Here is a 143,576-nt window from a genome sequence, read left to right on the forward strand (position 1 = left end):
TTTCCCTGCACATCAACATGTTTAGAGAATGTATAGCAGTTTGTTTTCATATAAACGATTTCTACTGTATGTGTTGTTTTGCAATTTTCATTTTTCACTTAAAAATATTTCGGCCTGGCGCGGTGGCTCATGCTTGTAATCCCAGCACTTTGGGAGGCCGAGGTGGGCGGATCACGAGGTCAGGAGATTGAGACCATCCTGGCTAACACGGCGAAACCCCGTCTCTACTAAAAATACAAAAAAATTAGCCGGGTGTGATGGCGGGCGCCTGTAGTCCCAGCTACTCAGGAGGCTGAGGCAGGAGAATGGCGTGAACCCGGGAGGCGGAGCTTTCAGTGAGCCGAGATCGGGCCACTGCACTCCAGCCTGAGCTACAGGCAAGACTCTGCCTCAAAAAAAAAAAAAAAATTTCCTGGACACCTTTCTCTGTCAGCCCACTTAGCTTCTGACTGCTGCATACCTTTCATAATAGGACTCTCCAGCCATGTGTCTGCCCCTCCCCTCGTGGTGGACCTTTGGTTCTTTCCATTTCTCATCAGTTCAAAAATGCTCATTGCATGGCCAGGCGCGGTGGCTCACGCCTGTAATCCCAGCACTTTCGGGGGCCGAGGCAGGTGAATCACCTGAAGTTAGGAGTTCAAGACCAGCCTGGACAACATGGCGAAACACCGTCTCTACTGAAAAAACAAAAATTAGCCAGGTGTGGTGGCACATGCCTGTAATCCCAGCTACTTGGGAGGTTGAGGCAGGAGAATCGCTTGAACCCAGGAGGCAGAGGTTGCAGCGAGCCAAGATTGCACCACTGCATTCCAGCCTGGGCGACAGAGCGAGATTCTGTCTCAAAAAAAAAAAAAAAAAAAGAAAAGAAAAGAAAGAAAAGAAATGCACATTGTGTGTGTTGGAAAAGCCTCCCTGGATGCACAGGGCAGGGCTTCCCCGGGGCAGAAGCAAAGACTCCACTTGCACGCTACAGCCTTGGAAATGGAGGCCCGAGGGGCTGTGATGTCCCAAGGTGAGGTCACACCAGGCGTCTCAGCCCCTCCTCTCATGCCCCAGAGCCTGGTGCCCCCCTCCTTCCTCTCCGCTGGGAGTCTCTGCCCTGAAAGAGGAGGGGAGGGACCAGGAGATCAGGCTGGGGAAAGGAGGGAAGGGGTGACTAGGTAACAGGAGGTCTTCTCCCTCTGATGCTAGCAGACCCAGTGGGGACAACTGGGGAGGCAACACAGAGATCCCTGAGGAGCTACCACATTGGAGGGGAAATACGGCCACCAAGGGCCACTGGGCCCCAGGTCTCCTGAGAACCCTCTCCTAGGTGTCCTGCTTTGGAAAAAGGCTCTGTCCAGAGTGACACTGACTCAGAAGCTATCAGGTCCCAGGGGCCCAGCCCCTTTGAGCTTAGCCTAGAACCCTGCATCCGCCAGCCCTAGGTCCTCTCAGGCTGCTGCCCGGTCACATGTTCTTACAGTACAGATACTGCAGAGCAGATCCGTCAGGTCAGCCAACGAATGCTCAGGGCCAGAGGAAGAGGCCAGCCGAGTCTGTGCAGCCCGCCCCTTTTCACAGCAGACCAGGTGACAAAAACGCCAAGAGCTCCTGCCATGCTTTGTGCTGGGCCTGCTGGGGACATCCATGGAAGTCACAGCTAGCTGAGGTCAAACTGGCAGGAGGATTTAGAAACTTTTAGGTGACGTCACACAATAACAAGCAGAACAGATCTAACTAAAGGTTAACTAACCAACCACTGACTGGGAGCTTGAAACATGCCACGCACTGTGCCAAGCTGGCTCCCATCTCTCCTGCACTGGGAGGTCAGTGTCATGACAATCCCCCTTCTACTGACCAGAAACAGGCTCGGAAGGGCACGGAACTTAGTCCAGTCCTGCAGGGGATAAGTAATGTGCCTGGGACTCAAACCCAGGCCTGTCTGACACTGCCCTTCTGCTACTAAGTGGTTTATAACCTTTGGAATATCCTGGACCTCTATGAGATTTTTTTTTTTTTTTTTTTTTTTTTTTTTGAGACAGAGTCTTACTCTGTTATCCAGGCTGGAGTGCAGTGGCACGATCACAGCTCACTGCAACCTCTGCCTCCCCGGCTCAAGCGATTCTGAGGCACAAGAGTACAGCTCTGGAGTAGCTGGGTCTACAGGCGTGTGCCACCACACAGGGCTAATTTTTGTATTTTTAGAAGAGATGGGGTCTTGTCATGTTGGCCAGGCTGGTCTCAAACTCCTGACCTCAAATGATCCACCCACCTCAGCCGCCCAGAGGGCTGAGATTACAGGTGTGAGCCACTGTGCCGCCACCCTTTGAGATTCTAATGGAAGCCTGGAGCCCTTTAACCAGAAAAGTGCCTTGGTGTAAACACAACATGTGTGTGCAGGGCCTGCTTCCTGGGCGTATGGCCTGTGCAGCTGCACAGGACCCCAAATTCATAAAAGCCCCATTTTTGGTTTAATGCTCTGCTGTTGCCATCAGGAAATGCTTAATGCTTTTGTACAAGGGGTGCCACATTTTCATTTTGCACCGGGTCCTGCCACTTACGTAGTCTGTCCTGCGTGTGCTACACTGACACGCACGTGTCCACATGCACCACCACTTTGCAAATGACTTTAGGTGTGCAGGAATCCTATAGGCCATTATAGACTCAGGAGATACCCTTTTCGCTTTGCGCTGCACCCTGGCAAGCTGTGCACACGTGCATGTGTGTGTGGAGGAAACTGTCAGGTGGATCTGAGTGCGGGCAGGGAGCCGGGCCAGCAAGCAGGGGAAGGGGCGGCAAGGCCGGCATCGACTTCCACACAGACCGTGACAGAAACTCCTACACCTCCGGGAAATAAATAGCCTGGTAATAAATAGCCCTTATCCTCAATCCATGTCCTTAAAAATCTGTCCCCTTCTTGGACAGGACAAGGGGCCTTTGTCAGGCATGGTGGCCTCAGAATAAACACAGGAAGGCGACCAGCGGCGGATGCTCGGGCTGCTGTCTGGGGCAGAGTTTTCTAAGTCAGGCTTGGCATTTCACTCAGAATGCTCCTGCCTGTGGCCAGCTGGAGGGATCCCTGTGCCCATGCCCAAAAGCAAGAATGTCCAGGCGGGCAACAGGGGCACAGAGATGGTTACACAAGCCTCTGAGGACAGCACCCTGAGCCTCTGCAGTCGGGAAGCGGCAGCTGGTGTGGGAGGGGACTTTCTACAATCTTCCCTTGATCTGTGTGGCCTTGGGCAAGTGGCTTAATGTCTCCGTGACTCAGTTTCCTATCTGTAAAATGCAGGTGATCATGATACCTACCCCAGGATTTTTGTGAATGTTGAATTATTGTCTAATGTCCTTCCAACAAAGCACAATAAATAATAGCTGTATTTATCATTATCATTATTATTATTTAAAACTAGGTTAGAGGACAAGGCTTCAACATAGCTGTGCTTTTAGTTTCACTGTTTGTTCATGTTTATTTTTTAAAATCAGTTAAAGCCCCATGTGAGAAATCATATGTGGGGAGTGGGGAGGATTCACCAACAAAGGTTGGAGAATTAATACTGGGACGAAAAGTACCCAATGGAGAGACACAGGGCTGGTGTGTGTGTGTGTGGGGGGTCACCCCGTGACACAAGAGTCTAGAGTGCCTGGGAGGGAACGGGCCAGAGTCTAAGGCTAGGCTCTCTTCAGGGTAAAGGTTTGGAAAAGGAGCATTTCTTTTCTTTCCTTTTTCTTTTATTATTATTTATTTGAGACAGGTCTATCATCCAGGCTGGAGTGCAGTGGCACGATCACAGATCACTGCATCCTCGCCCTCCTGGGCTCAAGCGATCCTCCTGCCTCAGCCTCCTGGGTACCTGGGACTACAGGTTCATGCCACCACTCCCAGCTAATATATTTTTAAATTTTTTTGTAGAAATGGGGTCTTGCTATGTTGCTAGGGCTGGTCTCAAACTCCTGGGCTCCAACGATCCTTCTACTTTGACCTCCCAAAGTGCCAATGTTACAGGAAAGGGGTCCCAACCCCATGTCCCAAGAGAGGGTTCTTGGATCTCGTGCAAGAAAGAATTCAGGGCAAGTCTGCAGTGCAAAGTGAAAGCAGGTTTATTAAGAAAGTAAAGGAATAAAAGAATGGCTACTCCATAGACAGAGCAGCCCTGAGGGCTGCTGTTTGCCCATTCTTATGGTTATTTCTTGATGATATGCTAAACAAGGGGTGGACTATTCATGCCTCCTCTTTTTAGACCATATGGGGTAACTTCCCGATGTTGCCATGGCATCTGTAAACTGTCATGGCGCTGGTGGGAGTGTAGCAGTGAGCATGACCAGAGGTCACTCTCGTCACCACCTTGGTTTTGGTAGGATTTAGTGGCTTCTTTGTTGCAACCTGTTTCATCAGCTAGGTCTTTATGACCTGTATTTTGTGCTGACCTCCTATCTCATCCTGTGACTGAGAATGTCTTAACTATCTGGAAATGCAGCCCAGTGGGTTTCAGCCTCATTTTACCCAGCTTCTATTCAAGATGGAGCTGCTCTGGTTCACGTGCCTCTGACACTGGAATTACAGGTGTGAGTCACCTTGCTGGCCTCTTTTCCTTTTAGTAACAGCCAAGGGGCTGTTTCTGTGTCTTCACGTGTGACAGATTCACGTATGACACATTACTGGGCCCCGGGCTTGCGCCCAGCCTCATCTTTGGGCCCAGTCACAGGAATAAGGCCCTCCGGGGGGTGTGAGCAGCCTCCTGGCACAGAACAGGACAGGGTGTTGGGGAGCCAGGGAGGCTGGCAGTGGGGACTGGAAGGAGGGTCCCATGCTTCACCCCCCCACACACACCCAGGGCTAAGAGAGTCCTGCCCTGGAGTCCTGGGGCCTGAGGGGAGGGGAGATTTAGTTATCACCGTTCACCCTCCCCCAGTATTCCAGAGGAATTGCAGCCATCTCTGTGGACAAGGCAGCCTGTTGTCTGGGAGCACTTTATGATTTTGAAATTCATCCCTGCCATAATTATAAGTTAACATTGGAGGGCTTTCTACATGCCAAGCTCTTTTCTAAGCCCTCCTCTCTGCTTTTTTTTGGAGTCAAGGTATCACTCTGTTGCCCAGGCTGGAGTGCAGTGGCTCCATCTCAGCTCACTGCAGCCTCAATGTCCTGGGCTCAAGTGATCCTCCCACCTCAGCCTCCTAAGTAGCTGAGGCTACAGGCATGTGCCACCATGCCTGGCTAATTTTTAAATTTTCCGTAGAAATGGGATCTCACTAGGTTGCCCAGATTGGTCTCCAGCTCCTGTCCTCAAATGACCCTCCTGCCTCAGCCTCCCAAAGTGCTGGGATTACAGGTGCGAGCTGCTGCATCCGGCCTCTTTTTAAGCTCTGTCTGCATTATCTCATTCAAATCTCACAACATTCACAACGTTCACGAGTTGTTAGGGCTGAGAAAACTGAGGCTGAGAAAGGGAAAATCACAAGCCTCAGGTTGCCCAGCCAGGGAATCACTGTGAGCCGGGACGGGAACTCAGCTCAGGGGAATGTCAAAACTGTATTCTTAACCACAGTCAGCCCAAACATTGGATCCCTAAGCCCATGGCTTCAAGCCGGCCCCTCTTTGTGGGACAGTAGCAGCCCTCCCATCTGCTGATATTTCTGTCTACCAGCCCCTCAGCATCTGGCCAAGGCAGCTGACCCCTTCCATGTGCCCACATACCTTGGTAGCAGAGGGACCTCTCAGCATTTTTACTGGCTTTTCAGATTAAAAAAAAAAAAAAATTAGCCAGGTGTGGTGGTGGGCACCTGTATTTCCAGCTGCTTGGGAGGCTGACACCTGAGAATTGCTTGAACTCGGGGAGCGGAGGCTGCAATGAGACGAGATTGCGCCACTACACTTCAGCCTGGGGGACAGAGTGAGACTCCATCACAAAATACCCCCCCCAAAAAAAAACGGGGAGAAGAAGGAAATGGGGAGGGGTTGAGCAGAGGCTCAGGAGAGTCAGGGAAATGAACCACAAGAAGCTGGGAGAGGGGCTGATCTTTCCATCTTCTGTGAAGGCAGCTGTGACATCCTCCACTGGAAGGATGAGTACCTGGGGCTGGAAGGGGTTGCACAACTTGCTCAAAGCCACCAGCCTTGTTCCTGACAAACTGACACCCTCACAGACCCACCATCGTCCCACTGCCCAGAGTTCCAGCATTGCGTGGGGTGAGGCGGGAGGTGAGGCAGTGTTTGCAACAGCTCAAGGCCGCAGTCCAGGGTGACCCTGCCTCCCCCTAAGCTGCCTGCCCGAGAAAACAAACACAAGGCTGCCATCAGAACTGTTTGTTCCAGCCAAGCCCCGAAGATAGGGCCCCTGCTCCCACTCTCTGTAGGAAGATAGGCGCCTCACTCCCATGGCGCCAGTTAGCATTGGACCAAGTTCCTTCTCCCGGCTTTTTGTAATGTTTCACTCTGTCTCATCCATCCTAATACGCACACACACACACACACACACACACACACACACACTCACAGGAGGTCTGGCCAGGGTTCCCTGCATATGACCCTTATATTTTGTAGGGGAAACTGGGATTCATTTCGGATCATCCACTCTTTCCTCCTTCCTAAGACTGCATTCCTCATATTCCGCCACCTCAGACGAGGTGGGGCTCAGGCTTTGTTCAAGCCGTATCGCTTCAGCCTCGTAACTTCAAGACCTTGAGCAAGTTACCTTACACCTCCAAACCCTGGTTTCCTCATCTGCAAAGTGGGAATAATAAAATAATCTAGTTTGCAGAGTTGCTGAGAGATTGGTTTATTTTTGTTTTGTTTCTGTTTTGTTTTGCTTTTTTTGAGAATGAGTCTCGCTCTGTTGTCCAGGCTGGAATGCAATGACGCAATCTTGGCTCACTGCAACCTCTGCCTCCGGGGTTCAAGTGATTCTCCTGCCTCAGCCTCCCGAGTAGCTGGGAGTTACAGGCGAGCACCACCAGGCTGGGCTAATTTTTGTATTTTAGTAGAGACGGGGTTTCACCATGTTGGCCAGGCTGAACTCCTGACCTCAGGTAATCTGCCCACCTCAGCCTCCCAAAGTGCTGGGATTACAGACGTGAGCCACCACGCCTGGCCAAGACTGTTTTATGTCAACAGCGAAACAGTATCTGGTACAGAGTAGGTGTTAAACAAATAATTGCTATTGTTATTTTGTTATTATCTGGTCCTCACCTCTATCCTCAAAAATATCTCCAGTTGACTCAGTTATTCCTCTTTTATAAATCACTACCAAAACCAACACTTATCAAAACACCACTCTGTATCCCATAAATATGTACAATTATTATGTGTCAATTGAAAATAAAAGGGAAAAAAAACAATACAAACAAATAAAAAACACGCAGGTATGTTTCAGCATCTCTCATCTCCTTGGGGCACTAACTCCTTGCCACACTTCACCTGCATGAGAGCTGAGTAAGCTTCTGGAGCTTTGGAGAAAGTCTGGGGTCAGGAAAGTGGGAGATGTTACTGGCACCTGAGAGGGGGAAGCTGTGAGGGGGGGGACAGGAGAGACTGCCCAGCTGCAGCTCAAGTCCAGAGTGGTTCAAGGGGCATGGCTGGGGGACAGAAAGCGTGTACTCCCTTGCCTCCTGTACTAGTGCAGGAACTGTGAAATAGGCATTCAAATATGCAACTGGCAGGAATGTCATTTGTACAACCATTTCAGAACATTGGTTGGTAGGCCGGGCATAGTGGCTCAGGCCTGTAATCTCCGTACTTTGGGAGGTTCAGGTGGGAGGACTGCTTGAGCCCAGGAGTTAGAGACCAGCCTGGGCAACATAGGGAGACCCCATGTCTATTATTTTTTAAAAACAAAAACAACAACAAAAAGAACATTAGTTGGCAGCATGAATTGAGAGATACTAAAATGTAGATTTTTGTTGTTGTTGTTTTGAGACAGAGTCTCATTCTGTCGCCCAAGGTGGAGTGCAGTGGCGCGATCTCGGCTCATTGCAGCCTCTGCCTCCTGGGTTTAAGTGATTCTCATGTCTCAGCTTCCCAACTAGCTAGGATTACAGGCATTTACCACCACACCGGGCTAGTTTTTGTATTCTTAGTAGAGACGGGGTTTCACCATGTTGGCCATGCTGGTCTCAAACTCCTGACCTCAGGTGATCCACTCGCCTTGGCCTCCCAAAGTGCTGGGATCACAGGTGTGAGCCACCACACCCAGCCTAGATATTCTTTGATGCTAAAATTCTGTTAACAGAAATGTATCCTAGGAAGATAATAGAGTCCATGAAAAAAAAACCCAGAGATGCAGATTGAGTTTTTTACATAAAGAGTTTCATGTTATGCTATTTAGAATAACAACAATTTGAAAGTAAATCTAATGCCCCAAATTAATGAGTAGTGGCACCAAGTGTGACACCTCTGATTTAGCGAGGATTAGATTCAGTCTTGAGTAATAGAACACCCAAAATTACAGCAACATTATGAAACACACACTTCACACACATTCCAGAGATAGGCTGTCCAAGGCTAGCGTGGTGCCTCCATAATTATCAAGGACTCAGGAGACTTCTATCCAGTTCTGCTGTCCTCAGTGAGTGGCTTTTACCCCATGCTCCAATATGGTGGCTTGAGTCTTGCCATTACGTCTGCATTTGAGCTATCATGAGGTGGAAGAAGCAAAAAAGAGTACCACTCTCCCTTTATGAAATCGCACCTAACGCTTCCACTTACTTTCCATTGGTTGGACATTAGTCTCATAGGTACACCTTGCTATAAGAGATGACAGGAAAGATGATAAGACAATAAAGAAACATCTTTCTTTCTCTTCTTCTTTTTTTTTTTTTGAGACAGGTTCTCGCTTTGTCATCCAGGCTGAAGTGAGGTGATACAATCATGACTCACTGCAGCCTTCACCTCCTGGGCTCAAGTATTCCTGCCACTTTAGCCTCCCAAAGTGCTGGGATTACAGGCATGAGCCACCGCACCCAAGCTAGATAGTTGACTTCTGACCCAGAGCCCCAAGAGGTCAGGGCTTCGGCACCTTACAGCGTTGGGGTTTCAGTCCATTTTTGTACCACAAATAGGTCTAAAACGATTTTGAGTGTGACTGTGCCTTTTATTTTCTGATAGAGGGGGTGCTTATAAATTTTCCCTTTTAGAGGCGGAGGTTGCAGTGAGCCGAGATCACACCGCTGCACTCCAGCCTGGGCCACAGAGCCAGACTCTGTCTCAAAAAACATAAGTTAAAGAAATTAAAAAAATAAATTTTCCCTTTTAATGTTTTGCCCATTTATTGCTGTTTCTGGGACCACAGGGCCTCAAAACATGGATGTGAAACTAACCTGACTGGAAGCCCTCCCCACCTCCCTTGACTGCATTTTACAGATAGTAAAACAGATTCAGAGAGGCAAGAGGGCTTGGCTGCGGGGCTGCACAAACCCAGGCGTAAAATGACTCGCAGGACTATTGACACCTAGACTTTAAAACTTTCCAGCGATTTTCCCCCCATTTGAGATAAGGGGAATCATACAACAATTCAACATTTCTCTCTCTCTCTCTTTCTCTTTTTGTTTTTTTCAATTAGGCTGGGAGGCTCCCTGGGGGCGTTTATGGGCAAAGATGAAGATTTAAGAAAATGAAGATGGAATCTGTGTGCACTGGGGCTGGGAAGACTGAGGGGTAGGAATCTGTGGGGAGAGGGCAGAAAGGTATGCGAATCAACACACACATGCACACACGCACCTGTATGCACATACATGAGTGCTTACACGTGCCCTTTTGCCAGTTCCCATTCGGCTTGTGTGGGGAAAAGCAAGAGAGATCAGATTGTTAATATGCCTGTGTAGAAAGAAGTAGACATAAGAGACTCCATTTTGTTCTGTACTAAGAAAAATTCTTCTGCCTCGAGATGCTGTTAATCTGTGACCTTACCCCCAACCCCGTGCTCTCTGAAACATGTGCTGTGTCAAACTCAGGGTTAAATGGATTAAGGGTTGTGCAAGATGTGCTTTGTTAAACAAATGCTTGAAGGCAGCATGCTCCTTAAGAGTCATCACCACTCCCTAATCTCAAGTACCCAGGGACACAAAAACTGCGGAAGGCCGCAGGGACCTCTGCCTAGGAAAGCCAGGTATTGTCCAAGGTTTCTCCCCATGTGATAGTCTGAAATATGGCCTCGTGGGAAGGGAAAGACCTGACCGTCCCCCAGCCCGACACCCGTAAAGGGTCTGTGCTGAGGAGGATTAGTGTAAGAGGAAGGCATGCCTCTTGCAGTTGAGACAAGAGGAAGGCATGCCTCTTGCAGTTGAGACAAGAGGAAGGCATCTGTCTCCTGCCCGTCCCTGGGCAATGGAATGTCTCGGTATAAAACCGTTCCATCTACTGAGATGTACGTTCCATCTACTGAGATAGGGAAAAACCACCTTAGGGCTGGAGGTGAGACATGCGGGCAGCAATACTGCTTAGCAAAGCATTGAGACGTTTATGTGTATGCATATCTAAAGCACAGCACTTGATTCTTTACCTTGTCTATGATGCAAAGACCTTTGTTCACCTGTTTGTCTGCTGACCCTCTCCCCACTATTGTCTTGTGACCATGACACATCCCCCTCTCTGAGAAACACCGACAAATAATCAATAAATACTAAGGGAACTCAGAAGCCAGGGGGATCCTCCATATGCTGAACGCTGGTCCCCCGGGTCCCCTTATTTCTTTCTCTATACTTTGTCTCTGTGTCTTTTTCTTTTCCAAGTCTCTCGTTCCACCTAACGAGAAACACCCACAGATGTGGAGGGGCAACCCACCCCTTCAGCTTGTTTGTGTCAGACCCAAGGAGGCAGGATAGGTCAGCAGTCACATCTTCCAGATCAAGGTCTACTGTGGCATCACAAGGATTAATTTTTTTTAATTTTAATTTTTTTTTGAGATGGGATCTTGCTCTGTTGCCCAGGCTGGAATGCAGTGGCACGATCTCAGCTCACTGCAACCTCTGCCTCCCGAGTTCAAGCGATTCTCCTTACAGGCACTTGCCACCATGCCTGGCTAAGTTTTGTATTTTTAGTAGAGATGGGGTTTCTCCATGTTGGCCAGGCTGGTCTCGAACTCCTGACCTCCTGATCCACCCACCTCGGACTCCCAAAGTGCTGGGATTATGGTCGTGAGCCACTGCGCCCAGCTGTCATAAGGATTAATTAGGATATTGCCTATAAGTGCCTGGCCCAGGAGAGGTGAGATGTGCATGTCTTCCTCCCCAGTCCTCACCGTGGCTGCTTGGTCACTGGCTTGCCTGCCTGGTTTCTCTTTGAGGCTCCTCTGAGTAGGATTGGTCAGCATCCATGGGCCACTCCCTTCCTGAATGTACTGGGACCCAGTCTGCAATGAAGTCATTGTTTGAAGCATCTGCTCTTTGTTTGGTAAATCTTCCCACAGGCGGCTGGAAGCCCACAGCTCCCCTCTGCCAGGCCTTGGCTGGAGGCAGGGCCCACAGTCTTGCCTTGGCATCCTGTGATTTATGTCCATGTGGGCCTGGCTAGGTGGAGCGATAAGGGTCGTAGGATATCAGCTATTCCACAGACCAAGGCGAGTCGCTTTCTATCTGCTCAGTCATAAGGAAGGCAAGTCACTGGGGATCTCTGCACATAGACAAGACGAGGGAATGTTTCTCCCAGAACAAAGGAAAGAAAGGGAGGCACTTGAGAGAAAATCAGAGCAATAAGATGTCAAGGAAACTGCAGACTCAGAGCCAAGAGGTGCCACCAAGCGCTCCTGCCCCAGAGCTCAGCCAGGCCAGGCCACGTGGAGACGGCTCCTGCAAAGCTGCAGAGGGGCTAAGACCGGGATGTGGAAAGGGAACAGGAGTTAGATGAGGTTGAAGCAGCTGGAGCTTAGCAAGTACTTAACTGAGAGCTGGATGTTTGTGCTTATTTCTGCTTTTATGTTATTTATTTTTTTTAGAGTCCGTGTCCTGCTGAAAGTGCTTATTTTTATAATGTGCTCTCATAGTAGGTTCTCCATAACTGGCCTTGGTGGTATGAACCATGGCTCTTCTGGGATACCCTGGGTGCTTTTAAACAACAGCTGCCAAAGAAACCCCACTCCAAACCAACCAAATCAGTCTCTGAGGACTGGGGGAGGGTGGTGGTTCTCAAAGTTGGACCCGGGGACCAGCAGCGTCAGCATCACCAGGGCACTTGTTAAAGTGCAAACTCTCAGGCCCCACCCTGACAACAGAATCCAAAGCTGTTAGGGTGGGGTCCAGAGATCTGTGTTTTAACAAGGCCTTCGGGAGGAGGGCGTCGCATACCCAGGAAAGTGTGAGAAATAATGGGAGATTTTAACTTGGGTCCAGTGCCGAAAACCACTGGGTTTGTTTAGTATTGAGTCTGGGGACTCTTTCTTCCCTGTAGAGGGCCAGAGTTCAGAATGAGGAAAGCTGGTCTCTCTCTACTCCCTGTAGGGGAAGGAGTATAATGACTTTACCATTCATTGAACATCTTCTACATACATAAGTGAGAATAAGAAAAATCGATTGCCACAATTAATGTCCCTGACCACTGTTCTATTTCCAACACCAGTAACAGAAGAGACCCACCCAACCCCCGCACAGGGCAGCCTTGCTAACTCTCCTGAAATGCTAAGACGTCCAGGACCCTGTCCCATAGCTGCGTCATGGCGAGCTTCTCTTAAGCCAAGTTCACACCCTGCAAACACAAAGCCTTTTTCTTAGGTTTTGGCACCTCCTTCGCAACCCTGATCCTGAAGGAATTAATTTCTCATTTGGAGTAGTGGAGTTGTTGTGGGAAGTGGGTGGAGTAGGAACTTCTAGGAATCACAACTTCTTTCATTCACTTCTTTCTCTCATTTTCAACCTGATGCTCCCGTCAGCCCTTCTGACATGCTCGCCAGCCACAGTCACTCTGCTTTGTCTCGGGTCATGAGACATCCGCAAGCAGAGGGGCTACAGCATCCCTACATGCCAGACCAACAGGAGGAGGGACTCTAGCTGAAGCTCCATGACCCTTCTGCTCTCCCAGTCTGGGAGGAGGGTGTGTGTGTATGTGTGCATGTGTGTGTGTGTGTGTGTGTGTGTAACAACTACAAATCCTGTTTGTAGGAGAACAAATTCCAAATCCTGTTCTCCCATATCTGGGAAATCTGTGACCTACATAAAGCCAGTTCCTGCCTAGTGAGGAACAACAGGAAAGGATAGAAACCAAGGGCAGGTGGTTGCTTCTGAAGGCTGCTGCTGGCTTCAATGGGCATGCCTCTGTCTGGCCCATAATCTTGATTTCTGAACACATGGGTCTCAGCTCACCTGCCACTTGGTTATTCGCCATCCTCCTCTTTCCTGTCTGTCTCTTTGCCTCTATGGGTCCTTGCTGGCAAGCCCACAGGGTTTCTCCTTGGCTTCTTCTAAGTCTGCTGGGCAAAGGAAGATGTCTTGGATTTATTAAAATCAGCCCCATATTGGGGCCAGATGTTCCACAGCAAATGAGGTGGTCAGGACTGAAGTCAAGAAACTAAGTGAGGAAACAAGAAGGCCCCAGTGATGAACGATGGTCTCTCCTCAGCCCTTACTGAAAAATCTCCTTTCTGTCCTATTTTGCTCTCAGTATGAGCTCTGCTATTCCTCTCCTCCCAAATCAAACATTTGGTGATGCATTTCTGCAAACTTCCACGTCTCGCTCTGGGGCCAGGAGACTGGTGTTTGCTGGGCTGTTTCTTCCAAGCCCTCTCTGCAGAAAAGGGCACGGAGGAGAAAACACGGGAGTTCTGGCAAGTGTGGGCTGAAGGCCTCACAGCAAGTCTGAGAGTGAGCGCCAACCTGGCGGGGAAGAGCTGGTGGGGACAGCTCTCGGGGACTCTGGGTGGCCAGAGGATATGGGCAGAGGCCGAGGCTTCTCACCTTCCTAATTGCAAAGGTTATATTAATAATTATAACAGTAATTAGTCATGGTGATAACAGTAACAGTAATGGGTAATTGTGGGGCACTGTGCCAGGGGCAGCACATGGGTTGTATCATCTCACTTAGAGCCTTCCAACACCCTCCGAGCCAGGGTCTTGGCTTTATTATTATTCTCTCCATTTTGTACTTGAAGACTGCAGCTCAGAGAGGTCTCAGCTAACCCACGATGGAATTGGGATTTGAACTCAGGCAGCCTAACTCTGAAGCCCAAGCTCTTAACTGCTATGTGATAACACAAGGAATACGTGTTTGTTAAAGAAATTGTTAACAATTCAGATAAAGAGAGGGAAAACCATAAAATACTCACCATCTACTGTCAACACTTTGGTTTCTTTTTTTTATTTATTTTTTTGAGACAGAGTCTAGCTCTGTCGCCCAGGCTGGAGTGCAGTGGTGCCATCTCAGCTCACTGCGAGCTCCGCCTCCCAGGTTCACGCCATTCTCCTGCCTCAGCCTCCCGAGCAGCTGGGACTACAAGCGCCCACCGCCACGCCCGGCTAATTTTTTTGTACAGGCGTGAGCCACCGCGCCCAGCCTTGTCTTTGTGTTTTAACTAGCATTCATGTTTTTATCTTTCTCTGCTGCATTCTGGGTAGTTTATGCCATGATAATTTATTCAGCTCTCTCTTCTAGATTTATTATTTTCTTTTTAGTTGTGTTTCATCTACATTTGTTTTTTTTTTTTTTTTGAGATGGAGTCTTATTCTGTCACCTAGGCTGGAGTGCAGTGGCGCCATCTTGGCTCACTGCAAGCACCGCCTCCCAGGTTCACACCATTCTCCTGCCTCAGTCTCCCAAGTAGCTGGGACTACAGGTGCCCGCCACCATGCCCGGCTAATTTTTTTTTTTGTATTTTTAGTAGAGATGGGGTTTCACTGTGTTAGCCAGGACGGTCTCGATCTCCTGACCTCGTGATCTGCCCGCCTCGGCCTCCCAAAGTGCTGGGATTACAGGCTTGAGCCACTTTGCCCAGCCAGGTTTTGCTATTTTTTTAAAAAAATATTGCCAGTGTAAGAGGTCACCATTATTTGGGTTTGCCTTTCTTTGATCTCCACTGAGTCTGAGCTTTATTCCTGTGTTTATTTTGGGCTTGCACCTGGAGTGGAACAGGAGACTTTGTCTAGGAGCTCTTCATGTGGTGTTTCCCTGCCTTTGCACAGCATCACTGGCATCAAAAGCCAAGTTCTTATTTATTTATTTATTTATTTATTTATTTTATTTTGAGACAGAGTCTCACTCTGTCGCCCAGGCTGGAGTGCAGTGGTGCCATCTCGGCTCACTGCAACCTCTGTCTCCTGGGTTCAAGCAATTCTCCCTGCCTCAGCCTCCCGAGTAGCTGGGACTACAGGAGTCTGCCACCATGCTCAGCTAATTTTTGTAATTTTTAGTAGAGATGGGGTTTCGCCATGTTGGCCAGGCTGGTCTTGAACTCTTAACCTCAGGTGATCTGTCTGCCTTGGCCTCCCAAAGAGCTGAGATTATAGGCGTGAGCCACTGTGCCCAGCCGCAATCTTGTTATTTTTGAAACTGACCCAATTATCCCATAGAACTGACGTTTATGGCTTCTTTGGAATAAATATTGAAATGAAACCTCCCAGTCTTGAAACTTGACAAAGTTACATTTGCCTTATCTGAGTTCATTTCTCAGGAAACCAACCATCAGGCCTCCCTGATTTAAACTCACTGGATCTGGACATTGAGATGCCAGACCTCTCACTCTTCATGATTTCCTAAGCCAACGCCTGCCTGTTGTTGACCAACTCCTCTTCCTTACCCCTCCCTAATTCCTGTTTTCCTAGATGTAATTACATTTCTTCCTTGCTATATAAACCCCTAAGTTTAGTTGGTCAGGGAGATAGAGTTGGGACTGATCTCCTTGGATGCGGTACCCAATTGAAGCCTTCTTCCCTGGCAATCCTCATTGTCTTAGTGATTGGCTTTCTGTGTTGTAAGCAGCAGGACCTAGACTGAACCCCTGTGGTTTCAGTAACAACTTCTGGAAAGAAAAACCATTAGAACTGCCTGTTTTACCCTCTTTAATTCTACCTCCGGCCAGGCTCTTAGCATAACAGTAATCATTTCTGAGCGCTTACTATGCGCCAGTCAATTTTCATGCATTAACTTCATACAACAACCCCATGAGGTAGATACCAGCTTTATCCCCATTTCACAGTTGAGGAAACTGCAGCAAAGACAGGCTGGGTACTTTGCCTTAGGCCACACAGCCACGAAATGGGCAGAGCCAGGACTTGAGACCAGCAGACTGGCTCCAGATTCCACACTCTTGTCTTCCATGTCATACAAACGCTGACATTTGCAAAGATAGCGCACCACTGTGTATTTAAAAAAACACGGCTGGGTGTGGTGGCTCATGGCTGTAATCCCAGAACTTTGGGAACCCAAGGCAGGAGGATCACTTAAGCCCAGGAGTTCGAGACCAGCCTGGGCAACATGGCAAAACCCCTTCTCTACAAAAAATACAAAAAAATTAGCTGGCTGTGGTGGTGTGCACCTGTAGTCTCAGCTACCCAGGAGGCTGATGTGAGAGGATTGCTTGAGCCTGGGAGGCTGAGGCTGTAGCGAGCCATGATCATGCCACTGTACTCCAGCCTGGGCAACAGAGTGAGACCCTGTCTCCAAAAAAAAAAAAAAAACAGTTCTTATTCCAAATGCTTCTTGAACTTTATCACCATTAATTAATTAATTCATTCAACCACTGATCTCACTGGGTCAGGCACAGTGGCAGGCTATGTGAATGCTGAGGTCAGGGACCTAGGCTTAAACAACCCTCAAAGAGAAAGAGAAAGGCACTGGCATCTAGAAGTAAGATGTCAGGAGCATTCCCCTGTAATGGGCATCTTGGATTCCTGCTTCCATGAGCAAGTCTTGATACATGTCTTCTCAACTATTTCCCTGCTCCCCAGCCGAATAGGACACGTGTCAGGAACTGGTGGGTCAGGCCAAGTGTGAACATGTCACTATTTGAGCTGGCCAGACCCCTCAAGAGCCAGGGCTGGAGGGAGAAGCACTGCCCATCAGCCAATGTTTTGAGTGAACTGATTTAAACCAGGGTCTTCTTGGTTCTAAGTGTCGGTCTCTCCACTGATAGAGACAGAAGCAAAGGGCATTTTTTCTTGGAAGGGAAACTGCTTAAATAAATCAACCTCAAGTCAGGGGAAAGAGAATGTTAAAAAAAACAGAAGTGGAATGAATGAACGTTCCCAAAAGGAACGAGAAAACTCTCCCCTGCTCACTTGTCCAAACTCTGGGAATTGCTCCATGGGGTGTCTCAGAGTTGGTCCCTGGAACCTCAGTTCTGGTTTTCAGTATTTGTCCTGCAGTATTTGTCCTTTCAGTATTTGTCCAGGTTTACAGCCTGCCTCCCTGGGGCAGATGCCGAGGGACTCATTCTATGTGGCCCTAGGTTCCATAATAAGCTCCACTTGGGCCTCCATTCCAGACGTCAAAGTATTTGTTGATTCAGGCTCACCGCAAATCAGGCATGCTCCATACAGCACCCTACCCTTCCCGTCTATATTATCCCCCATTCTACACGTGTGCCAGCTGAGGCTCAGAGAGGGCAAGTCACTGGTCCAAGGTCCCACAGCTAGGACACATTGTTGCTATTCAAGCCTGGAGAAGAGCAGACTCAGGGGCAGACTTTGGAAAGTTAGCACCCAGGAGAGGGCTGGGGCTTGCCCTGTATGTCCCCAGAGGGAAGCCTGTGATTCTGGCTTGGGTTTCATAGCATGTACACAGTGTCTTCATCCAATTGTGTTGCTATTAGGTTGGTGCAAAAAATTGCAGTTTTTTACATTAAAGTAACGGCAACAAACCCATGACTTTTGCACCAACTTAATATACTAAAATACCACAGACTGGGCAAGTTCTAAGCAATAGAAATTTATCTCTCAAGTTCTGGAGGCTGGATGTCCAAGATCCAGGTGCTGCAGGTTTGGTGTCTGGTGAGGGATGTTCTCTGCTTCCTGTCTTACTCTGGCTTCTTCCGGAAGGGACGAGTGCTGTGCTGTCACATGGCAGAGGGCAAAAAGGAGTGATTGCTAGTTTCCTCCAGCCCTTTCATAAGGTTGCTAATTCCATTTTTTTTTTTTTTTTTGAGACAGAGTCACTCTGTCTCCCAGGCTGAAGTGCAATGGTGCAATCTCGGCTCACTGCAACCTCTGCCTCTCAGGCTCAAGCGATTCTCCTGCCTCAGCCTCCCGAGCAGCTGGGATTACAGGGGCCCACCACCACACCTGACTAATTTTTGTATTTTTAGTAGAGATGGGATTTCACCATGTGGGCCAGGCTGGTCTCAAACTCCTGACCTCATGATCTGCCCACCTCTGCCTCCCAAAGTGCTGGGATTACAGGTGTGAGCCACCGCGCCCAGCTGCTAATTCCATTCTTGAAGGCTCTCTCCTCATGATTTACTTTCTAAACATCTCACTTCTTGATACTATCACACTGGTGATGAAGTTTCAACACATGAATCTTGGGGGACATTCAAACCATAGCACACAGCCCATGGGGTCTTAATACATTGGGTGGGAGGTGTGAGGCAAGGGATAGGACACGAGGATCTAGGTCTGGAATCCCAGGATGAGTGGCGTGGGTTCACGTTCTGACGCTGCTAGTCATTTCAGCTCTCCGTGCCTCACTCTTCTCTCTGTAAAATAGAATACAGTTGATCAGACCAAACCACTCTGCTTCACTCTGCCTTTCAATGGCTCTCTGTAGCTCTTAGGAGCAAGTCAAACCTCTTTTTCTTGGTACATTCAGGCCCCAGTTTTCCTCTCCAGCCTTCTGTCTTATCACCGTCTCAGCCAGAGCAAACTGCTTCTTGGTCTCCAAACTTCCCATGTCCCCTTTATCCTCCAGGTCTTTGCACACACAGTGTCCTCTGTCACTCTGTTGAGCTTTCCAGTGTGGGAGAGAATGGAGCAGCATTTGAGCCCAGGCACTGGGAACTGCCATGCTGATCACAGCGAGAGCGTGTCCAAGGGGTCTGTGTGCCCCACAGAGGAGCATGCCCCACTGTGTGCACCGAGGCAGAAATGAATTGAAAACATTCCGGGGGGCAGCTCTGGCATGGACTGGATGCAGGCCTGGCCCTGTTCACCTCCAGGTGGGCAAAACCAGCTGTCCTCTTCCTCAGTGTTTATTCTGGCCACCTGCTCAGGTGGGCGGGAGAAGTCTAGGTAGGTGCTGTGAGAGATGGCCAGGGGGTGTTGAGTTCCATGGTGTGCAGACCAGGGAGAGCAACCACCTCATTCCTGAGGTCTAAGCATTAAGAAGCCTAGAGTGTATTTTTTTTTTTTTTTTAGTAGAGACACAGCTACCGGGGAGGCTGAGGCAGGAGAATGGCGTGAACCCAGGAGGCGGAGCTTGCAGTGAGCCGAGATAGCGCCACTGCACTCCAGCCTGGCGACAGAGCGAGACTCTGTCTCAAAAAAAAAAAAAAAGAAGCCTAGAGTGAGTGTTGTCAGGAAAGCCAGCCCAGACCTTAGCATTCCAGGACTTGAAGCCAGGGCTGCAAACTCAAATGCCTATAGTGGCTGGGGAGCTGTCACAGTGAATGGCTTGGGAGCCGTGGCCCTCTTGGCCTGACACTTTCTCATGTTGGACAGACATGAATTCACAGAGAAGATATTGTGTTGGAAGTCAAACATCAGTGCAAGTGCTATGATACGCAAAGGGCATTGCTGCCTCAGTAATTGGGGAGATGGGGGGATGGGCAGGTGGGGACTCTGCCCTTCTCCTGTTAAAAAGGCTGCTGATCCCTCCCACCAGAGCCTATTTTTCTTGTGGGAATGAGAGCACCCCAGGGCGTAGATGTTGTCAGACCGTGCCCTATCCCCTACACCTAACCTTTTACTGTGCTCTGGAAACTTCCAGCCACCTGTATCTTCACCTCTGAGTCTAATGGCTTGTTCCAGAGTTTGGGAATGCTGTTCTGCTGGGGCCAGTGGCTGTGCTGTGAAATTAATACTCTCCAAGAGCAGTCTCAGCCAGAGGCTCACAGGCATTGGTGTAGGAACCTTTAGACTCCCTCCCCTCACCCCGGGGTAGAGTGAGTCCAAGGCACCAGCTTTGCACCCTGGTTCCCAGAGGGATTCGGCTCCAGTTCCCCAAAGTGGCAGCTGGCTCAGCGGCACAGTTCTGCTGGCTGCCTGCCTCCTCTCCTCCCTTGCCGGACCGTCCACAGCTCCTAAAGAAACCACGTTGCCCTTGTCCCAGTGTCAGCTGCCGGTGTAACCCAAACCAAGACACATGATTTTCAAGAGGAGCCAAGTCTGCCTTTTATATAAAACCCCTTCATTTTCGAGTGTTGTCCTCGAATGCCAACTGTTTGTTTTTGAGACAGAGTCTCACTTTGTCACCCAGGCTGGAGTGCAGTGATGTGATCACAGCTCACTGCAGCCTCAACCTCCTGGGCTTAGGCAATCCTCCCACCTCAGCCTCCCGAGTAGCTAGGACTACAGGCACGCGCCACCACACCCGGTGAATATTTTGTTTTGTTTCTGTAGAGACAGGGTTTCACCATGTTGCCCAGGCTTGTCTCACACTCCTGGATTCAAGTGATCCACCTGCCTTAGCCTTCCAGGGTGCTGGGGGTTATAGGTGTGAGCCACCGTGCTGGCCTGCCGATTGTTAAAAACAGAAACAAACATGGTGTGAGCCACATATCCATGGGGCAAATTAACCCCATGGCCAAAGGTGTACAGGACTGAGTGTACCTGGGCTTGGCCTGACCCTCTAAACTCTTGGGCACTGTGGCTGTGGCTATCCCCCAGGGTGTACTTTTCAACAACTTGGCTGTCTTCCTCCTCTGCATTGGCATGAAATGCATCCCACTGTCACCCTCCCTCCCTTCCTCTCTCCCTTCCTTTCCCAACCTTCCCCTCCCTTCCTTCCTCTTTCTTTTTCTTCTTTTTAAGAGGTGGGATCTTGCCATGTTGACCAGGCTGTTCTTGAACTCCTAGCTGCAAGTAATCCTCCCATCACAGCCTCCCAAAGTGCTGGAATTATAGGTGTGAGCCACCGCGCCCGGCCTCTTCCTCCCTTTTTTCCTTCTTTCCTCTTTTCTTCCCTCTCCTTCCTTCCCCTCCCTCCCTTCCTTCTAATCTCCCCCTTCTAATTTTCTTGGGCGGGCCTCTCCTGCTGGGCACTTACTACCTGCTTCTTCCAATAAACGGCCCGCAGCATTCAGCAAAGGTTTTACTAGCTACTAGAGGATTACACCTCCAGGAAACCTATTTACTGCTGGTAACCTTTGTCCCACTGTTTCAGAAATGGCTCCTTTAAGAGCAATCTCAAACTCCTATTTCTCAGATAAATAGTATCCCGTGGTGTTTATACCTGGCCTGGTTCTTCAGAGTTCCCACTCTCTGTGGGGGGTTCCACATCTTTTGGGTCATGCCATGGAGGCCCCACAGCATGGGTTGAGTTGAGGAAGCCAAGAACCAGGGAGGTTTGGGGACAGCAAGTCTCAGGGCCTTGAACCCTGGCCCTCAGTGCCCCTGAGGCTGCTGCAATCTCTGAGGGCTCCTCTTAGCCTGGCAGCTCGGTGAGGATGGCATTAAGGGGGATGGGCCTTAAACCCAACCCTAGATTTTTTCTCCCAGCCAACTCACCCACCACCTAATGTCTGCTTAGGGTGGCTTTTGGTCCTACACACTTCCAGCTGCGGGCTGCTGGTAGCTACTAACTCTTTTGCAGAATGACGGAGTCTTGGCTGGGTGTAGTGTCTCATGCCTATAATCCCAGCACTTTAGTAGGCTGAGGCCGGCAGATTGCTTGAGTTCAGGAGTTCAAGACCAGCCTGGGCAACATGGCGAGATCCCATCACTACAAAAAATACAAAAAAGCTAGCAGGTGTGGCGCATGCCTGTAGTCCCAGCTACTTGGGAGGCTGAGGCAGGAGGATTGCTTGAGCCTGGGAGGTCCAGGCTGCAGTGAGCTGTGATTGCATCACTGCACTCCCACCTGGGTGACAGAGTCTTAAAAAATAAAGAAGGCCAGAGTCTTGAAAAAGACTGTTGTCTGGAAAAAAAAAAAAGTTTTTCATGATAAAGGAATTCCATAAAAATGGTTCTTTCTAGGAGGTAATCCTTAATGCTGGGTGAGTCAAAGGAAAGCGGCCTAACTGGAGCCTGTAATCGCAAATGTGCACTGTAACTTCCCAAGAGCAATCCTGTGACCACAGTTTCTCCAAACACACTTGAGGACGCTGCTGCAGGCTCAAGGGCTGGGCCAGTGCTGGGCCTGGCAGGGCTCTGTGGGCAAAGGCACAGGTCCCTGACTCCAGCCCCCTGCTGATCAAACTGCTTTCCAGAGAGTCCCAGCTGACTCTCCCTGTCCCAGAGAGCCCACGGGGCACTTGACTCCTCCCCAGGGTTGAGTAAATTGGGATGTAGGAGGGAAGATTGAGGATCCTGAAGGGGTCTGGGGCTGGGGGAAAGAGGGAGGAGGAGAGACGGTTCTGGCCTGGTGGCTGAGGGATGGGTGGGTGGGGAGGCGTCCAGGCTTCTCTGCTCTCTGATTAGTGCAATTTGTTTCCCCACGGGAAACAAATTTGTGGTAGGAAACACAGCCCAGAAATTAAACTAACTATATCCAGCCCCCAGCGTAGGGGAGACAGCAATAGCACCTGAGTGGGGTGGGCAGCTTCTGTTCAGGGTGGGATGACAGGCACCGGCTCAAATACTTTAAGGGGTGGGAGGGAGCTGGCTTGAGCTTCCCAAGCCTGGACTGGGTGAACTGGCAGACACAGGTTAAGATTTGGGGAGGGGGACCTGTTCCCTCACACTGAGCCTCTCTGAGTCTTCATTCCCTTACTCCAGGAGCCACTGTCCCCGTGCTCAGCCCTCCTCTGCCTCTTCCTGCAGCTGCTGGTCCTGTTACCCCCGTGTCCTGAGACCCACAAAGCCCTACCAGCTCTGGCTTCTGTGTTCCAAAATGAGCTCTCTCCCTTCTCCCTGGGGAAACACCCATGATCTGCAGGCAGCTCTTGGGAGACAAGCAGGGCTGAAATGTAGTAAGAACTGAAGTTGTTATGACAGATGTAACTGCAATTTGAAAGGATTCCATTCAATTTCTTAGCTGAAAGGGTCCTTGGCAATCTTCTCATGTTTTTGGAGATTTAGTTGAAGGCCAAATAAATCTGAAATGCTATCTGAACATGTGAAGCAGATCAAAACGCACAGTGACTCTTGTTGAGAGGGTGCCGCCTGCCCTTTCAGCTGACTTTTGAATCCCTAATGGGGCTTTTTGGGAACAATGTTTGTGAACTGATTACACCTTCATTCTAAAGGGAAACTGGTGTCCAAGTAAGGGAAGTGACTTATCCAAGGTCACACAGCCAGACAGTGGCAAAGCTGGGACTCATCCCCAGGCCCCCTGACCGCTAGCCCAACACTCCTCTCTCTGCCCCCAAATACCTGGGTTTTCTCTATCTCCGCCCAGCGCAGTCCCCACCAGCTCTGCCAGCCTGGTAACGCAAGGTACATTCATCCTGCCCCATATTCCCCTAGTGCCTTTGGTCCCTTGGGAATGGGCAGGGGGATTTTCTGTCCTGCTTCATGCTGGAAGTCACCTCCCTTCTACCACTGTTAATTAAAAAAAAAAAAAAAAAAATTATGACCCAATTGCTGCTGAGAACAAATGCAAAGGAAAAGGCAGAGACATGCTGCAGGTTTTGCTCATTGCATGTTTTCATCTTTAATTAAATAAGTCAAGTAGGCCATCAGGAGATGGGTTCACATTCTATTCTGCAAAGCAGGCCCTGACTGCCGGTGGCTGCCAGCTCTCTGAAGGGCAGCCCCAGCGTTTCCAGGAGACGGCAGATTGTCTGTGGTCATGGCAAGGACATCTGGGACGACAGTGACAGCAGTGGGGCTGGGAGCAATGTGGAACGGCGCCAGAGGCTGAGCAGAATGAGCTACATGCTACACATACACACACGTGGATGCATATGTATATACCATGGCAGTGTATGCCGTGAAGGGGTGTCTCGTACCATGCAGACATGAAATAGCAAACAGGGCTGAGGTGTTGGCAAAAAGACAGTGTGCGGGACCTGGGAGGGAGCAGGGGAACCAGGCGAATTTGGACTAGAATATACCGCTGAGATGGAGGCTTCAGGGGGTGCCCAGTTCAAGCCAATGGCAGAAGACGCAGACCACATGGGTCATTGTATCCCCCCAGCAAAGCACCTGATCTATGACGTGAGCTAGGCCTGTGAGGATGGCACCATGTCTGCAGCCTTGGAAACACGTAACAAATTTGTCCCCAGTCCAGTTATGGGGTGCCAAAGGACACGAGACCAAAGGATCTTGAAGCTCTTGAGACATGTGAAGTTACCAATTCTGCTTTGTGCTTTTGAGGTAAAGAGCAGCTTCCACTGTCTCTGAAACTGCAGCGAGTTGAGAGGTGATGCGGCTGCATTTAGGAAGCCCTGGACCCTCTCCCTTCCATGTGGCTGCGCCTTGTCCTAGAAGCTTCACAAGCAAACCCACCAACTCAGGAGCCCTGGATTTCAGCAGACGGTCCTTCTATCGGCTTGTACAGATCAATAAGACACACTTGGCTTGTGCAGGCGTCTGCTCCCACCCAGCCCCCTTTTCTCTCCCCTTAGCTCTCCTTGCCTCAGGTATCAGCCCTTGAGGTCTGGCTTCGTTTTCTGACTTTGGGAATGGGGATGGGAGGGGACTGCCTTGAGGACACAGCCATCCAGTCTTCTGCTCCTGTCCTAGCAACGGACAAGCCCTACAGTCAATTGGTCTCACCATGTTGCCCAGGCTGGTCTCCGACTCCTGGGCTCAAGCAATCCTCCCACCTTGGCCTCCCCAAATGCTGGGATTACAGGTATGGGCCACCGCACCTGGCCTCTACGGTCAACAGGCCCTAGTATAGGAGAGGATGACCCGGGGCTGGAAGACTTTAGGGTCAGGATATCTCCTCTACCACCCAGGCCAAGAATCAACCTTCTGGGAAGGACCTCCTGCTGGAGCTCCTTCCATTGCCAGACAGACAGATGGCAGAGATGGGAGGGAAAGATGTCGTGTGATGCCTGGTGCCCTCCATTCTGTGGGGTTTGGTCAGCAGCTGCCCCACTACGCCAGCCTCTGGCAGTAGCTCCCAGGCTGAGGGTGCTAGCAGACCGGAAGTAAACTTGTTATTAAACATCTCTTTTCTGGTTTATTTTCAAGTGCATGTATTGCAGAAGGACAAAAGCCTAAATTTGCTTTATGTTCCTCAGCTTTTGGAAAATAACTCGGTGACCACCTGCGGTGTATGTGACAGAGACTGGCTTCTGTGCACATCTGGTCTTCTCTTTCCCTCTCTATGGGGACCTGAGAATCCTGCCCTCCATTAAGTACTCCCAAGGACCCTCCAGGGCCCTCATCCATTCCTCAATTTATAAACAGGTCCCGAGGGGAAGATGGGAACAGGCAGAGTGGGGACAGCCTGTGAGCGTTGGACGCTGCCCTGTCTCACCAAGGCCTGGAACGTTCTGAGCCATTTCTATAGGCTGGGCCGCAGAACTCATCAACAAGAAAGAACATGAGTAAACACTCATTGCTGAATGGTCCTCTTGTGCTAGGGAGGCTGGCGGCCAGTGGAGAGAAGCCTCAACTGCTCCCTCTGTCTCCGGGCAGGCGGGCACCTTGCAGGGGAAGGCTTCTGGAAGACAAGCTGGAACAGAGGAGAAGCCAGGGCTGGCCTTGCTTGAAAAGGAGGCCCGGCCACCAGCGCTTCCATCTTCTCCATCCCAGCTCCAAGCTGAAAATCATGTCCACGTGGGTGACTCCAACCATATCCACAACGTGTCAAGCCAATAGTCACACCACACTGTCCTTCCCCAAACCCCAAGGGTTCCCAGAGCATCGCTGAGCCCCAGGGGAATACACTTCCAGGAAACATCCACGCACTTGTGACCTGTCTCAAACACCCGGGCAGAGGTAATAAAGCAGCAAGGGCCCTGATGTGGCATCTCAGATCAACATGAGAGAAACCAAGGGATCTCAGATCTTAAACAACGTTCCGGGGCCATCGTGGTGCTGGCGCTCCAGCTCATTCTCCTCTTGTGTTCTGAATCATCTTCTGGTGTCCATGCATGAACGGAGTGTGTGAATGGTTTCTATTGTTATTTTGTCTTTCTTGATTTGGGTATAGCTTTGAGTCCCTGCAGATAATAAGGTATTTTCTGTCTCTTCTTTTCACAAAATAAATAAATTAAGTCAACTTGCAGTGTGCACATTGTCAATGTCCTGAGAAGTCCCAAAGGCCCATTCTTGGTACCATCCTCAGAGAGCGGAGTGGGAGGTCTTGGCCCAGAGTAAGAAGGAGGGATAAAGTCTGCTGTCCACATTAGCAGGGCCCCTAGGAAGAGCCTTGGATGGAGGTGGCTGCCCTCTCCCCAGTCCCAGCACCCCCCATCTCCACATGGGGAACAGAGGAGGGAGCAGTGGGGAGGCTGGGGAAGAACGGCCAGCACTTCTGGGCCTGCCAGAAACATCCTGGCCCCACGGTCATGTTTTCAGAGCTGGTGTTCCTTTGAACTCCAAATTAGAACCATGTCTCTGCACAACTTACTCTTGGACTCTAAAACCAAGAGTGTTGGGGTGTTCAGGCAAAATAGCAAAAGAAAAGAAAAAAAAAACCAAACAAACCCAAGAGTGGAGACCTCCTTGAATGACTGGAGTCCACAGTGACAGAGACCAGCAGCTCAAATAGGCTGATTATAGCGAATCCCATGAGATGGTTACTGGCCTCACCTTCTCCAATGGTGGCTTCCTGCCAGGACACACTCTTCCCTTCCCCATGGCAATGTTGGACTCAGATCCTGTACTTCCATGGTGTCCGTATTACTCAACCCAAAATGCAGCCCTCTTTACAATGGGCCGTATCTGACAGAGAAATTGTCCAGGAAACCAGAAACAGAGCTGGGCAGCCCTCGGCAAACCCTTGCAGCTCCTTGCAAGCTCTGGATACTGAGTTCTGCTCCTGGGTTTGAGATGGGAGTGGGGAAGGCCTTCTACTCTGGGTACACTTGTTGCTTGTCATGAGGCCCCTGCCCACCCAGGAAACATGTTAGGGCCTGTGAGGGATTTTCAAATCCAGCTTCTTCTCAGGGAGGGGCGAGGGCTGCAAATCTCTGCTGCTCTGGACACTAGGCAAGAACACTGGTGGCTTTGAGATTCATCCCACATGGGGTTCAAACAGAAAAGCCCGTAGGGCACTGTGGCCTGCCACGTGGCCACCTCTCCTCGTTCCTCCTGCGGAAGGCTCCTCCTCCTGTCGTCTCCCTCTGCCAGGAGCCAAGTGCTCCCTGCTGGTTTTCCCCAGCCTCCCTCAAGCCCTCAGGCCTTCACTGCTTGGGAGAGGCGCTCCTACAGAAACAAAAGCAAAAATACAGCCACGAAACAAGAAAGACACCAAGCCATAAATAACTTAAAAGCCCCAAATAAAACACAGCACATCCTGCGTTGAGCAATACTCTTCCCAGAGCCCTAAGGAGGAATTCCAGGCACTGGCTGTAACCACAGCAACCAACTGGCTGACTCCTGTCCACGAGGGAGAAGGCGGGCTTCTCAGGGGAGGGGGGCATCCTGGTGGGACTTCTCCCCCACAGGCACTCTGTACTTTCCTCTTGGCCCTACCTTAGATGAGGCCTGGCTGGAAATGGAAGGCCCCGTGAGCTGCCTTTTGCCTCCAGGGACCACTGCTGCTTCTGCCTGCCAGGCCCGAGGCAGCCTTCAAATATGGACATGTTCGGGAGCCAGCCAAGCTGGACGGGGCCTTTGGCTGCACCATTTCAAAACATCCTGCCTGCCAGCCGCAAGGATGTGGATGGGTCAGAGGAGGTAGCCACGAGAATCTAAGGCGGGCAGGGGCTTTGAACACTGCAGTTCTGAATCTACCGTTCAGTCCAAACCCGGCCAGGGAACCGTGTCATGTCATGGCCCTTTAACGCGTTTCCTTCCCCTGCCCTGCCCTCGAAATAATCCTACAAATGTAATCACAGGCTCCTCTGAGGTGTGTCATACAGAAAAACCCTGTGGGCATAGGCAGCGAGGAAGCTTGTCTGCATAGATGTGTGTGCACTTGTGCCTTTATGATGCTTGTCTATGTATAGTGTACATGTATGTATGTCTATATGCATGTGTGTGTTTTGCAGCTCTATATGGGGTCCAGATTCATCAGTAACCAGCACAGCCATCCCATTCATGAAAATGCTGAATCGCTCTGTACTGGTTGGTAAACAGCCACTGTCACCTCAAATGAGCCTCAAATGCCACCTTTGACACCCACGACTGTCCTGGCCCCTCCTCCAAGGACCCACCCAGATTCCAGACTTCACCATCCAGACAAGAAACGGTTAACACCAAATAAAGCAGGAGGTCTGACTGTCACTGGTCAGAGCCTTGCCCCTTCTGGTTGTTAAATATTTGGACTCTGGCCTGCAGGGTCTCTAGGCACGAATGTATGTTATGTTTCTGTGTGTGTGAGATCGAAGCTTGCCAACAGGCCCGGGCCTGCCTAGGCCTGCTCAGGAGGCTGTAACCCGTTGGGTCTCGGTGTGATGGCCCTCAAGGGGACTGGGCACTGTCCTGTTCTCCGCAATTAACCCTGGGGCCGCCGCTTTGGCAGGAGCGCTGGCTGGGGGCCCTACTGCTACAGGAGGCGCTGCCCGCTCACGGCGCTGCGCACCCGCCCTCTGCGAGGGCTGCGGCAGAAAGACGGGGCAGGCCTTTCACGAGGAGGGGCATACGGGGCCCCGGCCCCCCTACGTGACCCAGAAGGTGCCCCTCTCCTCCAGCAGGCTGACTGAGCGGTTGGTGAGGGCGGCGGCGTCCCGCGCCAGTTTGTAGCCGAAGAGGCGCATGGCAGGGCCGCAGGCGGCCTGTACCACCTGGGCCAGCTTGAAGGGCATGCTGAAGCGCCACTTCTCGAACTGCTCCGAGGAGTTCTTCTGCGTGGAGTAGATGCCGCTGCCGTCGTGGGCCGCCTGCGTGTTCTTTTGGATCCAGTCCTCCACCTGCGGGGTCAGGGGGATGCCGGCGAAGCGGTACATCTCGCGGGCCTTCTGCAGCGGCCCGCGCGCCACGTCCTCGTAGCGCACCAGCATGTAGCGGCCCCGCAGCCAGGCGGGCTGCCGCAGCCCCAGCTCCGCGGACAGGCGGATGCTCTCGCAGTTGCCCCGCAGCCGCTGCACCTCCTCTTCCCTCAGGCCGTCCTGGCCCTCGTCGTCCAGCCACTTCTTCCAGGTCTTGTACTTGCCGGCGAAGGCCACCATGCGCGAGGCCAGCACGGCCCGGGGGTCGCGTACCAGCTGGATGACGCGCAGGTCCAGGCGGGGGTCCTCGGCCAGCGGCTGCAGGAACTCCAGCTGCCGGATGCGCACGGCCTTGAGGGCCATGTGCTCCTTGCGGCGGCAGGCCTCTGCGGCCAGCGTGACGTTGAGGGGGCCGCAGCGGCGGTTCTTGCAGTGGTACTTCTCGAAGACCTTCTTGACGAAGGGTGTACAGACGGGGTCCTCGCACAGGGAGCGGCTGGAGCCCCGGCGGAACATGAACTGAGTCAGGTGGTCCTCGGGCAGCGGCGTGATGAAGTGCTCCAGCACGTACAGGTCGCACAGGAAGAGCTGCTTGAGCACGTCGCGGTACACCAGGGCCGAGCCCGCGGCGTTGGCGCCCCCCGGCTCGAAGGACACTGTGCGCTCGATGTGCCACAGCGGCTCGAAGAGGTAGAAGATGTTGCCCTGCTGGTTGAAGAACTCGCCTACGAACGAGGAGCCGGTGCGCGTGGTGGCCATAAGCAGCACATGGCGCCGGGGCCCCGCCACGGCCGGTCTGGGCGGCTCCTCCTCCTTTCTCTGCTCTTCGTCTTCCTCCCCTGCGGCCTCCACGGCTGGCTCCACGCCCAGCTGCAAGCTGAGGTTGCGGAGACGGCTCTGCAGCTGGGAGAAGGCTGAATCAAGCTCGCTCAGAGACAAGAGAGATGCGTTCTCAGCTAAGATCAGGGATGGGTCGGTGCTGTTGGCGTCTGCCAGAGCTTGGGGGATCTGCTTCAGCTTGTCTGAGACCCTGTGAGGACAAAGAAGATCAGCGTCAGTGGCTGACTGGGGACCCCGTCTCCTGGGCAACCCTAAGCAGTCCTCCAAGCAGATCACCAAAACCTGTCTCAGTTGGGTTTCCCCAAAAGCAGACTTTGAGGCAAGGATTTGTGTTTAAGTAAGTTTATTTGGGACATGATCACAGGAAGTACTGGATGGCGAAGTGAGGCAGGGGAGAAAGAGGTCCACGATGGATGTGCTGCTAGGAGCAGGCGTGGGTATGGGAGGCTTAGTCTGAGGGGGATCTGGGGGGGACATTTACTCCCTAGTACTTCCTGCTTGCCAGTGTGCCAGTGGAGAGAAAGACCTCAGGTGCAGAGCTGTAGGGGCTTGTAGTAGAACCCAATAGGCACAAGCTAGAACGGTCCTTACTCAGTGACCCAACTGGGGGATTGACGGTGTCCACTATATTGCCCAATCCCTGACCCACCCATCTCAGCTAATGCTTTCTTGCAGGGCTTGTGCCTGGGAGGAGAACTGGCTAAGAAATCTTTCTACATCTAACAGGCCCACTGCACATAGCTGTATGCTGCCAATTCAAAGGGGTAAAGGGGCATTCCCAGATTAGCCTATTTGAGGGACATGCCCCTGGAGTTGAGCAGTACACAACCTGGCAGCTGCACATTGGCAGCCCTGCCCATCAGAGTATCCATACTAGGACCTTGCCCTTCCACGGGCTCAATGACATCGAGACTTCTACAGGGGATGTGCTGCTAATGCAAGGCCAGGAAGTAAATTAACAGTAATAGTCACAGCCAGCAAATACTGGACACCAACTATGTGCCAGGCACTGGGCTAAATGCTTTTACATTTTCTCATTTAATCTTTACAACAATGCTGGTCCCATTATTAGCCATGTTTTACAAAAGAGGAACCGAAGACTCAGAAATGTTAAGCATCTTGCCTAACTTTTCACAGCTGTAGAGGGCCAACACGGGGGGCTCCAACCCAGGCTGTCTGAGTCCAGAGCCCAAGTCTCACCCCTGTGCAGTCATGAGGACGTGTGCAGAAGCCACTGCCTGGGACACAGGAGGGGCCTGGGGATGGCTTGTTGAAGGAATGCATTTGCAGGTCCACAGAGAGCCCTGCAGTTACCTCCCTGTCCCCACCCACCCCACCTTGAAAGGAAGATGAAGACTTGGGCTTGCAACCCTCACCTTGATATGATTTTATTTTCCTTTTCGATGAAGACAAAAACTATCACCACAAAAACCAAGAAAAGGGCGTATTTGCTTCTCATCTTCAGGCTGTGCACAAAGTCCCGGCAGTCCTGGGGCAAAGTGAGTCCTTTCTCCATGGGGAAAGGTGGGGCCGTGGGGGCTCCTCGGGCCGGCTTGACACTTAGCTCAGGGGCATCACTCAGGACCCAGCTTGCCGTCTTCAGGTGGGGGACACCCTTGTCCTGCGGAGAGACAGGTGGTCAGAACACCCTTGTCTGTACACGAGGAATGCAGAGGATGTCTCTCCACCAGACTTTTGAGGATCTCGGCCCTGGTTAGCAGCCAGGACCCCAGACCCACTCTCCAGACAGACTGTGCACCAGAGACACTGAAGGTCTCTTTAATAGGTCACTTAAAATGCTAATGAACCATCGGGTTCATCCATCCCACCTCCATCAGTTTCTCCCTTGACCTCACACATCAAAGGCCTGTGCATGGAAAAGAATAACCTTCGTAGCATCAATGTTTATAATAGCAAAAAGAGTGCAAACACCTAAATGAAAATGGTGGAGCATCCAGGTAATGGATTTTTATGTGGCCACAAAGAATAATGAGGTGGATCTATAAATGTGAATGATCCAGAAAATACATGAGAACACACACACACACACACACACACAGGTGCAGACCCTGTGCTTATGCAGGACGGGGCTTCCCAACCTCAGCACTGTTGACATTTTCCACCAGGTGAGTGGGGACTGTCCTGTGAATTATAGAATGTTTGAAAGCAGTCTTGGCCTCTACGCACTAATTGCCAATAATTGTTTGTTTGTTTTGGAGACAGGGTCTCACTATGTTGCCCAGGCTGGAGTGCAGTGGCATGATCATAGTTTACTGCAGCCTCAACCTCCCAGGCTCAATTTATCCTCCCACCTCAGCCTCCTTAGTCACCACAAGTGCACACCACCACACCCAGCTAATTTTTAAAATTTTTTGTAGAGATGGGGTCTTGCCATGTTGCCCAGCCTGGTCTTGAACTCCTGAGTGCAGGCAGTCCACCTGCCTCGGCCTCCCAAAGTGCTGGGATTATAGGCATGAGCCACCACGCCTGGCCCCCACTGCTCATCTGTAACCATCAAATATCTCCAGACATTGCTAAATGTCTCCTGGGGTGGGAAGGTGGGGGGTGACAAATCATCCCAGGTGGAGAACCTCCGATGTAGCAAGATCCCATTCAGAAACAAATGCTGGGAAAAAAATATAGATGCGGGATACAAATGGACTCTGGCTGCAGGAAAACGCAAGGCCTGGTAACAATGGTTGCATCTAGAAGGTGGACAGGTAGGTGTAGAGAGAAGGTGGAGTGAGGCTTATGTTTGCTATGTAACACTGTGCCTTGTTACACATTTTACCATGTGTATATGTAAATTATAAAAAATTAACGAAAGAAAAAATATCATAGTGCATAAATTCTACCTAAATCCTTAACATGGCCTCAGCCTTCAGGTCTCCACTTTCTAGGCAGCCTCCCCCAGGCTATGTTAGGGCTCCCTACAGCCCCACCACTGTACAAAGATTATCATGAGCACCTGGGACTTTGTCATAAAGCCATAAAGCAACAATTGTTCAATACTGAACATCCCTTCAGGCAGGACAGGGAGTTTGTCTGGGCCCCTCATTATCTCTCAATCCTGGGCCAGGCAAGAGATACACAGTTGGTGAACAACAGATAGATAAAGGAAAAAATGACCCTCGACTAAAATAGTATGTATCATCATTATTATTATTATTTTGAGATGGAGTCTTGCTCTGTCGCCCAGGCTGGAGTGCAATGGCGTAATCTCGGCTCACTGCAACCTCCGCCTCAAGCAATTCTCCTGCCTCAGCCTCCCGAGTAGCTGGGATTATAGGCATGCATCACTGCGCCCAGCTAATTTTTGTATTTTTAGTAGAGACGGGGTTTCACTATGTTGCCCAGGCTGGTCTTGAATTCCTGAACTCAGATGATCCACCTGCTTCGGTCTCCCAAAGTACTGGGATTACAGGTCATTATTATTATCTAAATAGATAATATCTAACAGGGTCTTGCTATATTGCCCAGGCTGGCCTCGAACTCCTAGGCTCAAGCAATCCTCCCTCCTCAGCCTCCGGAATAGCTGGGACTGTAGGTGTGCCACTGCACTTGGCTACAAAGTTGTTTACGGCTAGAGCAAATACAGGTGCAGAAAGAAGAGTCTATTCCTTTTTTTTTTTTTTTTTGAGACGGAGTCTTGCTCTGCAACCCAGGCTGGAGTGCAGTGGTGCAATCTCAGCTCACTGCAACCTCCGCCTCCTGGGTTCAAGTGATTCTCGTGCCTCAGCCTCCTGAGTAGCTGGGATTACAGGCATGTGCCACCACTCCCAGCTAATTTTTGTATTTTTTGGTAGAGATGGGGTTTCACCACGTTGACCAAGTTGGTCTCGAACTCCTGACCTCAGGTGATCCGCTTGCCTCGGCCTCCCAAAGTGCTGGGAATACAGGTGTGAGCCACTGCGCCTGGCATAGGAGAGTCTATTCCTAACTGGAATAGTCCTGCCTCTTCCTAATTTTCCTGGGCCTTTTCTCATGAACTTATTAAGTTAATATTTTCTGAGCATTTACCTTGTGCTGGCTTCTGGCCTAGGCACTGAAAATACGGCGGTGAACAAGCAGGCATGGTCTATGCCCTCCCGGAGCTTGCACTCTGGTTGGGAGGGCCAACCAATGATATGGGCAGCTGAAGTTTACTGAGTGCATATTGCTCTGTGCCAGGTGCCGTGCTAAGCACTTGCACTCATCAAATCCTCAGCAAAGCCCTGTGAGGCTGCAACTAGCCCATTTTACAGGTGAGGAAACTGAGGTTGAGACAGGTTAAGTAACTGACTTAAGGTTCCTCCAGCAGAAGCCTCTGGCCACCCCTCCCAGGTCCAGGTCATTTGAGCTTCTTGGTGTACCTTGGGGACCCCCAACCTAGCTCCTATGGTGGGGCTTTCTGGCTGACTGTCTCCCTTCCCAGAATGCAAGTGCCTCAAAGTCGGGACTCGCATCTAGAATGGCACTTGGCACAGACCAGCTGTCCAAAAATCAATGGTGAGGTTGGTGCCTGGCAGCTGTTAGCATGAATGTGTAGAATGGCCAGTGGAGCTACATCCCCCATGCACCCTGTTTAGCCCGTGGTGGGGTGTGAGGCCACTTGCTCCACTGAGAGGGTGAGAACCACCACTGAGTTTTCAGAGTACGAGGTGTTGAAATCCTGACTTTCTGTCGTCTCCAATCTCAGGTTGTCTGGGGCTGATGATGTGAGGGAAGCAGAAGGAGCTAGGGTTAGAAGTCCTGGGCTCTAGTCCTTCCTGTGTCTCTACCATGCTGTGCAACCTTGTATAAGTGACAACCTCTCTGGGCCTGTTTGTAGCATGAAAAGGGCAGTCCCTGCTGATAAAGGTGCTGTGAGGAACATATCTGTTGATGCATGGTAAATGCTCGTGAAATAGGAGAGGGGTGAAAAGGCAGGTGTGGGTGGGGGAGCTGCCCTGGCTACCCCCTTCCCTCTGAGCCTGGCACGTTGGTAAGGTATAGAAGTTGGGGTGCCTAAATGACAAGCCTCTGAACCTTCTCCTTCCCTCCCTTCCAGGGACTATTTCTATTTTTAAGTTGCTGTTCCAGCCTCCTCATCCCCAGAGCAACACAGCTTTCCTAAGATCCTTCTTGACGCTGCCCTAAAAGGAAGGAAGCAAAGCTGGACACTTGGACAGGAAACCCAGGCAGGCTGCTGGCTCCCTTGCCTTGCCCAGACAGCTGCCCTTCTGTTTAGCTTTGGAAACCTAGCAGGCAGGTGGGCAAGCAGGTGAGAGAGGTTTGGAGCTTCCCAGAGCCAGAAGCGGGGAGAGGGTCATGGTGCCAGGAAGTCACAGGGCCATGAGCGAAGGGGATAGAGCCCGGATGGGGGTTACTCAGCAAAGCCCCACGCAGAACTCACCATGCAAGAGGCCCTTTACAAGAAGCAGGCCTGTGACACCTGTGACATCAGATAAACCTTTGTATCACTTGTCTCCCACTTCCATGGGGCAAGGGCTCGGCCTGCCTCCCTTGCTTAGTTTATGGGAAGAACCGAAAAAGCTCTTCCTCCTTCTCTTGGTCCCTCCTAGCCCCTAGAACTCAATACCTTTCATCCGGCCAGGCACGGTGGTTCACGCCTGTAATCCCAGCACTTTGGGAGGCCGAGGCAGGTGGACCTGAGGTCTGGAGTTTGAGACCAGCCTGGCCAACATGGTGAAACCCTGTCTCTACTAAAAATACAAGAAGTAGCCAGGTGTGGTGGTGGTCGCCTGTAATCCCAGCTATTTGGGAGGCTGAGGCAGGAGAATTGCTTGAACCTGAGAGGTGGAGGTTGCAGTGAGCCAAGATCATGCCATTGTACCCCAGCCTAGGCACCCAGAGTAAAACTCTGCCTCAAAAAAAAAAACAAACCAAAAAACAAAAAAACCTTTCATCCCCTCAGTGCCCCAGCAACTATATAACAGCCCAAGGAACAGGTGGTATCCCCTGCTTGGGCCCACTGGGGGCCTCTTTGCAGGGTGCCAGGGCCAACAGGGAAGTATGCCAGAGGCATGTGCCAGGTCAGCTCTGCTTGAGTGCAGCAGGCAGTGGGACAGCTCCCTTGGCCCAGTTTTGTCCAGCACTCTGCACATTGACAGCAAACACCAGAGGCAGGAAAAGAGGCACAGTGCTGAGTTCTTTCAGGGCGGCGACCATCTGGTGAATGCACACCACGTGCGAGGCCCTGGGCAGAGCCAGCCCAGCCTTCTAGGTGCTGGCTGGGATGTGGACTCCTATCCCACCTATGATACAGTTCTCAAATCACTGTCCTCCCTCTGTCTCACATTCTCACCTGCCTGCCACCTCCCAGCTGTCTCATCTGGCTTCTGCTCCGTACCCCTCCACCGAATAATGCTCCTGACGGCGTCCACAATCTCCTGGGGGCCTAGTGTGGCTGGTGTGGGCTTCTCATCCTCTATGCTGCATCACCTGCTCCCTCCCCGCTGAGGCCCACACTCCTGCTGGCCTCCCCACACCCCCTCCTGCTTCCCTGGCTTCCTCAGGCCCGGCCTTTTCTATGGGATCACATGTGGGCAGCCACCCAGACAGGGGAGCACCTGAGCACTGATTATAACTGTGCTGCCACCCAGCTTCTCAGCCACATGGAAACTTCTTAGAGGCACAGACAATAAGGCAGCTCCTGCTTCAAACACTCCATGCACTACTTGGTAAAACAAAAGCCCTGTAAGGGCCTTTGAGATCGAGACCCTGCTCACCCTTCCCACCTCTTCTCCCAACACCCCCACCCTGGCCCTTCCTGCCGCTCCCCATCTGGGGGCTTCTGCATCAGCTGGTCCCTCTGCCCGGGCCAGATCTGCTCTGGCTGGCTCCTTCTAAGCAATCAGGACTCAGGTCAAATGTCCCCCCTGCTCTGGAGTACTTCCCTGACCCGTGACCTAATGTGGGCCACCCCCATCACTTTCCCTCTCAGCGCCCTGCTTTACTCCCTTCATAGATGGAAATGCGCTTGCTGATGGCCTCTCATCCCCCAGAACGTTGACTCCGGAAGAGGAGAGCTTCATCTGTCTGCTCCACCCTTGCATCTCCAGTGCCCAGAATTGTACCTGGCACAGAGTGGGTGCTTCATAAATACTTGCTGAATGAATGAATGAATGAATGAACGAATCAGTGTCCTTCCCAAAGCATTGAGCCTAGTGCAAGATGCTTAATCGTTCTAAGTTGACAGAAGATATGAAGAGGAAGAAAAAAAGGCAGTTGCTCCATACATGAGTGGCTGTGAGCATGAGCGCGTAGGGCCACAGGTACATGCTGAGGGCATGTGCTGGGAACCTGTGCTGGGAGCATGGTGCGAACCATGGCCACCGACTGTGGGCAAAACTTCACACTTGGGACTGCACATAACTTTACTCTCTTGAATTCTTGTTTCCATCCAGCCTCTCACAGCTGTGGGGTAACAAGGGGGCGGGCAGAAAACAGCTTAAGCCATCGGCAGACAAATGTGAGGGAGGGAACGCTGTGGAAAAAGGGGGCTATGAGCTGAGGCCGGGCAAGCCCCAGCAAGTGAGGCTTCGGCTTCCCTGCCGTCTCTCCCCCAGGGGTCTTTCTGCTGAGGCCTCCCTCGTGACTTGGCAAGGTGCCTCCTAGAGAACGAGTTTTCTACTTGGATGGCCTCCAACCAGGCCCTTCCACTGAGGCCCAAAATGGACTGCGGCCCATTCCGGCCTCCCCTGGGGAAGGTGGGGGTCCCAGCAAGTCGGCTGTGATAAGGGACGGCCCTGCCAGACATTGCATCAGGCAGCAAAACTCCACTCCCCTCATCTGCCTGGGGCCAAGAGCACAGTGGGGTGGGGTGGGGTAGGGTAGGGGGAGGTTGAGGGGGTGTTCAGCTGTTGCTGGCCCGGCCTCTTGGCCTTTCCCATGAGCTGGAGGAGGAGCTGCATGGGAAAAGGAGCCAAGGCAGGGCAAGAGCTGGTGACAGAGGAGCTCCGAGGCAGAGTGGGAGCTCCGAGGCAGAGTGGGAGCGCTGAAACCCACTGTGGGAAAGCTCCACGTGTGCTGGGTGCTGGGAGGCTGCCCCCACCTTGTTGCCAAACACCTTGGAGTGGGCTCTTTTGTGAGTTTTCTCAGAATCTGCAGAGTGGAGAGAGGTGGCAAGGGAGCCCCCAGGCCACTGGCACAGTAGGGCCAGGGAAATGGAGCTCCTATGCCAGCCTACCCTGGTTTTTATTTTTTAATTTTGTTCTTATCATTTAGCTCAAAATGTCAACTGCCTTGGTTTTACACGAGAAGAGCTTGTCCATCCGGTGGCCTGTCCAGCCCAGATTCCGTTTCACTTGGGGACAGCCAGAGACAGCTTGGGAAGGCCGAGGCCACCCAATCACGAGCGTGTTGTCTGACAGGAGAGTAAACGCCCAGCCCAGAGGCTGCTGAATGAGCCAGTGAGTGAAAGAAGAGCAGGAATGAAAGAACAGGAAGTGAATGAATGCCTGGCTGCAGCTCCCCCACCACCTCCACCCCCCTGCACCTAGTACAGCCCCGGGGCTATGGGGCTACGTTACTCCCAAGAGCATCTGAGCACCCCAGGGCTCCAGCTTCCTCTTCCTCTCCCAGAAAGAACCGATCTTTGATTTCCTTTTGTCCAACCGCTGCCAAGACTGAGTAGAAGCAGGCAAAGGTGTGTCACCTGAGTGTCAGTGGATGTCCATGTAGCCGTAAAGGGGCGAGTGCCATAGGTGGATCCTGGGGCTGAGGGCCAGCCTGGCAGGGGTGGGGCTGCCACAGACTCTGAGCCAGCCTCAGCCAGGACAGGCCTGGCTGCCCCTCGGCCCTTTATGCCCGAGTGGGGCTGTGGGGGAGCACACTTTCTTGCTCCCATTGGATACGATCCCTTCCAACAGCTGCAGGAAGTGCAGGACCTCAGGTTGGAGAGGTAGGAACTGACCTACACGTCCTGGCTTCACTGCACTTGCCTGGTCAGGAGCTGTGGCTGAAGCTGGTGTCTAGGATGCCCTCAACCATGTAGCCGGGCAGCCCCGGGAGGAGTCTGCTGGCTCATTCAGAACCGACCTGGACATGGACCAAGATTCATGGCCAAGGACGTGGCCCAAGTCCAGCATGGGAGAAGCATGGCGAGCATCTTATCAGAGCCGGCAGGCTGGGTAACTGTGGTGCATTGGCACAGTGAAAGCAAGCCATGCAGGGGGCACCATCACAGATGCAGAGCTACAAAAACATAATGTTACGATTCTTTTCACCTTATGCCCTTTTATTTATTTATTTTTTGGGGGGGACAGGGTCGCACTCTGTCACCCAGACTGGGGTACAGTGGCATGATCTTGGCTCACTGCAGCCTCGACATCCCAGACTCAGGCAATCCTCCCACCTCAGCCTCCCAAGGAGCTGGGAGCACAGGCATGTGTCACTATGCCTGGCTACATTTTTTCTTAAATCATTTATGGAGGCTGGGCGCGGTGGCTAACGCTTGTAATCCCAGCACTTTGGGAGGCTGAGGTGGGTGGATCACAAGGTCAGGAGTTCAAGACCAGCCTGGACAACATGGTGAAACCCCGTCTCTACTAAAAATACAAAAATTAGCTGGGCATGGTGGCGCATGCCTGTAATCTCAGCTACTCGGGAGGCTAAGGCAGGAGAATTGCTTGAACCGGGACCCAGGAGGCGGAGGTTGCAGTGCGCTGAGATCCCACCACTGCAAGACTCCGTCTCAAAAAAAAAAAAAAAAAAAAAAAATTTATGGAGACAGGGTCTCTCTACATTGCCCAGGCTGGTATTCTCTTTTATAGTGTTTGAATTTTTGGTAACTATACACCTGTATTGCTTTAATAACCAAATCTAAAATTTCAAAAGAGGAATGTATTATCACTTTGGAAGTGGTATGAAAAATACATTAGAAGAGGGCAGGACTGGAGGCCAGGAGCCCAGTCAGTCCCTTCTGCAAGGGTCCAGGAGAGAGCAGGTGGCTGAGCGAGGCAGTGGCAGAGAGGTAGAGGGGGAGGTGACACTCACGAGATGTTCAAGAAGTCAAAATGATGCTAGCACCTTTTCCACACGGATGCTGCCAGAGGACATCACGTTTGATGAGATAAGCTGGTCACCAAACGACAAATAATATACAATCTCACTTATCTATGAGGTACCCAGAGCGCCAAAATCATAGAGGCAGACAGAAGGGTGTCCGCCCGGGGCTGGGATGAAGGGCCGGGGGGTTAATGTTTAATGGGGACAGTTTCGGTTCTGCAAGATGAAAGGGGTTCTGCAGTGGAAGAGTGGGGAGGGTTGCCCAACAGTGTGAATGTACTTAGTGCCACTGAACTATACACTTGCAAATAGTTAAAATGGTCAATTTTATGCTATGTACATTTGACCACAATAAATAAATAAACAACGGCCAGGCACGGTGAGGCCGAGGCAGGAGATTGCTCAAGCCCAGGAGTTTGAGACCATCCTGAGCAACATAGTGAGACCCTGTCTCAAAAAACAAAACAAAAAACAAAACAAAACAAAACAAAACAAAACAAACCCAGGAAAATACCCCCAGCAATGCCTGTGGGTGAGGGGAGGTTAGGGGGACAGAGGAAGCTAGGAGGAGCCCGGCTCTTGCCTCGGACAGTAGTCTTGTTCTCCACGATACCCACAGTGCCTGGCACGTGGCAGGGCTCAATGAATGTTTGTGAAGCAAATGAATGGAATTATGCACTGCCTTAAAGAGTTCCTGTTGTTTCCTGTAGGCTGGCCTTCTTCCCCTAGAACCAGCAGAATATTGGGCACCTACAAGATGCTTAATTAATACTCCACTGAAAAAAGAAGGCCAGCATAAAGTTAATTTATTGCCCAGAAAGATGCTTATGTTATGACGCTGCACCAAAAAATAGGACACACCAGTATCTCCAGTTGCAGTCTATTTTATAAAAAAAAAAAGTGGGTGTATACATGCATATGCACACACACACACATACACACAGAGACACATACGTTGGTGGGGGGGGCGGGTAGAGAGACAGAGAGAGGGAGAGAAAGAGAAAGAGAGAGAGTCTTGGCACAACGTCTGACAAAGTTAGCAATGAATCTCTGTGTAGCTATGGGTGCTTTCAGTTTCCTTGCTTTTGCTTACTGTCTTTGAGGTCCTATGACCTTAGGCAAGGAACTTAAACCTCTTTGAGTACAGTTTTCTCATAGCTGAAATAGGGACATTTACAGCAACTATTGTATACCTTTGTCCCTTGCTTGGCTTGTCTTTCATGAATGAGGGAGGAGGTAAAGGCACAGCGAGCCTGGGAAATGGCACAGAACTGCTGCCAATCCATTCCACACCACAGCTGGCAATGATCTTGACCCAGCTAATTTTATATTATTACTCACATGCCTTTATATGTTTTTGTGAATATGACCAGGACAGATTTTATTGTGCTTTGCTTTATTACGCTTCACAGATACTGTGTTTTCTACAAATCAAAGGTTGTGGCAGCCCTGTCTTGAGCAAGTCTTATCAGTACCATTTCTCCAAAAGCATGAGCTCTCTGTGTGTCTCTGTGTCACATTTTGGTAATTCTCACAATATTGCAGATTTTTTCATTATTATTATATCTGTTATGGTGATTTGTGATCAGTGATTGTTGATGTTACTATTGTAATTGTTTTGGGGTGCCACAAACCACACCCATAGAAGATGATGGATTTAATCGATAAATGTCTGTGTTCTGACTGCCCCACCAACCAGCCATTCCCTGGTCTCTTTCCCTCTCTCCAGGCCTCTCCTTGTTCCCTGAAATGCAACAATATTGAAATTAGGCTAATTAATAACCCTGCCATGGCCTCTAAGTGTTCAAGTGAAAGAAAGAGTCACACTTTTGTTGCTTAAAATTAAAAGCTAGAAATGATGGAGCTTAGTGAGGAAGGAATGCTGAAAGCCAGAAAGGCTAAAAGTGAGGCCTCTTGCACCAAACAGTTAGCCAAGTTGTGAGTGAGTGCGAAAGACAAAATCTTTTTTTTTTTTTTTTTTTTTTTTTTTTTTTTGAGACAGACTCTCGCTCTGCCCAGGCTGGAGCACAGTGGTGCGATCTCGGCTCACTGCAAACTCCACCTCCTGGGTTCATGTGATTCTCGTGCTCAGCTTCCCGAGTAACTGGGATTACAGGTGCCTGCCACCACACCAGGCTAATTTTTGTATTTTTAGTAGAGAGGGGGTTTCATCATGTTGGCCAGGCTGGTCTCGAACTCCTGACCTTAAGTGATCTGCCCACCTCAGCCTCCCAAAGCGCTGGGATTACAGGCGTGAGTCACCACACCCAGCTGGAAAAGTTCTTGAAGGAAATGAAAAGAGCTACTCTAGTGAACACACAAATTATAATGAAGTGAAACGGACTTGCTACTGATATGGAGAAAGTTTGAGTGGTCTGAATAGAAAATCAAACCAACCACAACAGTCCCTTAAGCCAAAGCCTAAACCAGAGCACGTCCCTAACTCTCTTCAATTCTAGGAAAGCTGAGAGAGACAAGGAAGCTGCAGAAAAGTTGGAAGCTGCTAGCTTTGGTTGGTTCATGAAGTTTAAGGAAAGAAGACATCTCCATAACATAAAAGTGCAAGGTAAAGCAGGAAGTGCTGATGGAGAATTGGCAGCAAGTTATGCCGAGGATCTAGCTAAGATCCCTGATGAAGGTGGCTACAATAATCAACAGGTTTTCGATGTAGACCAAACAGCCTTCTACTGGAAGAAGATACCATCTAGGACTTCCATAGCTAGAGACGAGAAGTCAATGCTTGGCTTCAAAGCTTGAAAGGACAGACTGATTCTCTTGTAGGGGCTAAGGTAGCTGGTGATTTTAAGCTGAAGCCAATGCTCATTGACCCTTCTAAAACTCCTAGGGACCTTAACAATTAAGCAAGATGTACTCTGCCTGTGCTCTGTAAATGGAACAGGCCTGGATGACAGCATATCTGTTTACAGTATGATTTATTCAATATTTTAAGCCCACTGTTAACACCTACTGCTTAAAATATTACTGCTCATTGACAATGCACCTGGTCTCCCAAGAGCTCTGATGGACAGGTAAGAGGAGAGTAATGTTTTCATGCCTGTTAACACAACATTAATTCTGCAGCCCATTGATCAAGGAGTAATTTTGACTTTCAAGTCCGTTTTTAATTTTTTTTTTTTTTTTTGAGACAGGGTCTTCTTACTCTGTCACCCAGGCTGGTATGCAGTAGCTTGATTATGGCTTACTGTAGCCTCAAACTCCTGGGCTCAAGTGATCCTCCTGTCTCAGCCTCCCAAGTAGCTGGGACTACAGGTGCATGGTATTTCACCTGGCTAATTTTTGTTGTTGTTTTTGAACGGAGTCTCGCTTTGTCGCCCAGGCTGGAGTATAGTGGCGTGATCTCGGCTCACTGCAACCTCTGCCTCCCGAGTTCAAGCGATTCTCCTGCCTCAGCCCCCCAAGTAGCTGGGATTACAGGTGTCCGCCACCATGCTTGGCTAATTTTTGTATTTTTAGCAGAGATGGGGTTTCATCATGTTGGCCAGGCTGGTCTTGAACTCCTGACCTCAGGTGATCCACCCACCTCAGCCTCCCAAAGTGTTGGGATTACAGATGTGAGCCACTGCACCCAGCCTCCTGGCTAATTTTTAAATTTTAATTTGTAGAGATGTCTCACTATGTTGCCCAGGCTGGTCTTGAACTCCCGGCCTCAAACAATCCACCTGCCTTGGCCTCCCAAAGTGCTGAGATTACAGATGTGAACCACCACATCTGACCCTCAAGTTACATTATTTAAGAAATACATTTTGTAAGGCTATAGCTGCAATAGACAGTGATTCCTCTGTTGGATCTGGGCAAAGTAAACTGAAAACCTTCCATTGTAGATGCCAGTAAGAACATTTGTGACTCAGGAGAGGAGGTGAAAATATCAACATGAATAGGAATGTGGAAGAAGTGGATGCTAATTTGGAAGAAGTGGATGCTAAGAAGTGGATGGAGGAAGTGGATCCATGTGGATGATTTTGATGGGTTTAAGACTTCAGTGGAGAAATGAACTGCAGATGTGGTGGAAGTAATAAGAGAAAACTAGAATTAGATAGGAAGCCTGCAGATATGAGCGAATTGCTGCGATCTCATGATAAAACCTGAATGAATGAGTTGCTTCTTATGTATGAGTCAAGAAAGTGGTTTTTGAGAGGGAAGCTACTCCTGGTGAAGATGCTGTGAATGACAACAAAGGATTTGGAGCAGGGTGTCCAGTCTTTTAGCTTTCCTGGGCCACACTGGAAGAAGAATTGTCTTATTCTACACATAAAATACACTAACAACTAACGATATGTGATGAGAAAACAAACAAACAAACAAAAAACGCAAAGAAAATCTCATAATGTTTTAAGAAAATTTACAAATTTGTGTTGGGCCACATTCAAAGCCGTCCTGAGCTGCACGTGGCCTGTATGTTGGACAAGCTTGATTTAGAATATTCTATAAACTGACTGGGAGTGGTGGCTCACGCCTGTAATCCCCACACTTTGGGGGGCTGAGGCAGGTGGATCACCTGAGATTAGGAGTTCAAGACCAGCCTGGCCAACATGGTGAAACTCTGCCTCTACTAAAAAATTAGCTAAGCGTGGTGGCAGACGCCTGTAATCCCACCTACTCTGGAGGCTGAGGCAGGAGAATTGCTTGAATCTGGGAGGTGGAGGTTGCAGTGAGCCGAGATCGTGCCACTGCACTCCAGCCTGGGCAACAAAAGCGAAACTCCATCTCAAAAAAAAAAAAAAAAAAAAAGAATATTCCATAAACTTAGTTGATAAAGCAGCAGCAGAGTTAGAAATAATTGACTCTAATTTTGAAAGAAGTGCTACTGTGAATCAAATAGCACTGCATGCTACAGAGAAATCTGTCATGAAAAGAAGAGTCAATTGATGCAGCAAACTTTATTGTTGTGTTATTTTAAGAAATTTCGGCTGGGTGCAGTGGCTCACACCTGTAATCCCATCACTTTGGGAGGCCCAAGCGGGCCCAGGAACTCCTTGAGCCCAGGAGTTCGAGACCAGCCTGGGAAACATAGTGAGACTGTGTCTCTGCAAATAATAAAAACATAGGCTGGGTGTGGTGGCACGCACTTGTGGTTCCAACTACTCAGGAGGCAGAGGTCAGGGCATTGCCAAGGTGATCAGGACTGCTGCAAGCCATGATCGTGGCATTGCACTCCAGCCTGGGCAACAGAGCAAGACCCTGTCTCAAAACACAAAAAACAAAAAACAAAAAAAAAAGAAAGAAATTGCCACAGCCACCCTAATCTTCAGCAGTTAGTCAGCAGCCATCAACATTGAGGCAAGACCCTCCCCAGCAAAAAGACTACAACTTGCTTGCTAAAGTCTCAGATTGTTAGCATTTTTTTCAGCAAATAAAGTATTTTTAAGTTAAGTTATGTACTTTTTTTAAACATGCTACTGTACACTTGATAGACTACAGTATAGTAGAAACATAACTTTTTTTTTTTCAGACAGAGTTTTGCTCTTGTTGCCCAGGGTGGAGTGCAATGGCATGGATCTTGGCTCCCTGCAACCTCTGCCTCCGAGGTTCCAGCGATTCTCCTGCCTCAGCCTCCCGAGTAGCTGGGATTACAGGTGCCTGCCACCATGCCTGGCTAATTTTTTGTATATTTAGTGTTGACAGGGTTTCACCATGTTGGCCAGGCTGGTCTCGAACTCCTGACCTCAGGTAATCCGCCTGACTTGGCCCCCCAAAGTGCTGGTATTACAGGTGCGAGCCACTGCACCCGGTCGTGTAAATGTAACTTTTATATGCGCTGGGAAACAAAAAAATTTGTGTGACTTGCTTTATTGTGATATTAATTTTGTTGCAGTGGTCTGGAACTGAACCTGCGATATCTCTGAGGTATGCCTGTAACAGCCAAAATATAGAATGTCTTAGGGCTTCCCCACAAAAGGTTTTAGGGTTTTGGGAAAATTTGGGGAAGGCCACTGGAGTGCGTCTGGAGTGTGAACATAATCCCCTATGAGTATTTCAGCAGAAAAAGGCGGAGGGCAACTGCCCAAAGAAAGCACAGACGTGCAGGGCAGAACGACAGTCTACGTGACACCATTTTTCATATATTTAATTAGCGAAGAACAAAATGCCCTGGAATATACTGTGTGGGTGGATTTTGGGGGAACCGACTGGCAGAGGCGTGAGGCTCATCGAGTGGCCAGGGGCTCCTCCACATTGCCCAGACTGTTTCGCAGTCAGGCTGAGGCCATATGACTGGTTCTGACAGGTAGGATGTGGGTGAAAGTGATGTAAGCCACTTCGCTTAAAATTATCCCACACATTCATCCAGGCCTCTCTCCCCTGGCTGTGGCAACAGTGGAGGCCACATGTTCCAACTGGCTTAGTTCACAATGGAAGCAGCCTGGATCCCTGGGATGCGGCTTAGAGAGCCACCCCATCTGCATCAGATGTGATGCAGGAGAAAAAACAACCCTTTGCTGTGTTAAATACTAAGATTTGGGGGACTAATTGTTCCTACAGCATAGCCTGTCCCGTCCTAATACATAACGTTCATGGGAGTGTCCTTTCTGAAGGACGATTTGGCCAAACCATCACAGTTTTAAATATGCATACTCTTTGCCATGGGCTGAATGTTTGTACCCCTCTAAAATTTTTGTGTTGTAATCGAATCCCAGAGTGCTGGCATTAAGAGGTAGGGCCTTTGGGAGGTGACTAGGTCACCAGTGTGGAGCCCTCATGAATGGGATTAGTGTTCTTCTTAGAGGCCGGGCATGGTGGCTCATGCCTGTAATTCCAGCACTTTGGGAGGCCGAGGCAGGTGGATCACCTGAGGGTGGGAATTCGAGACCAGCCTGACCAATATGGAGAAACCCCATCTCTAATAAAAATACAAAATTAGCTGGGCGTGGAGGCGTATGCCCGTAATCTCAGCTACTCAGGAGGCTGAGGCAGGAGAATTGCTTGAATGTGGGAGGTGGAGGTTGCGGTGAGCCAAGATCACACCATTGCACTCCAGCCTGGGCAACAAGAGCAAAATTCTGTGTCAAAAAAAAAAAAAGAAAAATTATTAGAGCCCTAAGGGAGCTTGTCTGGTCCTTCTACCAGGTAAGGACGCCACAGGTAGGCGCCATCTTGGAAACAGAGAGCAGCCCTCCCCAAATCAAATCTGCTGGCTCCTTGATTTTGGACTTCCCAGCCTCCAGAACCATAAGCAATAAATTTCTGCTATTTGTAAGTTTCTCAGTATATGGTATTTTGTTATAGCAGCCCCAAAGGACTGCTATAATGCTCTTTGACCCAGGAATTCCACTGCTAGGAACTAATTTTGCTGATACACCTGCATGGATACAACAAGGACACATACAACAATAAATCGATCATAATTACAAAAGGCTAACCATGACATTAACGCATGTTAATAGGCAAAACCAAAACCAAAACAAAAAACAGCAACTTGTTAGCTCAATGTTAGGTACATTTATCAGTGCAATACTCTGTAATGATTAAAAAGAAAGAGGAAGTTCTGGAGAGCTGACATAAAACACTGTTCAAGACATGAGTGATAGAAGCAAGGGCAAGAGTATGCATGGCATGCTACCAACTGCCTACAAATTGGACGGGATCCACGTAAATGCTGGATATCTTTGGAGATGGAAACAAGAGATTGACAAGAGTGGTTGAGAGAACTGGGGAATGGGTGGGAACTGTCACTGACTTTTAACTTCTACTTTCTTCTATTGTTTAAATTTGTTACCATGTTACTAAAATAAAATATCAATATAAGAGAAAGTTATAAAAATAACGGAAATAAAAAGCATATGGAGTTGTATCCCAATCCATCATCCTACACACAGTTAGCACTTAATATTTACTTGAATAACCAAGTCCATCTAAGCAGCTTTGTGATGAACCTAACCCAGAACAAGCAAGAGGGATCCTGACAAAGATGGTAACTGTACCAGGTTTCCAACTTTTTTTTTTTTTTGAGACAGGGTCTTGCTCCATTGCCTAGGCTGGAGTGCAGTGGTGTGATCATGGCTCACTGCAGCCTCAACCTCCTGGACTCAAGCAATCCTCCTGCTTCAGCCTCCCAAATAGCTGGGATCACAGGCATGTGTCACCACATCTGGCTATTTTTTTAAAAACTTTTTGGAGAGTCCTGGTCTTTCCCTGTTGTCCAGGCTGGTCTGGAACTCCTGGGCTCAAGCTGAGGCTGGCAAATTATTTTCTCCTCCCTTCCTCCCTCCCTCCTTTCCTCCTTTCCTCCCTCCCTCCCTCCCTGCCTGCCTTCCTCCCTTCCTCCCTTCCTTCCTTCCTTCCTGAGCCTCGCTCTGTCACCCAGGCTGGAATGCAGTGTCATGATCTCAGCTCACTGCAACCTCCACCTCCTGAGTTCAAGAGCTTCTCCTGCCTCAGCCTCCTAAGTAGATGAGATTACAGGCAAGTGCCAGCATGCCCGGCTAATTTTTACATTTTTGTAGAGATGGTGTTTCACCATTTTGGTCAGGCCGGTCTCGAATTCCTGACCTTAAGTGATCCACCTGCTTCGGACTCCCAAAGTGCTGGGATTACAGGTGTGAGCCACCACACCCGGCCTGGCAAATCATTTTCATCTCATGAGTAAAAGCTAATAGGTTGGTAATTGGCAGCCTGGAGCACTTTGATGAGAAGAATCCTGAGGTCAGGCTTGTTTTCTGTCGGAAAGGATGTGGCAGTTGATTAGTGATGTCTGCTGTGTGTATAGATAGGGTGTATTAGGCTGTTTTTGCACTGCTATAAAGAAATATCTGAGACTGGGTAATTTATAAAGAAAAGCAGTTTAATTGGCTCCTGGTTCTGCAGGCTATACAGGAAGCATGGTGCTGGCATCTGCTTGGCTTCTGGTGAAGCCTCAGGGAGCTTTCAATCATGGAGGAAAGCAAAGCAGGAGCAGGCACTTCAAATGGCAAAAGCAGGAATGAGAGAGAGAGAATGTGGAGGTGCCACATACTTTTAAATGACCTGATCTGGCAAGAACTCACTACGAGGAAGACAGCACCAAGCCGTGAAGGATCCACCCCCATGACCCAAAGACCTCCCACCAGGCCCCACTTCCGGCATTGCGGATTACAATTCAACATGAGATCTGGGCGTGGACAAATATCCCAACTATATCACAGGGGAAGCGCTGGCACATGTGCCATGTACTTGTTACCCCTACTTTAGGAGGAGACGGCTAAGGAAGGCTAGGAAACTTCTGGGCCCTGGAGTCCTTTTTCTTCCCTCATCCCTCATGTGCCCTATTTTTTCCCATTTTGGTCATGCTCATCATTGCAAAACGCTGGGAGTTTGGAGCTTTTGTCAGTTTTATCAATCAGCAACCTTTTGACCAGAAATGTGTGCATGTACGTATACATGCAATGGGTGCATCATACGTTCACATGCTCAGGAGAAGCCCATGGAAGCTGTGAGGGGACCATGGGCTAGCCTTCAATGGCTATACAATGGCCACAGCTTCCCATTTTGTTCTGCACCTCTGTAAAGATGGCTCCATTACAGGATTTCTGAGATAACCGGGTAGAGAAAAACTCTCCATGCTTAAGTCTAGGATCTCTAATTCTTGCTCTATCCTCCTTCCTGACCTTCTAAAGAGACTTTCTGCTCCCAGAGAATGACCAAGTAAGGGACAGGACAGAGAGGAGAATTTCTTCTGCTCCCTGTTTTCTTCCAACCCTACTTCTGACTGTTTTCTTTGTCTTTTTTTTTTTTTTTTTTTTTTGAGACAGAGTCTCACTCTGTCACCCAGGGTGGAGTGCAGTGGCGCAATCTTGGCTCAACGCAACCTCCGCCTCCCGGGTTCAAGCGATTCTCCTGCCTCAGCCTCCCGAGTAGTTGGGATTACAGTTAGGCACCACCACACCCAGCTAATTTTTTTGTATGTTTAGTACAGACAGGGTTTCACCACGCTGACCAGGCTGGTCTTGAACTCCTGACCTCAAGTGATCTGCCCGCCTCAGCCTCCCAAAGTGCTGGGATTACAGATGTGAGTCACCGCATCGGTCTCCTCTGTTTCTATACAGTGGCAACAGAATTTGAATCCTCTGGAGCTTCCTCAAACTCCTATTTAATGGTCCCATTGACAGCAGGAAGGGGTTTTATTCCTTGTGATGAAAGGAGGAACTCCAGCCTCTTTTCTTCTTATTCTTTTTTTCTTCCTGCTCCCGCCCTGACTTCAACCTCTTGTGTTCTGTCCAACATCTCTGCACTAGATCTGTAGAAGAAGCAGCGGTTAGGGAGAGAGGGGCCACAGGGGTCTTGGGCAGCAGGGCCCTTGGTCCGCATTGTCTGCTGCTATCCTCTGGCTGATCTATGGCCACAAAGGAGCCCATCTACACTCGGTCTGCCGGTGGAAACAGAGGTCAATTGTCTAACTGCTCTGAGCATTGGACAGATGGCCCTGAACTTGGACAGACTTGGAGTGGGTCCCAGCTTTCCCACTTACTGTCTGCTGACGTTGGGTGAGGAATTTAACTTCTCTGAGCTTAGGCTGGCCCCACAGGGTTGTTGTGAGCATCAAGGAAGCTGTGTGAGCTCTGAAAATTGGGAAGATTGCACACAGGCTGGGCATTATTGCTGGTCTGAACAAATGTCAGCCAGAGCCCGTCTATGCTATGCCAATGGCGCTGTTGGTTGGTATTTTTTGGGTACATCTCTCCCCATGCTGGGCTGCAGGGGAGGGACACTGGCTGATCCACTTTGGGTTTATCTTATAGAACCAGCCCAGGCGATCTCTGCCTGCTGCAACTATTCCTATTGGTCAAGGGCCCACCTTTCCAGCATTACTTACAGGGACACTCACCTAACATGTCAGGCCTCAGGCCTGGGCACACCTGGACATGGCCATGGCCAAACGGTTTCTCAGCTAAGATGGCAAGTCAATTTCCACCCCAGGCCAAAGCTGACGGATGGGAAGGGGCTGTCTGGAGCACCGTATTTGAAAATACGAGTGCTGCAATTGCTCCGTGACATCTATCATGGGTAGAGGATGGCGCAGCTATTGTGAATCTGCTGCGGCTGTTCAGAGGACTGGTTTTCAACTCTGACAACATGAGAATCATCCAGAGAAGTTTAAAAATCACTGAGGCCTGGGTGCCACCTCCAGATTCAGATTGCATTGGTGTGGGTATGGCCTGGGCATCAAGATTACTTGAAGCTCCTTAGGTGATTCTAACCTAGAATCAGCAAAGATGGAGAGCCACTACTTTTAGAGCACCCAACTTCACTACCCTGGCACTCTTACAGGCAGTGGGAGCTGCTGCCTGCACACACAGTAGCTATCAGCAAGGCCAGAGTGGCAGCAGGCTGCTGAATCTCTTGCTAACCAGGGAGGGATGCCAGGAGAACAGGTCTGTGTCCCTTGTTTTACCTACTTAGTAATAAAAAACAACACTGATAGGCATACAATAACTTGGATGAATTTCCAGGGAACTGTGCTGAGTGAAAACAGCCAATCACAAAAGGTTACACACTGCATAATTCCATTTATAGAACATTCCTGAAACGACAAAACTGTAAGAATGGAGAACAGACTAGTATTGCCAAGGGTTAAGGAAGGGGTGGGGGCAGGAGGGAAGTGAGTGTAGTTACAAAAGGGCACCACGAGGGATTCTGTATGAGGTCAATATTCTGATTGTGACATTAGGCTAGGATTTCACAAAATGTCACCGTAGGGGGAAGTGGGTAACAGATTCATGAGACCTCTCTGTACGATTTCTTAAAATTGCATGTGAATCTACTATTATGTCAAAATGAAACCGTGTAATGAAAAGGAAAAAAAGAAAGAAAACTAGCTCCCACAACAGGAGGCAGGGTTTCAAGAGATCTTTGCAAGTTGGAACTAGAGGCGGGGCAGTAAGATTGAGCAGAAATGGCCTTTCTAGGGCAGAGGAGTGAAACTAGTTGGGTTCAAACTGGACCTCAACTGGAGTTTGGTTTTTGCAGAACCATGAGCAAGTGACCTTCCTGGGGTCTATTCATGTGTAGTAATAAGCGTGGGGGCTTTCTGAGGGAAAGGCTAAATGAGGATGCTACTCCTCATGGTAGGGGGAGAAAAACAGGGGACAGGATCCTGGAGGGAATAGCATGATATGTGATCCCCCATCAGCTGGACAACATGGTGTGGGTTCTGGTAAGGAGGGGAGCTGGGACTAGCGGCTGCAGGCAGTGAGTCCTGTGAGACCATGCAAGGCTTGGTGCCAAAGCAGTGCTGCTACAGGGCCCAAAAAGCTCTGCGCAACCTCAGCGGGTCAGCCAAGCATGGCCTTGGGGCGAAGGAGACTGGGGCAGCTGTGCCAGCTGCGCAGCACAGGCACTCTGGCTGGGAGGCTTGGGACATCTGGGTTATCTTTGAATTGCTCACTGGACTTTGCAAGGGGCAGAGCAAGCTTCAGGCTGCTCTATGGCAATTTTGCGGCTGGAAGGAGGAGAAGAAAGATTTGAAGAACTAAGATGGAAATTTGTAAGAGTGAAAGCTTTTGGGAAAGTACCTAAAGAATCTCTGAGTGATAAAAGCTCACATGAAACAAGTATATTCATTTGCTGAGGACTTGCTCTGGGCCAAGCATGGAACCAGGCACTAGGAACAGGAAGGAAAAGACACAACCCCTGCCCTAGAGGAGCTGAATAGTAGCAGAAGTTAACACAGTGAACAAGGAATTGTTCCAAGTACTTCATGTACATAAATGTACTTAATCTTTGGAAGAACCCTGGATAATGCTTATAGATAATAGTCACCATCCCCATCAAAGGCAAGGGAATGAGAAAACTTACCCTGAGTTAAAGGCAGAGCTGGGATCTGAACCCAGGAAGCCTGGCTCCACAGTCCACAAATTCAACCACTATGCTCTATGTCTGAGCAAGCTGATTTAGCCAGAAGGGAGCAGCTGTACAGCAGTAGACAGATCAGAGTCCTAGTCAGGAACTGATCTTTCAGGACCTGTCAACCAACTTGTGGTGTGGCTTTGTGTTAAAGGTGGAGGGTGTCCAGGTTCTTGGTGTCTTGAACACAGAATTAGACAAAACGCACAAAGCAAGGAAGGGATGAAGGGATTTACTGAGAAAGTGCACTCCACAGTGTGGGGCAGCCCGAGCACAGGAGCTCAAAAGGCCGTCAGCCGAGCGTGGTGGCTCAAGCCTGTAATCCCAGCACTTTGGGAGGCTGAGGCGGGCAGATCACTTGAGGTCAGGAGTTCAAACCCAGCCTGGACAACATGATGAAACCCCGTCTCTACTAAAAATACAATAATTAGCTGGGCGCAGTGGCGGATGCCTGTAATCCCAGCTACTCGAGAGGCTGAGGCAGGAGAATTGCTTGAACCTGGGAGGCGGAGGCTGCAGTGAGCTGAGATTGCGCCACTGCGCTCCAGCCTGGGTGACAGAGTGAGACTGTGTCTCAAAACAAACAAACAAAAGGCCTATTGCAGAATTTTGGGGAGTTTAAATACCCCCTAGAGGATTCCATTTGTTATTTCGGGTACACCCTACGTAAACGGAGAGGATGAAGTAAAGTTACAAAGTCATTTACAGAGCACGAGCAATGCAGAGGATATTTCCTGTTATAGCTTAAGTGTGAATTGGCCTTACTTACATTCCCTGCCTCTAGATCCTATTTTCCTGCCTCATTTGGACAACTCTCTGTATTTGTTTGTATTTCATACTTTTACTCTAAAAAATATGCATGGCCTTGGGCAGGCGCAGTGGCTCACGCCTGTAATCCCAGCACTCTGGGAGGCCGAGGCAGGTGAATCACTTGAGTTCAGGAGTTCGAGACCAGCTTGAACAACATGGTGAAACCCTGTCTCTACTGAAAATACAAAAAATATCCAGGGATCGTGGCATGTGCTTATAACCCCAGCCACCCAGGAGGCTGAGGCAGGAGAATTGTTTGAACCCGGGAGGCAGAGGTTGCAGTGAGCCAAGATTGAGCCACTGCACTCTAGCCTGGGCAACAGAACAAGACTCCATTTCAAAAAAGAAAAAAAAAAAAAAAAAAGGCATGGTCCCAAATACACGGTTCTAGGAGAATCTTGGAAGAAACATTTTGGAGGCACCAGGCCACTGCTGGCTTCCTGGGAAACAGGAGCTCACTGGCCATCCCAGATAAATGGCTGTCACTGGCTGTGGGTGACAAGGAGTAGAATGATGCTTCTGGTCCCAATCCTGAGGTTCTCAATGGGAGCTGGGTTGCTGCATTATGTCAGATCTCAAAGACTGAGCAGGCCTGCGGGTCTGAGGCATCATCAAGAAATACGGCAGAGGAGACCAGACGTGCCCTGTGGGCTCCATTCCTCCAAAATCAAGTCCAAACTCTTCCACCTGGGGACAACCTGGCCCACCCTATCTTTCCAACTGGTCTCCACACCTCCCCTTCCTGGGGCCTCCTCCTGGCCAAACAAGCCTCACCAGCAGCACAGGACACACAGACAGAAGATGACAGAGCTGAGATTGAACCCATGTCTGTCTGACTGCCAAGAGGGGGCAGTGTGGTGAGGTGGGCTGGGCAGTGAAGAAGGGGTTGGACACCCTGGTTCTTCCAGCTCGGTAGCCCACTAGCTGGGTGAGCCCAGGTGACTGCCTGGCCCCCGTGCTTCATCTGTAAAGCAGGGTTAATGACAGCCCTGTATCTGTTTCCTATTGCTGTTGTAACACATTGCCACAAACTTAGTACCTTCAAATAACACTTACTTTCTTTCCTTTTTTTTTGAGACAGGGTCGTGCTCTGTTGCCCAGGCTGAGTGCAGTGGCATGATCATGGCCCACTGCAGCCTCAATCTCTCGGGTTCAAGAGATCCTCCCACCTCAGCTTCTGAATAGCTGGGGCAGGTGCGTGCAACAACACTCAGCTAATTTTTTTATTTTTGTAGAGACAGGGGTTTCATCAGGTTGCCCAGGCTGGTCTCAAACTCCTGGCCTCAAGAGATCCTCCTGCTTCAGCCTCCCAAAGTGCTGGAATTATAGGCATAATAAGCCACCGTGCCCAGCTGGAACAACACACTGATCATCGTACAGTTCCGAATGTCAGAAGTGTGAGGTCAGTTCCACTGACTTAACATGAAGGTGCCAAAAGGCCTGGGTTCCTTCTGGAGAGTCTGCAGCCTTGCCTTTCCCAGCTTTGGGAGGCTACCTGCTTTCCATGGCTCATGCCCCCTTCCTCCATCTGCAAACCAGCAATGGCTGATAGTTTTTCTCACCATGCATTATTCTGACACTCCTCTTCTGTAGTCAAATCTTCTGCCTCCCTCTTATAAGGACACTTGTGATTATATTTAGGGCTCTCCTGGATAATCCAGGATAATCTCTCAACGCAAAATCCTTAACTTAATCCCATCTGGACAGTCCTTACCATGCAAGCTCACATATCCGCAGGTGCTGATGGCTCATACGTGGACATCTGTGGGGGCCACATTTCAGCATCCCATAAGCACCTGCTTCCTTAAATGGGGTACTCCAAGTTAAATGCTTAGCACAGCATCTGACAGACTGGAGGCCAGTGATGCTGCATCCCAGCTGGGCATGAGAATCACTCCGAGAGCTTTTAAAAAATATCAGTGCCAAGTTGAAGATTCCGAGGTGGGAGGAATCTGTGCCTGGGAATTTTTATAAGTTCCCTAGAGACTACTGGGCAGCCAGGGGCGGGGTTGACAGTAAGAAGCATTGAATTCATGTCAGCAGTTATTCTTATTCCCCACAGCTACTTAGCATCAAACCTCAGTGGCCAGGACGATTCAATAACTGACTGTTGAATTGGACGGAACGGAATCACTCCTGGGGCCTTACACTGCCCTGGGATGGGCGTTTCTCCCTGCTGCACCAGGGCCTGAAGAATGAGGTTCTGTGGGCAGACAGAGGCTCAGGCCTCTGAATCAACCTCACACCCAGAAATGGCTGCCTGGCGGGGCTGGAGTCCTTTCTCCTCCCCAAAGTCCAGTTGAGGGAGCTGACCTGGGCAGAATCTAGTCATCAACGGGCCATTGTTACTGGAACAGAAGTGCTCTGTGCCCATTGAACACTCCCCTCCCTCGCAAAGCTGCTCCCAGCTGAGAGCTGGCTTCTGGAGGGCTGCGAGGCTGGGGAGGGGCCCATGGAGGCCCCAAAGATACAGAGGAGGAGGCTTAGGGGTGGGGGCTGACAGTCCCTGGTTAGAGAGCAGAAGCAGTTTGGGATATAGGCCAGTCTCCAAAGCTGGCAGGCTGCAAGGCCAAGGTGCTGCCGCGTGCTACAATGCCAGGAAAATTTCTGGTTAAAGCTGGGAAACTGGGGACCGCCAGTGAAACCCACCAGACCCCTACCAGAGCCAGTGGGGACAGCCTTCCCCATGGGGCAGTCACGCTTGACCTACCTTCTTCCCTTTAAAAAAACAGAAAGGTGAAACCCACGTGCTAAATAGCGCCTTTCATTGCCTTTAGAAGAACAGTGTTTTCAGAAAGGCTGGGAGGGTTTTATGTTCTGTGGGTCTGGGATTTGAGAGGCAGCGAATTCAACTAGGGCTAGGCATAAATGTCCCTTTGCTTAGCAGACCTTTTCTACATTCAACACCTTATATTAATAGTGTGAGCTGGATTTTAGGAGGGTGGTGTTAAAGATCCCAACGACAATGCCTGACCAGCATCCTCAAGTATCTCAGAGATCCACCGTTCGGATGTTAGCGATCAGCAATTCTCATCCATTCAATAAAGCAAATCCCCTGATGGTCTTTGCCAAGGGAACATCTTGCCTTAAAAACACCCGAGGAGGGTGGGTCTCAAAGTGGGGTCCCCAGACTGGCAGTATCAGCCCCTCCTGGGAACTTGGTGGTAATGTGAATCCTCAGGTCCCACTCCAGACCTAATGACTCAGAACCTCAGGACAGGGGAGCAAATTGTTTTAGCACACTCTACAGTTGAGTCTGATGCACATGAACGTTTGAAAATCACTGGTCAACAGTGACATTTCTCCAACTGCAGGCTGTGCCAACAATTTGGTAGGTTAAGATAAGCTTTTTTTTTCTTTTTTAAACACAACAGCATTGTATAGATTAGAAAATATCAGAATGCCTCTGGATCATAATGATAAGCATGAGTTGATAAGCATGAGTTTCTTTTTTTCACTCTGTTGCACGGGTTGGAGTACAACGCTGCAAACACTGCAGCCTCAATCCCCTGGGCTCAAGTGATCTTCCTACCTCGGCCTCCCGAAGTGTTTGGAATTACAGGCATGAGCCACTGTGCCCAGCCAAAATATGGGTTTCATAAGGCTTTTGTTTCAGTTATGGGTGGGTGTCTGTGTCTGAGGTTTTAGTCTAAAAGTTGGAAAGCCACTGTTCTACAGCTGGAATATGCTCACTGAGACTGGCTCCTTTTCTGTAATTTGTCTGAATGGGGCGGTTTTGAAGGCCATGGCCTGAGAGTTCCCCATTCCCTCTTTCCCCATCCGATACAGTCATGTAGGCAGCGGACGAAGGGAAGAGCTGTTTCAGGTGAGACAATCTTTACAACTCTGGCCTGAAGGTAAATTTAAACTGTGCATCTTCCCTGTGCTTATAAAACTTTCTGGCCCTCCAGCCCCTGTGCTCCCACTCCCACTGGGTAGGCCTATTGAGGTGTCTATACGCATACGGACCAAATAACTAAACATTTCCATCTGGGTGGTGGGATTGGTGGTGATTTGCTGCATTCTTCTTTGTATTTACCCATTGTACTTGAATTTTACATACTAAGCATCTAGCATTATCACAAAAATAATATTCTGACTACCTTAGATAGACAAAAAAATAAAAACAATAAAGTCACTTCCTAAAAAGAATTCAAAGCTGAGAGTCCATCTCTGGGTGGAAATGCAGAAAAGGGAAGGCGGTGCCGGAAGGGAGGGTGGCAACCATGAGCCTAGGGCTGGTGATGCCCAAAGCACCACCCCTCCCCCATCTGTGCCTGGCCAAATTCCACCCATCCCTTAAGGCCGAGCCCAAACCCCACACATCCCCAGAGCCTCCCTCCGACCTCCCCCACAGCCATAACCAATCCCCCAGGGGACAGGTCTAACCCCTCTCCTGCCATCTAACCCCTCTCCCGAGACTCTGTCTAAAAAAACAAAAAAGAAAGCCCTTTTACACCTCCAATTCTCACAAGAGCCTGGTAGGCAACCTGGTTCCTTACCTCCACCCTCTCCTCCATTATCCAGATGAGAAACAGAGGTCCAGAGACGCTAAGCGACCCGCCCAAGGCCACCCGGCTGGAGGTTTGAGGCCAGCATGTGAAGCGAGGGCCTCCTACCACACGTTCCTCTCCCAGCACCATTCCTCTCTCTACCTTGCACCATTCATATCACTTTTCACCTTGTATTAGAGGTAACACGTGTGCACTATCGCTGTGTGGCACTGAATAAATATGTAAGGAAAGAAGGAAGAAAGGAAGGAAGGATGCAGGGAGGAGGGAAGGAAAGGGAAGGAACCTGTCCCAGGGCCAAGGAGAAACCTGGTATGTTATTGAACTTCCCCCTTGGCACTGGGCCCCCAAGGTCAGACAGGGGGAGGCATCCTGGGGAGGGGTCCAGACATCGTCTATCTGTGCCTCAAACACTCCTGCTCTTGGCCCACAGAGCTATGCTGAGCAGGGGCCCCTCGGAGGCCATTTCCAAAGGCTCAACAGAGAAGAGGCAGGGCTCCTCCCCTCTGGGTACAAGAGGAGCCCTGCATTCCCTAGAGGCCGGTTCCTCGCTGCCCTTTCGACATGGGCTGCTCACCAGGCAAGCTCCTGTGCCTTGGGCTTCTTATCTGCAAAAAGGGTATAAGGACAGTGCCTACCACATGGGAGCGCTGTGAAGACTAAATGATCGATGTGTGTGCTTCTAGAACAATGCCTTGCGCATAGTAAAGGGTAAAGAAGGTTAACTATGATTACTACTCTTGTTATTAAATGAGCTCTGGGGAATGAGAGGTTGCCCTGCAGAGGAAGGGAGCGGATTGTTGAGTTCATGATATCCTCCAGGGAAGCCTGGCAGCACGGGGTTAGGAACCTGGTGATTGGGGCCCAGCATGTTGGAGATCCAAGCCCAGCTGAGCCACTTTTTTTTTTTTTTCAAGACGGAGTCTCGGTCTATCGCTTAGGCTGGAGTGCGATGGCGTGATCTCAGTTCACCGCAACCTCCGTCGCCCAGGTTCAAGAGATTCTCCTGCCTCAGCCTCCCGATTAGCTGGATTATAGGCGCCTGCCACCACGTCCAGCTAATTAGAGATGGGGTATCACCCTGTTGGTCAGGCTGGTCTCAAACTCCTGACCTCAAGTGATCCGCCCGCCTTGGCCTCCCAAAGTATTGGGATTACAGGCATAAGCCAGCGAGTCCAGCCCTGAGCCACTTTGTACAGTGTGACCGGGCAAGTGACTGGCTTCTCCAGAAGTCAGCTTAGAGGCATAGGAAGGTGTGGGAAGAAGCATAGAGGCAGGTTCAATATGAGGAGGTGGTGGTGCTGTTACTATTGCTGAATGCTTCATGGACTTCCCTTCTCAGCCAGTGGCTCAGAGCCAGCTGGTGGGAGATCTTCTTTAAAAAAAAAAAAAAAATCAGTCTGGCCAACATGATGAAACCCTGTCTCTATTAAAAACACAAAAATTAACTGGGTGTGGTGGTGCACACCTGTAATCCCAGCTACTCGGGAGGCTGAGGCAGGAGAATCACTTGAATCTACGAGGCAGAGGTTATGGTGAGCCGAGATCGCGCCACTGCACTCAAACCTGGGCAACTGGGCAAGACTCTGTCTTCAAACAAACAAACAAACAAACAAACAATCAAGTTCCAGCCTGGGCAACATAGAAAGATCCCTCTCTCTAAACAAAAATTTAAAAATTAGGTGGAGCACACCTGTAGTCCCACCTACTTGGGAGGCTGAGGTGGGAGGATCACTTGAGCTTGGGAGATCAAGGCTGCAGTGAGCTATGGCTGTACCAATGCACTCCAGCCTGGGTGACAGAGTGAGACCCTGTCTCAAAAAAAAAAAAAAAAAAAAAAAAAAAAAATCGAGCTTAGAGGACTCCAAATATACAGTCTGGCTAAGAGGCAGCATAGTTTGGTCAGATCGCCCTTGCCATGCCCTGACCCCACAGCCGCAGCTGTGGCTACTGCCCTGCAAGACAAGAGGGGACAATGTTGAAGGGGCAGCTGGGAGGCCAGGGTTAGCCCAGAGCCTGAGACTGCTAGGCTTGGAAGCTGAGCAGGCAGGCGGGGGCTGGCCCCATTTACGCTGTGTGGGTGACTGCTCAGGTCTGGGGGCTGGGACTGTGGGCAGCAACACTTTTTGGGAAGAGACAGCCTTAGCAATGATCATTATCATAATAACAGTCCTCGGGAAGAGCTGGACGCTGCAGGGGGCCCAATGCTATTTCCAGGTTATTTTTCAGGTTGTGCCTCGGTCGACCTAATTGTGAAACAGGGAAGGGTTTTGTTTTAAAGCTGGACAATTTAAATGCAGCTTACACACACACAAAACTAACAATGCTGAGTGTCTGAGTCTGGCATGGGAAAGAGACCGCACATGGACTGTTTTGTGCCTTTTCAACTTTGCACCATGGACATGTATTATTGATTTTATACAATTTAATAAAACTAAAACCAAAATAAAAGTAGGTTCCAGTTTTCTATCCGTAGACGCAAAGTTCTTTTGAGGTTAGCCTCTTGTTTGAGAAAAGTCATTTTAACAAGTCTTTGAATTTTAGCAGAGACAAAGGACAAATCCTATCATAGAAAGGAAAATTTGGGGGCAACTGGAAGCAAAATGGCCCCTCCAGTCTGACTTCAAGGCCTGCCTTCTCTGCAAGAACAAAGACAGCTCCCCAGAAATTATTACTGCAATGATTGGGCCTGAGCCTGAGGAGGGGTAGTTACTGGTTTGAGTTCTCTCTCCCCTGGAGGGGAGGAATGGCCACCCCTGAAGCCTGATGAGACTGGGGCTGGGGAGGGCAGACGGTGAACTTATCAGCATTCCTGGGGGCTTCCCAGAAATCCTTGGGGTAGGGGCCAGAGTTGTACAAACTACACAGAACTGAGGCTTGGGGTACATTGACATATGCGTTAAAAGGCATGGGGGACCCCTGAAGACAGCAGGCCTGCAGACCCGTGTCCCCACAGCACCTGCCCATTGAGAGCAATGGCAATGTGCTGCATGCTGGGTAATGAGTCACCGCAGTGAGGCCCTTCCAGGGACAAGTACTGCCAGGACCAGGGTGGTGTTGGCATCTGGGTGGAGAAGGAACATTTTCCAAAGCCTGGAAAGGGCCTCTATGGCTTCAGAAGTGCTCCAAGAGCTTCTCTCCTACCCTAGAGGGTCATTTTCCCGAGCCACAAACAGCCGGTGACTGCAGAATGAATCAGAAGTGCAAGCCCTGAACAGAGAACCGAACAGGGCTGTGCCACCCAGTGTCAGAGGGCAAGCTGGCTCCTCCCTCCTCCAGGAAGAAACTGGCCATCTGCCTGCAGAAAGAAGACTTGAGTCTCGGTTCTACCGCGGGAGCTCAGGCCGAGGGAGCTCAGGCAGCCAGAAAACTTCTCCAAGCCTCAGTGTCCTCACCTGGAAAGCAAGGATAATCACGCTTCCCTTGCGAAGGTGAGAGGATGTCATTCTGCACAGGGCACGGCCACTGGCCCCTCCACTCCAGCTGGCCTGACTGAGGGTGGCACTGGGAGAGAGCTGTGAGTTGCAGCAGCAGCTGCAAAGGCTGGCATCTGCCCCCACAGACAGGCCAAGGAAGCTGGCACTGGGCCCCTGGCTTGACTCAGTCCGTTTCCAGGTGTGGCCACCAACACCAGGACAGGCGCCCCCTGAGTCCCCATGCGCCTTCCAGAGAGGAGAGTCAACAGACATTTAAAGAAACTTCTCACACCAAACAGCCGCATGGGTGGGATTTGCACAGCCAGTGAAGCTGGATGTTCTCCTAAATGGATCTACAGACTTCAAGCCACTCTGGGGAGTGACCTACACTCTGAGATGAAAACTCCCTGTACTTCCTGTCTGCACTATACAATTTATCTGGCAAATGTTGGGTATGTTCCACCTTCTATGGTTCTCTGGTAGCTTCATTTGTGGCCGGATGGCAGAGTGGCTAAGAGCACATCTGGATTTGGACAGTTACGGGTGTGAATCCTGGCTGTGTGGCCTTGGACAAGTTGCCTAACCTCTCTGGGCCTCAGGGATGGCATCTGTAAAATGAGACTACCTCGTGCAATCAGATGGATGAAAATAAAGCACTCAGCTCAACGATGCTTAGTACAGAAAGAACTCTCAGACACTCAATTGTATTCTCCAGGAAGGCGGGGCCTGCCCGTCAGTCTGAATCTCCTCTAGGTCATGGCATAGTGCTGGTCACATAGCTCTACCAGGCTCTACTTTTTAAAAGTGATCCCACCCAAACAGCAGGCACCATTCTCAAGGAAAAGCAACTCTAAAAGCTCGACACCGGCTTCTGTGCTGTCCCCTCCCCGCTCAGAATTCCAATCAAGGGCTTGGCATGGAAGCCCTTCTGGAAGCTCTTCATGCCCATCACCACTTCCAGAAGCTTCTGCCTCAGCAGTGCATATAAGTAGGGCTGGGGCAGGGGCCCCAGGCAGGGAGAGGAGTGGTGGGAAGGTGGGAGACAGTGGCTGGGGAGGGGAACCCAGTGCAGGAAGCTGGGGTGCTGACCTGGCCCTGCTACATGGAGTCTGCGGGTCCCCTTGCAGGACTTGGGGCACTGAGGTCATCAGGAGAACCACAGAGGGCAGACAGCAGGTGGGCGGCAGACAGTGAGACTCAGTGATGTCATGTTTTCCCCAAATGACTCAATGGTTTGCCCTGGGCTATGAATGGTGAGCTGTATGCTGTGGCCTCCAGTCCTCCCTACCCTCCAGGCCCGCCTGGCATCTCTCCCCGTCTCCACCCTGCCCCAGGGACCCACAGTTGCCACATTCCTGCTCTGCTCCTGGCTGCGGCCCCAGCCCAGGGCTCGTCCCTGTGATGCCCCTGCCATGTCTCTCCAATCTTCACTTTGAGGGAAGACTCAAGCGACAGCAGACCTGGGTGTTATTACTGGCTCTGACTCTCCCTGACTGAGTGACCCTGGGCAGGTTACTCAACCTTTCTGAGCCTCAGTTTCCTCATCTGTGAAATGGAGACATTGCTAACAACCTTGCCGGGTTGTAGGGGCTTGGTGAGAATGACTGTGAAGAATCTGGCACATGGCAGGTGCTTAGTGAATGGAAAGAATGACATTCAAGGGCCTCTATGATCTGACTTCGATTTCCTTTTCTAGCTGCATTAAAACATATACCTATATAATAACAGCTCACCCTTCTTGATGCTCAGTGTGCCAGGCACTGTTCTCAACACTTGTACAGAAATACATTTTATTCCCATATCAACCCCATGTGGTGGGTACCAGTAGTGAGAAAACTGAGCTCAGAGAAGGTAAGCAACTTGGCCAGGGCCACACAGTCAATAAGTGGGGAGTTGGGGTTCCCGTGAAGGCAGCCCAGCTCTAGAGCCTGTGTGCGTAACCACAACTCCATCCTGCCTGTCTCTCTCTCCTCGTGCATCCTATACATTTCAGTTCAGTCCAGCCAGACTCCTCACCAGTCCCCGTCTTCAATCTGAACTTTCCCATCCTCATGCCTTTGCCCAGCTTCCCTCATGCACTGGAATGCCTGCCTCCTCTAGGAAGTCTTCCCCAAGTATTCCCTCATGTCCACCTTTGTGGGCTCATCACAGTGGGACTCAAAGGTGGTTACTGGGGCACCCAGGTTTCCTCTCTTCCAGGCTGAAAGTCCCTCCTGTTATCCCACCATCTTGCAGTGTCAGCATGAGCATAGGCGCACAGTACCTGGATAGGTGATGCCCAAGAACCCAGCACTCTGTGCCCCACTACTTTTGCAAGGACAGACAGCTTGAGGGCTGTAGCTGGGGCCACAGAACACTTCTACCCACCCCTGGGGAGGCAGCCGGCCAGCAGGGCTTCCTTCTCTCTGCTCAGGGAAACGACTCAGCCATGGCAGGCCTTGTTACTTGGGGATGGGAACTGGACCCCGGGGCTGTTGAACGGCTGTCCACTTGCTGGTGGGGTTGAGCAGTGGGCCCAGAGTGCAGCCAGCCACCAGCCCAAAAACGGGCATCCAGGGCAGGCAGGCAGACAAGTGGTGGGACTGGAGGGGCTTCTGGAAGGGTTTCAGGCTCATCCTCAGTGTCCCAGCCAAATACCCACGGGGTAATGACCTCAAAAGGCCATGTGCCGGGGTCCCACTCTTCCTGTCCCTTCCTTGGCCCACGTTAGCCACCCCTCCCGCTCACCACGACTCCTGCCACCCTCCCCAGACACGAAGCACTCCCTCACAGAAGCATCCTGGACTGGGCCTGCCCCACCATCCTAGCCAGCAGCCCCCTGAGGGCCCTGTGCCACATCAGTCACTCATTCCTTCCATAATCAGGTAGCAGCACTCACTGCTAAGTCGGGGGCTACAAGGATGGACAAGGCAGACAGCTGTCCTGCCCTTGCAGATCCCGTTGCCTGGTGCAGACCACAGATCACTGAACCAGCAATCATAATACCACGGGCAAAGTGCGGTGAGGGGGACCCGTGGGCAGCCATGGGGAGGGCCACCACCCAGGCTTCCAGGAGAAGGTGGCATCCAAGCCGAGGGGAAAAAGGGGAAGGAGGGAATGTCCTTGGCAGCTGGGAAGGCTACAGAGAGCAGGGTGTGTGTGTCTGGGAAATTAGGACAATTCGGAATGTGGGACACCGAGTCCAGGTGAGGCTGGGGAAGAAATATTTGCTGAAAGCTCACAGGGCCAGACGTCACTCGGGGTGGGGTTCCTGTCTTGCTGGAATGGCCACTAGGGAGGCAGAAGTCCCTGATCTGCCAGCTCCCCCTTGCTAACTGAGACCACACTCGCTGCCATCTGCACCCTTCCTGTGAGCAGGTCAGGGCACAGGGGAGCAGCATCAGCAGAGCGGGCAAAAGACTGATGCAGGATCCAAAATGCCCTGCCCAGGGCAGCTGGCAGGTACTGGAGTCAGACCTGGAGAAGGCCGAGGCTCACTGGTAGTGCCCACAATAGGCCATGCAACGCCCGCATTGCCAGAGCTTCCCAGTCAGAACGCGATGACATGCACTGGCCACGGTTTGAAAATAAATGCCTGTGTGCCGTTTCTCCTCTCGGTGCAGCCACAACGGGACAGACGCACACACAGGTGGTATTGAGAGCACAGACTCTGGAGTCAGCTGTGGGGCTCGGGCCCAGCTTTGCCCCTCACCAGCTGTGGCATGTCAGCAACTTATCCAGCCTGTCTGCCTCTGTTTTCCCATCTGTAAAATGGTGGGAATAACCGGAGCCACCTCTGGAGCTTCTGGTGAGAACTCGGTGAGGACACCTTATAGGTGCTCAGGGCAGTACTAGGCACACCAGCTGCTCTTACTATTATTGTTTCCTGTGCATGCTACCCCCAGGCACCTACACCAGATGCAAAAGAAGGAAGAAAAGTGAAAGAGAAATAGCATGTCTTGGTAAAAAGGAAGAAAGTGGGTGACCTGCGAGGTCACAGTTAGTTCTTCATCCTCTGGTGGGTGACACTGCTTCGTGACTGGCAGGTTCTAGATTTCTATTCTCCGGGCCTCTTCAGACACGTCTGTCCTCAACCCTGCAGGACAGGCCCTCAGCTTCTCTCCGTGTCCCTGACAAGCCCCTGGAAGTCTCCAGAGGAAAGCCAGGCACCTGCAGCCCTGCCCTGTGGCTGGAGTTGTGAAATTCCTTGCTGAAAATCAGCGTAGTCAGTGCGGGGAAGGGGGTGGCCCAGTGTGTTTTCAAAATATTTCCTCAGATAGCACTGTTTGGCTCAGACATGTTAGCACTTTCCAGAATCCTGCAGATGGCGAGGCAGCTGGAGAGGAAGGGAGGAGAGGAGGGGGAAGCGGGAAAGAGTGGGGGAGACGCCCAGGGCTCAATCTCAGGTAGCTGTGTGGGCTGGGGCTGGCACAGGCACAGGCGGGCATCAGCGCGGCATGTGTGAACAGGAACAGCACGCACATGACAGAAAGCTGATCAACCTGCAGACTGGTCTGCAGACGGCTAAGCTGTGAAGCCGTCTTATGAACCAGAACTTTCTTCAGAAGCCCAATATGTAGAATAGGAACATGTGGACGTGTGGAATGCAGGACTCACCCCACAACCACCCTCTCCAGAAGCCTGGCAGCAGCAGAACAAAGCAGGAACCAGAACCTTCCGGCAGTGCCTCACTCCCCAAATCCCAGAGGCTTCAGGGCTTGCAGACTCAGCTCAGCACAGCCACAGAGAACGAGAAGGGCCCTCAGCCACTCCCTGGATGCAAGGTGACGACCCTCCGCTGCCAAGCCCTGGCTCTCCCCCTTCTCACCGGGTGCTTGGTTTTAAAGTTGGTCACTAAGTAAATTGAAGTTATTAAGAGATGGAAAATGTGCTTCCTATCCCAAAGACTTAGTCACTCGAATAGTGCTTGAGTTTCTGGAAATCACTGGTGTGACCTTACACCACCACCCCTGAGCTGATAGGACTCCAGCCCAAAGCAAAGAAACCTGACATTTTTGTCCAGGTAGCCTACAAAGTAAATGAATCTATGAGGGTTTGCTCACAGGTAGGCCCCGCCTTGGAGAGACATAACGGGAAAATTAGCTTTGGTCTATCCACCCTAAAGCAATGTTTAAGAAGCAAAGCTTCTCAGATGCCACAAAATGGAGAAAAGTCTCATCATTCTGCACCATCAAAGTTAAACTCACCAACCAACCAAGAGGCCACCGTCTGCCTGCTGGGGAGGGTCCAGGCTTGGGACTGACTCAGAGGGAGCAGGGCTGAGCTGGGACCCCCAGCCGTCTTCTCTCCCATATACATGTTCCTCCTGTGCCCAGCCACCAGCGTCCCTGCAGCACAAGGACTGGCCAGCGGAGGGTGTGTTCCCTGACTTTTGAGGCTCTTAAAGTTAAGGAGGAGGGACTGGGCGGGGAGGGGCAGGTGTAACCACAGAGGCCAAATAAGAACATCCCGGGCTGGCCTCCGAGGTGGTTGTTTACTTGCAGCATTCAGGAGAGGCTGAGCTGGGAACTGGCTTGTTTATTTTCCACACTTTTTCTCCAAATCCTTTTCATAGAGTCCTCTAAAACCTCAGTGATAAATTTCCCAGGGCCCAGGGAAGCCACAGTCCCTCAGCACACAGCCATCTTTGTGAGGAGGTGGCGGGGGGTGAGGGGGGATCAAGAGGAAAGAGGGCGGCTGGAGACAAGAAGTCACTGGTGGTCAGGGGCTCCCGGGGCCCACCCTGCCCTCCAACCTGGTGGTGGCCCAGTAGCCACAGGCCAGATTTGGGGCAATAGAGACAGAGGGCTGAAGCGTGTCCACTGGCAAGCACAGAACAAACCGTCCAGGCCTGCCAGGGGCCACCCCACACCCCGCTGTGGAGTCCACGCGCTCAGGGTAGGACCAGCAGCATTCTGTCATCTCTTTAGGCCTTAGAGAAGAAAAGGTGACAAATATTATTTCTGTTTAACGAATGAAAAGGAGAAGTGTCTCCTCTCCTGAGGCATGACCTCACGAAAGCCAGAGACTCTCTGAGTGTTCCTTCGCAGCAAAGACCCTCTCTGTGGTGCCACTCTAGGAGTTCCCAGCAAAGCATTCACAGCCCCTCCTGGGGCTTCACCCAGCATCTGACTACATTTCCAAGAACCTCCCATGCCTCAGGTACTGGGATGGAACCAGGGGTACAAAGATGGACAGCCCCGGCCCCTGAAGTGGGGTGGCTTCTCCCCACACCCAGTCCCCCAACTTCTGTCCTGGTCAGCGTGTCCCCTCTGCAGCGGAGGGGGAGAGGGCTCCAGTTTCTTTGCAGCTCAGCACTAGGAAGGCTCTAAGAACTCACCCAGGTGGGCTTCCTGTGGAAGGTGGGCAGGGACCACCTGGGCAGTGCTCATCCAATGCTCCTTGCGTCCTTTGAAAGGTGCCAGCCTTTCCCGTTCTATGGACACCTGTACTGGGGGCTCTCAGGGCAGAGATGAGGGAGGGTGGAGCAGTGAGGACCCTGCCCCAGCAGGGATAACCACTCTCAGCCCTTGGTGGTGGGGATAGAAAACACCACCCCGACTGAAAACGTGGCTGTCCCAGGCCTTTGCAGCCCCCTGGCTTCATGACCTTGGGCATCCACTGCACCTCTCTGAGCCTCATGTCCTCATCCGTAAAGTGGGGCCAATAGATAATTGCTGTCTCCCTGTGGGGTGTGGGTGTAAAAGCAAGAGCTGGGGACCAGATGAGCGTGTGGTTATCACCTCCTCTGGCTGCCCCGGCTCTGCCCCGTCCTTCTCTCCTGTGGACCAGGTGCTGCTGAGGAGTCCAGCTCTCCAGAGCACGTGGTGGGGGTGGGAAGGACAGCTGTGACATGGCCCCTTATGTTCACCAGGTAAATGACAATAGGAGGTGTCAGGTGAAGGCTGATTTCCCCAGGTAATAGATTACCCTGGAGAGGACCAAAAAGGGGAAAAAAATACAGTAACCCATTTGAAGATGTTTGGTCTACCTGGCAATTTCTTCCCTACTCACGGTATGGTCACAAGTGGCAGCTTTGTCCCAACTTCTCAGATAAGCAGTGAGTCATGTCTCACTGGAATTACTGCAACATCTCCCTGTGTGCCCCCGCCAAATCTCCACAGTTTTCCGACTCCAGAGCCACACAGAAGGCTCCAGCAGCCTGGTACCACCCAGCCTTTGATTCCCACAGCCTAAGGTATCATCCAGGCTCGGCAGAGTGTGTGGAAAAAGAAGAATGCAAGCAGAGGCCCTGGGACCACGTTAGTAAGAAGCATCAGGGCTGTTTCCCTGTTGCCATGGAGAACCAATAAGGACCTTGCAGACAGCCTGGCATGGTGGAGACAGGGTGGGTTCTGGAGTTAGACAATCCAGGTTCAAATACTGGCTTTGCAATTGCAGCAAAAACAAAAATTGACAAATGGGACCTAATTAAACTAAAGAGCCTCTGCACAGCAAAAGAAACTATCAACAGAGTAAACAGACAACCTACAGAACAGGAGAAAATACTTGCAAACTATACATCCAACAAAAGTCTAATATCCAGAATCTATAAGGAACTTGAACAAGTTAACAAGCAAAAAACAACCCCATTAAAAAGTGGGCAAAGGACACAAACAGATACTTTTCAAAAGAAGACATACATGTGTCCAACAAGCATATGGAAAAATGGTCAACATCACTAATCATTAGAAAAATGCAAATCAAAACCACAATGAGATACCATCTCATACCAGTCAGAATAGCTATTATTAAAAAGTCAAACATTAACAGATGCTGGCCAGGTTGCGGAGAAAAGGGAGTGCTAGCCGAGCGAGGTGGCTCATGCCTGTAATCCCAGCATTTTGCGGGGCTGAGGTGAGCAGATCACAAGGTCAGGAGATCGAGACCATTCTGGTCAACATGGTGAAACCTCGTCTCTACTAAAATACAAAAAAAAAAAAAAAATTAGCTGTGCATGGTGGTGCGCGCCTATCAGGAGGCTGAGGCAGGGGAATCGCTTGAACTTGGGAGGTGGAAGTTGCAGTGAGCCAAGATCATGCCACTGTACTCCAGCCTGCTGACAGAGCAAGACTCCATTCCCCCCTCCACCAAAAAAAACCAAAAAACAAAAAACGGAGTGCTTATACACTGCTGGTGGGAATGTAAATTAGTTCAGCCATTGTGGAAAGCAGTTTGGAGACTTCTCAAAGAACTCAAAGTAGGATTACCATTCTACCAAGCAATCCCATTATTGGGTATATACCCAAAATAATATAAATTGTTCTACCATAAAGATACATGCACACGTATGTTTATCATAGCACTAGTCACAGTAGCAAAAACATGAAATCAACCTAAATGCCCATGAATGGTAGACCACATAAAGAAATATGGTACATATACACCATGAAATACTATGCAGCCATAAAAGACAATGAGATCATGTCCTTTGCAGCAACATGGATGGAGTTAGAGGCTATTATCCTAAGCAAACTAACACAGGAACAGAAAATCAAATGCCGCATGTTCTCACTTAGAAGTGGGAGCTAAACATTGAGTACATCTGAACACAAAGAAGGGAACAACAGACACCAGGGCCTACTTGAAGGTGTAGGACAGTGGGGAGGGTGAGGATCAAAAACCACCTATCTCGGGCCTGTGCGGTGTGTCAGACCTGTAATCCCAGCACTTTGGGAGGCGGAGGCAGGCAGATCGCTAGAGCTCCAGAGTTTGAGACCAGCCTGGGCAACATGGTGAAACCCTGTCTCTACAAAAAATACAAAAAAATTAGTCAGGCATGGTGGTGCCAGCTACTTGGGAGGCTGGGGCAGGAGGATCACCTGAGTCCAGGAGGTCGAGGCTATGGTGAGTGGCAGTGATCATGCCACTGCACTCCTGCCTGAGCAATAGAGACCCTGTCTCAAAACAAACCCAACAACTACCTACTGGGTACTATGCTTACTACCTGGGTGATGAAATAATCTGTACACCAAAGCCCCATGACGTGCAATTTACCTGTGTAACAAACCTGTATATGTACCTCTGAACCTAACATAAAGTTAAAAAAAAACCAAATACACAAACACTGGCTTTGTCTCTCACTACCTGTGTGACATTGAAAAAGTTACTTAACTTTTCTGGTCCTCAGTTTCCTAATCTGCAAAATGGAGATGAAATGCTAACCTCATAGGGATATAATGACTTAATTAGAAAATGTATACAGAACTCTCAATTCACAGAGGGCATAATGAAGGTGGAAAGGTGATATAGGGAAGGAACTGGCTGCAGGGTTCCACCTGAAATTGGGGGTGCCCAAGCCCAGATCACCTCCTCTTTCATCTGAGGCCAGTCCTTGGTGCCGCCCACATGCCTTGCTAATTTCAGCATTTAGAAGTTTGAAATGCACACTGAACCTAGTTAGAGCTCTTCAGAAGGGGGCAGGGGTGGGGAATGACACATTTCTTTTGGATGACATGCCCAGGCCACCCCCACATCTTTGTGCACTCTCAATCCCAAGACTACTGGCAATCCAGTTCCAGGAACACGAATGTTTCTGCTCCTCTGGGAAACTCATGCAAGCTGGCACAGGAGAACCCACAGCAATACTCAGTACAGGGACTGTGACCACCGCTCTACCTGCTGCCACCACAGAGCCAAGCCACTGCTGCAGAACACAGCTCCTAGACCCTTCATGAGACCCATCTCCAGCCAGGCCATCAGGAGCCAGGAAGAAAAACGGCTGCCCCCAAATTCTACATGTTCCCATGTTCCTCCTGCCCCCAGCACATGCCCAGCAGCACGGCCCATCTCTTTCTCCACTTACCCAACCCTCTTCCCCTGCAGCCAGGAGATGGGAGGGTTGATGGAACCAACTCCTCTCTCTGCTGCAGATCTAAAGTTATTCTTCAATTGAGACCCCACAGAATCTGCCAAACAGCCTGCCATCTACCAAAACCCACATCAACCCCATCTTAGCCAGATACAGAAATGAAGCTTTTCCTGCTGCCCTCTTAGGGGGGCAGAGGCCAATGATGAACTCAAGTCTCCCAAGGCCAGCCCACGGGACACAGTGAAACACACAGTGCCTGGGCCACTGGCCCAAACAGATCAGGCAGGGCTCCTAGGAGCTACTCAGGCCCTCTTCTCTGCTGGAAAACCAATTTCAACCCAGTAGAGGCCCACTGGCCTTGCCTCACAGTGAGTCCATAATGAATGATAATTACCGGTGTCATTATTCATCAAGCAAGTACTGACTGAGTGCCCACTGTGCCAGGCAATATGCTAGGCCCAGGACAATCCCCTGTACATTCTGGGGCCCAGCAACACCACGCATCAGAAACCAAACACAACTTCAGGTGCAAGGAAAATAATTAAGGCTTCAGGCCTGCCTTGGTTTCTCCCTAACCTTTTAGGCTTAAATCCCCCCACCTCCCCTTACCCCGTCCACACCCAGGACTGGAATCTGCTCACCCGGTTCCCTTGGAAGTCCCTGGAGGAAGCACATCCGCTGGGGGGAAGGGTCCCTGCTTCCCTGGAAGACTCTGTCACGGCCACTACCCTTCTGTCTAGCGCAGCAACAGCCTGCCAGCCTCTTCCACTCTGCTCACAGACCCTGGCACGCCGGCTCTGAGTTTATGAATCACTCCCTCCTCTCTCCGGGCCTCGCCTCCGGAAGGGCTTCGCACACCCAGACACATCACCCAGACACCGAGTTTCCACACCAAATTCGCTCCTGCAGAACTACGAGAACCGACTGCAACGTCTGCTCCCCTTGGTCTCGGGTTTCTGGCCACGAGTTTTCAAAACCCAGGCAGCCTCTCTCCTGCCCGCTGCGCTTTGGGGGCTCCCTCTCCTTGGGGGCTGCGGGGGCAGCAGACAAAGGCCGTGGATGTGACGGAGGGGTGTGAGGACGTGCCTGCTGTAGAGGCCAAATCCCCCGCGCTCCCAGGAATGTGCATTTCGGTGTGTGGCATGTGCCTGGCCGGTGTGGGTGTGCGCAGATCAGCCTGCGCGGTGTGCGGCGTATGAGTGGCGATGAGCTGTGTGTACCTGGCAGGTGTGATCCGGTTGCAGCGGGTTGTGGGTGCCCACCTGGGCTTTTCCCCGGGCTGGGAACTCCACCTCCCACCCTCCGCTTCGCCCCCTTCTCCCTCCAAAGTTTGGCGCGCGCGCCTGGACGCGGAAGGCGGGGGGCTCCCGGCTGGGCGGCCTCCCCCGGGCCGGGCGGCGGTTCCGGGACGTCGGCGCCCCACTTACCCCGGCCGCCGAGGCTCCACCGGCGGCCCCGACCCTCCGCGGCTGGGGTCCGGCGCGGGCAGCATCCGCTCGCAACTTCGCTTTCCTCCTGGAAGATCCCGGCAGAAGCGGTTCCGCGGCCCCGGCGCCCGCGCGGCCCGGGCTGTGCGTCTTCTCCGGGGCGGGCCGGAGGGATGGAGGCGCGGCCGGGCCGGTCGGCACGCTGGAAGGGAAGCGGCGCCAGGCGGGCGCCGTCCTGCGCAGCAAGCCTGCGAGGGGTCCTGCCTGGCGCCCTCCCCGCTCAGGCCCGAGCCGGCTAGCGGCGGCGGATTCCTGAACCGCGTCCAAGGCGTCCGGGAGCCCTTCTCCTCCTCCTCCTCCTCTTCCTCACCCCACCCAGCTCCCACCCCTGCGCTCCCGGCAACTTGGGAACCGTTGGCGAAGTTGGCGCTGCTCGGGCCGCGAGCCGGCCGGGCCTCTGGGGGAGGAAGGAGAGGAGGAGGAGGAGCTGGCGGGAGAGGAGGGGAGAGAAGGAGAGAGAGGGGAGAGAAGGGGAGAGAAGGTGAGAGAGGGGAGCCGCCCCCAGGGAGCCGCTCTCTCCAGGACCCGTCTGCGGGCCTTTGTTCCGGGCGCTGCCCCTCGGCCCTCCAGTCCCCGGGGACTCGGTTGGGGCCGCTCGGGTATCCACGCTCTCCTGGCGAGGCTGGTGGGTGGAGGCTGCTTGGACAACCCCGTTGGCTTCTCCGTGCCGGAGCCCCCGGGCCGTTACCGCCGCCCCCTCCCCCGACCTTTGCCAGGGAGACCCTCTGGCTGCACGGGTTCCCCATCATCTCTGCCCGGAGAGGATCTTCCCGCTCCCCCCTGGGGCAAGCGGGCTGGAGGACGGTTTCCCTGGTTCCAAAGAACACAGCACCGTCTCCCTGGGCGGCAGCAGGTCCCACACCCGCCCTTCCGCACTTTCCTGCGCTGCCAGCCAGTCCAAGGCTCCCCTAATTCAAGAACCGGGAAACGGGAGGGACAGAGGGTCTTCCCGGCCCGCCAGGGCTGCCTGGCATTATCTTCGGCATGCCAGGCAGCTGCCAGGCAGCTGGGTCTCCGGTCGGGCTGCCAGGCAAGTGGGGTCCCAGTCGCCTCCCGTGCATGGCGTAGTCGGCTGGGCAGCACCGGCTGCGGGGTGCAAAGGCCAGCTTCTCGAGGGATGAGGTAAAGGGCTCAGAACTGGAACACAAACCGAACCTCCCTGTTCCTTGTCCGAATCCTGGTGATGGCCCTGTCCCCGAGAAGGCGAGAACGTCTTGGATTCCACTTGCTGGGCATTCCTCCTGGGACTTCCAGTACTTAACGTCATGAGCTAATTCAGGCCTCTCTAAGACAGCACTCCTGACATTTAATGGGATAGTATGGGGTTTAGACAATAAGTTATTTCCTGTACAGGAGAAGTAGGGAAATTCAAAAAAGCTAAAACCTGATCATCTACACTTGGCCTCCTTCTGCCATTCTCAGCATTTACAGATGGACAGCAAATAGAGAACCAGATAGAACTGATCCTGACCCTGTTAGGGACAAGCTGCCCCAGGACCCCCACCCCCAACACACAATGCAGCTGGCCCTTACCCTGAACACTCTGAAGCTGCATTCCTGGACCCTTATCTAGGTGATACAGCAAGGTCACCAGACTTGCTTACAGCCCAACAGGCAGCATGCGGAAGGTCACGAGAAATGTGGATAAACCTAAGTTACACCCTCTTGTAAATTCCTATATTGTAAGCAGGTCACGAGATGATATGTGGTAAAGTTAACCGACAACCCCAGAGTCTCTCTCCCCCATATGAAGCCCTCATTTTGTAAGCTCCAGGGCTGCCTCCTCTGACTGTGGTGGAGCAGCCTGGCAGGATAAACTTACTTGCCTAACTTTGGGTCTCACTCTTGTCCTTTCTCTCAGCTAACGTTACATTTTGGTGCCGAAACCCAGGAAGGGGACAGGCTCTGGCTGGGTGTCCTTAGAGGTGTCTCTCTCTCTCTCCCTCTCCCCCCTCCCCTCTCTCTCTCCTATCACCCCTCGCCCGAGGGCCTTGTCCAGAATAGAGGAGACCTGGAGGACACCTGACTCGGTGGCTGCCTCCTCTATTCCAGACAAGGCCTGCAGGACAGGGGACACCCTCTCTTGCCATCCTTGTCATCTGCAGTCTCTTCTTCCTCTACCCCCCAACCTCCATTCACTATGGGAGCCTCTCAGTCTACCCATCCCAAGACCACCCGCCTTGGCTGTCTCCTCTGCAATCTCAAGGCTCTCAGCCTCCATTCAGAGGTCCGTTCTAAGAGGCTTATCTTTTACTGCAATACCGCATGGCCTCAATACCCATTGGACAATGGCTCCCAATGGCCTGAAAATGGCACTTTTGATTTCAATATACTTAGAGACTTAGACGACTTTTGCCATCGCAATGGGAAACGGTCTGAGATTCCTTATGTTGAGGCTTTCTTCACTCTCCGTAACCGCCCTTCCCTCTGCCAGTACTGCTCTACTTTCCAAATCCTACTCACCGGACTCGTCTCCTACCACCCCCGCAACAGCCCCAGCCGACAACTCCTCTTTCTTTGACCCCGCCAATTTTGCCCCTCCCTGACAGCATCTTGATCCTCCACCAGAGCATCATGATTCTTCACGGTATGTCCCTGCTCTGGCTCTATCCATCTGTCCCCCTCTTTCCAACCACCCCGCTTCTGACTCTGAGTCCTCTCCATCTCTGCCCCTCACCCACTCTTGGGCCCAACATGCTCAGCAACCAGTTCCCTTGCTTCCTCTCTGGGAAGTAGCAAGAGCCAGGGGATCATCCATGTCCATTTCCTTTTCTCCCTCTCCAATCTCTCACAGATTGAAAAACGTCTCAGGTCCTTCTCCTCCTATCCTGATACTTATATCAAAGAATTTAAATATCTTACCCAATCTTATGAACTCACTTGGCGTGATCTCTACATTATCCTCTCTTCTGTACTCTCCTTCCAGAAGAGAAGGAAAGAGCGTGGCTTGTAGCACAGGCACACACTGACGATCTTCATGGGCAAGATCCTGCTAAGCCCATAGGAGCTGCTGCTGTTCCCCGGGAAGAGCCTTCCTAGGAGTACCGACCTACAGACCCCAGCTGGGCGTCTGTAACCATATGATTACTTGCCTCATTGCAGGCCTTAACAAAGCTGCCGGGTAATGGCCAGGCGCTATGGCTCACACCTGTAATCCCAAAACTTTGGGAGGTTGAGGTGGGCGGATCATGAGGTCAGGAAATCGAGACCATCCCAGCTAACACGGTGAAACCACGTCTCTGGACTCTTCCCAGAGGACTCTTCCCAGAGGACTCTTCCCAGAGGACTCTTCCCAGAGTCCTCTCTTCCTGCTGTAGCTCATGATAGATTTTCAGATGTTTGGTGGGCACTCATACAGGCACCTGATTGTTACCTGAGAGACACAAGCAAATCCTATTCCCCATATAATTATCCACCCTTTGATTAAGTTTAAAGGGCCAGGGAGGTTAGTATGTGCTCTCATATGAGTGACATAGAAAGGGGAATGCCTTTGTTGTACTGCTTGCTGTGAAGAATGAAATAAAAGATTAAGTTGGTCATTAGTCACATTTTGAATTAAGGCACATTCAATATTTTGCGTGGCTTGCACTACATAGGCTGAATCAGAAACAGTGTTTATTGGCTGTTTAAAAGTTTTTAACACTGTTATCACAGCCATAAGTTCAGCATTTTGAGCAGAAGCAGAGTCAGTTTGAAAAACTTGTTGTCGAGGTCCCACAAATGAGGCCTTTCCATTACTAGATCCATCAGTAAAAACAGTAATGGCCCCTTCAATAGGGGCTTTTTGAGTAATGGAAGGCAATATCCATTATATTAATTTAAGAAACTGGAATATTTTGGATTTAGGATAATGATTATCAAGAATGCCAATAAAACCTGCCAAATTAATTTGCCATTCCTGGGAATTAATATAAGCTTGCTGAATTTGTTGTTTGTTTAATGGAAGTATAATTTGATTTGGATCATATCCCATTAACTTTGTTGTGCACAGCCTTGTACACTACATTAATACAGCAACTTGATCTAAGTACAGAGTAAGCGTTTTGGTTGTATTGTGAGGTACAAAAAGCTGCTCCACCAGATCATTCTGTTGAACAATAACTCCTGTATGTGAATGTTTAGTAGGAAAAACTAAAAACTGTAATGACTGCATAGGGTCAATTCGAGTCACTTGTGCCTGGGAAATTTTTTCTTCAATTAATTGAAGTTTCTCTAATGCCTCCTTGGACAGGGAGCGTTTACTGTTTTAAGTTAGAATCACCTCGTAAGGTAGAAAAGAGGTGAGACATAACATAAGTAGGACTGCCTAAAGTGGGACGAATCCAATTAATGTCTCCTAATAATTTTTGAAAATCATTAGAGGTTTTAAATTATCTCTTCTAATTTGAATGTTTTGAGGCTTAATAGTATTTTGTTCTACTTTCATTCCTAAATACTGAAAGGGAGTAGAAGTTTGGATTTTATCAGGGGCTATGATTAACCCTGCTGCAGTTACAGCCTTTTCCTCCCTAGTTTCAGCTGCACATAAAATATCATCCATGTAATGGATAACATAACATTTATTGAATTGTTCTCTAGCTGGCTTAATACCTTTTCTGACATAAGTTTGACAAATAGTAATACTTTCCAGTGGTATTTGTCTGCTGGTTCTTTGTTATTTATAGTGGGAACAGTAAAAGCAAATTTTTCCTAATCTTGGGTAGCTAAAGGAATGGTAAAGAAGCAATCTTTTAAATTTATCACGATTAGAGGCCAGGATTTAGGAATCATAGTTGGGGAGGGCAGCTCTGGTTGCAGCGCACCCATGGGTTGAATGACAGCATTAACGGCCCTCAAATCTGTTAACATTCTCCATTTCCCAGATTTTTTCTTAATAACAAACACAGGAGAATTCCAAGGAGAGAAAGTAGGCTCTATGTGTCCCTTTTGTAATTGTTTCTGTACCAATTATTTTAAAACCTCCAGTTTTTCCTGTTTCAGTGGCCATTAATCCACCCAAACTGGTTTGGCAGCTAACCAAACAAGAGGATTGGGAGCCAGAGGCTCAGCAATGGCCGTTCCTAAAAATGATACCCTAGTCCAGTTTGATCTGTTTGTTGTTTTAGTTCTAAAGGTTCTGGTTGGCCATTTTCATTTTTTCCTAGTCCCTTCCTTGGGAGATATCCCATTTTTCTCATCATTTGTTTACTGTTATTACTATACTGATCAATAGGAATAGATATTTCAGCACCCCATTGTTGTAATAAGTCTCTACCCCATAGATTGACAGGAATAGGTGTAACAGGTTGAATTGTCCCTTCTTGGCCATCTGGCCCTTGGCATGGCAAAATTAAAGAACTTTGAAAAACTTCTGAGGCAGCTCCTACTCCAACAATACCAATGGATGTCTTTTGCTTAGGCCAATGCTGGGGCCATTGATTTAAACCAATATAGAAACATCAGCTCCAGTATCTACTAGCCCTTCAGAGTTCTTTCCTTGAATGGTTACTGTACAGATAGGTCTCTTATCAGACACTTGATTAACCCAATATACAGTTTTTCCTGCTGGATTCATACTACCAAAGCCTCCTATTCTTTTTACTGTGCTGCGTCCCAGTTTTGCATAAGGTAACAGTAACAACTGAGCAATTCTTTCTTCTGAGGAAGCAGACCATGGAACTGAGGAACTAATAACTAATTGAATCTCTCTGGTGTAATCAGAATCAATTATTCCTATATGTACAGTGACACCTCTAAAATTTAAACTAGATCTTCCAAGCAATAGGCCAACTGTTCCTGAGGGTAAAGGGCCCCTAACTCCCATGGGGACCTTCTTTGGTGGCTCCCCAGGAAGTAGGGAAATGGGAACTGTGCTGCAAAGATCTACAGCAACACTGCCTGCTGTGGCAGGGGACAATTGTTGTACATTTGTAAGGGCACTAACTGTGCCAGATATGCCTCGGTTTGTTGAGGGGCCTGAGGTGGGCCCCTCTTCCCGTTTCCCAAAAGAGTTTGCCCATCTTTGCTAAATTTAGAATGACACTGATTTGCCCAGTGATTGCCCTTCTTACATCAGGGGCATACACCAGGACTTTTCTGTTGATTGATGGTAATAGTTTTCACCTTTTGATTTCGTTTTCTACATTCCTTTTTTGTGTGTCCAAATTGCCCACAATTAAAACAAGAGCCTGAGAAATGGGGCATATTTTTTCCCACCTTTAGTCCAGCCATAGCTTGGGCTAAAAGAGTAGCCTTATTTAAGTTACCTCCAATGCCATCAGAAGCCTTAATATATTCAGCCAAATGAGCCTTCCCTCTCATAGGTCTAATAGCATTTTGACACTCTGTATTGGCATTATCATATGCAAGAAGTTGTATTACCACATCTTGAGCTGTTTCATCAGTTATGGCTTTATGCACAGCCTCTTGGAGCCGAGCAATAAAGTCAGTATATGATTCTTTAGGTCCTTGTCGGACAGAACTGAAAGAAGGATATTTTTTCCCCATAACATTTATTTTTTTTCCATGCCCATAAACACACAGTGCGTAACTGAACAACAGCAACATTTTTCATTACTGCTTGATTGTCTAATCGGCCCCAATTAGGGCCCAACCCCGTTAACTGTTCAAAGGAAACAGGCACAGGCGGCTGTGCTTGTGTGTTTTCCCTTGCTTGAGTTTGAGCTTCATCGGCCCACCAAGTTTTAAACTGCAAGTACTGGGACGGAGTGAGAACAGGTTTTGTTAAAGTATCCCAGTCATATGGTATTAATCTATTATCAAGAGCCAAATTTTTTAGTAAAGTTTGTACAAAAGGAGAATTTGGCCCATATTGACTAATGGCTTGCTTGAATTCCTTTAACAACTTAAAAGGAAAAGTGGCCCAATTAGCTATATTCTGTCCTCCTTGCTAGGTTATAGTAACTGGAAATTTCCATGCTTCAAGGTCTCCCTCAGCTCTAGCCTTTTGAATAGAATTTTGTACAGCACCACCAATAGCTCCAGGTTTTAATGTTGCAACTACAGGAGCAGTTTTTTAGTTTTTTAGCTAATTCATGTTCTTGCCCACTAAGGGGAGAGGGAGGAGGTGGCCATTCACTTAATTCAGCAGGTGGAACCAACAGGCTAGTGAAATGTACCTTTTTCAGTTTCCCTTTCTTTTATTTAATTTCCTCTGGTTCCTGTTCCTCACATTTAGAATCTGAAGTTAATTTTTTACACTCGTCTGCCTCTTCCTCATCTGAATCTGCCTCGTCATCTGTTTGAAATAGCTCAAGAGCTGCCTTTATCAATGCTCACACTGACCAAAAAGAAACTGGAATTTTGGCTCGTTCTTTATGCACCTTTTTAAAATATCTGCCAATTCTTTCCCATTCATCCAACCCCATTGTCCCTTGTTCTGGGAACCATGGGCAAAACTGCTCTACTATACTAAAGAGTGTTAATAAATTCTGAGTACTAACTTTCACTCCCCCTTTCTGTAATAAATGCCTTAAGACATTTAAATAACCAAGGCCGGGAGCGGTGGCTCATGCCTGTAATCCCAGCACTTTGGGAGGCCGAGGCAGGAATATCACAAGGTCAGGAGATCGAGACCATCCTGGCTAACACGGTGAAACCCTGTCTCTATTAAAAATACAAAAAATTAGCCGGGCATGGTGGCACACGCCTGTAGTCCCAGCTACTTGGGAGGCTGAGGTGGGAGAATGGCATGAACTCGGGAGGCAGAGATTGCAGTGAGCTGAGATCGTGCCACAGTACTCCAGCCTGGGCAACAGAGCAAGACTCTGTCTCAAAAAATTTAGGGATCAGCCCTACAGGGCCTGTAGGTTTTTCTCCTTGTGTGCGGAGACAAGAGATCATATAAATTAAGACACAAGATGAAGAGATAGAAGAAAAGACAGCTGGGCCCGGGTGATCACTACCACCAAGATGTGGAGAGCGATAGTGACCCCAAATGCCTGGCTGTGTTGTTATTTATTGTATACAAGGCAAGGGGGCAGGATAAGGAGTGTGAGTCATTTCCAATGATAGGTAAGGTCACGTAAGTCACATGTCCACCAGACAGGGAACCCTTCCCTGTTTGGTAGCTGAGGCAGAGAGAGAGAGGAGACAGCTTATGCCATTATTTCTTCTATGAATTTCTTGGAGAGATCAAAGACTTTAATATTCTCACTAATTCTGCTACTGCTATCTAGAAGGCAGAGCCAGGTGTACAGGGCTGAATATGAAAGTGGACAAGGAGCATGACTGCTGAAGCACAGCATCACAGGGAGATGTTTAGGCCTCTGGATGGCTGTGGGTGGGCTTAACTGATGTCAGGCCTTTCACAAGAGGTGGTGGAGCAGAGTCTTCTCTAACTCCCCCAGGGAAAGAGAGACTCCCTTTCCTGGTCTGCTAAGTAACGGGTGGCTTCCCAGGCACTGGTACTACCGCTAGACCAAGGAGCCCTCTAATGGCCCTGTCCGGGCGTGACAGAGGGCTCACACTCTTGTCTTCTGGTCACTTCTCACCATGTCCCTTCAGCTCCTAACTCTGTATGGCCTGGTTTTTCCTAGGTTATAATTGTAAAACAGAGATTATTATAATATTGGAATAAAGAGTAATGCTACTAACTAATGATTGATAATATTCATATATAGTCGTGTCTATATTCTATGTCTAATATAACTATTCTTATTTTAAGTATTTTCTTTATTATACTGGAACAGCTTGTGCCTTCAGTCTCTTGCCTTGGCACCTGGGTGGCTTGCCACCCACACACACAAAAAAATAAATGTAAATAAGCAGAATGTTTACTTTCATTCTGTCCCATTGTTACCCTGGTTCTTACAAGTGCCCAGCTTAGCTGCCGAGTTTCTTTCAGTCATCCTCGGGTGTCCTCTGACAATGTGTCCTCTGCTTCCGCATGCTCTAGCATTCCTTCACCAGGGTCTTCATAGCCCCATGTTGGGCACCAGAAACGTTAGGGTGATCAGACCCAACACTAGGCCATGGGGGCTACGCAGTCTGGCAGAGTCAAATCAATGAGAAAAGACAAGTTAAGAGTGCATAAGGTGGGTCCAGGGGGCCAATGCTAGTATGGAGGCTGTGAAGGTCCCAAGCTCTGGGAACCCACACTATTTATCGGTGATCAAACAAAGAAGCAGGTGGTGAGGACACGCGGATATGGGGGTAGAAAGGTAGCGGTGCATCAAGCATAGGTGTGACAATTTAGCATTTTCTTTGACACATATGAATATGCTCTGCTGCTTGAGATAATGGAGAACATGTTTATGAGCCTGGGAGAGCAACCAACAAGTCTGTGCACATTCCAGAGGCTACGAGGGGTTGTATGCCCTGAGCCCTGGATTCCATCCAAGCCATGAGGGGTTTTATGCCCTGGGCTTACATTTGTGGTGCAGCAGGGCAGCCTTCCACCCTTTGGCACAGAACTTGGTGTTCCAAAGGCCACGAGGGTTTTAGACCCTGGACCCCGTACATCTTCCAACACTCTTTTATATTATGACAGACAAGCCAGTCCTGCCTCAGCAACTCTACCAACATCAAGTCTTAGTTGTGGGGGTTGATGGACTCATCTGATGTCCATGCGCCACCAGACCTCCTACTTGTTCCCTGTTTGATACCGTTTTCTCACACTCTTTCCTTATCATGCCTTGTTGGCCCACCCCCATTCTAGGCCAAGACCTTTTAGCAAAATTCAAAGCTTCTATCACCTTTTCCTGCTCTCCTCAAGCAGAGTCCCTCCTGCTCCTCTCCACCAGTCCGGCCCCTGACCCCTCTCCCCAGTACCCACTTCCCGCCTCTCTCTTTAACCCAGTAGTGTGGGACACCACCACCCCTTCCATAGCTGCTTATCATGACCCCATCAAAATCCAGTTAAAAGACCCCTCCAAATTTCCCAATGTTCCCCAATACCCAATCTGTCTAACTCACCAAAAAGGCCTACAACCCATTGTAAACAAGCTCTGCTCACGCAGTCTTCTTAGACCAACACACTCTCCATATAACACCCCCCATCCTCCCTGTTAAAAAATATGATGGCTCTGGGCCAGGTGCAGTGGCTCACGCCTGTAATCCCAGCACTTTGGGAGGCCAAGGTGGGTGGATTGCCTGAGGAGAGGAGTTCGAGACCAGTCTGGCCAACATGGTGAAACCCCGTCTGTACTAAAAATACAAAAAAATTAGCCAGGTGTGGTGGTGTGCACCTGTAATCCCAGCTACTCAGGAGGCTGAGGCAGGAGAATTGCTTTAACCAGGGGGGTGGAGGTTGCAGTGAGCCAAGATCACGTCACTGTACTCCAGCCTGGGTGACAGAGCGAGACTCTGTCTCAAAAGAAAAAAAAATCTGATGGCTCATACCAACTCATTCAGGACCTCTGAGCCATCAATCAGGCTGTCCTCCCTATCCATCCCATAGTCCCTAGCCCCTAGCCCCTATACACTTCTCTGTCTCGTCCCCACCAGCACCACCCACTACACCGCAATTGACCTGAAGGATGCCTTCTTTACCATTCCCCTACACCCTGATTCCCCAAATCTATTTACTTTCACCTGGACTGACCCTGACACCCTCCAGTTACAACAACTCACATGGACTGTCCTCCCTCAGGGCTTCAGGGATAGCCCTCATTTCTTCCGACAAGCTCTAGTCTGAGGCCTCACTTCCTTAAACCTGTCTCCCAGTCTTCTTGTTCAATACATGGATGACCTTCTTCTTTGCAGCCTCTCTCTAAGAGACTCTCAAACTCACACAGCCACTCTCTTAAACTTTCTCGCTATCAAAGGGTATAGGGTCTCCCCCTCCAAGGCCCAACTCTCCACCTCCATGGTGACCTACTTAGGAATTCAACTTTCCCCTGGGGCCCGGGGAAATGACTCCAGCTGGGGCAGCATTAATAGATAATCTACCCCATCCTCCTCCAAAAGCGAAATCCTTTCCTTCCTAGGGCTAGCAGTCTTCTTCAGAATATGGATTTCCAACTTTGCCCTCCTAGCTCATCTCCTCTATGAAGTGGCCAAAGGCCCTCTCAATGAACCCCTAAACCGCACACATAACATACATCACAGCTTTTGCAAACTCCAAACTGCTCTTATCACTGTGTCAGCTCTGTCCTTACCTGACATCTTCCAACCTTTCACTCTCTATACTGCCGAAAGCCAAGGAATAGCCCTTGGTGTCTTAGGACAACAGAAAGGAAATCCTTCCTTTGCCCCTGTAGCTTACCTCTCTAAACAACTAGATAACACAGTCAAAGGGTGGCCAACCTGCCTTAAAGCACTAGCAGCAGTTACCGTTTTAGCTCTAGAAAGCAGGAAACTAACTTTCAGCCAGAATACCACCATCCCCAGTCCTCATAATCCGCAAGATCGCCTCTCCTCCCAAGCGTTAAACACCCTTCCTCCTTCCTGGATTCAATTACTCCATGCCCTCTTCATCGAAAATTCCGAATCCAGTCTTGCCAAAAGTTCTCCCCTCAACCCAGCATCCTTACTCCCTGTATTCTCTTCCCCTCCTACTCATTCTTGCACTGACATTCTGGACCATGTACAGCTACATTTCCCAAATATTTCCTCCGAGCCTCTCACCAGCCTTGATGAACAACTATTCATAGATGGCTCCTCTTCTGGGCCCACCAGCTCCCCCAAAATTGCTGGATATACAGTTGTTTCCCTTGACCAGTAATTGAAGCCAAGCCCCTACACTCAGGAACCTCCTCCCAAAAGGCAGAACTCATAGCTCTCACCAGGGCCCTAACCCTTTCCAAAGGCAAATGAGTCAACATTTATACAGACTCCAAATATGCCTATCACATTCTTCATTTCCACACCTCCATCTGGCAAGAGAGAGGATTCCTTACTGCCAAAGGAATCCCCATCACTAACAGCCCCCTTATTTACCAACTCCTTCAGGCTGCACACCTCCCAGTGAAAGCAGGTTTTATACACTGTGGAGGACATCAAACAGGATCAGATGAAATCTCAAGAGGGAACAGAAAGGCCAATGAGGCAGCAAAAGAATCCTCCCTTTCTTCTGCCCCTCCCCCCTCCTCCTCGTTATCCCAGCAATCCAACCCAAGTACTCTCCCACTGAGAAAGCTTCACTACTACAGCAAGGAGCCTCCTTTCAAGGGACTGGATAGTCAAAAATCAAAAGCTCATCCTCCCCCAAGAGCAGACCAAAGAAACTCTGACATCTCTTCACCAATCCTTCCATATTGGTGAGCACCCCCTGTACCTACTCCATCGCCCTTATTTCTCCTCTCCCCTTCTATTCAAGTCACTAAAAGACATAACCTTAAACTGTCGTATATGCTGTGTTACTTCCTCCCAAGGGGCCCTCCACTCTCCCTCTATTCTTACACATCAGCTCAGAGGAACACTCCCAGGGCAGGACTGGCAAGTAGACTTCACCCACATGCCTCCTGTCAAGAAGACAAAATTTCTTCTTACTCTTATAGATACCTTCTCTGGGTGGGTAGAAGCATTTCCTACCTTTTCAGAAAAGGCCGCAGAAGTCTCCCAAATTCTTATAACAGAAGTCACCCCTAGATTTGGTCTCCCTCACTCCATACAATCAGACAATGGCCCTGGCTTCATCTCCCAAGTCACCCAACAGGTTTCTCAGTCCCTCAGCACCCAGTGGTGCCTTCATATCCCATACTGGCCCCAGTCATCTGGAAAAGTCAAGAGGGCAAATGGGATCCTTAAAGCTCAGTTGACCAAACTCATTCTTGAAGTCCAAAAACCATGGACCTCCCTTTTGCCCATAGCACTGGCCTGCATCAGAGCCAGTCCAAAAGCATTCTCATTCCTCAGTCCATTTGAGTTAATGTATGGACAGCCTTTCCTCTTACAAAACAGGCCCCCTTCTAACTCTCAGCTAGGAGAATACCTCCCAACACTCTCCCTCATCCACCATCTCCTCCACCAACAAGCCGACCAGGCCCTCCCAAAACCCCACGAAGGCCCCTCAACCAGAATCTCCTTCTAGGAGAGCATGTCTTGCTAAAAACTCTTAACCCAACAAGCCTTAAACCAAAGTGGGAAGGCCCTTTTCAAGTTCTTCTCATACCCCCACTGCAGCTAAACTCTCAGGACATATCTCTCGGTACCATCTTTCCAGATTAAAAAGAGCCCCCGAAGCACCCATCAACCCACTGACTGCCATCCTCTGTCGATTCTCCAGTACTCTCCTTGGCCCAACCAAACCCCGCCTCACACCTCTCCTGAGGAAGACCCTTGAACAATACCCAGACTCCTCCTTCCCTTCCTGACAATCATAAGTACACTCCTGATTTCTCTTAAATGCCCTGTTCTTGCCTACCTTGCCATTTCATCCTCTTCCTCATCTCCATTTGCCAAGATATCTCTTGGTTTCATCCCTAAACTCCCAATCTTGACTCTCTTTTAGAGTGGATAGATGACCTTCTCTTCCAAGGCACCCTATATGACTTTTCCCCAGATGAAACACACTTATTTACTTTCCTACTCACTCTTTGCCTATCTACCTCTCCCACACCCTTGGCTGCCCCACCTAGCCACATCTTCCCTTCCAATAGTACCCAACTACCTCTATAAGACCCTTAACCTAATTCACTCCGCTAAACCAGTCCAACCCCATCCTAGCAAAAGACTGTGGGCTCTGCCCACACTCCTATCAACTACCACCTATGTTGCCATCCCCGTTCACTCAAAAAACTGGGTTCTTACTAAATTAACCTATCAACCCCATTATGAAGGAAAAAGCCCCTTTCAACTTTTAGACATGCAGCTATTGGCCGAGTTTCTATCACAGATATGACAAAAAAACACTCTGACAGGGCACACAGTACAACTTTTACGCTCCTGTATCTCCAATCTTACCCAACAGTCAAGTAATAACAAGCCCATTCATGGCCCTGTGACCACCAACACCAGTCTAACTTTTCATGCCCCAATATGTATCCAACACAACCTGTCCTCAGGTCTGCCTTTAGGTCACCTACCATCCCATCAATGTAACTATACCTTACAGCTTCAAGTCCCAAACGACCACCAAAATTTTAAGGTCACCCAAACAGCCGAATTTAAATGGCTTGTCAGTTTTTCAGGACCCCCAAAGGTCATTACCAGCTCTTTACTAAATAAACATTCAGGATTTTGTAATGGCAGACATACGAACTGTATAACCATTCACCCATGGGCCCCTTGCAGCATGGCTCCCCTCCCTGCCGAATGCCTCCTTATACCCTCTTTCAATTACTCCTCTGAATGGCTCGTAATAGACACAAAACGATTCTTTCTCCAATGGGAAAATAAAACACAAGGAGCCACTCAAACTATCCCTGCAATTCCTTTTCAGCCACTCAGTGGAGCCACCTTAGCAAGGACTCCAGGCGTGTGGGAAAATGAAAACAATATACTCTCACACCTTTTCAATAAACATAACCAGTTCTGTCTGCCCAGCCAAGTCATATTTTTCTTGTGCAGAACCTCAACCTATGTCTGCTTCTCTGCCAATTGGACCAGCACCTGCACCCTGGTCTTCTTAAGCCCCAAAATTGATGTTGCCCCTGGAAATCAGAGTTTACCAGTCCCTGTTAAGGCTCAAGTCTGTCAGCGCAGAGCCATACAACTAATACCCCTGCTTATAGGACTAGGAATTACCACTGCAACAGGAACAGGGATAGCAGGCTTGTCCACTTCCCTGTCCTGCTATCACACTCTCTCAGAAGATCTCTCAGACAGCCTACAAGACATAGCTGAATCCATCTTTGCCCTCCAATCCCAAATAGACTCTTTAGCAGCAGTGACACTTCAAAACTGTCGAGGTTTAGATCTCCTCACTGCCAAGAAAGGTGGACTGTGCATCTTTTTAGGAGATGAGTGCTGTTTCTATACTAACCGGTCAGGACTAGTATGAGATGCCACCTGGTGAATAAATGAAAAGCTTTTGAAATCAGGCAGCACCTTTCAGACTCCTGGCCCCAGTGGTTTCGTAACTCCTGGGCACTGTGGCTACTGCCCTTCCTAGGCCCTGCCATAACACTCTTCCTCCTTTTAGCACTTGGCCCTTGTCTCTTATGTCTCCTTACCCAGTTTTTACAGGACCGTATTAGAGCCTTCACCCATGGAACAATACAAGATATGATGCTGCTCCAAGAATACCAACAGCTCCAGGAACGGCAGTCCCTACCACCCAGCCTCTCCCCATAACCGTCGCCCCTATCCAGCAAGAAGCAGCCAGATAACAATGGTGCCCCTCTTCTATTACCTATTAAAAGGCTGGAATGTTAGGGACAAGCTGCCCCAGGACCCCCACACACACAATGCAGCTGACCCTTACCCTGAATACTCTGAAGCTGCATTCCTGGACCCTTATCTAGGTGCTACAGCAAGGTCACCAGACTTGCTTACAGCCCAACAGGCAGCATGGGGAAGGTCACGAGAAATGTGGATAAACCTAAGTTACACCCTCTTGTAAATTCCTATATTGTAAGCTGGTCACAAGATGATATGTGGTAAAGTTAATCGACCAACAACCCCAGGGTCTCTCTCCCCCATATAAACCCCTCATTTTGTAAGCTCAGGGCTTCCTCCTCTGACTGTGGTAGAGCAGCCTGGCAGGTTAATAAACTTACTTGCCTGACCTTGGGTCTCTCTTTCATCCTTTCTCTCGGCTAACCTCAGACCCATGTTTCCCAGGAGCCAGCCTCTCAGTGGGTGGGAGTCAAAAGTCCCAGTTCATCATCTGGGTCCAGGCCAGCTAAAGCTTCCACCAAGACTGCTGGGGGAGGGGCCCGGATGAAGCACTCCAGATCCTCCTGTGAGACCAATGAGTCTCTTCCGGCAGAAAAACCTGTTTGGGGGCCTTGGTCCTATTACTAATAGTTCTGTGACCTGCCCTAGGGAACCAGAGGTTTGCTGAGAATTCAGAGCCCAGCTCACCTCCAAGTCCCTGTCTGTATCTTCAGCAGCCCTGGCTGCCCTCACCCCACCCCACCCTACTGGTGGCCTCTGCCTTGGAGTCAGTCTGCCTGCTCTCCAACAGCTTTTCAGCGCTTTTCTGTCTCAGATGGGAGGGCCATGGTTCAGCCTCACAAGTTTGTCAAGAAGCCACATTCTAACCTCACCTGCTGGTCTTATAAGGGCCTTTCCACTGGGACATTTGGAGTGTTGGCTTTTATTGCGGGAACTTTGTGATGCACCTCAGGGATACAAAGGCCAAATGCAAGAAATGTGTCACCATCGTATTAAGGAGAAAGGGACTGTGCTGCTGTTTTGGGGCAGAGTGGTGGTGGGATGAAAAATTCCTGTGTTCACCCACCCCTTGTTGAGCTCATATTGGATACCGGGTCCACAGGGGAAACAAGCCTTAGTCCTACTCTCTGTCTAGAGAAGACACACATATGTCTAAACAAATACTAACGAGAAAATGTGCACATGAGGTGGGGCTGGGGAGAGGTTTCCAGAGCAGAACCACAGGTGAGCAAAACTCCAGGGGGTGCCAGGCACCCCTGGAATTGTACAATGCTGCAGCCTTATTTCTGGAGCTGAACCCTGGCCTGGGCTTGAGAGATGAACAGGAGTTCTAGAGGCAGAGAAGGAGGTAGAGGTGGGACAAGAGCTTTTCTAGAATCTTCTGATCTGTAGTCAGATGTGTTATCCATTGCACCACTGGCCTCTCCAAGGGCTTTCTAAATGAAGGAACCAGTAACAAAAAGAAAAACAGGTGTGAAAGGACATTCGTTCTCCAAGCTGTGGACTGGCATGACAGCTAATGCTTGGGCCTCCAGTGATGGTATCTTGAGTGCAAATGAGAGCTAGAGGGTCTGATCCAGGACATTGGGAATTTTTGTCCTAAAATAGTTTCCAGGCTCAATTTCTTCCCACAGTTTTTCAGCCAAGAGAATTGGTCTCATTTTCTACCCTGTTTGAAAAATGGAAAGAACTTTCCTGGCCAGAGGCAGAATTGCATAGTGGTTAAGAATATGGGAGCTTGAGTGGCCCCCGGGGATGGTGGCTCACACCTGTAATCTGAGCACTTTGGGAGGCTGAGGCGGTGGAATCTCTTGAGCACAGGAGTTTGGGACCTGGACAACATCTCAAGATCTTGTCTCTACAAAAAAATTTACAAAATAGCCAGGTGTGGTAGTGCATGCTTGTGGTCCTGGCTACTTGGGAGGCTGAGGTGGAGGACCACTTGAGCTCAGGAGTCCTATGTTGAAGTGAGCCAAGATCACACCATTGCACTCCAGCCTGGGTGACAAAAAAAAAAAAAAAGAGCTTAAGCACCATTTTAAACACGCAATCCAAGTTACTGTCACTAATAAGGGGACAAACCTCCTGATGCGATGCACTAAGAATACAACATTGAGTGTGAAGTATTCCTGAAAAAAATGCATCACTTGAATGGAATTATGAGGAAACATCAAACAGACTCAAACTGTTTACAAAGCAAAGGATGTTTACAAAACAACTAACCTGCAATATTTAAAATGCCAAGGACATGAAAGACAATAAAAAGGCTAAGAAACTGTTCCAGATCAGAAGTGACTAGAGACATAAACATGTGACAGCAGATGTCAGTGATGAGATGTCACTTCTGAGATTAGGTTACAAAGGACTGAGACTTCCATCTTGCTAGAATTATCTTTCTGGCTCTTCTCAGCTTGCTTGTTCTGATGCAGCAAGCTGCCACATTGTGAGCTGCCCTCTGGAAAGGCCCATGTTTCAAGGAACTGAGGGATTCCTGGCCAACAGCCAACCAGGAACTGAAGCCCTAAATCCAACAGTCTGCAGTGACCTGAATCCTGTCAACAATCACTGAATGAGCTTGGAAGCAGATCGTATTGCACTTGAATTCTGAGATGACTGTGGCCGACACCTTGGTTGCAGTCTTGTGAGAGACCCTGAGCTAAAGAGCCCAGCTAAGCCATGTCTAGATTCCTGACCCATGGAAAGTGAGATGACAAATATTGTTTTGAGCTACTAAGTTTGTTATGCAGCTAAATTTAACTAATACAACAACTAAATGCAATGTGTCATCCTGAACTAGATCCTGAAACTCAAAAAAAAAAAGATTACTATGAAAGACACTATTTAGATAATTGGTAAAATATGAATAGGGACAAAATAGATAATATTGTCTCAATGTTAACTATCCTGAGTGATAGCTGTAGTGTGGTTTTATAAACAGAAGTTTTGTTCATTAAAGATTTTGTAGCAGGACCGGTCTTAGACAAGACCTCTTGGACACCAGTTTTAGGAAGGAATAGGCTTTAATCAGCTGGGAGCATTGGTAGACTCACGTCTCAAGATCTGAGCTCCCCAAAGTCAAGATTCCTGTCCCTTTTAAGGGCTTACAAGGGGTCCAAGATAAAGGGTCATGACACATTGTGCAAGTGGGGGCTACGTGACTGGGGCTGCATGCACCGGTGATCAGAACAGAACAGAACCAAACAGGGAGTTACACAATGCTCCCTCATGCAATGTCTGGAATCCATAGGTAACATAAGCGATTAGGTCAGGGGTCAATCTTTAACTACCAGGCCTGGGGTGTGGTGATGGGCTGTCTCACTATCGAATTTCACTTCTGCCTTTTCTTTAACTCCTACTTTCTCTTTCCTTTGAGGCAGAAATTAGGCAGAAGACAATATGAGAGGTGGTCTCCTCCCTTATTCCCCCCTTTGAGAACCTCACTTATTATCTCATCTTCATCTTCACTATCTAGGTTTTCTTGTAAGACAGATCGATAGTAATTCATGTAGTACACTTGTGCTGAAGTATTTTGATGGACTAAGGTAGTAACAAAACTTTTTATTACTTGAAGGAGCAAGGGCAGCATACAGGGAAGCAACAAGCAGGTTCCTATTATAATTTCTATTATAAGAGTTTTGAATCCTCTTAGCACTGGAAACCATTTTCTAAACATGGTCCCAGGATCAAACCCATGCCACACTTGCATGGGCACAAGTGCCAGCTTTGTTATATCTTTAACTATATTTTTAACTACTTGCCCTTTATGTGCAGGCAGCAATTGGTTAGGTTAAATTTCCCACAAACTCCTCTTTCAGCTGCTAGCAAGTAGTCTAGGGCTGGTCTATTCTGATAAATGGCATTTCTCATCAGGGTTTTTTGCCTGGCTAAAATGGTCAAAGCTCTGCCAGTTTCATTAGTGATTATTTCTGTTTTTTTTTTTTTGAGATGGAGTCTCACTCTGTCACCCAGGCTGGAGTGCAGTGGCACGATCTCGGCTCACTGCAAGCTCCACCTCCCAGGTTCACACCATTCTCCTGCCTCAGCCTCCCAAGTAGCTGGGACTACAGGTGCCCACCACCATGCCCAGCTAATTGTTTTTTTGTATTTTTAGTAGAGACAGGATTTCACTGTGTCAGCCAGGATAGTCTCAATCTCCTGACCTCATGATCCACCTGCCTCGGCCTCCCAAAGTGCTGGGATTACAGGTGTGAGCCACTGTGCCCGGCCCATTAGTGATTATTTCTAAGACAGCTTGTAACCATATAATCCGGTTGAGCATATAGATGGGGGTTCGGTATCCCTACGAGCTGTCTTGTGCCCATGTGGCAGGCCCATAGTACTGTACGATTCTTTCAGGGGGCCACTCATCATTTTTCCAATTACCTATGGCTATGCTCCTCTTTTCTTGGGAAGCATAGACAGGGAAGGCTAGGAGGTCACCTGTTTTTATGGGCAGTAGGAAAAAGGATGGCTTAATGGTGCTAATGACACAACTACCTGCCCATTGGTCAGGTAGCCTGGTGTAGGCTCTATGCCTGCATATCCAGTATAGTCCCGCTGGAGCCATCCAGTCCCGGTGAGACTCTGGATGGGCCCAAACAGTTTGTAACTTAGGAAACTTACTAAATGGATTTTTCTTAGTATGGTTTAGACCCCACCAGGTGACTGTTCTTAACCTTATTTCAAAAACTGTGACCATAGGGGGCTCAGATGGGTTATAACACACATCAGGCTGGTGACTTCCTGGGCTACATACCTTGTACTGGGTGGCATTATACAAACAAGTCCCTTTTAGAGTTCCAACATATTTATAATAACTATAGAACAAAAAGACAGTTTGAACTTTTTGCCCTACCTCAGTGACCTGATGTATACACTGGGAACAGTCCTCGGTTTGAGGAAGCTCAGTTGAAGTCCTTACTGTACAAGTCCAAAATTTAAGGAAAATAAGTCCCATGGTGAGTTTCATCATACTTCGGCCATGCATGGACCAGTCGGCTTCCAGGTGTAACTGGAGCAGGGCTTGTAGTCTTCCTCAGAGTCACTTTGCAGGGATTGTCCGTGCTTGGTCTTGCCTCCCAGGTCTCAGGTGCTGCAGGTTTCAGGTGGCTGTGGTGGATCCAGGCTGGGAGTCCTTTTACTTACACAGCTGTGGGAGTGGTCAAGATGGCGGTCTGGGGTCCTTTCCACTGTGGCCGCAAGGGGGCTACGTTCCAATCCTTGATCCATACCCAATCACCTTTGCTGTCTTCTGTACCAAGTCAGCCACAAATGCCGACCTGTTGTCCGAGCCAATTTGTAAGGGCAGTCCAAACCTAGGGATGAGATCTCCACATCTGGGCGTCTCAGTGAAATCTACTTGGGGATCTTCAAAGGGAGCTGCTCCATAAGCCTGTATGCCAGGCGGGATGGTTGGACCTTGCCTAGCATTGTGCTGCTGGCAGGTGACACACTGCGGCACCACTGTTTTACCAAGGGCTGACAGATGTGAGATGTAGAAGTACAACTTTTTAAGTGACTCTTGGCCCAGATGGGTGGACTCATGCACAGCCAGTATGACTGTGGCTCCTAGCAGTTGTGACATGGCTGTTCTTCTGTCCGATAACCGGATTCATCCTTTTTCTATCATCTGCCATCCCTCCGGGTGATGAAATGCCAGGGTGAAAGGGATAGCCAATTGGTGTAAAGCACAAGTGCCACTCCAGTTATTTGGCAGAGTGTCCAGTAAAGGTCCACCACAATACCACCACACATCCGCTCGGGGATGAACAAGGGCTGACTTATTGGTAAGCTCTTGAAAGTTCTTAAGCTCAGTGCATCCCTTCAGGTCTCCAAGGAATGCTAAGTTTCCTCCCTGTTGTGAGAGACATAAAGTGAACTTAGTGTTGGGAGACGGAAGCTAGATGGCCTTTGGGGGCTGACCCTCAGGGTGCTGAACTTCGGATATAGCAGAGAGAAAACTTAGCACGACTTTTACTTCAGGCTGTAGAATCCTGGAAAAGAGCTACCATGCAGCCCACGCCTGGTCGACTGGAGGACCACCTTAGCGGAAAGGTGACAATCTGGGCCTCTGGCCTGCCATGTGCACAAGCACAACAATTGCTTTTGTTTAACATGCGGACAGAATATTTGATCCTTTCCAACCAGGCATTCGCATCTTGGTATCCTGCCTTAATTGCCAAAGTTTGTTTTAAGTCTTTAACTTCTATGATACTCTAGTAAAATGAATGTATGGTTTTAGGAAATTACAAAAACCTGTTGGGGCAGTCCATCCTTGCTTTTTAGTGATCCACAGAACATTGGACCAACTATGGCATAAAAGCTCTACATCAGGGGGCAAGACTCCAGGTTGACACTGGGGTCTATCAAAATCTCCCCGGATTAAATGGTCCCAATTTACTAATGCCCAGTCTGAGGAGAGTCAGGAGGGACAGAGGTACTTTTCTGAAGTAGAGAGCTGTCTTTGAGACTTGGCAGGTCCCCACAGGGTATAACAAGGCAAGCATTAAATGCAATAGTTTGAGGTGAAATTGACTTGGTTATGTTAGTAACTAGATGGTCAGCAATAGAACTAGGAAAGAAGAAAGAGTAATAGAATAGATGAAAGAGTTAAATTTTTCTTAGCTTTAATTTGGTAGGATTTTCCCCTGGGACTATGGCCCACAACTCTGGCCGGGGTGGTGCTTTCTTGACTCGGCTGTGATGACTCCATCCTTTTTTGCTGTACAAGCAGCAGTCTCGGTGGTTAGCAGCGCAAGATAGGGTCCTTCCCAGGCTGGCTGGAGTTTTCCTTCTTTCCACCCTCTGATGAGAACGTAATCTTCAGGCTGGTGCTGGTTTACCGGAAATTCTAGGGGTGGTACATGTGCTAAAAGACTTTTAGTTTTGAGGGAAAGGAAAGTGGAAGATAAACCAAGTATATAATTTCTAAGAAATTGACCTTTTGTTTTAAATGTGGGGACATCAGCAGCAGATTTTATAGTCCTTGGTGCCTTTTACTGAGAAATTTCCTTTAGCACCTATTTTTATTAGTTTTTAGACCAAAGAAAGCCATACACCATTTTATATCTGACAATGCTTCCTGTATGATTTTTATACCAGATAAGCTAAAATTCACCTTTCTATTAGTGTGTTATTAATGTCAAACTTAGTTTTAATAAAACTTTGTAGACATATTTATTCAATTTTTGATGTCTGACCATAAGGTAAGATTTTTATAGATTCTTTTTAACCTGTTATAATTTTTGTTAAAGAGCAGGTTAGTGCTTTAAGAAAAACCCGTTGGATTTTTACTTTAATGTCCAGTTCACAGAAAAACTGGATACCTCTTTAACTTTAGCCAGTATGTTTATACACAGAATTTCTTTTACAATTAACGTTTTAAAACTTGCTTAAACTTTCAAAACAAAAAAAAAAATTTAACTTTTTAATGTAGGTAAAAATCCACATTTTTATGCCTCCTTATAATCCTTTTACTAAAAGTATATTTTACTTTCCTTATACACCTTGCACATAAACTGCGTCTTCAATAGTTTTACATTCAGGAAGCCTAATTACTTTTAAATTATACAATATTTCTTGCATAAATTCCTTTTTTATAATACACATTTTTTTCTTCTTTCACGACTTTTACAGACAATTCTTTGACATGTCTCAATTTTCTGACTTATTGCAAACATCCTTTTCTTTAAACAACCAGTTAATTTATTTTAGGACAAGAATTTACCATATAACATTCTTTTTACATAAACTCCCCCCCTTCCCCCTCCCCCGCTTTTTCTCTCTCTCTCTCTTTTTTTTTTTCCCTAATTTCCCGGGAGGAAGCATCTATGGTCCAGTCTTGAAGGGGATTCCTCCTAGGTCTGGTTGGACCTTTGTATGGTAATTAAGATTTAAATCCCTTGTTAGGAAACCTGCTGGGTTAAGGGAATTTTTATTGGTTAATATTAAATCATCTTTTTCTAACAGAATAGCCTCATACTTTAAGATTTTTGAGTCAGTAAGCTACGTTTTTGCTTTTTTTTTTTTTAGTTTAGGATAGTTCTGAACTGGTGAAGTGTGCTCACAACGAGGTTTGCCTCTTGTCCTCTCTCTCTCTTTCCTCTCTCTCTCTTTTCTCTCTCTCTCTTTCCCCTCTCTCTCTCTTTTTCTCTCTGCTGGTCTTTCCTTGCCTCTGTGAGCTGCGTATGCTGCTGTTCTCCTCTCTCCTTCCTCTTCCCCTAGGGGAGGGACCCGCGGAAGTGGAGCTACTCTTTCTTCCTTGGCTGTCTGTTCCTTTGCCACTAGTACTACTGCTGCCTGTCCTCTTAACCACCGTGGGGGGTCTAAAACCAGCTGCAACCAAGTATCTGTGTATGGGAACTCATCTGGCTGTCCTGATTTACCCGTTACTTTGTGCCATACCTTTGAAACTAAGGACCTGTCTAGGTTTCCTTCTGATGGCCATCCCACCTCTAATGCCGGCCAATCTATCTCACACAAAGCTTTAAGCTTTTCAGGTGTCATAGCGATTCCATAGTCCCCATTGAATCCTTTCTTGAAATTCTTTAACATAGTTCCTAACGGGGTAGGCTTACTTTGTGTTTTACTCATTTTCCTCTCTCAGGAGACAAAACAACACTCTTACCACAAAGAGGGAAGGGGAAAAGGGGCAAAAAGTCGCCCGCTAACCAAGCAATTCACACTAAAACCAAAGTATGGATAAGGAGTTACTCACTCATTAAGCAATTTGAGCCAAGTCAGAACCGAAATCAAAGCCAAAACAGTTCAAATCCGAAGGTCAATACTAAAATCTAAACCAAAACAGTGTAAATCTAGTCAAAATCAGAACCAAAACCAAGGTGCTGAGAAAGGCACGTTGTGGGTGATCAGGCCAGGCTTCCACTCAAATGGAGTGGGCAAGTTCCAAGACCGCTTCTTACCATGTTCCAGATGTCCGGACTCCAAGCGCCAATTCCTCCCCGGTGTTCAGCCGCTGCGTTAATCCTCCGCGGGGGCCTACCGTGCCCTGCTCTGGAGGCGTGCCACCAGGGCAATTCCCTACCCAGGAGTGCTCTCAGGATTCGCGTCACTAAAGCCGGCCGGAGTCCCCCTCAGGGATGCTCCACAGGGCAGGCCTAAGCAGCCTAAGGGGCTGCCTCGACCGTCCATGAATCACCTGGCTTCCCGGTCAGGGAATCAAGAAATGTAGCAGGACCGGTCTTAGACAAGACCTCTCAGACACCTGTTTTAGCAAGGAATAGGCTTTAATCAGCTGGGAGCATCGGTAGACTCGTGTCTCAAGATCCGAGCTCCCCGAAGTCAAGATTCCTGCCCCTTTTAAGGGCTTACAACTAAGGAGTCCAAGTGAAAGGGTCGTGATACATTGTGCAAGCGGGGGCTACATGACTGGGGCTGCATGCGCCGGTGATCAGAACAGAACAGAACTGAACAGGGAGTTACATGGTGCTCCCTCATACAATGTCTGGAATCTATAGGTAACATAAGCGATTAGGTCAGGGGTGGATCTTTAACTACCAGGCCTGGGGTGTGGCCCTGGGCTGTCTGACTATTGAATTTCACTTCTGCCTTTTCTTTAACTCCTACTTTCTCTTTCCTTTGAGACAGAAATTAGGCGGAAGACAATATGAGAGGAGGTCTCCTTTAATTTAGGGTTATGATTTTTGCCATTTCCTCTCAGATGGTTCAGAAATAATAAGTGATATTATATATATAACAAATAATTATAAAGTTTTATCCATATATTAATTTATCTGTTGCATAACTACCTCAAAACTTAATGCCTTAAAACAACAGAAATGTATTATTTCTCACAATTTTGTGGATTAACTGGATTCAGCTGGAAGATTCCTTTGCTCTGTATGGCAGTAACTGAGATCATGCACTCTGCTTCAGTCAGCTGGGCTGGGCTGGGCTAGAAAGTCCAAGGAGGCTTCACTTACATGTATGGCACCTTGGTGTTTCTTAATCTGGCCTCTATGGCTCAAGCTGTGTGACTACCTTGGGCTTCGTCACAACATGGTGGTCTCAGAGGAGACAGACTTCTTGTAGTGGCTAGCTTGCAAGAGGGAGAAATGTAAGCTGCTCATCCTCTTAAGGCAAGAAGTTGCTGAGCCATTTCAGGATCTAGGGAAAATCCTCTTTTCTAGGCCAGGAAAAGCCAGTTAGGCAGTGACTCAGAGAGGAATCCTAGGGGCAAAAGAGGGGGAGGGAGAGGAAGAACACAAAGAGGCTCCCCCAGACAGAGGTCAGAGGGCTCAGAGGTTCAGTAGCCTAGAGTACTTCCTTTGCTTCTAATAACTTTAGCCTAGGAGCTCACTTAAAGAAGTCAAGGGGTGGAGAGGAAGGAAAATGTCACTTACTTTGCACAAACTGCCAGGAGCTCTACCTATATTGTATCATTTAATATTCACATCAACCCTGTGAAAAAAGCCATTACTATCTGCTTGAAAAGAAGAGGTAGCAGAGGACCTGTGAGCACACTCATGCTACATGTTTTGGATCAATGAACATATTTGCTTCTTTATTCAGTGAGTATCTTTTAGGCCAGGACTCTGCTTGGGAACACAAGGATGAATGATGTCTTAGTCAGCTATTGCTGCCATGATGCCATGTAACAAACATCCTCCAAATCTTGGTGGTTTACAACACCAAATATTTATTTTCCTCATTCACAGGTCAGTGGGTCTGCAGGGTTCTGTTTCAGACCATGAGTTGGCTGGCCCTAGGACCAGGCTTTGGGTTGGGTTCAAGTCTACTCATATCTCCACATTCTACTTGGCCCAGTGGCTACCCTGGGATATGTTCTTCTCAAGAGAGATCACAGCGGTATGAGTACAGGAGATGGGCCAAACCACACAGGCACAATGAAGACTTCTGCTTATATCATTGGCCAAAGCAAATCCCATACCCAAATCTAAAGTCACTGAGGCAGAGATGTGTATTCTGCCCACTGTGAAGCCATGACATGGCATAGCTGGATAATTAATGATGATAATTCAAGAAGGGAGTGAAAAATTGAGAGCAATGATCCAGTCTGCTGCAAGTGATGAGGCACAAGCCTTGCTTGTCCTCAGAGAGCTTACAGTCTAGTGGGGGGATTCATACAGCAACAATTACAATGCAATAAGGCAAGTGCAATGAGGAGGCGTAGGTGGGTGGCATGGGAGTGTGTGTGTGCACATGAATGCATGTATATACATGTGCGTGCAGGCAAGTCCCTGCAGCCACCTGGACATCTAGAAAGACTTTCTAGAGAAGGAGATACCTAAGGTATAAGTGCAAAAGGATAAAATAAGGACAAGCTCTTAGTTGAAATGGAGAGAAGAGGGTAGGGGAGGGAAGAAGGGCATTACAGGCAGTCAAGACTGTGTGAGCCAAGGCAGGAGGCCAGGAGCAGGGTGGTATGTGCAGGGAAATTGAGAAGCAGTTTTCTGTCGCTGGAGCATGCAGGGGGAGGCAGTAGGCATGAGGAGGAGAAGAGAGGCAGAGGTTGGCAGGACCCAACCGCGGGGGGCTTTCTGATGCTCTGGACGTCTTCCTTTATCCCCCAGATCTCTTCTCATGTCCTACTCCATTTCTGTTGCTTGTAGCAGAATACCTGAAACTGGATAATTGGTAAAGAAAAGAAATTTATTTTTTACGGTTATGGAGGCTGAGAAGTCCAAGGCGAGGGGCCGCATTTGGTGAGGGCCTTTTTGCTGGCAGAGACTCCCTGCAGTCTTGAGGTGGTGCAGGGCATCACACAGCAAAGGGGCTGAGTGTGCTGGCTCAGATCTCTTTTCTTCTTATAAAGTCACCATCCCACACCCATGGTAATTCATTAGTCCATTCATCCATTAATCTATTAATGGGCAGAGACCTCATGACCCAATCACCTCTTAAAGGCCTCTCAGTACTGTCACTTTGGGGATTAAATTTAAACATGAGTTTTGGAGAGGACAAACATTCAACCATAGCACCGTAATTGCTCCACTTTGCTCCACGTCCTGGGTAGCTGACCTGTGTGGGCTGTCCCCAGAGCCTCTCTTATTCTGGGAAGATGAAGGTAGCAGAATGTAGTTTCTGCCTTTCTCCATATTCCCCCTGTGATGGACTCAATTGTGCTCCCCCATTCATATGTTGAAGCCTTAACCCCTAGAGAGACTACATTTGGAGAAAAGGCCTACTGCTATGGTTTTAAACATATGTGTGTCTCCAAAATTTATGTTGGAATTTAACCCCCAAAATAATGATATAGGCCAGGCGCAGTGGCTCACATCTGTAATCCAGCACTTTGGGAGGCCTAGGTGGTGGATGGCTTGAGGTCAGGAGTTCGAGACCAGCCTGGCCAATATGGTGAAATCCCGTCTCTACCAAAAATACAAAAATTAGCTGGGCATGGTGGTGCTCCTGTAGTTTCAGCTATTCAGGAGGCTGAGGCACGAGAACGTCTTGAACCTGGGCGGTAGAGTTTGCAGTGAGCTGAGATGGCACCATTGCACTCCAGCCTGGGCCACAGAGCAAGACTCTGTTTCAAACAAACAAACAAACCAAAAAAAAAAAAAAAAAAAAACCGAAACAAAGGAATGATATGAAGAGGTCTGGCCTTTGGGAGGTGATTAGGCCAGGAGGGCTCCACCCTCATAAATGAGATTAACGCCCTTATAAAAGAGGCTTCAGAAAGCTTCCTGGCCCTTCCATCTGCTCCACCATGTGAGGACACAGCAAGAGGCACCACGTTGAAAGCATACACCGGGCCTACACCAGACACCGGATTTACTGGTGCCTCAACTTGGACTACTCAACCTTTAGAACTGTGAGAAAAAAAATTGCTCTTCTTTATAAATTACATAGTCTCATCCACAGAATGGGAGAAAATCTTTGCAAACTATGCATCTGGCAAAGGACTAGTGTCCAGAATCTATAAGGAACTCAAACAAATTAGCAAGAAAAAAACCCAAATATTCCCATCAAAAAGTGGGCTAAGGACATGCATAGATAATTCTTCAAAGAAGATATACAAATGGCCAACAAACATAGGAAAAATGCTCAACATCACTAATTATCAGGAAAATGCAAATCAAAACCACAATGTGACAATATCTCCTTACTCCTGCAAGAACGGCCATAATTTTTAAAATAAGAAAATAATTGATGTTGGTGTGGATGTGGTGAAAAGGGAACACTTTTACACTGCTGGTGGGAATGTAAACTAATACAACCACTATGGAAAACAGCGTGAAGATTCCTTAAAGAACTAAGAGTAGATCTACCATTTAATCCAGCAATCCCACTACTGGGTATCTACCCAGAGGAAAAGAAGTCATATGAAAAAGACACTTGCACATGCATGTTTATATTGTATATTATGATAGCAGCACAATTTGAAATTGCAAAAATATGGCACCAGGGCCAGGTGCAGTGGCTCATGCCTGTAATCCCAGCACTTTGGCATTGGTGAGGGGATTGCTTGAGCTCAGGAGTTTGAGACCAGCCTGGGCAACATAGCAAGACCTCATCTCTACTAAACAAACAAACAAACAAACAAAAAACAAAAAAAAAAAAAGAAAAGAAAGAAGGAAAAAGATGGATCAATTCAAGCTACATAAAAATCAAAACTTCTGCTTGGTCACAAACAACGATAATAACAAAAATATGAAACCAGCCCAAATGCCCATCAATCAATGAGTGGATAAAGAAAATGTGGTATATAATGTGGTGTGTATATATATATATATATATGTTGACATATATATACACACACACATATATATACACACACACATACATATACACACATATAACTCAGCCATGAAAAGGAATGAAATAATGGCATTTGCAAAAACCTGGATAGAGTTGGAGACCATTATTCTAAGTGAAGTAACTCAGGTATGGAAAACCAAACATCATATATTCTCACTCATAAGTGGGAGCTAAGCTAGGAGGATGCAAAGGCATAAGAATGATACAATGGACTTTGAAAACTTGGCGGGTGGTGGGGAAGGATGGAAGGGGGGTGAGAGATAAAAGACTACACATTGGGCCATCCTGGCTAACATGGTGAAACTCCATCTCTACTAAAAATACAAAAGAAATTAGCTGGTCGTGGTGGCACACGCCTGTGATCCTAGCTACTCGGGAGGCTGAGGCAGAAGAATGGCTTGAACCTGGGAGGCGGAGCTTGCAGTGAGCCAAGATTGCGCCACTGTACTCCAGCCTGGGCGGCAGAGTGAGACTCTGTTTCAGGAAACAACAACAACAACAAAAAAAACACTACACATTAGGTACAGTGTACAGTGCTTGGGTAATGGGTGCACCAAAATCTCAGAAATCATCAGTAAAGAACTTATCTGGGGCTGGGCACAGAGGCTCACACCTGTAATCCCAGCACTTTGGGAGGCCAAGGTGGGTGGATCACGAGGTCAAGAGATCGAGACCATCCTGGCCAACATGGTGAAACCCCATCTCTACTAAAAATACAAAAATTAGTTGGGCATGGTGGCATGCACCTGTAGTCCCAGCCACTCAGGAGGCTGAGGCATGAGAATTGCTTGAACCTAGGAGGCGGAGGTTGTAGTGAGTGGAGATTGCTGCACTGCACCCCCGCCGGGCAACAGAGGGAGACTCTGTCTCAAAAAAACAAAAAAAAAGAAACAAAAAAAACTTATCCATGCAACCAAACACCACCTGTTCCCCAAAAACCTATTGAAATAAAAACAAATTAATAAAAAAAACTAGTCTTAGGTGTTTTGTTTGTTTGTTTCTTTCTTTCCTTCTTTTTCTCATTGCCATGGAGGGAAATAGTCTTGGGTGTTTTTGTTTTTTTCTTACAGCAGCACAAGTGAACGAAGATAGACCTTTATGGAGATTTAAAGGTCAAAATTACAATTAACTGAGGCCATAAGGGTGGGGCCCTAATCCAATAGGACTGGTGTCCTTATAAGAAGAAGACACAGCACACACCAGATATCTTCTTTTCTCTGCACCTGCACAGAGGAAAGTCTATGTGAGAACACAGCAAGAAGGTGGCTGTCTATAAGCTGGAAGAGAGGCCTCACCAGGAACCAAACTAATGGCACTTGATGTTGGACTTCCAGCCTCCAGAAAATAAGTTTCCATTGTGTAAGTCCATTATGGCAGACCTAGTAGAATAATACACCCCAAATGAAAACAAAAGTAGGATTTAAAAAACCCCAGATCTACAGACCATATCCACAACAAAACTAGGTGACGGGTTAAACCCACAAGCTTAAGATGCAGGTGGGTGGGGAAAAGCCACAGCAGTTACAAAGGCTTCTTGCACCAAACAGTCAAGCTGTGAAGGCAAAGGAAAAGTTCTTGAAGGAAATCAAAAGAGCTGCTCCAGTGAACACACAAATGATAAGAAAGCACAACAGTCTTCTTGCTGATATGGAGAAAGTTTCTGAGTGGTGTAGACAGAAGATCAAGTCAGCCATAACACTCCCTTAAGCCAAAGTCTAATGCAGAGCAAGGCCCCAACTATCTTCAATTCTATGAAGGCTGACAGAGACGAGGAAGCTGCAGAAAAGTTGGAAGCTGGCAGAAGTGGGTTCATGGGGTTTAAGGAAATAAGTCATATACATAACATAAAACCTGCAGCAAGTTATTCAGAAGATCCAGCTAAGGTCATTGATGAAGGTGGCTACACTAAACAACAGGTGTTTTAATGGAGACGACACAGCCTTACGTGGGAAGAAGAGGCCATCTAGGACTTTCACAGCTAGAGAGGAGAAGTCAGTGCCTGGCTTCAAAGCTTCAAATGACAGGCTGACTCTCTTGTTAGGGGCAGCGGGTGACTTTAAGTTGTTAGGGGCAGCTGGTGACTTTAAGTTAAAGCCAATGCACATTGACCATTCCAAAAGTCCTAGAGCCCTTAAAAATTATGCTAAATCAGCTGGGTGCGGTGGCTCATGCCTGTAATCCCAGCACTTTGAGAGGCTGAGGCGGTTGGATCACCTGAGGTCAGGAGTTCGAAACCAGCCTGGCCAACATGGTGAAACCCCATCTCTACCAAAAATACAAAAATTAGCCAGGTGTGGTGGTGGGTGCCTCTAATCCCAGCTACTTGGGAGGCTAAGGCAGGAGAATCGCTTGAACCTGGGAGGCGGGGGTTACAGTGAGCTGAGATTGCACCACTACACTCCAGCCTGGGTGACAGAGTGAGATTCTGTCTCAAAAAAAAAAAGCTAAATCTAGACTATATCAGATTATTATTGAAGTGGGAAAAAAAAGAATTATGCTAGGTTCACTCTGCCCGTGCTCTATAAAAAAAAAAAAAAAGCTTACACAACAGCTTATCTGTTTATTGAATATTTTCAGCCAACTGTTGAGACCTACTGCTCGGAAAAAAATATTTTTTTTTCCCAAAATATTACTGCTTGCTGACAATGCATCTAGTCACCCATGGGCTCTGATGGAGATGTACAAGGAGATGAATGTTGTTTCCATGCCTGCAAACACAACATCCATTCTGTGGCCCATGGATCAAGGAGTAATTTCAACTTTGAAGCCTTCTCCTTAAGTAACGCATTTCATAAGGCTATAGCTGCCACAGATAGTGATTCCTCTGATGGATCTGGGCAAAGTAAATTGAAAATTTTCTGGAAAGGAGTCACCATTCTAGATGCCATTAAGGCTGTTCAGGATTCATGGGAGGAGGTGAAAATATCAACATGAACAGGAGTTTGGAAGAAATGGACCCCAACCCTCATAGATGACTGAGGGGGGTCAAGACTTCAGGAGGGAATAAAACTTGCAGATCTGGGGGAAATAGCAAAAGAGCTAGAATTAGAAGCGGAGCCTGAAGACAGGATTGAATTGCAGCAATCTCATGAAGCTTGGACGGATGCGGAGCTGCTTCTATGGATGAATCAACTTAAGTGGTTTCTTAAGGTGGAATCTACTCCCAGGGAAGATGCTGTGAACATTGTTGAAATGACAACAAAGGATTCAGAATATTCCATAAACCCTGTTGATAAAGCAGCAGGAGGGTTAGAGAGGATTGACTCCAATTTCTAAAGAAATTCTACTGTGGGTAAAATGCTATCAAATAGCATCACATGCTACAGAGAAATCTTTCCTGAGCTGAAGAGTCAATTACTATGGCAAACTGCATGGTTATCTTATTTTAAGAAATTGCCACAGCCTCCCCAACCTTCAGCAACCACAGCCCTGATCAGTCAGCAGCCATCAATATCAAGGCAAGACCCTCCACCAATAAAAACATACGACTCACTGAAGGCTCAGGTGATTGTAAACATTTTTTAACATAAAGTTCTGTGGGATTTCTTTTTGAGACAGAGTCTTGCTCTGTTGTCCAGGCTGGAGTGGAGTGCAGTGATCATGGCTCACTGCAGACTTGACTTTCTGGGGCTTAAGCGATCCTCCCACCTTAGCTTCCCAAGTGGCTGGGACTACAGGTGTCTGCCACTCTGCCCAGCTAATTTTTTCTACAGGGTCTCACTATGTTGCCTAGGCTGGTCTTGAATTCCTCGGCTCAAGCCATTCACCTGCCTGGGTCTCACAAAGTGTTGGGATTACGGGCATGAGCCACCATGTCTAGCCAGTTTTGTGGGTTTTTTAGAGACAGTGTTGCTCTGTCACCCAGGCCAGAGTGCAGTGGCATGATCGTAGTTCCCTGTAACTTCAAACTCCCAAGCTCAAGGGAACCTTCCACCTCAGCCTCCTGAGTAGCTGGGACTACAAGCATGCACTACCACATATGGCTATTTTTTTCCTTTTTGGTAGTACAGTCAGGGTCTTGCTATGTTGCCCAGGCTAGTCTCAAACTCCTGACCTCAAGTGATCCTCCTGTGTCAGCCTCCCAAAGTGTTGGGAGTACAGGTGTGTGCCACCACCCAGCCTCATTTTACTTTATAAAGTAGCATCAGAAAAGGATCAAATGTGACTGGATGCAGTAGCACGTACCTGTTGCCCCAGCTATTGGGAGGCTGAAGCAGGAGGATCATTTGAGCCTGGAAGGTCAAGGCTACAGTGTGCTATAATTGCATACCTGCACTCCAGCCTGGGCATAGCAAGACCCCGTCACTTAAAAAAAGAAAAAGGAAAAAAAGAAAGAGGCTGAATCTCATGTAAAATTATAAGAAAAAAGAGAATAAGTAGCAGAACAGCATTCCTACAAAGCAAGCATGACAGAATATGTTCATGAAGCAGATGAAAACTATAACCTAATATTTCAAAGCAAAATTAGAAAAATTATTTAAATGGTAGAAGTTATGAAGTAACATAAATCAAAATTAAACTCAGAAGTTAGGTAATTGGGGAAAAAAAGAAGGGAGATTTGGGAAAAATGATAATAAGCCTTGGTGCCAGGGCTCCCATCTCTAATCCTAGTGCTTTGGGAGGCCAAGGCAGGAGGATAGCTTAAGCCCAAAAGTTCGAGGCCACAGTGAACTATGATCGTGCCCCTGCACTTCAGCCCAGGTGACAGAGTGAGATCTTGACTCTTTTTTTTTTTTTGAGATGAAGTCTCGCTCTTGTCCCCCAGGCTGGAGTGCGATGGCGCAATCTCGGCTCACTGCAACCTCCGCCTCCTGGGTTCAAGCAATTCTCCTGCCTCGGTCCCCACTGAGTAGCTGGGATTACTGGTGCCTGCCACTATGCCTGGCTAATTTTTGTATTTTTAGTAGAGACAAGGTTTCACCGTGTTGGCCAGGCTGGTCTAGAACTCCTGACCTCAGGTGATCCACCCACCTCGGCCTCCCAAAGTGCTGGGATTGACCTTGACTCTTAAAAAAAAAAAAGATTATAAAGGTCAGCAAATAATTAAATATAAAAGAACAACAATTTCAGAAATGAAGATGAAAACAAAAGAAATGAAAGAGAATAATTACAATAAATAAGACTTTAAGAGAAAAATAAGATACAAAACAGGGCATTTACCAGCCTGCAATATAGTGAGACCCAGTCTCTAAAAAAAAAATTTTAAAATTAGCCAGGGATGGTGGGGCACACCTATTGTCCTGCCTTCTTGGGAGGCTGAGGTGGGAAGATCCCTTGAGTCCAAAAGTTCAAAGCTGCAGTGAGCTATGATAGTACCACTGCACTCCAGCCCGGTGACAGAGCGAAATTCTGTCTCTAAAAATTAATTTTTTTATAAAATAAAAATAAAAAGAGGGCTTTTTTTTTTTTTTTTTTTTGAGACAGTTTTGCTCTTGTTGCCCAGGCTGAAGTGCAGTGGTATGATCTCAGCTCACTGGAACTTCTGCCTCCTGGGTTCAAGCGATTCTCCTGCCTCAGCCTCCCAATTAGCTGGGATTACAGGCACCCGCCACCATGACCAGCTAATTTTGTATTTTTAGTAGAGACAGGGTTTCACCATGTTAGCCAGGCTGGTCTCGAACTCATGACCTCAGGTGATCCAGTCGCCTTGGCCTCCCACAATGTTAGGATTACAGGCATGAGCCACCTCACCCTGCCAGCAATTTAAAATCTAGAAATAAAGGGGCTGTGAATAACTCTAAAGAAAACCAAACCAGTAGATAGAACAAAAACCAAACTATAATTGAAAGAAATGATCCTCACATGAAACATGACTTGAAATTAACTATTGGGCCGGGCACGGTGACTCACGCCTGTAATCCCAGCACTTTGGGAGGCCGAGGCGGGCAGATCACGATGTTGGGAGATCGAGACCATCCTGGCTAACACAGTGAAACCCCGTCTCTACTAAAGATACAGAAAAATTAGCTGGGTGTGGTGGCGGGTGCCTGTAGTCCCAGCTACTGGGGAGGCTGAGGCAGGAGAATGGCGTGAACCCGGGAGGCGGAGGTTGCAGTGAGCCGAATCGTGCCACTGCACTCCAGCCTGGGCGACAGAGCGAGACTCCGTCTTAAAAAAAAAAAAAAAAGAAATTAACTATTGAAGAGGCACACTGTATTCCTGGACAAATCAACCCCGAGACCTGTGTCTAAGAAAACTACTGGGCATTGAAGAAAAAGGAAAAAATGCAGGGAATTCAAGAAAAAGACAAATCAGTCTGAGTGCAGTGGCTCAAGCCTGTAATCTCAGTACTTTGGGAGGTTGAGGTGGGTGGATCACCTGAGGTCAGGAGTTCGAGACCAGCCTGACCAACATGGTGAAACCCCATTTCTACTAAAAACACAAAAAGTAGTGGGGCGTGGTGGTGCGTGCCTGTAGTCCCAGCTACTAGGGAGGCTAAGGCAGGAGAATCTCGTGAACCTGGGAGGTAGAGGTTGCAGTGAGCCGAGATTGCGCCACTGCACTCCAGCCTGGGCAACAAGAGCAAAACTCAATCTCAAAATAAATAAATAAATAAAAAGAAAAAGACAAATCACTTATAAACAAAGGAAAAATAAATTGTCATCTTACTTTCAATAGCAATGCCTTATGCCAGGAGACAATCTAATGACATGTCTCAGGAAATGTGAACCAAGGATTTTATACTGAGTGAAACTGACCTTTAAGTATAAAAGCCATAAATAAACGATTATGAACATGGAAAAACCCAAGGAATATTGTTCCTTTGAGCCCTTTCTGGATAATCCACTAAAAAGCAATCTTTTTTTTCTTTTTCTTTTTTTTTTTTTAGAGCGAGGGTCTCACTCTGTTACCCAGGCTGGAATGCAGTGATGCAATTACGGCTGACTGTAGCCTTGACCTCCCACGCTCAAGCAATCCTCCCAAATCAGCCTCCTGAATAGCTGGGACCACAGGTGCATGCCACAACACACAGCTAATTTTTAAAAAAAATTTTAGAGACAGGGTCTCACTTTGTTGACCAGGCTGGTCTTACATTCCTGGTCTCAAGAGAGCCTCTTGCCTCAGCTTCCTGAGTTGCTGGGATTACAGGGATGAGCCACTGCACCTGACAAAAAAACAATCTTCAGAAAACTGAGAAGATTGGTGAATCATTTACATGAAGTATTGTGAAGTATTCCAACTAATAAACAAGGAACCATAGAAGTGGAATATCACTGTTTTGCAATCCGTAATGAGTTAAGCAATGCAGGCAATGATTACCAGCAGTTGCTAATATCACAAAAAAAGATCATCAAATATTATGTATCTCCTGATGGAAGAACAAAGTGTCACCTATTAAACAATCTTGCTGAAAAGAAGTAGAAAAAGGAGGAAGAGGAGAGAAGAAATGACCTAGAATCTGATAAAGTATGAGAGACCGTGGCATGGTGGCACACATCTGTAGTCCCAGCTACTCAGGAGCCTGAGATGGGAGGATCGCTTGAGCTCAGGAGTTCAAGAGTTCAGTGAGCTATGATCGTGCCATTGCACTCCAGCCTGAGCGATAGAGCAAGACCCTGTCTCTAAAACAAAACAAATATAAAGGACAGAAGAATATTGCTAAAATGATACCACCAAGATCAACATGCTCCAGACTGCGGAAAACTCTACTGATGGAAAACTCAAGGTTTTCAACAACCACCACCAAATAGAAATTATAAGGAAAAAAAAAAAGAAGAGATATAAGGGAAACTTACAGAATAAACAAGATTGAAGGGGGAAAAAAGGAAACCTATGGGATACTGTATTGTACATTTGAAAAACTTCATATTTTCCTGAGGCTTCAACATCCTCACAAACAGGCTGTGAACACCCCACCCAGGTGGCCAGGTGGCCAGGTGCCCCAGTGTGGGAAGGCTGGTCCTTCCCATAAGTCCCTTTCTCCTTATTCCGCACCCCCCATAACTGTAACCTAGAGCCACTCAACACACAATGAAATCTTTACGCCTTTTAGCTCCCCACCTGCTCAGTGGACCCTGGGAGCTCCTTCCCAGTCGCCCTCCACGTGGCATGGTATATCTCCTGTCTCCAGGACCTGTGAGTATAAACCCTTCCACTGCATATGCCTCTCCAAGCGTGATTTCCTAGTTCATCTTGGGATGATGCTTAAAGGCTCCATGAGAGGGGCTTACAGCCCGTTTACAACACAGGCATATTAAGCAAACACAATGTGTGGACTTCGGCCAGGCGCGATGGCTCACACCTGTAATCCCAGCACTTTGGGAGGCTGAGGTGGGCTGATCACTTGAGGCCAAGAGTTTGAGATCAGCCTGGGCAACATGGTGAAAACCCATCTGTACAAAAAATACCCAAATTAGCCAGGCATGGTGGGGTGCACCTGAGGATTGGTTGAGCCTGAGAGACGGAGGTTGCAGTGAACCGAGATCATGCCATTGCACTCCAACCTGGGCGACAGAGCCAAACCCTGACTCAAAAATAAATAAACAAATAAACAAATAAAAATAAAAACAACGCATGGACTTTATATCTTGATTCAAACAAACTGTATTTTTTAAAGATTTATAAAATAATTTGGTGAAATATGAATTTTGATGGCATATTTGATGATTTAAGAAACTGTCGTTACATTGTATAGATGTGATAATGATATTGTGGTTCTGTTTTTGTGAAAAGGAGCCTTTGCCATATAGAGTTATGTCTGGAAATACAGTTAAAATGATGTGCATGATGTGTGGGATTCCCTTCCAAACACTCTGAAGAGAGGGAAGGCATGGGTGGGTGGAAGTGTGGATGAAACCCGTGCCTCGTAGTGATCATTGTTGAAGCTGGTGATGGGTATGTTGGGCTCATTAAACAATTCCTTTTAGTTTTTTACCTGTTTAAAAATTTCTTCGCTGGGCACAGTGGCTCATGCCTGTAATCCCAGTTTGGGAGGCTGAGGTGGGCGGATCACTTGAGGTCAGGAGTTCGAGACCAGCTTGGCCAACATGGTGAAACCCTGTCTCTACTAAAGATACAAAAAGTAGCTGGGCATGGTGGCAGGCGCCTGTAATCCCAGCTACTCAGGAGGCTGAGGCAGGAGAATCGCCAAGAGGCAGAGGTTGCAGTGAGGCGAGATCGCGCCACTGCACTCCAGCCTGGGCGACAGAGTGAGATCCCATCTCAAAAAAAAAAATATTTTCTTCAGCCAGATGCGGTAGCTCACACCTGTAACCCCAGCACGTTGGGAGGCTGAGGTGGGAGGATCCCTTGAGCTCAGGAGTTCAAGACCAGGAGTTCAACCCTGTTTCTACAAAAATTACAAAAAATGCCGGGCGCGGTGGCTGACGCCTGTAATCCCAGCACTTTGGGAGGCCAAGGCAAGCGGATCACCTGAGGTCAGGAGTTCGAGACCAGCCTGGCCAACATGGTGAAACGCCGTCTCTACTAAAATACAAAAAATTAGCCAGGTGTAGTGGCGGGTGCCTGTAATCTCAGCTACTTGGGAGGCTGAGGCAGGAGAATCACTTGAACCGGGGAGGCAGAGGTTGCAGTGAGCCAAGATTGTGCCACTGCACTCCAGCCTGGGCAACAAGAGTGAGACTTCATCTCAAACAAAACAAAACAAAAATTACAGAAAATTGGCTGGGTGTGGTGGCGTGTGCCTGTGGTCCCAGCTACTCAGGAGGCTGAGGTGGGAGAATCGCTTGAGCCCAAGAGGTCGAGGCTGCAGTGAGCTGAGATTGTACCACTGCACTCTCAGCCTGGGCAAAAGAGTGAGACTGTGCCTCAAAAAAAAAAAATTCTTAATAAAAAGTTAAATTGAGACTCCCTGTTTCTGCTGATACTCAGTGTCAGCCAGATAAAGAGGGGCACGGCGTGCAGAGACCGTTCTGTTCTAAGAGGAGCCGATGCAGGCACATCGCTGATGGGAGGGGAGAGCAGGCCGACTGCAGAGTTGGATGTGGTCAGGGAAGAGACCAGAGAGTCAGGCCTCAACACACCAAGGACTTAAAACAGTTTTTAAAGAGGAGTGTGGCCGGCTGTGCACGGTGGCTCATGCCCGTAATCCCAGCATTTTGGGAGACCAAGGCGGGCAGATCACGAGGTCAGGAGATCAAGACCATCCTGGCTAACACAGTAAAGCCCCCTCTCTACCAAAAATACAAAAAATTAGCTGGGGATGGTGGTGGGTGCCTGTAATCCCAGCTACTCAGGAGGCTGAGGCAGGAGAATCGCTTGAACCTGGGAGGCAGAGGTTGTGGTGAGCCGAGATGGTGCAACTGCACTCCAGCCTGGGCAACAGAGTGAGACTCTGTCTCAAAAAAAAAAAAAAAAAAAAAGCAGCGGGAGACATGGAAGGGCCTGAAGCCGAAGACTGGTGCAACCCGATTTGCATTCTGGTGAGGTCACTGTGAATGCAGAGTATAGATGGCTGGAGTTAGGACCCAGTCAGAGTCCAGGGCAGGAGAGGGTGGTGGCCTGGGTGAGATGGTGGCCCTGGGGATAGGAACAGGTGGACCTAGTCCGGATTTATTTTGGAGATGGAGTCAGCAGGGCCTTGTGGTTGGCTGGATGTGGGGGAGGAGGGAGAGGGAGCCGGGAGATGAGAAGACAGAAGGCCTGATCTAGGCGCTTGGCAGGAACAAACTTATTTCACCTCTCACACACCCTTGGAGGAAGACAGCATTTGTCTTAGTCTGGGTTCCCTAGAAAGCAAAGCCCGAGGTGCAGGTCTCATACCCACTACTCTATTAGGACTCTGATCCCAGAGGGCAGGAGGGGGGAATAGTAGGAGTGAGGAGTGAAGGAGGGCAGGAGGCAGTTGATGTACAAGTGTCACTCAACTGGCCACCACCAGCTGTGTTTGAATGAATGCTCTGTCATGTGGAAGTACCTCTCAAGAGGCCCTATAAAATGCACCCCATTGTTTTCTGGCTTTTTTAAGAGAAAAAATGTACCCCAGGACAGTCAGACCAAGGGGAGAAAGAGATAGAATGTACCCCCAGCCTGCATTGGCCAATATCACCCCAAGGGCCTTTAACTCCCCCTGCTTTGAGCTTTTACAGGAGTAGTCACCAAGGAGAGTCCTGCATCTCATACTTTAATGACTTAGAGAAGCTCCAGGACATGAGGCCAGGTGCTGCCAGGCTGCACCCTAGTGAAGCTGATCACAGTCCGTGCAGAGCTAGTTGCCATGGCAGTGGTTGGAATGAATTAAGAGGAGAGGGTAGAACATCTTGAAGTGGTGCCTAAGAGGTGCCTGATACACCATCATCATCAATATCACCACCACCATTATTTTCCCCATTTTACAGGTGAGAAAACGGATGCTCACAGAGGCCACCCAACTGGTCAACAGCACAGCCAGGATTCAAACCCAGGAAGCCTGGCTCTCAAGCTTGCATTCTCAGCCATTACATGAAGCTGCCACTTGGGGGCAGTGGCCCTGCACCCTCACCCTTAGTAAGCCTAGGGATTCCAAAACCTTTAGGGTTGTGAGGGGAATAGACCAGGATAGGCTTAATTATTGAGGGAGAGTCAAGGGTAGTGAAAACAAGAGAGAGAAGAAATAATAAGTATATTTTGGGAAACAGTTTTGGCAATTTGTACTTATTCATTCATTTGGTCAACAAATATTTGTCAGGCACCCACCCCATGTCCAGGCCTGCTCTGGGTGCTGGGCAGACAGAGGTAAACCTGCTACGCGGTTGTCATGTGACACACAGACTGGTGGAGAAACAGGCATGCGGTGAGTGCTTCAGAGCAAGGCAAACAGGGCGAGAAGCGAGATGGCACAGGGGTCAGAGCAGGGGCTTCAGGCCAGGCGCGGTGGCTCATGCCTGTAATCCCAGCACTTTGGAAGGCTAAGGCTGGAGGATCACCTGAGGTCAGAAGTTTGAGACCAGCCTGGCCAACATGGTGAAACCCTGTCTCTACTAAAAATACAAAAATTAGTCGGGTGTGGTGACACATGCCTGTAATCCCAGCTACTCAGGAGGCTGAGGCATCAGAATTGCTTGAACCTGGAAGGCAGAGGTTGCGGTGAGCCGAGAGACTTTGTCTCAGGAAAAAAAAAAAAAAAAAAGAACAGGGGCTTCAGCTTCAGGCAGCCCTGAGCTCAAATGCCAGTTCCGCCATCTGCTGGCTGTGACTTTTCTGCGTCTCAGGTTCCTCATCTGTAAGATGGGACAATAGTGGACTCTACAGCGTAGGTACTTAGCACAGGGCTGGCACAGAGTGTGAGACACTTACTACTACTGTCATTGTGTGAGACTCAGGGAGAGGAATCCCCTTATACCCAGGGACACCACGGAAGGCTTTGCAGGGGAAGGATGCTTAACACAGGTTTTATGGTGATCCCATTTGCCTCCTTCACACCCCATCCATTCTCTGCGCTTCTTAGCCTGCTCTGTGCCAAAGGGCTGGGCCTCTACAGGTGGCATTACCTGGGCCCTATCCTCTGGCTTCTAGTTGGGCTCAGCCTATGAAAGGCACTGCCAGGAGATGGAAGCAGGGAGATGAGAGAGGTGGGAATATTTACTCCTCCCTGGATCCAGCTCTCCCTGGCTCCAGTAGCCCCCTACCTCTTCTTGCCCCAAAGGCCTCCAAGCTTACCCCAAGTGCTAGTCCCTAGATGGTTCCCATCCCATGTTACCTGCTAACTCTGCTCACATCTCTGTCCTCTGTCCTTTCATGAGAGCATCTTAAGTGTGCCAGGACCTTAACCAAATAAGATTGGAATCTGTGTCCCTGGTGAAGAGGGAACAGCATGTGCAAAGACACAGAGGCATTCAATCATTCATTCATTCATTCATCATGTAGGACTAGCCACATAATTTGTGGGGCCTTGTGAAAAATGAAAATGCAGGTATGTTTGTTCAAATTATTAAGAACTTCAAGACAGCATCAGCAGAGCATACAAGTGCAAAGCCCTTCTAAGCCCAGGGCCCTGTGCAGTTGCACAGGTCGCACACGCACGAAGCTGGCCCCACATTCATCAAAAGTTTGACAAATATCTCATACGGACCAAGCACTGGACCAAATATTGGGGATACGTTGGGACCAAGACAGATAAGAACAGGGACCTTGGAGCAGGCAGACTGGTGGGCAGTAAAGCAGGTCTCACTGCGGGAACTGCAAAAGTTTCAGGGTTGAAATGTAAGGTGTGAAATGGGGAGTGCCTGAGAGACAGAAGGTCCAAGTGCCCCACAGAGTGGTGCTCTGTAGACAGCGAGGGGATTGGATTGCAGGAGGAGAATTAGAGGCACGGAGGCCCTCAGGATCGTGATGGTCTAGAAGAGAGATGAACAAGACGTGAGCAGGGCCAGGCAGATGGAGAGGAGGGGACACGAGTTATTTGATTCTAGAAATAACCAGCCGGTGCCCAGTCCTGGGGGACCGAAGGGAACGGTGACCACATGGGACTCCACAGACCAGACTCTGGCCTGCTCACTTATCCACATAGCCTTGGATGTCTATTATCTCTTAAGGCCCCAGTTTCCCCTTCCACACATCAAGGGCATGGTGCCATGGCTCTGAGCACCCTCCCTGCTTGGCATTCTGAAACAGGGAGCAAAAGTGAGTGCTCTGTGCTCCAGCTTCGCTTCTGCCCCTGTGACTTCTGTGCACACACTGGTCTGGTGCGTTTGGAGGATGTGCACATCGGCCAGCAAGTTCTCTGAGCATTTCCTGTTTTTTTTTTTTGAGATGGAGTTTTGTTGTTGTTGCCCAGCCTGGAGTGCAATGGTGTGATCTCGGCTCACTGCAACCTCCGCCTCCTGGGTTCAAACAATTCTCCTGCCTCAGCCTCCCAAGTAGCTGGGATTACAGGCATGTGCCACTATGCCCGGCTAATTTTTGTATTTTTAGTAGAGATGGGGTTTTGCCATGTTGGCCAGACTGGTCTTGAACTCCTGACCTCGTGATCTGCCCACTTCAGCCTCCCAAAGTGCTGGGATTACAGGTGTGAGCCACTGTGCCTGGCCTCTCTGAGCATTTCTAGGACACCTCCTGTGTGCAGAGCCAGTGTGTCAGTTGGAGCCAGACACACCAATGGCTTGTCCAAGCATTGCCTGTCTCCTCTTGGCTTTCTCTTCTTTCACCTCCCTGATTTCCAGCAGCTCAGGTTGGGAACGTGATGAGAAACATCTGAGTAAAATGGGAAACTCACAGGACTTGGAGCCAGGGGAGTTGGTCCCAGGCCTGCCTCTGCTATTAACTAGCTGTGTGACCTTAAGCAAGTGACTTGCCTTCTCTGAGCATCAGTTTCCTCCTCCATACAATGAGAGAGAACCTGGTGAACTCTGGAGCAGATGAGGTCTTTCCTTCCTGCTCCCTTCACTTCTGGGCCACCCTCTCTCAGTGTGCTCCACCGCCTACAGCCAGCGTCTGTGTCTCTTTGTTGAAGGACTGTCCTGGGCTGCATCACCTGCCTGGCCCGTGCTCGGGAGGGGGCCCTGGAAGTACCTGGGAATTCACGCTCTCCTGGGGCAGATTTTTGTCAACAGCTGGCACGTGGGGAGCCATAGAATTTCCAGCTCCCTTGTCACCTGATCAGGATAACTTTGAGATGTGTCAACCTAAATAACAGAGAGACGCTCTCCAAAAGAAAAGGAATATATTTGGAAATGGAGCATTGCTTTGGGAATATACAGCCATAGTAAACTATGCGGGTATTCAGGGAGGTAAAGGAAGACAGAGGTTTCTAAGGGAAAGATGAGGAGGATTACATAATTGTCTTGAAATAATTATCCTTGGCTACAAAGATCAGTAACATGGTGACGCCAGTTCAAGTTTGGACAGGCAGTTGCCGGGCAGATGTCCTTGCAGAAAGACTTTTTTGTAAGGTTGTGATTAGCCTTTCTGCAAGGCTGTGGTTTTGCAGTCTTTCGTGATAATTTTTGTTATCAGGCATACAAGCATGAGAACCATCTCTTCATGGCCTTCTCTGGCTCTATTTGTCAGGTTTTTTTTTTTTTTCTTTTTTAGTGTTAGTGACTGTTCAGCCAGGCACCGTGGCTCACGCCTGTAATCCCAGCACTTTGGGAGGCTGAGGTGGAGGGATCACTAGAGGTCAGGAGTTCGAGACCAGCCTGGCCAACATGGTGAAATCTCGTCTCTACTAAAACTACAAAACTTAGCTGGGCGTGGTGGCGGGTGCCTGTAATCCCAGCTACTCAGGAGGCTGAGGCAGGAGAATTGCTTAAACCCGGGAGGCAGAGGTTGCAGTGAGCTGAGATAGCGCCACTGCACTCCAGCCTGGGCAACAAGAGCAAGACTCCGTCTCAAAAAAAAAAGTTAGTGACTGTTCTGACAACTTCATAGGTGTGACCCACGTTGCCTCCACAGCTGAGCTCCCTCCAGGACTGGGTCCCCGCCTTCCTACCTGTGGTACATGACTTGACATTACCCCTTTGTTTGGCCTCCATCTCTCCCTACTCCCAAAGAATTCCAAATAATCACTTTCACACAAATCCTAGACTCAAGGCCTGCTTCAGGGAATCCAACCTAAAACCATTTCCTCTCTGACACTCACACCCTGCGTGACCTTGGGCAAGTTGCTTCCCCTCTCTGGGCCTCAGTCTCCCCAGCTGGACAACAAAGACATTGGATGAGTTGATGCTTAAGGTCACTTGTAGCTCTGGAATCAGTGACTCTGCAGTCGCCCATTTTCCAGTCTTGAGCACAGGGTTCCAGCCACCCACAACCCCCTGCCAAATGAGCTAATCCTGGCAATCTCTCCTTTCTTGGAATCTTGATGAGAAACTGAGTCAACAGGTCAGCCCTGCAATCCTGGATACCCCAGGCCACTCTGAGCCTCTCCTCAGGGCCAGCTTGGGCAGGAGGGGCTCCTGGGCTGGTTGGATGCTGTCCAAAGATGTCCTTAGAAGGAAGCCCAGGGGCCCAGTTTCCATGGTGACCAGAATCCACTTTGGGCTGGTGAGGAACACACAGACCCATCTGACTGTGACTGCAGGTCTGGCACTGGATACTGGCCTTTAGTCCAAGCTGGCCAAGGGTTTCATACAGGGGCTGGCCACATTAGTAACCCTTACCCTGCTGGAGAACTTTGAATGGGTTTTGCTGCCATGCTCAGAAATATCCCAGATGTCTACCATTCCCTCAAATCCCCTTGCTTAAACTCTCCAGGCAAGAGGTAGGAGGAGGAGCGTGGGTGTTTGGCAAACTCTTTTGCAGCCCCTCCCACTAGGGACTCCACCAAGACAGCCTGGGACTGGAGGACCTGGGTTGAAATCCTGAGCGCAGCTGCAGCTGACTCTGCAGCCTCCTTCCATCACATAATCTCACTATGCTCCTGTAGTAGGATGGCAGATGGAAAAAGCAACCATTTAGCATCAGGCAAACTGAAACTGCCTTTGCAAAATTATGACAGACAGTGAAGATCTAACCTAACCAACTCTATCTTGCTTCTAACCTCTAAACTGTCCTCATTCATTCCTGGGCGTTGACTGAACTAACTTTGGGAGGAACTTAGTTTATAGTTTATGGTTTAAAACAAAGACAGTAACAGCCCTTTACCAAAACAAACTTCCTTCTTGCCCGGGGACAAGACTGCCTTTGTAAGGACTAAGAAATTAGCCACAACATTAGAAATTATAGTTTAGAAGTCATGCAGCTGGAGGCTACAAGATTCTGACCCTCTCTAAACTGCTCCTAACCTCAGTGCTTGGATATTTTGTAGACCCTGCACTTGATGGATCAGCTGGCACCATGCAGATCCATCAACTGGCTCATCTGATCTTGTGGTCCCCACCCAGGAACTGACTCAGCACAGGAGGACAGCTTTGACTCCCTACAATTTTATCTCTGACCTGACCAATCAGCACTCCTAGCTCACTGGCTTCCCACCACCCACCAAGTTGTCCTTAAAAACTGATCCTGTTATGCTCAGGGAGACTGATTTGAGTAATAATAAAACTCCAGTCTCCTGCACAGGCGGCTCTGAGTGAATTACTCTTTCTCTATTGCAATTCCCCTGTCTTGATGAATCAGCTCTGTCTGTCTAGGCAGCGGGCAAGGTGAACCCATTGGGTGGTTACAAGACCTGGGTTCGGATCCGGACTTTGCCTCTGAATTTGTTCTGTGAAACCAGCTGATTGCCCTCAACATGCCATCCCTGCTCTAGGTGCTGAGATTCAGCTGCAATCAAAGCAGACTAAGTTCCTGTTCCCAAGGGGCTTATACTCTGGGGAGAAACAGGCCAGGATCTGATAACAGAATGGAAAGCAAATGACACTCCAGGAGGTAGAGGTTAATGCTGTCAAGGGATAGAATTCGGGGCTGGCTGCTCTGCCTATGGAGTAGTCATTGTTTATTCCTTTACTTTCTTAATAAGCTTGCTTTTACTTTATGGACTCGCCTTGAATTCTTTCTTGCGCAAGATCCAAGAACCTGGCTGGGCACGGTGGCTCATGCCTGTAATCCCAGCACTTCGGTAGGCTGAGGTGGGTGGATCACCTGAGGTCAGGAGTTCGAGACCAGCCTGGCTAAAACAATGAAACTCCATCTCTACTAAAAATACAAAAATTAGCTAGGCGTGGTGGTAGGTGCCTGTAATCCCAACTACTTTGGAGGCAGGAGAATCACTTGAACGTGGGAGGTTGAGATTGCCGTGAGCTGAGATCACGCCATTGCACTTCAGCCTGTGTGACAAGAGTGAGACTCCATTTCAAAAAAAAAGAACCCTCTCTTGTGGTCTGGATTGGGACCCCTTTCTGGTAACATCTTTCTGGTGAACCACGGAAGGGACAATACTGAGGAAACCCCCAACCCAAAGAAAATAGACTATAGCACTGATTGGTTGACTTTAGGTAAGTGGTGTAAAGGATGGGATTGGGTTAGAGGCCCAACTTAGGGGAGTTAGAGTCTCTCCTAAGACAGATGAGTTTAAAGCCTCCTCTTAATAAAAGGTAAGAGGCAGGAGAATGGCATGAACCTGGGAGGTGGAGCTTGCAGTGAGCCGAGATGGCGCCACTGCACTATAGCCTGGCAACAGAGCGAGACTCCGCCTAAAAAAAAAAAAAAAGTAAAGACGCTTGACTGAACTTGGGTTCAAGTCTCAACTCGGAAAGGTTAAAGCCCTTCCTAAAGTTTAGGGAGTTAGAGGCCCCCCACCTCAGTAAAGTCGCTCTCAGCTGAGAACGGGTTTGGCGCTATAGGATGTTAACTGCTGTTCTCTTTGAATTAATCTGCCTTGCACTCTTTGCTGAGGGCTGTTGGTGACAGGATTAGGCATGTACAGGGATATGGAACATGGGGAGAGTTTTCCTCCCCAGAAGGGGAAACTTGAGAGCTGATGGGACTGCTGGAAAAGATCCCTTTGCAACTGACAAGTGGCTGCCTGAACTTTTAATTCAGCATTGCGGCGATGGGTGGGTCTTTCTCTGGCTTCCCTGAGCACCTTGCCTTCCCCACCCTGCCACAGGCAATGCTTTTCTCTCTCTCTTTCTCTCCTTTCCCTTTCTTATCTTTTCTGTTACTCAGGGCGACCATCTTGCCCAGAGACCACATGTTGAAAAATGTCCCTGGGAGCTTGACCTTCTAAACACGTGGTGGAACTTCCTTTTGGTCTCCATCATCCAGGGAATGGGAATTTAATTTAAAATGATCACTGCTCAAACCTAAGCCAGTAATTTAAAAAAAAAAAAAAAAAAAAAAAAGGGCCAGGCACAGTGGCTCACGCCTGTAATCCCAGCACTTTGGGAGGCCGAGGCGGGTGGATCACGAGGTCAGGAGATTGAGACCATCCTGGCTAACATGGTGAAACCCCCGTCTCTACTAAAAATACAAAATTAGCCAGGTGTGATGGCGGGCGCCTATAGTCCCAGCTACTTGGGAGGCTGAGGCAGGAGAATGGCGTGCACCCAGGAGGTGGAGGTTGCAGTGAGCTGAGATCATGCCACTGCACTCCAGCCTGGGCGACAGAGCGAGACTCCATCTCAAAAAAATATATAATAATAATAAGAGCTTAAATCAAGCATTTTATCAGAAAAATAAAAAGTGTAATGCCTTTTGGTTCACATGACTTAAGAAATTTTTGGGAAATACAGACAGTTTTAAAGATTATTGGTAGCTGGGTGTGGTGGCTCACGCCTGTAATCCCAGCACTTTGGGAGGCTGAGGCAGGCAGATCACCTGAGGTTGGGAATTTGAGACCAGCCTGACCAACATGGACAAACCCTGTCTCTACTAAAAACACAAAAAATTAGCCAGGCGTGGTGGTGCATGCCTGTAATCCCAGCTACTCGGGAGGCTGAGGTAGGAGAATCCATTGAATCTGGGAGGTGGAGGTTGTGGTGAGCCGAGATTGTGCCATTTCACTCCAGCCTGGGCAACAAGAGCAAAACTCTGTCTCAAAAACAAACAAAAAAAGATTATTGGTAAAATAAAAATGTCTTGAAAATTTAGACATTTGATCTAAATTAGGCAGGTCAGATATTAGGTTTGCTAAATGCTTTAAGGTCATAAATTGCTTCTTTGACTTTTAAAAATTATTCAATTTACCTACTTTGGAGCATTAGATTCTAGAAAAGCTTGGGGACATGTGGATAGCCATGCCCCCTGTGATGCTGGAAAGAGTCAGCCCTTACCTGCACTTCTGTCTGATGTCTTAGGCTTCACACCTAGTACATAAAAATGTAACATGTAATTGAGACTACTGAAGAAACAGTTTTACATGCAAGGTGTATAAACAAAGTGAAATGTGTTTTGGTAAAAGATTATAAGGAGTCATGGGAATTTTTTTTGGCTTTGCCTAAAGCATTAAAACATTAAGTTAGATAACATAAAGCTGAAAGTTTAAGCAAGTTGTGGAAGGTTTGTGAAAAGTTAATCTTGTAAAAGGAATTCTGCATGTGAACATATTAGCTAAGGTTAAAGCGGTATTATTCAGTTTTTCTGTGAATTGAGCATTGGAATAAAAGCAGAACAGGTTTCTCTTAGAGCAGACCTACTCTTTAACACAAATTGTAAAGGTTATAAAAAAAGATTTATGAGAATCTTACCTTATGGTCAAACTGATTAACATGAAATACATTTGTCTATAAGGTTTTGTTAAGAATTGGGTTTAACATCAATAATGCAACAGTGAAATTTGGCTTATTTGGTATAAAAATCATATAGGAAGCACTGTCAAATATGAAATGGTGTTTGGTTTTCTTTGTGCTGTATTTGTATAAATATGTTATTGGTATGTGTTCCAAAATTATGGGAAACTCTATAATTCTCGTACAACTTTGTGTATGTTATTAGTAGTTATAATTGTTAAGTAAATTGTTCTATGCCACAGAAATAACCAAAATTCCTAGTCAATTGTGGCTTTAATAGAGGCCCGAAGACGTTTTGTCATTCACAGACAATTGCTGTCTTGTTTTGGTCCTCTTAAAAAGGTAGTTTTATAATCAACTATAGAACTCTTAACAGGTGCTCTTGAATGCAGATTTCTGATAACTTTGGAGACTGTGACATTAGAATAGAGAAAAACATTCAGAACTCTCATGTACAGCTGAAATGTTCATGAATACCAAGCAGAACAGGAGTTAATGGCATGGAATAATCTTTTTGACTTTTTGGTTAAAACATTGCTGATCCTTTGTTTTATTTTTCAGAGTCAAGAAAACTTTTAAGCTATTTACAGCTTGTAGCAATTGAGTAAAGTATATTCCTGTGAACAAAATTTGGAGCATACCTGATTTCTCCAAAATTTGGAAGTTATTTGTGAGTATTCTTAATTTATGGCAATATAGTAATTTACATAAGTGCAATAAGAATCTGTTTTCTTTTGCAACAGGACACAATTTGATAAATTGATTATTTTACCAAGGCTTTGACTGGAATGGTGTGCTTTCCTTTAAGGAATCAAATTTGACTTATAAAGTCAATAAAAGCCCCTTGGAAAAACTGGCCTCATATCTTGTCTACACAGTCCATTTGCAGGGTTCCTGACCTGTGGTAGCTTCCAGGTAGCTGGGATTACAGGCATGCACCATCACACCCGGCTAATTTTGTATTTTTAGTAGAGACAGGGTTTCACCATGTTAGCCAGGTTGTTCTTGAACTCCTGACCTCAGGTGATCCGCCTGCCTCAGCCTTATAAGCTTGTTGGCTGCTTCTGATTGGTTAAGTTCAATTTCTGTTTTTCTTTAATATAAGCATTTACAAGAAATAGCTCAAGTTCAGTTTTACTTATGTTTGTAAATCAAGCAAGGCTTAGGTCACTTATGATGCCGAACTGGTTTTAACTGCTCGTGGATTCTTCAGGCCTGACCTCCATTTCAATCTAACACACACTAGATTCCCTTCTTCCTAAGGTGCTAGGACTTTATTTTGCGGATTCTGGAGGAGAGGGAGCATGGAAGCTGAGTTTTAGTGTAACAACCTTGACAGGCATATAAAGGACCCCTAGTGTCTTCCTTGAGGCATGACAGCATGTAGCCACATGATCAATCTAAGACAGGCTGCAGAGGAACTCTGCCTCTCTGAAGTGACGGTGCCCAAAAAACGGGATGGGCTTTACTGAAGGCTGCCTCAGCACCTGAGCCACCGGCCCCCCATGCTGCTCCTCCAGCCTCAGGTTTTTTGTGTTTTTTTTTTTTTTGAGACAGAGTCTTGCTCTGTCACCCAGGCTGGAGTGCAGTGGTACGATCTTGGCTCACTGCAACCTCCATCTCCCGGGTTCAAGTGGTTCTCCTGCTTCAGCCTCCTGAGTTCCTGGGATTACAGGTGTGTGCCACCATACCCAGCTAATTTTTGTATTTTTAGTAGAGACAGGGTTTCTCCATGTTGGTCAGGCTGGTCTCGAACTCTTGACCTCCAGTAATTCACCTGTCCTGGCCTCCCAAAGTACTAGGATTACAGGCCACCATGCCTGACCCAGCCTCACCTTTTTATAGCAAGCCCCACTCTCAGCACCAACTGGTCTCCTTTGAGAAGTGGTGGTGCACTCATATTTCCAGGATGGCCAGATGCAATTTGATGGTGGAAGTGAGACGGTTGCAAAAAATCCAAAGGCCCCAGACTCCCTCCCCCATTTTGACTCCACTGCACCAAGTTCTGAACCCTAATTTGCCGAAGAGACTTCTGGCCACAGAGCATCACCAAAATGCAAGTCAAAGGGGCCAACCTAAGGTCTGAACGTCTGCCAGGGAATTATATAGTACAGGGGTAGCCAGGCTCCCAAATTACAGGGCTGCCAGGCTAGCTGGTGATTGGGGTGGATAAAAATAAGCCCTGGCCAAGGTTGGGCGGTGAAGGGGCATCTCCTCTTGGAGAACAGGGCTGGCTACAGACGTGGCCTTAGCAGGACATGGGTGGCAGGGTCACTCCTCTCCCTCTATCTTGCGTCTCTGCCATTGACAGTCACTTGTCCACAGACAATCAAAGAGAGAGGATATAACACGTTAACATTAGTTATTTCTCTTTTCTTCCATCTTTGGGGACTAATTAAAAAACATCTTGGGAAAATATTTTGGGGCCCATTTATAAAGCTTACAATATTGTGTTTTATTCTTAGTATCTTTACTTTTAAAATATGCCATTCCATCTTTGTGAAGATACCAGGAGAAAAAAAAATTAAAGTGTGCTAGAAGGGCCAGGCATGGTTGCTCGCGCCTGTAGTCCTAGCATTTTAGGAGCTGGCAACACAGGGAGACCCCCTCTCTACATGAAAAAACATTAACCAGATGTGGTGGCTCCTGTTTGTAGTCCTAGCTACTTGGAAGGCTGAGGTAGGAGGATCGCTTTAGCCTGGGAGGTCAAGGCTGAGGTGAGCCGAGATCATGTCACTGCACTCTAGTCTGGGTGACAGAGATACCCTGTCTCTGAAACAAAACAAGTAGAATGTGCCAAAAGGGCAGAATTGTGTTCAGAGCTGGCTACCATTGTGTGAAATGGATTGGGAGAAATATATTACTATCTTTTTATATAGAAGCATGGATTATGCCCAGAAGAATTATATAGAAATTAATATGCTAGTTGCTTCCAGGAAGGGGAATTGGGTGACTGGGGCCAGAGGTGGGTAGAAAATATTTATGTTTTTCTTTTGCTTACTGAAGACGGTCTCAAAAGACTCCCAAAAGGTTGAGAGGGTGTCATGGAGGCATGCCTTGGACACAGCAATTTCATTTCTAGAAATTTGTCCCCAGAGATAACTGGTGAAGTGCACAAAGATGCACAAAGGGGCTGGGCATGGTGGCTCATGTCTGTATTCCCAGCACTTTGGGAGGCTGAGGTGGGAGGATTGCCCAAGGCCAGAAGTTCAAGACCAGCCTGGACAAGATAGTGAGACCATGTCTCTATTAATAAATAAATAAATAATAAAAAAGAACTGCACAAAGTGTTTTACACAGTATTGTTTGTGTACTGAACTGGAACTAGGAAAAGAAATTATACATATCTATGGAAAACTATGTAGCTATTAAAAAGGACAATGTAGATCTATAAACCTGGACCCCAAAAGACATCCATGTCATTGCTGAGGGAAAATACACACTGTAAAGCCACATGAGCTGTATGGCTCCATTTGTGTGAAACCATGTGCATGTGTCACATGGTCAATACCTGAGAAGATGATCACACAAGGGCAAGAGTAACTTCTGGCTCTCAGGAATGGCAGAGTCATTTATCTGCCATTGGCAGATGGACAAATCTGGTAATAACAATTACAGCTCTGGGGCCGGGTGTGGTGGCTCACGCCTGTAATCTCCAGCACTTTGGGAAGCCGAGGTGGGTGGATCACCTGAGGTCAGGAGTTCGAGACCAACCTGACCAACATGGAGAAACCCCATCTCTACTAAAAATACAAAAAATTAGCCAGGCATGGTGGCGCATGCCTGTAATCCCAGCTACTTAGAAGGCTGAGGCAGGAGAATTGCTTGAACCTGGGAGGGAGAGGTTGCAGTGAGCCAAAATCCTGCCATTGCACTCCAGCCTGGGCAACGAGAGTGAAACTCCATCTCAACAACAACAACAACAACAACAACAACAAAAACAACAACAATTACAGCTCTGGACGCAATAGAAAAAAACAACCGTTTGAAGGCACTGGAGAACAGCACAGAGCAGGAGAGTGGAGTGGATGTGACTCTTGAAAGAAGGGGGTCGTGGGCTGACATTCATGTTTCTCCAGTTTCTCCCTCTGGTATCCAGAGGATGAAAGCCACTGGACACTGGCTTGAGGGATCAGAGGTCAGAGTGTTACAGTAGGTAGTTAGCGAGACATCAACAGGGCAGTAGAGGGCCCCCCCAACACCAGGAATGTCAGGCAACCGTCAGTTGATGGTCAGGCTGTTGTTAACTGTCTCTCTAAAATAATAAGTGGTTGCAGCCAGTGCCAGGGAAAGGCAGTCTCCTAATAGATAGAGACACCTGAAGCAGCTTCTGGGTAAGATCTCAGGAGTTGGGTGAGTGGGCTCCAGCATGCGCAATAAGAGGCAAAATGGTGGAGTTTAACTGGTATGTAACCTGCCTCTAGGAATACTCACTGGTAAGGGAAGAACGCCTCAAGTGAGCACGTGCCCAACTTCAGTACACACACTGAGCATGCTCCCTCCCAAGTGCTGTCAGCCCACTGTGCATGCAGACAGCCCACCCCAAGGGAAGAATCAGGGGAGAAATAATGCAAAACCACGGAAGTGTGCCAACATACAAAATCCCAAGTCAGAGGTCGAGCCGTGCACTTGACTCTCTCAAGTTGCCTGCTTGGCCCTCTTCCAAGTGTACTTTACTTCCTTTCATTCCTGCTCTAAAATTTTTTAATAAATTTTGATCCTGCTCTAAAACATGCCTTGGTCTCTCACTCTGCCTTATGCCCCTGGTTGAATTCTGTCCTCTGAGGAGGCAAGGATTGAGGTTGCTGCAGACCCGTGCAGATGACCATACAGATTCACTGCCTCTAACCTACTCTGGTGCCACATGACTCGGAGACATCCCTAGTGGTAACAGGAGTTAAGGGCAGGTTCAGCAGCTAGGGATGGAGGGAGGAAATCCCAGCAGAGTAGGAGCCATGATTGGGGTTGGGGAAGGGGAGAGCAACATCTGCCTAAGAACACCCTAAGATTCTTTGCCAACTCCTGACCTGCACATGTGCTGGGCGAGACTCTCAGGAGGCCAGGGGAATTAAGAAGCCCATGGAAATCCTAGAATAGCCAGATACAATTCTAAAATAAAAAAATCTATTGGGCTGGGTGCAGTGGTTCACACCTGTAATCCCAGCACTTTGGGAGGCCAAGGCAAGCAGATCACCTGAGGTCAGGAGTTCGAGATCAGTCTGGCCAACATGGTGAAACCCTCTCTCTACTGAAAATACAAAAATTAGCCAGGTGGTGGTGTGTGCCTGTAATCCCAGCTACTCTGAAGGCTGAGGCAGGGGAATCGCTTGAACCCAGGAGGCAGAGGTTGCAGTGAGCCGAGATTGCACCACTGCACTCCACCCTGGGCAACAGAGTGAGACTCTGTCTCCAACAACAACAACAAAAATCTATTGAAAGAGGGCTGGGCATGGTGGCTCATGCCTGTGACCTCAGTTTAACTGTGAGAGGTTCGTTTCCCAAAGCACACAGCATGTCAATACAACAAGACTCCAGGCTGCAGAAGAGAAAGAGGTTTAATCATAGGGTCACCAAACAAAGAAATGGGAGGAAACCTCAAATCCGTCTCCCTGAGGAGCCTGGGGCTAGAGTTCCTAAGGGTTTTGGAGTGGGCTGAAGTGTGGCGATCACTGATTGGTGGAAAAGTGCAGGGTGAAGTCATGGGACTGGAAGAGGAAGCAGCTGTATTCCCATGCTGATCCCATTCCTCTGTGGGGTGTCCAAACTGGCTGTTGGAATTTGGCGTCTGAAAAACATCTGAAGTGATCCTTCAAGAAAAGCCTTATGATTCTTATATCAGAGACCCTGTCTATGGGAACAATGGGGATGCAATCGGTCAGGATCTCATGCTGACTTCTAGAAACAAGGAAGTGGGTGAAAGTGTAGCCTAATTAATGCTTAATTGTAACTGTATTTCTGTCTAGAACCCAGCATGCAATGCTTGTCAACTCTTCACCACCACTTTGGGAAGCCGAGGCAGGAGGATCACTTGAGCCCAGGAGGTCAAGGCTGCAGCGAGCTATGACTGCGCCACTGCACTTCAGCCTGTGTGACAGAACAAGACCCTGTCTCTAAGAAAATTTTAAAAATCTACTAAAAGAGGCTGGGCACGGTGGCTCATGCCTGTAATCCTAGCACTTTGGGAGGCCCAGGCGGGCGGATCAGCTGAGGTCAGGAGCTCAAGACTGGCCTGACCAAAATGGCGAAACCCTGTCTCTACCGAAAATATGAAAAAATTAGCTGAGCGTGGTGATGGGCACCTGTAATCCCAGCTACTTGGGAGGCTGAGGCAGGAGAATCGTTTGAACCTGGGAGGCAGAGGTTGCAGAGAGCCAAGATCACACCACTGCACTCCAGCCTGGGCAACAGAGTGAGATTCTGCCTCAAAAAAATAAAAATAAAAATAAAAATCTACTAAAAGAAATTAATATTTTGTGCTTTTGTTATCTTTCACTTATAAATATTTTCTAATTTCCCTTGTGATTTTTTTCCATGGCCCAGAGAATATGTATTTAGAAGTCTTGCTTACTTTGAGGGTGTTTCTGGATATCATACTGGTATTGATTTCTAAAAGAATTTTTTAAATTCCATTGCATCAAAGAACATACTCTGTATTGTTTCAATCCTGTTAAGTTTATTGAGACTCATTTTATGGTCCAACATACAGTTTGTCTTTTTTTTTTTTTTTTTGAGACAGGGTCTTACTCTGTCCCCCAGGCTGTCCTCCAGCCTTGACCTCCCAGGTTCAAGTGATTCTCCCACCTTAGCCTCCTGAGTGGCTGGGACTACAAGTGTGCTCCACTACTTCCAGTTAATTTTTTATATTTTCTGAAGAGATGGGGTTTTGCCATATTACCCAGGCTGGTCTTGAATGCCTGGGTTCAAGCAATCTGCCCACCTCGTCCTCCCAAAGTGCTGAGATTACAGATATGAGCTGCTGTGCCTGGTCCATATGGTTTATCTTGACCAGCATTCCTTGGGTATTCTAGAAGAATGTGTATTCTACTGTTGGTGAGTATTGTGTTCTACATATTTCTGTCTCCTGCATGGCCAGCCCCACGTCAATTAGATCTGAGTTCCAGGAGGAGGGAGGCAGAAGACGAGTTTGCAGCCGTATCAGGAAAGCAAAGACTTTCCTGGGATTCCTCAGTAGCTTTCTTGGTCATAATTGTGTCACATGGCCACTGCTAGCTGCAAGGGCTTGAGAAAAGGTGAGTTTATAGTTTTCTAAGATCCTACTTGATCCAACTTGAATATGTGATGAGTGGCCCAACCCATAACACCTGCCACATTGTGTTAGTGAAGCCACCTTTGCAAAATTATGACAGTGAGAGAACTCTGACATAGTGGACTCCATCTTCCCTCCAAGCTGTCCTTGGTCATTCCTGGGCATAGGCCAAGCTGACTTTGGGAGGAATTTAGTTTTTAGTTTAAGCCAAGGATGGTAATAGCCCTTCCCAAAACTAAAGCACCTTTGTAAAGCTAATAAAAGTCCACAAAGTTAGGGTTATGAGAAGGGCCTGAACTCTGCTAAGATGAAGGCTCAGTAAATTATTATCAGTATTGTGCCAGATGTCACAGATTTGTGACTTCCTCAATTACTCCTATAAATAACAACACTATTGTAGAACCGAAGATTGGCCTTTTGAGATGTCTTTTCAGACTTTTACATTTCTGATGATCAACTGACCCCACCTGGACCACCGACTCGTGACTCAACTGGTCCTGTGGCCCCCACCCGGAGGACTTGGAGCACTAAGACAATTTTCCACACCCCTGTGATTTCACCCCAACCAATCAATATTCCCCCTCCCCCAGCCCCCTGCCCACCAAACTGTCCTTGAAAAACCCTAACCTCTGAGCCTTTGGGGAGACTGATTTTAGTAATAACTCCATCTTCCACGTAGCTACCTTCTTTCTCTACTGCAGTACCATGGTCTCAATGAATTGATTTTTGTTCGTACAGCAAGCAGGAGGAACCCGTCGGCTAATCATATCTAAGTCACATCTAACCCTCACACCTTTGCACGTGTTGTTTCCTGTGCTGGGAACACCTTTGTCTCTGCCATGAACATACCCAAACTTCAGGCTCATCCTAGATAGTACCTCCTCCATGAGGCCTTCCTGGCTCCCTAGTAATTTTTCTCTGTCTTTCTTTCTGTCTGTCTTTCTTCTTTCTTCCTTTCTGCCTTTCTGTCTTTTCTTTCTCTTTTCTTTTCTTTTTTTTTTTTTTTGACGGAGTTTTGCTCTTGTTGCCCAGGCTGGTGCAGTGGTGCGATCTCGGCTTACTGCAACCTCTGCCTCACAGGTTCAAGTGATTCTCCTGCCTCAGGCTCTTGAGTTGCTGGGATTACAGGCACCCACCACCATGCCCAGCTAATTTTTGTATTTTTTAGTAGAGACAGGGTTTCACCATGTTGGCCAGGCTGGTCTTGAACTCCTGACCTCATGATCTGCCTGCATTGGCCTCCCAAAGTGCTGGGATTACAGGCGTGAGCCACGGGTCTCAAGAATAGCTTCTTTTTTTAATCTGGAGGCTTGCAGCCCTTTGTGCACACCTGTTCTTTTCAATGAATACCTGTGTGCTCCCAACCCAGATTTCACCAATTCTTCACATTTTAGCATGTTTTCTCCCTCCCATCCCCATCCTTTTAATCTCTGTCTCTGTGTCTCTATTTTCTTTTGTTTTTGTTTTTTGAGATGGTGTTTCCCTCTGGTTGCCCAGGCTGGAGTGCAATGGCATGATCTTGGCTCACTGCAAACTCCGCCTTCTGGGTTCAGGCGATTCTCCTGCCTCAGCCTCCCGAGCAGCTGGGATTACAGGCATGCACCACCATGCCCAGCTAATTTTTATATTTTTAGTAGAGACGGGTTTTCTCCATGTTGGTCAGGCTGGTCTCAAACTCCCAACCTCAGGTGATCCGCCTGCCTTGGCCTCCCAAAGTGCTGAGATTACAGGCATGAGCCACCGTGCCCGGCTTCTGTGGCCCTTCACCCATAAACACGAAGGTGTACATCTCTCTTTTTTTTTTTTTTTGAGATAGAGTCTCGCTCTGTCGCCCAGGCTGGAGTGCAGTGGCGCGATTTCGGCTCACTGCAACCTCCGCCTCCCGGGTTCACACCATTCTTCTGCCTCAGCCACCAGAGCTGCTGGGACTACAGGTGCCTGCCACCGCGCCCGGCTAATTTTTTGTATTTTTAGTAGAGACGGGGTTTCACTGTGTTAGCCAGGATGGTCTCGATCTCCTGACCTTGTGATCCACCCGCCTCGGCCTCCCAAAGTGCTGGGATTACAGGTGTGAGCCACTGTGCCCGGCCTGGTGTATATCTCCTAAGAACAAAGACATCCTACGGAATCACAGACTCATCATGACACCTGAGAATAACATTAATTCAACAAGATCAGCAAACATGCAATCCGCAGAACATTCACATTTCTTCAACTTTTCCCTTAAGTTGTCTTTTTTATTTCCTGATCCAGGATCCAATCAGATTTCCTGGCTGCATTTGGTTGTTATGTCTCTCTGGTCTGGATTAGACTGAAACCATCTGCCAAGCCTGTGTGTTGTGGGGGTGACTTTGCTGGGTCTCAGGGCCCTTATTGATACTCCCTCTGGTACACAAGATACCCAAGTTTTGGTTGTGATTGTTCCTGAGCACCTTAGTTTGGGTTTGTTACCTGGAAAAAAAACCCCAGGGTTTGTTTATCAATCGGCATTTTATTACTAGGCATGAGTAAGGACGCTGGGAGGATTCTCTAAAGCAGTGTCTCTTCCAGGGAGAGTGACAGGAGGGTTTTATCAGGTGAGGAGAGGGGAGAGGGTGTGTGGTCGTGTGTAGAGGCGGGTCCCCAGTGGTGTAGATGCAGTGAGCCATCACGCCAGCACCTGGGCCGCATGCGATGGTGATGAAGCCATCTCTCCTCTTGAGTGGAGACTGTAGCAGGCTCATGAGGAGAGGTCACTTGGGTTCATCTGTAAGTTGAGGGCTCTGTCAGGAGCTGACTTTTTTTTTCTTGAGACAGAGTCTTGCTCCGTTGCTGAGGCTGGAGTGCAGTGGCGCAATCTCAGCTCACTGCAACCTCTGTCTCGCGGGTTCACGCCATTCTCCTGCCTCAGCCTCCCGAGTAGCTGGGACTACAGGCGCCCGCCACCACGCCCGGCTAATTTTTTGTATTTTTAGTAGAGACGAGGTTTCACCGTGTTAGCCAGGATGGTCTTGATCTCGACCTCATGATCCGCCCGCCTCGGCCTCCCAAAGTGCTGGGATTACAGGCGTGCTCCACCGCGCCCAGCCTTTTTTTGGTGTGTGTGACAAGATCTTACTCTGTTGCCCAGGCTGGAATGCAGTGGCACGATCTTGGCTCACAGCAACCTCTGCCTCCCAGGCTCAAGGCTCAAACAATCCTCCCATCTCAGCCTCGCGAATAGCTGGAACTAATTAATTAGCCACCACACCCAGCTAATTTTTGTATTTCGTATTTTTATTTTTTGAGACAGAGTCTTGCTCTATCACCAGGCTGGAGTGCAGTGGCGTGATCTTGGCTCACTGCAACCTTGAGCCTCACTTCCTGGGTTCAAGCAATTCTCCTGCGCGCCACCACACCCAGCTAATTTTTGTATTTTTAGTAGAGATGGGGTTTCACCTTGTTGGCCAGGGTGGTCTCGATCTCTTGACCTCAAGTGATCTGCCTTCCTTGGCCTCCCAAAGTGCCTGGATTACAGATGTAAGCCACTGTGCCCAGCCAATTTTTGTATCTTTTGTAGAGACAGGGTTTCACCATGTTCCCAGGCTGGTCTCGAAGCCCTGGCCTCATGTGATCTGCCTGCCTTGGCCTCCCAAAGTGCTGGGATTATAGGCATGAGCCACCACGCCTGGCCAGGAGCTGATTTTAACCAAGTAGGTGAGTGCATTCCACACGGGGTTTAGGAAGAAACAGGCTGCAGGGCAGGAGGCTATAAAACAAGTGGATTGTTCAAGTTCATTAAATTCGTATGACCCTGGAGACCCTTACAGCTTCCCCTGGAAGCAGAGCCTCAGACAAGGACTTGGGTGCAAGAGTTTATCGGGGTCCTCCCAGGAAGCAGGGGTGAGGAAGGGAGGGGCTGCCACAGGTACAGTGGAAATGCTGACAAAAGGTGTGTGATTGAGGTTGCTTGTCTCATACAGAAGTCATCCCAGAATGGTCCATCCCGAACCCCTGGCTGGGGTCAAGCGATCCTCCTGCTTTAGCCTCCTGAGTAGCGCAATTGCAGGCACAAGGCATCACACCTGGCCCAGAATGGTCCATCTCAGGGTGGGAGGCTGGGGTTCCTCCCCTGGCTCCTCCCCACACTGGCTGTGGATGGCCTGGAGGTCAGCTTCCCCAGGGGCCCAGGGGCCCAGGGGCCCAGAAAGATTCTGTGGCTTTTGAGAAAGTCCTGGGACAGAGGAGTGGAGGGCCACAGAGGGAGTCTTGCTCTGTTGCTGAGGCTGGAGTGCAGTGGCGCAATCTTGGCTCACTGCAACCTCTGTCTCGCGGGTTCACACCATTCTCCTGTCTCAGCCTCCTGAGTAGCTGGGACTACAGGTGCCCGCCACCACGCCCGGCTAATTTTTTGTATTTTTAGTAGAGACGAGGTTTCACCGTGTTAGCCAGGATGGTCTCAATCTCCTGACCTTGTGATCTGCCCGTCTCGGCCTCCCAAAGTGCTGGGATTACAGGTGTGAGCAACCACGCCCGGCCTTGAATGAAGGTCTTAATTAAGCTGCTCAACTGCCTTCTGGGTCCATTTACAGTGGTCCACTACAACTGTGGCTGTCATCAGGGGCTGAAGGGGTGCGACAGGGTCATTAAAAGCATCTGCTTAGGTGCCTTACCACCCAAATCAAGTAAAAGCTCTGGAAGGCACAGAGGAACAACTCTGTCTTGCCCTTCAAGGCTGGTGCTTGCCTGGAGAAGGGCCCAGGCGTACGCATGAGCCCTTGTTCTCTGTGGGTCTGTGCGCCCCAAATGGATTCAGAGCTCAGGAGAGGAGAGAGGGTATCCTATGCTTCTCTTCGCTCCTCCATCCTCCTGACAAAAGAGGAGGCACAGGTGAGCCCAATCGCACTGTGTTCAAGGAAGAGGTGCTCCTGAGGGTTGATTGGGCTCCAGAAGGCAGGTGGAGAGGGTGTAGGGGCTGGGCTGGAAGGAGCTGAAGGCCAAGTCCAAAGGGAGGCAGCAGGGCCTTCTTGGTGGGAGAATCACTGCAGCAGGACAGCACCTGCTTCACGCTGGGTGTGGTGAGAATTGGTGGCTATAGGGTTCTTCCCTGAAGGAGTTGGAGCCAGAGAGGCCTGGCTAGCCTCCCAGGTCCTGAGAAATCTGGCCAGGGTAATAGGCAGTTCTGTGTCCACTGTATTTATTTTCTGTTGCTGCTGTAACAAATAATCCCAAACTTTGTGGTTTAAAACAACATAAATTGGCTGGGCGCAGTGGCTCACGCCTATAATCCCAGCACTTTGGGAGGCTGAGGTGGGTGGATCACAAGGTCAGGAGATCGAGACCATCCTGGCTAACACAGTGAAACCCCGTCTCTACTAAAAATACAAAAAATTAGCCAGGTGTGGTGGCGGGCGCCTGCAGTCCCAGCTACTCAGGAGGCTGAGGCAGGAGAATGGTGTGAACCTGGGAGGCAGAGCTTGCAGTGAGCCAAGATTGCGCCACTGCACTCCAGCCTCGGCGACAAAGCCAGACTCTGTCTCAAAAAAAAAAAAAAAGAAAAGAAAAAAAAGAAAACAAATAAAATAAAACAACATTAATTATCTTACAGTTCTAAAGACCAGAAGTTCAACACGGGTCTCACTGAGCTAAAATCCAGGTGTTGGACAGGGCTGTGCTCCTGGAGGCTCTAGGGGAGAGGCCATTTTTTTGCCTTTTCCCAGTTCTAGAGGCTGCTCATGTTCCTTGGCCCACGGCCTCTTCTTCCATGTTCAAAGCCAGCAACTTCACCTCTCTCTGACCACAGCTGGGAAGGGTTATCAGCTTTTAAGGACTTGTGTGATTAGTTTGGGCCCACCCAGTTAATCCAGTATTATCTCCACATGTTAAGGTCCTTCACCTTAATCACATCTGCAAAGCCCTTTGCCCCTGAGGTAACACAGTCCCAGGTTCTTGGGATGAGGAAGTGGAGCTCCCAGGATCCACACCTGCCTCCCTTGGCCTCCTCCCTGCCTGCTGGGGCTGATGTGTTTCCACCCGGGCAACCTTGGGCCTTGCAAAGTAGGGAAGAGCAGCTATTTTTTTTTTTTTTTTGAGACGGAGTCTCGCTCTGTTGCCCAGGCTGGAGTGCAGTGGCGTGATCTCGGCTCACTGCAAGCTCTGCCTTCCGGGTTCACGCCATTCTCCTGCCTCAGCCTCCTGAGTAGCTGGGACTACAGGCACCCACCACCACACCTGGCTAATTTTTTGTATTTTTAGTAGAGATGGGGTTTCACCGTGTTAGCCAGGATGGTCTCGATCTCCTGATCTCGTGATCCACTCACCTCGGCCTCCTGAGAGCAGCTAGTTTTAAAGGCAGAAAACATTTTACATCCAGGGCTGGGGAGCCTGGGGAGCATGCATTCTCACCCTCTGTGTATGGGAGTGTAAATTTAGGAGAGTAAGTTGACAACAGGTACTAACATTTTAAATCCACTTCCCTCTGAATTAGCCATCCCACTTCCAGAAGTTGACCCTATAGAAATAAAGCATGACAATGTCAGTTAGAGATTGATACAAATATATAGTTACAGGTGTAGATGTTAATGTTTTCTGTAATCTTGTAATGCAGAAAACTGAAAGTATGCAGCCATAAAAAAGAATGAGATCAGCTGGGCGAGGTGCCTCATGCCTGTAATCCCAGCACTTTGGGAGGCCAAGACAGGTGGATTACCTGAGGTTGGGAGTTCGAGACCAGTCAGACCAACATGGAGAAACCCTATCTCTACTAAAAATACAAAATTACCTGGGTGTGGTGGCGCATGCCTCTAATCCCAGCTACTCAGGAGACTGAGACAGGAGAATCGCTTGAACCTGGGAGGTGGAGGTTGCAGTGAGCTGAGATGGCACCATTGCACTTGCAGCCTGGGCAAAAAGAGCGAAACTCTGTCTCAAAAAAAAAAAAAAAAAAAAAAAAAAGAATGAGATCATATCCTTTGCGGGAACACGGATGGAGCTAGAGGCCATTATCTCTAGGAAACTAAATCAGGAACAGAACAACAAATACTGCATGTTCTCACTTGTGAGTGGGAGCTAAATGACGAGAACACATACACACATAGAGGGGAACAAGAGACATTGGGGCCCACTAGAGGGTGGAGACTGGGAGGAAGGAGAGGATCAGGAAAAAGTAAATACCGGGTATGAGGCTTAGTACCTGGGTCGTGAAATAATCTGTACACCAAACCCCTGTGACACGAGTTTACCGATATAACAAACCTGCACATGGACCCCAAGCCTAAAATAAAGGTTTTTTTTAAAAATAAGAAAACTGAAAGTAATATCTATCTATATTTATGTCTATGTTTATATGTATAGCTATATATCAATTGTGAACTGAGTGAATAAATTATGCTATGTCCACGCAATGAAATTCTATGCAGTCATTGGAAAAGGATAAAGTAAATCTATTAATACCGAGCTGAAAAAAAATCCATAGTATATTACTGAGTGAAAAAAATACAGATCAATATTAAGAGCATAATCCCATTGAAAAAAATTTTTTGAAATGGGGGTCTCACTGTGTTGCCCAGGCTGGTCTCAAACTCCTGAGCTCTAGCGGTCCTCCTGCCTCAGCCTCTCAAGTAGCTGGGACTACAGGTGTGCATCCCCACACCTGGCTCTATAATCCCATTTTTTTTTTCTGAGATGGAGTCTTGCTTGATCACCTAGGCTGGAGTGCAGTGGCACGATCTCTGCTCACTGCAACCTCCACCTCCCAGCTTCAAACAATTCTCCTGCCTCAGCTTCCCAAGTAGCTAGAATTATAGGCATGCGCCACCACACCCAGCTAATTTTTGTATTTTTAGTAGAGACAGGGTTTCACCATGTTGGCCAGGCTGGTCTTGAACTCCTGACCGCAGGTGATCCACCCTCCTCGGCCTCCCAAAGTGTTGGGATTATAGGCATGAGCCACTGCACCCGGCCTAATCCCATGTTTAAGAAGGAAAAAATGTATTCTTCTGTAAACTATCTACACATTTACCCGTAAAGTGATGGCTACTTAAACTTGGGGAAAGTTTGGGAAGACTATGCCCCAAACCGGTAACAGAGGTTAGAATGTGGCAGGGGTGGGGGATGGGACGGTGGTGCTGGGAGCTGATGGGTAAAGATGGGCATTTCCCTTCTTACTGGACGATGTGTAGAGTGGTGGGATCTGGGGGTGATTTCTGAACTCTTTTTGTCTGTTTTTCAGCATTAGAGAAAACATTAGGGATGCTTTGCCCGGACCATGGCATGCAGCCCAGATGTGTGTCCAGGAGGGGATGTGAGGTGGGTGCTCATGTGGGGGCTGGGTCTTGGTCACACTGCATGGCTGACAGAGGCTCCATGTCCTGCACTGTCTGGAGAGCAGGCGGAGGGGCCAGTCCAATGGGCCATCAGCCTCTGCCCTACCAGCTCTAGGTGGGCCCTGGAATTGCTCCAAGGCCCCTGAGGGACAGGACAGGAAGAGGGGTTCACGTCCCACTCTGCCCCAACATTTTCTGACAGTCACTCCACCCTCTCTGCCTCAGTCTCTCTCTCTTTAAACAGGAACCACATGGATTGCAAAGGCAAAGTTATGAAATATATACAATATGACCCTACAGTGTAAAACTATATATCAATTTTTATTTTTTTTATTGTTATTATTTTTGAGACAGAGTCTCGTTCTGTCACCCAGGCTGGAGCTTAGTGATGTGATCTCGGCTCACTGTAGCCTGTACCTCCTGGGTTCAAGTGATGCTCCTGCCCTGGCCTCCTGAGTGGCTGGGACTACAGATGTGTTTCACCACGCCCAGCTAATTTTTGTATTTTTAGTAGAGATGGAGTTTTGCCATATTGGCCAGGCTGGTCTTGAACTCTCGACCTCAGGTTATCTGCCTGCCTCAGCCTCCCAAAGTTCTGAGATCACAGGCATGAGCCACTGCACCCGGCACTTGAACTGGGGAGGCAGAGGCTGCAGTCATCCGAGATGGCACCATTGCACTCCAGCCTGGGCAACAGAGCAAGAATCCATCTCAAAAAATAAAAAATAACAATAAAGCCAGGCACAGTGACTCATGCCTGTAATCCCAGCACTTTGGGAGGACGAGGTGGGCAGATCACCTGAGGTTGGGAGTTTGAGACCAGCCTGACCAACATGGAGAAACCCCGTCTCTACTAAAAACAAAAAACAAAAAACAAAAAAAAATTAGTGAGGCATGGTGACACATGCCTGTAATCCCAGCCACTTGGGAGGCTGAGGCAGGAGAATCGCTTGAACCCAGGAGGCAAAGGTTGCGGTGAGCTGAGGTCACGCCATTGCACTCTAGCCTGGGCAACAGGAGCAAAACTCCGTCTTAAAAAATAAATAAATAAAATAAAATAAAATAAAATAAAATAAAATAAAATGTATACACATGGAGAAAAAAAACTAGATGTCTATTTTCCAAGATATTCTCAGTGGTTCTCTCTGAGGAGCAAGATTAGGGGCGACAGTTCTTTCTGCTTTCCAACAGTGAACATTTAATTGATGCTATTGTTTTTCAACTGTCTGATCCAAAGGAACTCACAGGGCTGCTGCTTTGGGAAAATGTGTAAGGGGTTCTGCAAATGGCAGACGGAGGGAGGGAAGATGGGAATGGGGAGGGAAGACGGGAATGGGGAGGGAAGACGGGAATGGGGAGGGAGAGAGGGAGGGCAAGCAGGGCAAACTGTAACAGCCACACATCTGCCGCCCCCCATCCCCTGTCATATTCAAGAAAAAGAGCAAATGACAAAATAATCTCAAGGGTATTCGAGGGACTTGTTCACCAAAGCCGCTTCCAGGGATGCCCGGGGATCGGGGACGGAGGGCATCTGTGCCATCCCCTCCTTCCCCAGGCCAGCTGCACCCAACCACCACCCCAGGCTCAGCAGCTGCGGCGGATCATGGACTCCAGGGAGGACTGGCTAGCAAAGCGTTTGGGCCGAGTCCCCAGGAGTTGGTTTGCAAGAGCACCTATGCCCCCCAGGCTACCATGCTGGGTCACTGTGTGCACGCTACAGTAGCGTGACCACCTGTTCATGTCTGTCCAGATTCTCCATTAGACTGGAAAGCCTGGAAACAGAGCGAGAGTCCTGCTCCTGGCTACCTGCGCAGGGTCCTGAACAGGCCTGGGCAACGACAGGCTCCCAAGAAGTGTTTGTTGAATGAATGTGTGATTCATACCCATTATCTGTCTCTGAGTGGTGACATGACTTGTCCAAGGTCACTCAAAATCACTCAGCCAGCTGGGAGGCAGGGCACACGACCTATTGAGACATCAGCTGGGGCAGCCAAGAGCGTGCTGGCATCACCCCTCCCCTAACCCCAGGCTGCACAGCTCATGGCTCCAAAAGAGACCCCTTCCCCCCTCTTGAGGGGAGGAGAGGGGAAGAGTGGGGAGGACTTTGTCTTGCATCACCAGCTCAACCACAGCAGGATAGGGCACTAGTCAGAGACCCCACTTCCAGGCCCTAGCTCCCAGATGACATTTCTATACACACCCTCGGCAGGAAGAGAACCTGTTGCCTTGAAGGGAAGGAGCCAGTCCTGGCAGTGTTCACCCCTTGCTAACTGAAGAGCCCTTGGGCCCTGAATAACCAGCAGCGATGCCCAGGAGCTACGTCGAGGGCCTCAGTGAGCCTCTGAGACTTGCTGGCTTCAGGTAAGACTCAGCACATTCCCAGCTGTGGTGGCTGTGGGGTGAGGCTCCTTCCACTTGAGCAAAGCAGAGTGAAAAGCAAAGGGGACTTTGTCTTACACTTTAGGTACCAGCACAGCCACAGAGGGGTAGAGCGCCAAGTGGACTCTTGGGGTCCCCAATTCCAGGACTTGACTCTTGGGTGGCATTTCTGGGCCTACTCTGGGCCAAAGAGGAGCCCACTGCCCTGAAGGGTGAGTCCCAGGCTAGGCAGCATTCACCACAAGCTGACTGAAGAGCTTTTGGGCCTTAAGGGAACTCTGGCAGAACTCCCTGTGGGGCTGTGGTGGTGGTGGCCACAGGGTGAGGCTCCTCTGCCTTTAGAAAGGGGAGGGAACAGCCGGTAGGGCTGTGTCTTGTGGTTTGAGTGCCAGCTCAGCCACAGTACAATAGAACACCAGGTAGACTTGTAAGGTTTTGGATTCTAGTCCCTGGCTTGCAGATGGCATCTTTGGACCTGCCTGGGGCCTGGGAGACCTCACTGCCCCAGAGGGAAAGACACAGGCCTTGCTGGCTTTGACAACAGCTGATTGCAGAGCCCCAGGCCCTGGAGCAATCATAGGCAGTGGCCAGGGGGTGGTTACAGCAGGCCTTGGGCAAGACCCATTGCTGTCCTGGCTTCGGGTCTGCAGCACTGTCGCAGTGCTGGTGGCCGCAGGGGCGCTTGTGTCACTCTACCCCCAGCTTCAGGTGGCTCAGAACAGAGAGAGAGACTCCATTTATTTGAGAGAAAGTTAGGGAAGAGAACAAGAGTCTCTGCCTGGTAATCCAGAGAATTAGCCCAGATCTTGTCTAAGACCATCAAGGCAGTACCTCTATGAGTCTGCAAGAACCACAGTGTTACTGGGTGTGGGATGCCCCCTAAAGCAGATACAGCTTAGATCACAACACCCAAGTCCTTTCAATATCTGGAAAGTCTTCCTAAGAAGGACGAGTACAGCCAGGCGCAGTGACTCACCCTGTAATCCCAGCACTTTGGGAGGCTGGGGTGGGTGGATCACCAGGCCAGGAGTTCAAGACCAGCCTGGCCAAGATGGTGAAACCCCATCTCTACTAAAAATACAAAAATTAGCCAGGCGTGATGGCAGGCGCCTGTAATCCTAGCTACTTGGGAGGCTAAGGCAGAGAATTGCTTGAACCTGGGAGGCAGAGGTTGCAGTGAGCCGAGATCGCGCCACTGCACTCCAGCCTGGGTGACAAAGTGAGACTCGATCTCAAAAAAAAAAAAAAGACGGGTACAAATAAGGCCAGACAATGAAGACTGCAATAAATGCTGAGCTCTTCAATGCCCAGACACCGAAGAACATCTGCTAGCAGCATGACCCAGGAAAACATGACCTCCCCAAATGAACCAAATAAGACACCAGGGACCAATCCTGGAGAAACAGAGCTCTGACCTTTCAGACATAATTCTGTTTGAGGAAACTCAAAGAAATTCAAAATAACACAGAGAAGGAATTCAGAATTCTATCAGATACATTTAACAAAGGGATTGAAATAATTAAAAAACATCCAGAGCAGAATTTCTGGAGCTGAAAAATGCAATTGGCAAACTGAAGAATGCATCGGAGTCCTTTAATAGCAGAATTGGGCTGGGCGCGGTGGCTCATGCCTGTAATCCCAGCACCTTGGGAGGCCGAGGTGGGTGAATCACCTGAGGTCAGGAGTTGGAGACCAGCCTGGCCAACATGGTGAAACTCCGTCTCTACTAAAAATGCAAAAATTAGTTGGGCATGGTGGTGGGCACCTGTAATCCCAGCTGCTCGGGAGGCTGAGGCACGAGAATCACTTGAACCTGGGAGGTGGAGGTTGCAGTGAGCTGAGATCTGGCCACTACATTCCAGCCTGGGCAAGAGAGTGAGACTAAACAACAAAAAGTTAAAAAGTTGACAAGACAGTATTAAATTGAAACAAAAATCAAGAAGTTTTTTAAAAAAAGTTAAAAAGCAGGGGATGCTGGGCACCATGGCTCATGGCTGGAATGTCAATACTTTAGGGGGTCGAAATGAGAGGATCACTTGAGCCCAGGAGTTCGAGACCAGACTGGGCAACATGGTGAGACCCCCATCTCCACAAAAAAAAAAAAAAAAGAAAGAAAAACTTAGCCGGATGTGTTGGCATATGTCTGTAGTCCCAGCTACTCAAGAGCCTGAGGTGGAAGGATCGCTTGAGTCCAGGAGTTTGAGGCTGCAGTGAGCCATGATTGTGTCACTGTACTCCAGCCTGGGTAACAGACTGAGACCCTGTTTCAAAAAAAAAAAAAAAAAAAGCGAGGGGACTAAGTTAAGATGTAGTTTTGTTTGTTTGTTTGTTTTTGAGACAGTCTTGCTCTGTCGGCCAGGCTGGAGAGCAGTGGCACAATCTCGGCTCTCTACAATCTCGGCTCACTGCAACGTCCGTCTCCCAGGCTCAAGCTATTCTCCTCCCTCAGCCTCCTGAGTAGCTAGAATTACAGACACGTGCCACCATGCCCAGCTAAGTTTTGTATTTTTAGTATAGACGGGGTCTCACCATGTTGTCCATGCTGGCCTCGAACTCCTGACCTCAAGTGATCTGCCTGCCTTGGCCTCCCAAAGTGCTGGGATTACAGGCATGAGCCACCATGCCCAGCCAGGAATCACATTTCAACATGAGATTTGGAGGACAAATGTCCAAACCATATCAACCCTTATGCTTCTTTTTGGCTCCCAGGATAAACAAGACCCCTCTCTCAGGTGCCCTTAAAGTACTCCATCCTTTTTCACAGCATCTTACCAAACTTTGGTTTTTTGAGACTAAACTTTTTGTTCCCTCACCAAATTATAAGTCCCATGTGAGAAGGACCTGGGCCCCTTTTGTTTCTCACTGTGTCCTCAGTGAGTAGGACAGTGACTGGCACTTTGTAGGTGCTCAAACATCTTTTCTTGGTTACATGAAAGACTGAATGGCTTTTTTGAGCACCTACTAGAGATGAAAAGTTTTATAGATGTCAAGTTTTCCTAAAGCCAAGCACAGTGGTTGCCAGGTTTGGCACCCAATAACTTACTGAGTCCTTGCCACCCAGGTCTGCGTTCTGTCTCTCTGGGTTTAGGGGTCTGGGGTGTGGCCTTCCCTAGGGCTGCTATGAGTTCCTGTGGAGGCAGAGAAGACAAGGCTTAGCCTGCTAGCTGGAGCACTTCAGGCATCATTACTGTGGGCAGCTCTGTGAGGTCACTCCTGCCCCAATCCCTGGGCACCCGGCTGAGTGTGAGGCTTTGAGGACCAACCTAGAGATTAGGAACAGGGTTTTAGGCCAGGCATGGTGGCTCATGCCCATAATTCCAGCACTTTGAGAGACCAAGGTGAGAGGGTCACTTGACCCCAGGAGTTGGGGATCAGCCTGGGCAACATAGTGAGTCCCCTTAGCTACACTTAAATTAAAAAAAAATAGAAAAGAAGGAACAGAAAATAGAAAAGAAGCAAATAGAAACAGAAAAGAAAAAGAAAAGCAAATATAATAGAAATAGAAAAGAAGCAAATACTGTATTCTTCTGCCATCTCGTGGTCAGTACTAGAATAGCAAGGGCAGCTTCCCCACCTCTCTGGTACTATACTGGAAGTGACCGCCAGAGGACAGTGTTCTCCACATTGTTGCACCCAATAGGTGTCCCACCACCCAAACCCAGCTCTTTAAAAAGTAGATTATTTTTTCTTATCCAAAGTCGATTCATATAAAAAGAAAAAGAAATAAAAAATAAATTATTTTAATGGCTTCATTGCTACATGTTTGTTTTTTTGAAAAGGAGTCTTGCTCTGTCGCCCAGGCTGGAGTGCAGGGGCATGATCGCCCCTCACTGCAACCTCCGCCCCCTGGGTTCAAGCGATTCTCCTGCCTCAGCCTTTGAGTAGCTGGGTTTACAGGCATGAGCCACCACGCCCGGCTAATTTTTGTATTTTTAGTAGAGACAGAGTTTCACCATGTTGGCCAGGCTGTTC

The 143,576-nt window shown here is 48.7% G+C and overlaps 1 protein-coding gene across 3 annotated transcripts; it reads right to left on the reverse strand.

The window, feature by feature from the left end:
• Nucleotides 1-23,615: 23,615 nt before the first annotated feature.
• Nucleotides 23,616-73,060, reverse strand: CHST3 (carbohydrate sulfotransferase 3). Of its 3 annotated transcripts, none has more exons than XM_054435995.2 (3): nt 72,604-73,060; nt 31,202-31,446; nt 23,616-30,015 (listed from the first exon to the last, which is right to left on the reverse strand). In XM_054435995.2, the coding sequence occupies exons 2-3, from the start codon at nt 31,339-31,341 to the stop codon at nt 28,716-28,718; spliced, it is 1,440 nt and encodes a 479-aa protein (XP_054291970.1). In that variant the 5' UTR covers nt 31,342-31,446; nt 72,604-73,060; the 3' UTR covers nt 23,616-28,715. The 3 variants fall into 3 exon arrangements, with proteins under 3 accessions (XP_054291970.1, XP_054291968.1, XP_054291969.1); XM_054435993.2 differs by lacking the exon at nt 72,604-73,060 and adding an exon at nt 71,818-72,269; XM_054435994.2 differs by lacking the exon at nt 72,604-73,060 and adding an exon at nt 66,573-66,696.
• Nucleotides 73,061-143,576: the final 70,516 nt, after the last annotated feature.

This window comes from Pongo pygmaeus, chromosome 8 (genome assembly GCF_028885625.2).
Source record: "Pongo pygmaeus isolate AG05252 chromosome 8, NHGRI_mPonPyg2-v2.0_pri, whole genome shotgun sequence".
Lineage (NCBI taxonomy): Eukaryota > Metazoa > Chordata > Mammalia > Primates > Hominidae > Pongo > Pongo pygmaeus.

What these genes read in the sequence shown, in the direction of transcription:
- CHST3 (XM_054435995.2), bottom strand. Translation starts at nt 31,341, where the DNA reads ATGGAGAAAGGACTCACTTTGCCCCAGGACTGCCGGGACTTTGTGCAC. An exon ending in GAAAATAAAATCATATCAAG is followed by an intron (nt 30,016 to 31,201) that starts GTGAGGGTTGCA and finishes TTGTCCTCACAG; the next exon opens with GGTCTCAGACAAGCTGAAGC.